Here is a 125,983-nt window from a genome sequence, read left to right as displayed (position 1 = left end):
CCAACCTGCGGAGTTGCCAAAGTAAGGGATCTCCATCTCTTGAGGCTTCATTTTGGAGTCAATACGCACAGACTGGGTCTCCTTAGAAGAAACGCACTTCAGATTCACACCTTGCATGTTTTTTTAAAGCATGGCTTGCAGAAAAAAGACAGAACTGGCTGGGTTTCCCCAGTGGGCCGAACCAAAATTTAAAACACAAACAGCCTCAAACTTCTTCCGTGCCTCTTGTTTTACAGTCCAGGACTGGAACAGCAGTCAAGACAGGGAGAGAGAAACGGTAACTCAAAAATGGCTCAACTTTGCACTTGCTTAAATACGCTCAGGGCTCAGAAATGCTCCCATCTAAGTAACCGAGGTCTTCGTTCTTCATTTATATATATTTTTTTCTAATCAGATGAACAGATATAACTTAACAGTGAAATAACCTGAAACCTTAAGGCCACACTTGGGCGCCCCCCTCAAACTCTCCAAATGTGGGGGCTGAATTCTGAGCATGACGGAAGGGGAAGTCTGGCCAATGTGTGGGAAGCAGCTCAGCCCACAGGATTTAAGTTTAATGATGTTTAAGTTGAACCAAACACAGGCTTGGCCCTGGCCCCACTCGCTTTGAGCCCATTGGAGAGGCAAATGTGGCCCCTGGTCCTACCCAAGTCAGATATTGTCCTACCCACGCCTGATATTGCACGCAACATACAATAGGAGCCTCTATTACAGTGTTTCTCGACCTTGACAATTTTTAAGAGGTATGGACTTCAACTCCCAGAATTCCCCAGCCAGCCTTGCTGGCTGGGGAATTCTGGGAGTTGAAGTCCACACCTCTTAAAGTTGCCAAGGTTGAGAAACACTGCTCTATTACCTCTGACTTGGAAAGATCCCAGATCCTACACGCAAGAGAGATGCTGTGTGTTCTTGTCCCACCAGCATCAGAACGGCCACTGGATTTGGGGACAGATGGATTGATGGACAGGTCTCCGCGGCCTGCGATAAACCACTGGGTGGAGAAAGCAGCCACAGGGGGAAAGCGCTTAAGTTATTCAGGGAGGAATGTGGTTAAACAAGAAGCTGAAAATCAAGGCCGCCTCTTGCACGGTTCAGCCGAGGAAGCTATCGCATTACACACCTGGGCAGAGTTTATTCCCCTTCCCCATCTCCATGGGGAGGCCAACCCAGCCCACCGCCGGTAATCTGATGAGTGTTAATTCCCAGCATTTAGATCATTAGCTTCCAGGATTTTCCTGGCTTCCCCCAGCCAAGCCATTAAGGGCCAGATAATGTACACTTTGGTACCAGCTGCCTGCAAGTGAGCACAGGGCTCCTTGGCCTTGGGGGAGTGCAGGAATTCACAAGCTGCCAGGCGCCGGGGTGATCTCTAGTCTTTGGTTTGGATTCAGCCTCCTCCGTGATCCAGTGCTCTCTGGCTTCCCAGAGATAGGATCTGGGGCCAGTCTTTTCCCGTGGTATGCACACTCTTTCCAAAGTGCAAACGTTTCTTTCTATCCATTTTCCCATAATCGATGAGATCGACCAGTGTTTTCAATCTCGGCAACTTGGAGACGTTTGGACTTCAACTCCCAGAATTCCCCCAGCCAGCATGCTGGCTGGGGGAATTCTGGGAGTTGAAGTCCAAACGTCTCCAAGGGGCTGAGGTTGAGAAACACTGAAATCAACAATAAGTAAATAGAACCAAATTCTTTGGGGACTGTTTCCAACCACACACATCGAGCCTTGTTTACAAGCCCTACAGTTCCCTATTTATCTTGGCTTATAACCAGTTCAATTAAGCCGTTGCTTAATCCTGGTTTATTGTAGAAGCCACAAGTGGCTGGATTTGCAGAGTACGCTAAGCTGCAACTATGAAGGGTTGAATTTGCACATTCTTTAAAAACCTATCCTGAGATTTGCTTTTATAGCAGCAGGTAGGCCTAAAGATGCAGGTAGGCCTTGGTGAAATGATACTGCTCCTGATTTTGGGGGGGGGGGGGGCTAATTTCCTTCTTTCCTTTCCTTCCTTCGTGGCTGGAAAGAAAAGAATATTCCTTTTTGCAGTCTCCAGATCACGGAATAGCAAGTCCCTTTCAACTCTGGTGGCAGAAATAGTGGAAAATCAATGCTCAGCAAGGAGGAAGAAGATTGCAAAGCAGGAAGGCACACTGACCTTGAGAAAGGATGGCTTTGTGAATTTCAAACTGGCTGTTATTTAAATTTTCCAACAGCCTTTTGCCAAACCAAGAAGGAAAAGATCCATTGTTTTCTAAAGCGTCTTAAAGACCCGCCACCATCAAAGGAAAGTATTTGCGGTGGGAGAGTGGTGGGTTTTTGTTTTTTTTATCCTTGAAGGTTTTCGGTATTTTTTTTTTTTTGCAGGCATGGGAAACATGGAAAAAATTCAATTCTTCACTGCAGCAATCCAGCCAGCAACATGCTTTGAAAACCAGAGCTTTAAAAAGCAAGCTGGCGGGTGGGTGTGAACAAGTGTGGGTGAGCTGCTAACAGCCTAGGATCCAACGATGCCCCCGTTTCTCTCCAGCATCAATAAGTGTTTTTTCCTCCCCTCCCCAAACTCACTGCCATAGGGAATGGCGAAAAGAGGCAGATAAGGGAAAGGACACACCAGAGCTGTGCGTGTTTGTTTGGTGTTGTGTTTTGTTTTTTTTAAGGCACACTGGGAGCAAAGAAATAGCTGCACCAACAACGTATGGATCAACAGCAGCATCTACTGGCAAAGGTGGGGACTGAGCCTTGGTTCAATAGGCTCTGCAAAGCAGCAACTACATATATGTACAATAAATATAAATGAGCCTTAAAACAATAAGAGGATTTTCTCCAGCCCTTAGGAAAGAAACATGAAGGGCATTGGCAGCCTGAAGCGTCACCGAGTTGATTTCAGCTGCCTCTGTTGCATGAAGCCACCCTGGTTGATGCAAGCAGGCATCACTTGGGCAAACTGGCTTGGTGGGCTTCGCAAACCAGCTGTTGAGTGATTCAGGGATGTATCTATCTAATGGGGAGGGAAGAGAAGCCTCTACAGATTTGATTAAGGGCGTGTTCTGTTACGTGGAATGACAAGAAAGGGGGGGATGTGATAGGACAGCCTATGGGGTATAGCATTCAAGGTTCTGGACTAGACTTGGGGAGGTTCTAGATCCAGGTCGTAGTCCACTGTCAATCAGGGAGGTTCTCACTGCATGACTTCCCTGGGCCGGCCTACCTTGAAAAATCCATTGGGGTCCCTTGGAGTTGGGTGGCTTATAAATTCAAAAAAATAAAATAAAGGAGAGGAGGCATGCTGTGTGTGCTGCCTTGACCAGGGGATGGTTGAAAAAGATGGCAGTCCCAACGAGGCAGTTGAAGCTCTACCTATGTGATGGAGGACCTGGATGAGGAGGTTCAAGGTCATGGGGAGAAGCATCTCCTCAGCCCACAGCCTGAGCATGTGAAAGCAAAGAGGATGAGACTGGCACCACCCTAAGGAATTCATAGTGTTTAGTGGCAGACTTGGGGAGTTAGAGTTAGTCTGGCGAGATTCTGCCTAGCAGGTGTAAGCTAATAAAGTAACTAAGCAATTCCAGAACCGTCTCGTGGAGTTTCTTGGGCTGACCCTGACAACCTAAGCTTTGGTTGCACTAGCCCACAGCCCCTTCACACGCCCTGCAGATACCCCTGCAGTCCACAGTCATGGGGACTCCCTTACCTAGAATAGTAAATACTTGGTCTTAAGCCCACGAAGATTAATTTGTTTGCCTCTTGCTCCACATCAACTTTGTCTAACGGTCCACAGATCCTTCCAGGGAAAAACTCACTTCTGCTTCATTTAGCAGAGAAGAAATCTGTGACTAACACAGACCTCGTCAGCTTCAGCCTGCATGGCTAAATAAGTGGTGAATAATGAGAAATATAATCTAACAATATTGGAAGGAGCATAGGTTCCCCACTCTTAATGTAGAGCACGGTTTGAAATGGGTGGGGAATTCTGGAAGTGAAGTCCACACATCTTAAAGTTGCCAAGATTGAGAAACACTGATGTAGAGAATCATTTTGTAACTTCTATTTTACACTATTCGGCAGTGTAAAAAACCCTTGCCAAGCATACCAGTGTAAAGCCAGATTTTTCTTCCCTCTTTCTAACGTAAGCTTAATAATATGTTTGGTCAGAGAGGGGTTGAGATTCAAACAAGTTTGAATACTGTTTTTACCCAGAGTGCTGGAAACAAACATTGCCCCAAAGAAGATGTAAAAGCTGTAGCATCCTTCAAGTTGAGTTCAACTCCTGATAATTTTGTGGTCTCACTCATTCATAGATTTGTAAACCTAGTTCCATACATCAGCCTTGACCCATCTCTTCTGAATTCAAAGGTAAACAGCTACCTAAACCTTGGTAACTCAAAAATGTCTTTGTTGTTTGATTTTATCACAATCCAGAGAAATGGGTGCACTTTAATCACGTTAGTAAGGCACACTTGGAAATATTTAATAAAGAGTTCCACACTGGCCTATAAACAATAGTTACAACATACTATAGATCAGAACATATTATAGATCAGATTGGAGCATTCAAATATTATTGAACAAATAAAAATGCAGTAGTAGTAACAATAATAATGCAGCCCAAATTATTTCATAATAGTACTACTAACATTTATGGCACTAGATGAAGAACAAGCCCTAAGATTTGGTACAATACAAATCCAGCCTAAGGGTAACAAATACAGGATAGATTTAAAAAGCTTATAACTTACAAATTTCTTCATGCATTTCTTTCCTTCTATTTTTTTTAATGCTCTAGAGCAGCCCAGTTGCTTGAATGATTTTAGACTGAACCCAAATATTGGACAATTAAGGCTGAATATCTACATATTCCAACCTTGAAATTTGCCCCTGAACTTGATTTCTAAATAGACGTGCACAGAGATACGTAGCTATATTCCAAGTTAGACTGTTTTGTCTAGAGGCCTTCCCATTTCAAACCGTGAGCACAATTGAAATTAATCTTTCCCTCCTGGGCTGATGCTAAAGGAACAGCACCTTAGCATCCTGCTGGGGGAAAACCTCCCTTAGGGGGAAGTGCAGACGTTCACTCACAGGCAGGTGGCAACGGGGTGTACAAACAGAAGCTCTTCGCTGCGAAGCGAAGCTCAGCAGCGGATGCTCCCTGCGTAGGAATGTGAGAGTGGAAGAGAAAATAGTCCGGTGTTTTTCAAACTTGGCAACTTTAAGATGAGTGGGCTTCAGCTCCCAGAATTCCCCAGCCAGCCCTTCATCCATTTTCTATCAATTTCACAACCCAGTCTTATTAAAGAACCCATTTTAATCAATATCCCAATACATACTTAGTTTCAAAAGGTGATTTAAAAAAGAACGCTGTTAATTCTCCCCACTTTTACAAATAGTAGGTAATTTCACTTAGTGAAATTCCTCAGGCCGAATTGATAAAACCATGTTTTTTCCCCTTTTTATTATGCTGCTATAAATCTTCGTACACGATGTTGTTTCCATACATTGATGTTTGTATAATATGTTTAAAAATTACTGTATTAACATTCTATTATTTAAATAGCTTAGAAAAGAAAAAAAAATCCATCAATGTTACCATTTAGGATGGCAATATTACGAGCATATTTTTTTTAGCTTTTTCATCCAAAGTTGTGTATAACATTGAAGAAGAACACTGCAACACACATCAAAGTAACTGTTACGTACCAGAGGTTTCAATCTTAAGCGGATTACTTACTAGAGTCTCCCTTGTATTGTTACTTTGTGTGTGTGTGTGTTGTATAGATAAATTACTATTAATAAAAGGAAAAATACATGGAGCAAATTGAGAAATAATTAATTATTATGTTTGGAAATTAGGTATGCCCAAAAAAATTCCCTGAAAATCACAATAGCAAAAAGTTCTGTTAGATTAATATTACAGAGGTAAGGAATTGACTCTTTTCCTGGTAAGTATATAAACAATTCCCTGCAGTTTTCCTGCAATACATGGAAACATTTGCCATTGTTTTCCTTCAGGGTGATTTTCTGCTTCTGAGTGTATCCAGCTGTCCTGGCAGTCTTGCATCCAGATACTAACCCTTCCAAGATCATCCAGGTTTGGTAGTCCTGCTTGCTGTGACAGAATTACAGAGAATTGTGTTCAAATCCCATATGAGCATAAAATTCACTGGCTGAATTTAGGCCAGGCGCACATTCAGCGTTGTGTCTCTCTCAAGGTTGTTATGAAAACCAAAGGCACTCCCTATATTCCTTCCTGAAAAGAAAGAAAGAAAAAAAAAGATATATAATATTGCTTAGCCATAAATCTGACCCCATAAAACACCAAGGGCTGTTACTGAAATGCAAATAAAACGCTTTCCAGCTTAACCAGTCTCAACGGGTTGTTCTGAGAACAAGTGGAGGTGGAACAAAGAAACCACGTTCAGGGTCTGAAGTTCATTTTAAGAAAGCCTCATCAACAAAATTAAAAGGAAGTGCTTTTTCCCCTGAAAATAAGGATTAAAGATTTAGAAGAAAACCCTACAAGAGCCTTCTTTGGGGTGAATGAAAAATTCCCTCTTGAATCCTGAACTGACCCCGCCCTGTTCAGGATTCAAGAAATCTCCGCCCCAGCCTTTTCACTTATTCCCTCCCTCGACGACATTAAAGAGTAAATCATGTTTTATTCTATTTTTCCTTTCTTTAGAGTGATTGCTGGGGCGGAACTCTAAGCCAAGGGCCCAAGTTTCCGGAGGGAACTTAAATGGCAGTAGACTACCCATCGCCTCGATTGCTTCGGGGCGTTCGACCTTGCGCCGTCGCTGATTGGCTGCTGGCCTGATAGCTCCGCCTGGCGTCCAGATTAGAACGAGGCTTCTTGATTGGACCCAGGGGAGAGAGGGGGCGGGGAGAATGGGTCATCCCACTTCCGGGTGTGTAATCACGGTGATGGTGGTTGCCAGGTAGTTTATACAAAACCGGGACGGGGAGCTTGGATGCGGGAGTGGGTTGCTATCGGGATCACATCTTGCGAGATACGGGGGAGCCTGGCTACATAAATCCAAAAAGAGGGGAGACGGGGGTTAGAGTTGCTTTCCCCAATCTTGGATGTTGGGTTGCAGTTCCCATCATCCACAGTAACTATAATGGCTGGGCATGATGGGGATTCCCGACCAAAACAGCTAGAGGGCACTGGCTGCAGATGCGGTGGATGGAAAGGATGGGGTGGAGAGCAACAGGTTGAGGCCATGGCTGGATCAGAGGGGATGGGAGCTGTAGTCCAATAGATATGGAAAGCAGTAGATGAGAGCGATGTTGGGGGAGGGTAATGGGATTCCCCCCAGAAATGGATGGGGAAGGAGGTTAGAGCAGTGTTTCTCAACCTTGGCAATTTTAAGAAATGTAGATTTCAACTCCCAGAATTCCCCACCCAGCATAGCGGCTGGGGGATTCTGGGAGTTGAAGTCCACACATCTTAAAGCTGCTGAGGCTGAGAAACACTGGGTTGGAGGGTGAGACTGGGAGTTCATCCTGAGACAGTTGCCATCTCTCAATCTAATGTGCCTCACAAGATCAGGGTTGGGGTACTAAAGGCGGGGGGGGGGGGTAAGGAAGACACCAGCCTTAGAATTGAAATGAGATTACTGAAGTGGTGGAGAGCTTCTGCCTTTCTGGATCAACCATTAACAATAAAGGAACCAGCAGTTAAGAACTATGGCACAGACTAGTACTTGGTGGAGCAGCCATGAAGGCCTTGGAAAAGATATTGAAATGGTGTGATGTGTCTGTATCTAACAAAGATAAGAATAGTGCAAGCCGTGGTCTTCCCTGTGACCCTTTATGGAAGCAAAAGTTGGACTTTGAGGAAGCAGGATAGGAAGAATATTGACACCTTTGAACTTTGGTGTTGGAGAAGACTCCTGAGAAGACCGTGGATGGCCAAGAAAACAAACCGATGGATCATTGAAGAAATCACCCCAGAGTTCTCACTCGAGGCATAAATGACAGGCTCAAATTATCCTACTTTGGACACTTTCTGCAAAGACCTAACTTTGGGAGAAGGCTCTAATGCTGAGAAAAGCGGAAGGAAAGAGAAGTGGATCACCAGCAGCAAGGTGGAGGGACTTGGTTACAGTGGCAATGGATGCACCATTGGAAGAGCAGAAGGACCAGGTTGGGGACAGATTGTCATGGAGAAAACCTATCTATGCGGTCACTAAGAGTCAACATCGACTTGATGGCATATAGTCAATCAAGGAGGACACATCATCTTTATGGTGAACTCTGGCTGGTGCAAGAAGAATGGGATAAACGTCAGTTCAACAACAACAATAATAATAACTAAGCTGGAACTGGAAGAGGCTGTCCTGGTCCTAAAATGGCAGTGTGGGGGTGTCCCCAAATAATGGACTCTGAACAGGACAAAAATCAGCCTCTGGATTGAAAAGGGAGATGGCTTTTGAGGAGAAGATAACGCTTTGGGGAATTAAAGGAACCGGTTGTGGCCAATACAGGAAAAGATTGAATGAACCTACTGGCTGTTTGGCTTAGCTACTTTTAACCGAATACCTGTGAATTCATGTATTTCAAGGAGGAGCTGCATGTGCGTGCCAAGCTATTTTGGGGTAGCTTTACTAGTGCGATCTGTGGGGAAGGTACATTTTTGGGATGAGGACAGTAAATTTCTAGAGGCTTCAGATGAATGGGAGCGCCTTCATAAAATTGAAACATAAAAGAATGTGCAACATTCTTGGAGTTGCTGTGAACTATTGAGGCATCTGTCTTGAAGGAGAAGGCATTTGGCACCTTCCACTGATTTGTTTCTCCTTCTCAGTAAGGGTTCTCATCTCTGGAGAAGGAAGGTCTTTTCAGCATGGAAGTATTCCCCCATAAGTAGGTATTACATGCAGCTTTAGTTGTAACATTCTGACCGTATTCACACTGGACACTGAATGAACTAGCTGTGTTTTGGCTTTGAATGTTTGTCCACAAAGGTCTTGGGAATACTTTAGGGAATCCAGAACACTTTGGCTTGTTGAGTAATCCTTAATTATGTTTGCCACAAAGCAAAACTGGAATCTTCACATCTCTGTAGCATTAATGTAGCAGGCTTGCAGCTGGATTCTGTTCTTTTCTTGGAATTAAGGTCCTTAGGATTCAACTTCTCAGAGAGTGTAATTGTAGTATTTTAATCAGAGATCATGTCGAAAAAGCAAACTGCCAAACAAGCAAATTGGGGGGTTCTGTCACGTTCTAATAGCTGCTGGGTTTGGGATGCTCAGCAAGTAGATTCTTGTTCTGTAATGATCTGCTGAATCATCTTGAGCAATTTAATTCAGTTACGTAACTTGAAGCAATTTAAAAAATATTTCAGTTATACAGGCATTTGAATGGACGTGTGGAAAATGGGCAAATGCATTTATGCCTGTATGCTTTATGCACTTGTGAAAAATGGAAGATAGAGCAATTCCACCTACCCCCATATAAAAACCTTGGTGTTAGCACTGCATCAGATGTTGAAAAATAGCTTGCTGTGACTTCTCCAGACTAAACACATCTAGTTACTATGCTCAAGAGAAGAGCTAGATTTCGTCTCAACATTGCACTAAACCCTAAAGTTTATAGTTTGGCTTTTAAAAAATGTGTTCTATGAACCAAGCGATTGTAGTTTGTAAACCATGATGTATGGCTTAGTGTGTTGTGTGGACCCAGCCAATTGTAGTTTATTTAACCTGATTAATAAAACTGTGCCTTAAGATGAGAGGGGAAGCTAGCTCAGGGATCAATAGCTTTCCTCCCAAACTTGAAGAGCTGTCACAGAGAAGAGCCTTTAAAGAAATATGTTCTCTGCTTCCCCAGAGAATGGTATTATATCTAGAAGACTGAAATCACAGGAGGGGAGGTGTTAGTCAAGCATTAGGATAAACATCTTCATGGCAAAAGTGCTTAAAGAAGAGGGTTGGCACTCTTGGTTAATCATCAGTTGGGAAATTTCCTTCATCCAGCAGAAGATGAAGTAGACGGACAGGAGTGTATCTTCCATCTCCATCATTCTGAATTTACAACCTCCATATGTTTTTTGTAAAAGCACTTGGACCCTGTTGGCGAGGAACAGGAGGAGGTACTTGAGAACAGAACCAGTGTTGCAGGACTGGGCAAGAGGAGAATTCAATTTAGCTTGTTGAAAGAAGGACCAGATATTTTTTCCAGAGGAATGTAGGTGAAGCAATCCTGAATCATTAAGCGCTGGGGAGTACAGTCTGGTGCCACTAAAATTAAGGATGGTTAGCAGACAGACGGCTTCCAGTGCTATGAATGAATGAAAAAAGAAAGCTAGTCTTGATGTAGATTTTTTTTGGGTGCCTTTGAGTCAGTGTTGACTTCTGGCAACAGCCTGGACAAGTCCCTGCAGTTTTCTTGGCAAGATTTCAGAAGTGGTTTGCCCTTGCCTCCTTCCCAGGGCTGAGAGAGAATGACTGACCCTAGATCACCCAGCTGGCGTTGGGCCTAAGGCGAGGCTAGAACACACAGTCTCCTGGTTTCTAGCCTGGTGCCTTAACCACTACCCCTGACTGGCTCTCTAATGTAGAAATACCCTACCATTTTTCTCTAATCTGATGTCTTCCAAATGGCTTGGAACATAACAGGGAATTCTAGGGTTAGAAGTTCAAATGCATCTTGAGGTTACCAGTTGGGGAAAAGTCTTGCATTTTGCTTTTATCCCATTTATTATGAATTTGTGGTGGGTCTGAGTTTGCAGCTTGAACAGTGATGTCTTGCTCAGCTGGGTGCCAGTTTTCCAGGAAGAACTGCCTCGTCAACCTGGCAGGAAAAGTTGGCAAAAGTGGTGGCTTCAAGTCACAAACGACCAAATGGACGGAAAGAGGAAAGTAAAAATGAGATCCATCACTCAGGAGTTGAGCATCCCACATTCAATTCCTGACAACCCTACTTAAAACTGTATTTCAGGCAGCTCACGCTAGAAAGGTGTGTGATGACCTGCTGTCAGTCGAAACAGAATGTGCTAGACAAACCAGTTTTCTGGCTTGGCCTACAGCAGTTTCATGTACAGCCTGGAGGTGTGCAAAGATATGTAGTTTGTTTGGATTTTCATAGCCTGTTGGGTGAACTGAGCCATTGCAGCTTATAAACCAGAGTTTACTTTACATTGTCTGCTTTGTACTAGTCCACAAATATAGTTTGCTTGGCCTTGTTTTAGCTCGTTGTATGAACTCAGCAAATGGTGGTGCGTTAAGCAAGCCTGGATTTTGCTCTGTGGTTGAGCCTGGCAGTTGACCCCACCTGATGATCATCTTGCTTTTTGGTCAACAGGGCCATGTCCTCATGGTTCTCCATTGAACCAGTCTAATATAACGTAGATATTCCTTCTGTCTAACTCAAAATAATAGACATGCCTATAACATTACGATGTGTTTCTTGGAGGCTGGCTTTGCTCTCATGTGCCATTTCTAGATTAAGCATCTCAGCTTGGCTGTCAGCCACTTATCTATTTAAATCTTTCGGCCCTCGGTCAAAGCTTCAGAGACTGCTACCAGCATGGGACACTGTTCTGCAATCGAAGCTCTTATTTTCCAAAAAGGTACGACCTTATATATTCTTCACGCCCTGGGGGTGATAACACGACAAGACCTTAAAGACTACTTTTACATGAAAAGGAGAGAGGTTCTTACATTTTCTTGTTCATCATCTTCAGAGCTCTCTTTCTCCCAATTACAGTTTATTTTACATTAGGTATTTTTTGATCCAGCAGGCCCTTTAGTCTGCTTTCCTGGCATTTATTGCAATATCGAATTGCTGGAAATGCTGAACAGAGAAGAAGCATTAAGGCTGATGGTCGTTCCCACTGGCTTATGCCTCACGGCGAGGGTTGTTTGAAGCTTCATCTGTGAGGCTGTTCTTGATGGCCAGTTTAAGTTCAGCTGAAGGCAGCTCAAGAGAACAAAATGTCGCTTTGTCTTTTTCTTTGCGGGGATGAAGGATTTCTACATTAACGTTAATATGGATCTTTCTTATGATATCTTGGGCTGAGAACTTTACATGTATTGGAGCAACTAATACATTTTAGCAATAAACATGTAACATGGGGCATCTAGCCGCTCTTGCTCTTCAATTATTTAGAAAGAAAAGATATTGAAATAAGCAAGTATTACAGGCTGATTAACTGGTAACGATCCATTATACTCACAGTCTAGATAATAGCAAGTTAAGCCAAATAAAGCATAGTTGATAAGGCAAGAACCACAGGGGTATTTAACGCACCCTTATGAACTCCTAGATAATACTTGATTGGAAATAAAATGAAGGATACTTAATGAACATCGTGTTTTTTTCCTCTCAGTTGAACAGAAATATGTTGTAGGTTAAGAAATTTTGAAATACAGCTGATGAATGCAGGGCTTTAGGTGAATAATTAAGGGGGAAAAAAACTGGAAAGTAGTAATGACTTGGTGGGACTTGTCTAATGGACTAGAATGAAATGGTCAGGACCTTCTTCTTGATTTGTAACAGAAGGCCTATCAAGGCTAATTTACTTGGAGGCTCTGAAGAGGGACTGGTGGGGTGAAGATCCTTTCCTCCCTCACTATGTTCACTTTCCAAAGCTTCTCTTCTTGATAGAAAATTGAGAACAGAGATCTCGAATCTGGCCATTAAACTACCTGATAGAGGTGTAACAATGTGCAGCAAAAGTGTGTGTCAATAACCTCAGAATGTGGGATTTGCAAAGTCATGCCTGTGGGGAATCTAACCTTCAGAAGTGTTGGGTTTCAGTTCCCAGAACTTAGAACTTAGCTGTTCTGCTGGCTAAGATGATGGGGCCTGTGGCCCCACATATCTGGAGGACACCCGGTTGGAAAAGCAAAGCAAAAGGTGGTGAGCACCATTCTGCTAAAGTCCATTCCCTCAGGAACACTTCGGAGCAAAGCTGAAGGTCTCCTTGAAAGCAATGGCCTTTAAAACTCGGGTAAAGATGGCCCCTACCATTGGTTTATAGAGTCTTGCACTGATAAATCCAGTTTGTTTTCCCAGTTGGTTCTCCACAGTGAGAACCAGCTTACTTTTTTCTACACCTAGGCCTGAAATACAGAAAATGGAATACCTGACAGTTCTGGGATTCCAAATGTGGAGCATGATGTGAAGTGGCATGGTTTTGTATTATGCGTTCTGTGAATGGTAGCATCAACCATCTGATGGCCCTCATGGCTCGTTCCTAGTAAGTTATCTCAAAGATGCTTTGAAGTTTCCACTGGTGTCCTCTGGTTTCTGACATCGATGTTGACTGAATGCTCTCCCTGTAGAAAGTGAACTCTCTCTAAAGTGAGAAGAATGGAAATGGTTTACTTGGCACCAAGTTTAGTTGAGGCAAATCTTCTTCCAGAACCCACCTGTCCAAAGTACAGTGAGGCATGTTCTCTGATCGTGGATCCAGAGGCTAGTCTCAGGTGGGCCCAGCGGATCACAAGGTAGTTTGGCATTTTCCCGGCTCTGACTTGTTTGACGTGTATGTTTTTGCCTCCTGTTTGGGTTGGGGTTTGCCTGAGAATGGAATACCTAGTTGCAGAATTGGCACCCAAGCTCTTAACCTTTCAGTGTGAGCCCAAGGCCAACTTGTTCACCCCGGGGTTCGGTTCAAAAACTGCTTCTGTACTGTTGTCGTCTGTTGTCTGATTTTTTAATGTTTTTTTGGCAATGTTGAGTTTTCCGGTATTATTATTTTTAAAACACTATTGTAGACTGCTTTGTTTAATGACTTGCATGCCACTTTGGGGGTGGTTTATAAAAAGAAGCTACGCGATGCTATAAATAAGCAAAATTAAAGTAATGCATGGATTGATATTAAGCTAAAATCAATTATGGTTAGGTTTGAACTCTAAGTTTTACATTAATCAGTTTATCATCCTTTTAAGAGCAGATGCAAGCAGTGAATGATGGCTGTGGAGCCAAACTCAGGGGAGTGAAAGGAGAATAAATGTTCACAAATATATCTTCAAAGGAGCTTCAGGAGGATGTTTTAATGAGAACTCAGTAAGCTGAGCCACAGAATGTTGGAATTGGTTGGAAAAGGAAAAATGGGAGCAGGCGTTGGAAAGCCAACTTTCTTTGTGTTGGCTGGGTTCATGCATTGTGGTAAGCCACAGTTTATTTTAGGTGTGGATCATTGAGCAAGCCACAATGGCTGGGCTCCCACATCATGGTAAGTGGTGGCTTACCCTAACGGATTGCTGTTGAACAAGCCATCGTGGCCTCATTCCTGTATCATAGTTAATGCTAAGTTTGAATCCATGGTTTACAAACTACAGTGGCTTCTTTCAACCCTAATAAACCATAGTGTTGCTTAGCCCATGTTTACTAAATAAACCATCACAGTTTGGGTTCATCCTAAGGCAAAACCAACCCAACCACTTTACTGCTTGGTGAAACGTGCGAACTCAATCAGTTTGGATCGGAACACTATTGGCTGGCTGGGGAATTCTGGGAGTTGAAGTCCACACATCTTCAAGTGGCCAAGGTTGAGGAACACTGGCTTAGGAAGGCGCTTTGCTCCTTCACTGTCTGTGATTTAAGGGGGCAGAGGGAAAGCCCACCCCAGTGCAAAATTGATTAGAAGAGTTGCCCAGCCAGCCCTCCCAAACTGCTTTCATTTCTCTGGTTGACCCATTTTGTCTGTGATGAAATGGCCCTGGGCTAGTTCAGCTGCACCCTGGATCACGTAAAGGGAAAGGGCTTTGTGATTCAATCCACATTATGTGCCTTTTTGTCTGTTCATTTCTGCCGCTCCAGGAGAAGAAGTCAAAAGCTGATGGATTTCATCTCTGGGATCTTTCTTCCGGTGCTTTTGGGCGGCCTGGGGGTCTTCGGTCTCTTCCGGTTGCTCAGGTGGATCGAGGCAAGGGCCTACCTCAAGGATGCAGTGGTAGTAATCACAGGCGCGACTTCTGGGCTGGGGAAAGGTAGGTTTTCTTTTGAAGTTCGATCTGGCAAGGAGGACCCCAGTGTCTGAAGACTCTCATGCTTCTCCTTGGCTAGATTTGCACTACAGACTAAACCAGCATGTGGTTTGCTTGTTTCTAGCTTAGCATGTTGAGTCAACCCAGCCATGAGAGAGCAAACTATGGCTTAGCACAGTATGGGAAGCTAGTCTCTGTGTTGCCTTGAGAGACAGGAATCCAAGATAATATGAAAAGTCCTGGCTTCAGATTGGCAGGAAAAAATGTTTTGCATTCTTCATTTGTGGATGGGAACTTAATTTTTTCCAGCAATCAGGTTAAACAAAAACCCCTTTGCAACCCTTATCTGTCATCCTTTTTTTTTTAAACATCATTCCAAGAGGACATGAGTTTGTTCTCGTTGAGACAGATGCTAAAATGATCTCATCATTTCCCAGGGATATTTACTCTCTGACACACCTATTTAAGAATGGCAACATACCCTTTTGCCTTCATAAAACAGCTTTTTGGTTGAGAAAGAAGTGCTGTTGCTCTAGTGAACATGACTGTACAACTGAACTAATTAAAGACAAAATGGTTTGGGGCAGATGTCAACCCAGCCAGATGTCAACCCAGCTCCCATCGGTTCCAGCCAGAACGGCCAACGGTGAAGGATTGTGAAAGTGGTGGTCCACCACATCTAGAGGGCCTCAGGTTGGATGGGCATTCTGGGACTTAGAGTCAAACGGATCTCTCTCACATCGTCTTCCTGCTTTCTTCCTGGCAAGAGTGCGCCAAAGCTTTCCATGCTGCGGGATCCAAACTGGTGCTGTGTGGTCGAAATGGAGAGAGGCTTCAGGATGTTCTTCAGGAGCTATCTACTGCTGCTGACCCCTCCAAAAATGTAAGTAGTGGGAGGGAAGGCAAGAGGAAGGCTGGGAAATGAATACCACTGCTTCCTCTGTCCTTCAGGAATCCAGGCTCCAGGTCCCTGCCATCTCTAGTTTTCAGAGTTTGAGGAAGCGGAGATGGGGCTTTGGACAGCATCCATGTGTCTAAGGTGGCTTCTTGGCATGCCATCCAAAACATGATGGCTGTTAAACCCCTTCCGATATAATCAGTGAATGTTAGCAGCCCCTTAGCTGAGAAGGGTGGATGGTGACAATGAGAAATATAATATGCCTAGGTCTACACGATGTTGTGATTCCCTCTAAAAATAAAGATCCAGATAAAGGAACAGGGTAGAGGCTACAGGAAGGGTGGCTCACACTTAGCCTTTTAACCTTAAAGCAGGCTCACAAAAATGGTCCAGGTTTGCCCAGCTCGCTTAACCCAGTCCACAGCTAACCCAGAAATAGTTTCCAAGTTGAGGAACACTGAACCCATCCACTTCCCCCAGGCATCCTCAGAGCCCTTGTGCCAAGGGAATATTAGCAGGATATCAGCATTCCTTTTCCCTTTGGCCAGGAAGCAACAATGGGTCTGGCTAGGCTGGTACAGTCTTTGGGAGGTGGTTTCTGGGGCTGCTAGGAATCTGGCCAGAATGGAGAAGGTTGGGTCCATTCTGTCTCCTTCTCCTCCTTTTTCACAGGCTGGAGCAGGAGGCACTTTAGAACTGCCCCTCTCTTGACTGAGTTATTGTATATGCACAACACAGTTGATTGGGTTAGGTTAGTTTATGCTGGAAAAGAGACTCAGGTCATCTTTGGGGTTAAAACTAACCTTGCTGCCCATCACAGTCTGGGTTATGGTGGGTCTACACCACACCCCTATCACGCCCCTGATCCATTTAAGCACACTACGCTAACCTGTCTTTTTTTGGTGGTAGTGTTTGTGCAAATAACAGCAGTGGTGCATACACACCTCTGCACACAGGGAGAAGTGATTCTTTTGAGCTTCTACCCTGGTTCCTGGGAATGCCTTTGGAGAGGCTTACAAAATAGAAGGACAATGCCAACAGATACATGATACAAAGCTACCCTGCAAAGTCCGGAAAGGGTTTGGATGCAAAGTTGTGAGTCTGGGTCCCCCCCCCCCCATTTTAACAGGCCCATAAACATCACGCTGTGGTTTTTGACCTCTCGGACATCAAAGCAGTCATGAACGCTGCTAAGGAGATTTTGAAGTGTGTGGATCATGTTGATATCTTAATTAACAACGCTGGGATCAGCTACCGAGGCACCATAGTGGACACCGGGATGGAGGTGGACAGAAAAGTGATGGAAACGAACTACTTTGGTCCAATTGCTTTGACAAAAGGTAAGGCTTAAGAGGTCGATTTCCGTCTCCTCTTCCCAGGTGAGAAAGAACAAAAAAGCAGGCCCAAAAAAGGATAACAATGGAGCCAAATCATGGATTCAATAAATAATGGGAACGGGAAGAGTCTTTTCATCCTTTTTCAGAACTTGCTTTCTCGCCCCCAGATTTCAGAGGCACCTACAGTAGGAGGCCAAGGAGCTGAAGGTGACAGAGAACCAAGAATTAAGTCATAAATTTTGGAGAAACCGTGGACATAATTTTTGATAACTGTGCAGGATAGGATCACCGATTCTTCTCCTGCTTCTGTCGTATCGTTTATTAACAGGAAAGAGATACGAGAAAAGCCCACGCGTTTCAGTGAAGTGGGTGGAACATTCACTCCAGATAAATACATTCTGGACCTCGACAGCTAAGTATCTGTCTTGGACCCGCAGTCTTTGGGGGGATAGAAAATGTGTATTCGTTTTGATGGGTCCTGAAGGGATTCATTGGCCTTTTCAGAGTGCAGTTCTACCCAGATGGCAACTAAGCAGTCTGACTGACGTCTTGCCCTCAAGAGCAAGACATTTCCCCAAAACTAATGTGATTAGAATAGAGTGAGAGAAGCGATTAGGGGTGGACAACCTGAATGGAAGAGTCATGGTATTGAAATGTCTAGATCAATATTCCTCAACCTTGGGAACTTTAAGTGGTGCAGACTTCAACTCCCAGAATTCCCCAGCCAGCATGGCTGGCTGGGGAATTCTGGGAGTTGAAGTCCGCACCGCTTAAAGTTCCTAAGGTTGAGGAACACTGGTCTAGATAGATGTTCATTAGAGAAGAAAGCAGGTTTGGGAGGAGTCAAGTACATGGTAGTTATGATGATAGCATTTGAAGGCAAGAGTCTTATTTTTCTCCCCTCTTCCACGCTAGCCCTTTTGCCTTCCATGATCGAGAGAAGGAAAGGCCACATCGTAACCATCAGCAGCGTTCAAGGCAAATTCGGCATGCCCTTCCGCTCGGCGTGTAAGCACTGCTTTCATTCGGGGCCCCGGTTGTGGTTTTGGGTGCTTTTAGGACCATTTTCATCTGGGCTGTCTGGGCGGCTTTATGTTTTTAATCGTTCTTCCTGGCTTTTTGGTTTCCAATGCCGCCCGGCGTCCATCAGAGTTGGGCAGCGATAATAAATTTGAAATGAGGCCACAGCGGCGGCTTTTGGCTGGACGCTGGTTAACTTTCCTCTCGCTAATATCATTGGAAAAAGCAACTTCATCAAATGCTGGCATCAACATGATACACTTTGCTTTTCTGTGGCCCCCTCACCACATGCCATGGCCCCCAGTTACGTGTTTTTCACCTGGGGCCTCCTTGAAATATCCTAAAGCCTCCAGGGAGTCATATGGCCCCCCAGTAGAGAACCGCTGCTCTAGACGCTGGCTGGAAAATTGCAGGTTGGTGATCAAGGCCCCCCACCCTTTGCCCTCTCCAGATGCAGCCTCGAAGCACGCAACCCAAGCCTTTTTTGACTGTTTACGCGCAGAAGTGGAGCAGTTCAACATCGAAGTGACGGTTGTGTGTCCCGGCTACATTCAGACGAACCTTTCACTTAACGCTGTCACGTCCGACGGATCCCAGTATGGAGGTGAGGATTGGTTTTGCTGTCAGGGTGCCGCCTGCTAATAAAGGGCGCGCATCGTGTTTCCTTTGTTCAGGCCCCCAAGCTCAGCAATGAAAACCACTGAACCAGTGGCGAGATGCCGAGTGGCGTGTGGGAGGCCAGGTTGTTCCCCACTGTGGGGGGCTAGGGGGCCCATCTGGAATTTTGCAGACACGTTATGGGCACTCCTCAGAATAGCTGCCAGAGCGGATGTGGCCAGTCATCGAAGCACACTAACCAGGCACCCAAATGGGGCACTGAGCTACCCACATCTTCATTCTAAGGACGCATCTGGGGTCTCCCTAGGCCTGAGGCATTGTTGGAAACGCAGATCATGTTTGAGGCTGGTGCCTTGTTTTTGCAGAACAGCTGCTTCCATTATAATTAAAGCAATATAAATTACGTTGAGCAGGGAACTTGGGGCGGGGGGGATTCCTAAAGACTCTTCCTTGCCTTATCCACGAGCCTAGCTTTCCAGCAGGAGCTGGCATTTGCAATCGCTTGTCTGCTGTAGCTCTCTGCTACTAAAGATGCTTGCTTCCCATCCTGTGCAGTGATAGACAAGACGACCAGCGAAGGCATGGCAGCTGCAGCTGTGGCTCAGGAGCTCCTCCACGCCGTGGGGGAGAAGAAAAAAGAGGTCTTGGTGGCTGGTTTCCTGCCTTCCCTGGCAGTGTACTTCCGATCGCTCTGCCCTGCACTCTTCTTCACCATCATGGCACGGAGAGCTCGCAAGGAAAAGAAGGTCAAGGGATCCTAGCCCCACGTGGACCTGGCTGTGTCAAATTGTGGACTCCAAACAGAAGCTCCTGGTTATTGTATCTTAGATCAGTGGAGAACTGCGAGAGCTCTTAATTTTACCCTTCTTTGCACTAAGAGCCAGATTTGACCTAGGGCAGCATTTCTCAACCTTGACAACTTGAAGATGCTGGCTGGGGAATTTTGGAGTTGAAGTCCACACATCTTCAAGCTGCCAAAGTTGAGAAACACTGGTCTAGGGGCAACAGTCATCACCAACTAAAAATCTTCAGGCACCGCAGAACACTTTATATGTACAGTGCAAGAAATCAATTCTAAGAAGTTCAACTCAGATTCAGGGAAAGGAAGCTGTATGCTGACACGTTTCCCAATTGGTCTTCAGAAGACAACATGCTATTAACGGCTCAATATTCTTGAGTTCTTTCTGATATCGCCTGTATTTCAAGCTATCTTTCACACTTATTTTGTAAACAAGAGAGGAAAAAAGCGAGTTGTCCGCAATAGGTATTAAAATATTCCAAGCTAAAAAGAATAGCGTGGATGCGATTCGTGGGAGACTTACAGGCATTTAGTATCCAAGATAGAAAAGCTACTTCATATATCACACTAAACCCTAATGGAGTTTGTTTTGACTAGTATGGTGTGCCAAACTCGCCCAGGGTTCAATAAACTGTGACTTAACGCAATGTGTAAAACTAGTCTTTATGTCTGTTTTTTCTCATTTAAAACATCTCAGAGCTTTACAGACATTGCCAACTTCAGACAGTGGCAAAACCTGCATGGTTCTGCTGACGACTGACTTCATTGCATCTGATGCTGGTCAGCATACTGGCTAGTAGAGCAGTAGACCTTTAGGAAAGCTGAAACTACTGGGGGGTGGGGGGGTTGAGCTTGCTGTTTATACCCTGAACGTACTTTGCCTCTTCTTGTCTAACCTTAGCAGTTTTCTAAAGCCAAACCTCAAGCCAGGTTTACCATTGTGAAATGCACATTATTTTAATGTGAAACCCGTTCATCGCTTCCCCTACTCCTCAGCCAGACAATCCAGACCCTTTTTAACATCTGCTGACACGTTCTGGGGGGAAAAAGCTGGTTACTATAAATAGCAACTATTTAATATGTTTACTTTGAGTTCAGTGAATATTAGCAATCGGGCCAAACAGAAGCCAGAATTATTTAATCGCTGTTTCTCTCACGTCTCGTTTTTAAGGGAATCGCTGCCCTAAATACTCGAGGAAAAGATATTCTATTACCTACCTGCTATTGTATGGAAAGAGGCTATAACAGTGGGAATCCACTGGGCTTCCTAATAGGTGCTGTGTCCAGAAAGCCACAGGAGCGCAACATTTGACCTAACTGCCCTACTGAAGAGTGCTTCTTCCTGCTTGGAGCTTGACTCGTCGTTCTAGATTCCCAAAGCTAAAAATAGCATCAACTTCTGGCTTTGCCCTTGTGGGAAGCCATTTCAAGGCCCCTCGTTACCATACAACAGTCAAATGGAAGGTACCTACCAAGCCAGTGAATATACCCGTATACAATTTAAATCACGCTTGCACTGAACAGGTGATCTTACCTTTCTGCGCAGCAGGTAAGAGTCTTTGATTTTTTTTAAAAAATGTATTTGTTTACCCTGTCCAGTTCTTTAATTTCTTGAAATTTTCAAACTGCTCTTGGCTCAGTTATTTACACACACACACGCACATATATGAAACAGATGTAACGGGCACCTAGGTCCTCTTTCCTCATATACAATACTGAAACGTACCAGGCATGAGGGATTTTTTACAAAATGATTAACGTTGTTTCATACCTGCAGAGTTATGAGAAGGGGCAAATTATTCTCAGCAAACTCAGCATCAAAGAACCTCCCCTAAGTAGCACCATCAGAGTTTTCAAGTTCACTTTAATTTAGTTAACAGATGCCTACCAGCTTCTCCTTAACCTGCTTTGTAAGGAAGATTCTAACTTGGGCATGGGAACCAGAAAAAACACTGAACTGCTATCCCTGTAGTTCAAATACCCATTAAAAATAGTGCTGGGAAAAACTAGTCAGATATTGCTAAAGCATGCTTTGCTTAAGCTATGGTTTGGTGAACAAGCAATAGTGGCGTGGTTCATATCCAACCTCAAGCCATAAACCAGTGTTGTCCAAACTTGGCCACTTTAAGATGAGTGGACTTCAACTCCCAGAATTCCCCAGCCAGCATGGCTGGCTGGGGAATTCTAGGAGTTGAAGTCCACTCATCTTAAAGTGGCCAAGTTTGGACAACACTGCCATAAACTATATTTTGTAAACTGCAATGGCTGGTTCCACACCACAGCCAAATACACATTACAGTTTGGTGCAATGTGTGAACCCAACCAAGGCTACTGATCAACCTTTTGTTGCAGATTCTCTTGATCTGCTTGAGAGTAAGCTTTCAGCCAGGTCCCTTGAAACTGGGCCAGCCATTAAGAAGAGTCTTCCACCAGATAGTTTGGCACCAAAACAAAGGACCACTTGAAATTCGCATCCTTTAATGAATGGTCAGTGATATCTTTGAGCTGGTTCTGTAGAATACAATTAAACAATATACTTCAGGTTCTTCCCAAGGGGGGGGGACCAAAATCTACCCACCCCCTCCTGTGTGTCATTTCCTTTCACTGAGATCCCATTACTGTCTTCGGCGCTCATACTGTTCCACTCCACTGCAGATCCAGGTCTGAGGCGTAAAAAATAACAAAATTCCCTTGATGCACCCGTGATGTGTGATTGTTTCTTTCAAAAATAACCAAAAAAATAATAATAATTGGGTAAACCCAACGGCTTTCCAGGCACCACTTCAAGAGGAAAAAGTCGAATGTTCCTGTAGGAGTCTTTAATACACCTTATTTGTCTTGGCGGGTTCCCCCTTCTTCGGCCGCAATCATACAGCGTAGAGTTCATACACCTTCTTTACACAGTACACCAGGGCAGCCAGAGCTATTGTGTTGTGCAGTCTCTTCCTGTGCAGGTCGTCCTTCCTCACTAGCACGACCGGGGTGGAAGTGGTCAGCGTGTGCAAGGGCAGGCGGGAGAGTTTATAGGCGTTGTACTCCACCTGATACTTGCAGCAGGGGTCAAATTGCCAAGAGATCCCATAGAGAGTGCAGCAGGCAACGCTCAGCACGCCGGCTGGCAGAGAGATGTAGTGGGAATAATCCATGGGAAGAGCCAGAGGGGTGAAGAGGCAGGCCGTGCCAGCCAGCACCGCCGTCTTGTGCAGGCAGTTCCCAACCGTGATCCAACGGGCAGTCTCGTCCCCAATGCGCGTTGGCTCAATCACTATGTACTTGTACTGAGCTTCCAACGCTTGTTCCAGCTCGTATTCAAACTGGTCCTGAGCGTTCTCCCCGTTGTAGATTTCATGAACGATGTAACAGTCCGTGGCAGACAAGGAGACCCTGTTGAAAGGAAGGCAGAGTTACTTAGAGGGGTGTGTGCACAGGCCTCCCCCTCTGCTCTTCTCTTTGGTGCGACTTGGGAGCCCTTGGCCTTCTCAGGCCAGCGTGTGAGCCAATCTTTCCCACCTCGGCACCATAAAAATGGGCCAACTTCAACCCCCAGACTGCTCTAGCCAGCTCTGGCTCGGGCTGAGAATTCTGGAAGCCACGATTGGAGAGATCGGTCTGGGTCCTTCTGGGCCCTCCACGACAACCCCCAGGGCTGTTCAGAGGAATCCAAAACTGTGCTCAGAACTGTCTGACAAAATGCCAAACGGCCATAATTCTGTCGACTGAGTAGCTTGTGACTCTCACATTTCGGCACTAAAGAGCAAACAATGACAAGCACAGTAGTCTCTGGAGCTTTGTTGTGGATATTCTAATGTTTAATTTATGAGCCGTCTGGTCAAATGTGAAGATCCTGGATGCCACTATTAATTGCTGGGAGGAATCAAAATGAATTAAATGGAAACATTAACGAGAGAGAGAGAGTTGAAAGATTGGCTAGCTTGTCTCGTGGAGGGTTGGGAAACCTCATTGCTTCAATGACTATCAGGCAACTGGAAAGTAACTTCAAAACTTTGAGGAGCAATGTTGCCTACTAGAACCTGTGAAATGGTGGACCGTGCATGTCTCAAGACTTTGATAATGCAAGACTAGCTCCCAGCTCTTCACTCTGGCCTTCCATTGAACATGTCAGCAAAAGACAAAGCCTTCGCTGGATGACCTCAAATCAGACTCTACTCCCAGAGAACAAGGGAGTCAAGTATTTTGCTAGCACTGTGCTGGGTATACAAAGCAGGCTGATCAACTTAGCACAGTTTAAAGTCACCATGTCGGGGAAAAGCTTTTCGCAAAACCTAAGCAATACCACACAGACAGAAAGGGCACTTTTGTTCACTCCAGGATGTGGCAGACCTTTGGAGCAGCACATTCATTCTCTGGAGCTTCATGTCAATAACAAAAGTGGGCTTTGGATTTCATGGTATTTGTTTAGCGTCTGTCTCGAATGTTTGCATCAGTAATACAGGGATGGACAGTGTGAACTTTAGGGATTTGACCAAATATCTTCCCTGTGACAATCCCCAGGGTAGCAGAGAAGGATCTATAGAGGCTATTTATACCTATGGGAAGAGAAACACGAGCAGGGACGAAGGTAATTTATGTACATTACGGGCTTTCAATGACATCTGGTGGGGAACAGAATGCTGTCCTACATGAATTTTGGCTTGATCCCACCCAGCTGTTACAACGGCCTTAGGAGCAACTTTAATAACGTTATATTCATTGGTTGGGGTGTCCCAAAGTTGTCAGAGAATTCTACCCCTCTCAGAAAGCTGAAGGATGGTTGAAATCCTGCATTTGAAATCATCAATTCCTCAATTAGCCCAAGTGAAAGTAGAGTTGGTGAACCAGGATGCTGTCTATAAACATTTCACCACCGTCTCACAGTTGATTTGATGTGGGAATGGGAATGATAAATCCCAGGATTCTAAATGTTAAGATCACACTGTTTGCTTAGAATGTATGGACACACAGAGAGAAGGATAATTCTTAAAAATCTAAAACAGTGTTTCTCAACCTTGGCAACTTTAAGATGTGTGGACTTCAACTCCCAGAATTTCCCAGCCAGAATTCTGAGAGTTAAGTCCACACATCTTAAAGTTGCCAAGGTTGAGAAACCCTGGTCTAGAAAATGGACTCAGTAGTTAGAAATTGGAATTCCCATCCTAAACTCAATTGCTGCATATTCATGTTCACATATCTATTATAGCTGCAGATGACATATCAAATAATGCTTAAATTAACTAGGAGGTTACCAACTTTAAGCCAGGAAAGCTGCACATTTAGGATTCCTATTTGTTGTGCACCACGGTAATAGGGAATTTGAAAATATTGTACTAAAGATTTTTTTCTAACTAAGAGGAGCAGTTTTTTATTATCCTTTTTGCAGTTCTTTCTTCAATGTCATAAAAATACGCCACATCGAGGAGCTGGTAACAAAGTACTGAGTACTGGAAAATCAGATGTCACTTACTTGATGATAAACTTCTCTTAATTTTACCTTTTTATTCCAGCTATCAATACCAAACAGACACATTTAAAAAGCTTGTCCCAAGATTAAACAGGCCTCAGAAACAGTACAGAAAATGTGAAAGCGCACATATGAATTATGTATACTACATTAACAGTATATGCAGGCATCTCTGGATATTTCCTGGATCAATCATTAATATGCTTATAAGGTTAGTTCACCGTTTATATAAAAATAAATGGTCTGTTTGAATAGCAAACCAAGACTGAAATTTCCAGTAGTAGCTCCTGGAAAGAGATGAACTCTTTCTTTGTGGACGGCAATGGTCTTTCACAGGACTCATATCACATGGTACAGGGCCTAAGAGAGACAGTACGTGAGCTCTGCCGCATCACAGAACCACTCAGCCTCATCCCACTGGAGGCTGAGAGTTTCTGACATCAGATCAGAGCAGCCCACCCAACACAGCCCCAAACTAAGAGGCCTGGCCATCCCACCTAAGGATCCAGGCTCAAAAGTTATTCCACTGAACAAAAAACTATTCTGTTCTAATTATGGTTGAAGGTTTGAATATCTCCCAGTCAGGGTTCTGTTTCATAAGATTGCCCAGAAAAGCTCAACATTGAAACGAGTGCAAGAAAAAAAGTTCCCAAGATGTCTATCTCCACCCTACCATGGTTAGTTCACTCATATCTAACCTCTGTAGAGATCCATAGTCAAAGGGAACAAGCAAAGAGTTAGCCCAACTTGAAATCTAACACAGACCAAATGCGGGATAGGGCTGCAAGCTTTCTGCTGTAATTCAGAGTTTGGCATCTGGAGCCAAAAGCAACATTACAATTAATTTTATCCACTGAAAATAATCCATTCTATCTTTAAAGAGAAGTTGCAGTCTAGTTCTTTGGGGTGTCATCAGAGAGAGAAATGGGAGATCAATGTTTGGTAGGGAGGAACACAGAAGTCTAAAATCACACCAATTACTATTTACTATTATTCCAAGTAGGGGCTACAACTCAGAATATGAGAAATAGGCCATTTAATGGGCTCCTAGCCAAGGCAAGCTACAAACCATGATCTTGCTAGGACCCACTTTTCAATGAGTTACTTCTAAGTAAACATGCATGCAACTGCTGAGTTAGGCACATTGCTATAATCTTTCACAAAGACCAGAAACTGCTTAAGAAATAATATCTGCAGTTTACTGAAGAATTGCTCTGCTTGCAGTGAAAGGCAAACCTGTTAAGATAGCCTCACAAATGTGCAGACCTGTTGGCCTAGATTCTAAGGTCTCCTTGTTGAAATGGTCGTCCTGTGCTTCTTATGTCAGCTAGAACATGCCTCCCTCCCAAAAAACATTCTGTTCCTTAAGCCCAGGATCACTATGCAGAAATGCATCAAGGAACGCACGGAGGCAAAGGAAATGCTTCACATTTTCTTCTCTGAAAAAACAATTCTATTCCTGTTCTATTCTATTCTAGACTATCGCATTAGACTGATAAAAGTTTTGAAAAGGCAGGCAAGAGACTGAATCTCTTTAAGTCACGTAAACTGTCATTTAAATCAGAAACATCACCTTCTTCATGCTATAAATGAATGTGCCCAGCAACACTTACAAGCTTTATACAGATCTGACAACTACTCTAGCAAAACAAATTTTACATAGTGATCTGACTAGACGGTAATGATCAATTAGCAATATCTATTGATTACTTGGCACTTTCCAAACATGCAAAAGGTACTCATTTAAAACAGCCAGAGATGGTGTCATGTTAATTACAGGCACCCAAGTTCACAACAAGAAAAAGTAAGCCAATCATTTATGGCTGAAAATGTAGGCAAAACTGAAACAGCAACACATATTTACACTAGGAAATGACTGACTCAGCACTCCAGTTATGAGTCTAGCAGATCCCAATTTTATACGAAGCAGGAGTGCAAAAGGATAACATACAATGTTACCTGCTCCTAAATCTGTAATGCATCTTCAGATACAACAGTTGAGCCATTAGACCAGTGTTTCTCAACCTTGGCAGCTTTAAGATGTGTGGACTTCAACTCCCAGAATTCCCCAGCCAGCCTGGCTGGGGAATTCTGGGAGTTGAAGTCCACGTATTTTAAAGTTGCCAGGATTGGGAAACAATGCAGTAGGGTGTTATTAATTCCCCTACTATTAGTCCTTTCATACCAATGCCTTCAAAACGAACTAGCAGTCCAAACACAGCTTCAGAAAAAGGGCCAGGAAAAAACAGCTCTGAATAGGAGGAATCAGATACAAATGACTGGATACCCAACCATTGTGAAAAAAAGGCATGCATTCTGCAGATATCGGGTGATTGACTCCATTTTGTATCTAAACTACATTCACAGCCACAGCTAGGGACTCAGATGTTTCTGGAAAAGCAGGGGGAAAAGAAAAAAAGATGTGGGAGAACTCTAAGGAAAGAATCCACTATGATGCAGCTAACTAAGATGTGCTTGGCCAGAAACATGAGATCCAAATTTGCGACGTGGTTCAGAAGAATTTTCTGGGACAGCTGCATGGAAACCCTGATGACGAGAATGTCTACCTATCCTCCTCCATTTTCCAAAATATGGGTAATAAAAAATATCAGCTGACAAATACTTTTCCCAGGGTAAACATAATGCTTCGCTACAGCTGATTTTACTTTGGAGGGGAAGGGGGTGTTTCCAACAATTGAGAAGGAAACTTTATAAAGTAAATAAAAATTAATAAATACAAGCCAGGGTGTGTCCCTGCCCCTCTGGATGAGATCCCAGAACAGAACGGAAACATATTTCAGGCCTAGGCCCTGTTCTGGAGAGCATGTAGAAGACTAATAATCAGACCTACTCTTTTATCTTGTATTAAAGCAGTGTTTCTCTACCTTGGCAACTTTAAGACTTGTGGACTTCATCACCCAGAATTCCACAGCCAGCATTGGAATTCTGGGAGATGAAGTCCACACGTCTTAAGTTGCCACGGTAGAGAAACACTGGATTAAAGAGACTAGAGAAATGAAGTATCTGCTTCAAGCATCATTTCCTCACTGGGAACAGCAACCTAAGAAATGCAAACTAGATCATGATTTCATCTTTTGCTTTGTAACCCATGGATTTCAAAATCCACGCGGGACTTCTGGTGAGGATTCATGCTGAAGGAGCAGGGACGGCATCACAGCGGAGATCAGTGGCCAGACGGCAAATTCTGGCCAGCAAAGTCTCTCTGGAAAAGGGAGAGATTGTGAGATCGTCCACTTGTATCTGGACAGCTGCCCCTCATGAGTAGTCTGCAGGAACCAGGGTTTTTGCAGTCAACTTGTGAAGCGAGCAGCTGGGAGTCGAGGGATTTCCATCAAGCTCACAGCTGTAACGTAGCCTATATAGACATAAGGTTTGCCGAGCTTCATTTATTAATCACTGTCAGAGTTGCTTTTCAGCTATTAAGAACCTTTGGATTAACAAGTTTTATAACACTGGATAAGTTTCCTTCAATCCTTAGCTAAAGAAGTTTTAAATACCAGTTTAAGGACTAAAAATGTTTTATAAGTTATTTTTATATTCTGGTTTAATAGATCTTATCTCTTCCATAAACCGCCCAGAGTAGCTTTCAACGAGATAGGCGGTGACAAATTTTATTTATTTATTCATATATCTATCTCTATAAAAATAAACAGCAAAAGGGTGATTAGAATGTTGATTTTGGAAAGTTACAAACGGACTAAGGGTCTAGATGGATTTGAAATAAGATTTTAAAATTAATTATAAGAATCTTTCCTGTGGGAAAATGCTGCTGTTTTGAATTCTAAAAAAAAAATGATAGGATGAGACTTTGAAGGTTGGACCCTGGAGGGAATTAAAGATTACAGTTAAAAAGAATACTTAAATTGGACTTACTAATACAGAATGGAGCAAAATACTTTAACATTGGACATATTGAAGGATATTTGTGAACAATGGACCCAGAAGTTAAGTTTAAAAGCGTCTGCCATTATAGACAGACTGTGTTTAAAAGATGTTATGGAAGAGGAACAAGTTTTAACGGACAAGACTGAGACTGATTTGAAAATGGATTTAAAAATGACAGACTACAAGAATGATATGAAAAACGATGCTACACTAGATATACGAATGAAGCCAGCTGATGTCTTAATAATTAAAAAGGACATAGAGATAACAAATCTAAAGAGTGACCTGGATAACTTTCCTATATTGGATTTACAAAAGAGACTTATTAAAGTTTTGAAGGACTTTGTGAGAAGGGACAAAGAAAAAATGAAAAGAAATTAAGTTCTAGGTCATTATTTGAAGGGATTAAATATCAAGATTGTTAAAAGTAAAAAGAAGGAATATAAAATTAATTTATTCAATCAAGGTTGAAATAGATCTGCTGTTATCTCTGGTAACTCTTAATGGACTTTTGCTGATCAGGACTGAATGACGACGCTTTAAGGACTTGTTTATAGATAAGAGATGGGATATGGGAAGAAGAGATCATTTTATGTATTTTAAGAGAAGGTGATAAGTTACTAAAATTGTTTATACTTGTGATGAAGGGGACGTCCTTTATATATTTCTTTTCTTTACTATATTCTTATTTTTCTTTCTATATTTTTCCTTTTCTACACTTTCTACCTTTTCTTTTTATTCTTTTATTTATTCAGTTTGTATTCGTTTTTATCTTTTCAATAGTGATGTTTAACAAAATTATTTAAAAAAATAACAAAAGTCACATGTAGTTTATTCAGTCTGTAGAGGGACAATGCCCATTCAGGAACACGCCCCAGCTTCCCAACATGAGTATTTGTAGCAAAGCCCTCTAGAGTAGGCCCAGGTTCTAGTATCTTCTGGTATTCTTACATAAACATACATAACAAATAACATGTTTTCTGGAAAATCAAGCTCTTTTAAAAATGTCTTTCATTCCTTTGCAGATCCAACTATTTTAACATCAAAATGTAAAAATAAAAGCATAGGAAATAATGCAACGAGCAACGCCATGAAGTTAGAAAAGCTTGTTGGAAACTTTGAACCTGGACAGTAGAATAAAAGTTAAGTTGCAATTTTCAGATTTTGTTACATAATAGCTGTGTTGTCACTCTCTTTTTCCCCAGAAGATAATCTGAGAGGAAAATAAAAATACTTACTGCCCACCTTTCATTCAGCTCAAGCACTCCCTCCTACCTTCCTCGAAACAATATTAAGACTCTTTACTTACCATTGCCAACAAAATATCCATCTGCCCACTTTTCTATCTTGCTCGGAGAGCCAATGGCGAAATGGTTAATTTCCAAAGCCAAGAGCTTTCCAAGCCTTTCCAAATTTCCAGAGCCCAGACCCCAATTAATCCCATGCCAGCCCCCAACCTAATTTTCCACATCCGGAACAAACACATCACCCACCTAAAAAAACATAAATCACTCAACCAGCACTAACAGCTGTGCAGCAAGAGGTCACTTTCAGAGGACTTCAGAGGAGTGTGCAGAAATGACAACATGAAATAAAAAATTGAGAGCATCCAGAAACCACCCTTAGCCGCAGCTCGGGCACCTCTGTCCCCCTGCCCCACACTTCCGACGTGTAGGAAGGGAGAGAGCTTCCTGAGCGGAGGGCGGATTTGGGCCTTCCCTTCTCACCGTCTCCTGCACGTCCACCCCAGCGCACAATTAGGAATGTTGACCGCCTTGAGTTATATATAAGAAAGAAGGCATAAAAATCTAACACTGTAATTATAATAATAATAATAGTAATTCCCTTTTCGCAGCAAAGCCCACCCTTTCCAGAAAGCCCAGGCCTTTGCAAAGCAGCTGGACTCTCTTCTCTCCCCCCCAGGACGAATGCAACTTCAGCCCCCTCCAGCACACAAGTATTTTGCCCATTCCTTTATTTCTCCCGGCTCCCCCCACCTTTCCTACAGCCACAGCCACCCTAGGCCATGGCCCGCCCCCCGTATCACCTGCTGCTGCTTTTCCCAGGATCTCCTTTCACCCGGGGGCTCCACTCACCCCCTTGCCCAGGTTGTGTCAGCCCTATCACGTAATCCAGACCAGGCAACCAAAGCCTGAGTCCTAACCCTACCTTTACGGGAAGGTGACAGCAACAGAATCTTGCCGGCCTGAAAGCCCCCTCCCCTCCCTCACTTTTCCTCCCGCGAAAACCAAAGAGGGTCCCTTCTGAGGCGCTTCCCCCGGCCCCACTCCTGCCCCGGACCCCGCTTCTCTTCTCTGCCGCTCTCGGGGCTGCGGCCTCCCAAGGTCATCCCCGCAGCCCGTGACGGGTTCACACGACCCGCCACAGCCCCCCTCTCTCTCCCTCCCTCCCCCGAGGCTGGGTTCTCCCACCGCCCCCCAGGCTCAAAACGCTGGCAGCTCAACTCGTGGCCCCACCAGGCCTTCCTCCCCATCCTCATCCTCAACCTCAGCCCCCCCCCCGGTTTAATCCGGACGTGCAACCCCCCAATCCCTGACTCTTGCGGGGGGGAATATCCCTCAGGACTGGAGGGGAGGAAGGAATAACGGGGCATCTCAGCCGCGCTGGGGACGATGGGCGTTGTAGCCCATCGAGGCCGGGAGAGGCGTCTGCCTGCCCTCCCCCGGCCTTTGGCCAAGCAGCGGCCCGCTGCTGGCCGCCCTCCAAAGGGGGGTGTCGTGCAGGCCCCGGCGCCGCTTCCCTGCCACAGGGCCGGGGCCCGGCTCGAAGAGGCGAGGCGAGGCGGCCCGGCTTCCCCGGCCGAGCGCCGAGACTCACCTGTCCCTCGCGGCGCCGCCGCTGGAGCTGCCGGGCCCCGCGCGCCTCCTTCCCCAGGCCGCCATCTTGGAAAAAGGCTTCGCAAATGTCTCCGCCGAAAGGGGGGGATGGCGGGGCTCAGCCGAGGGCGGGAGGGGGTCTGACGGCGGCGCCTCCCGAGGGCTGGCGGGAAACGGAGTCCAGGAGGAGGGCAGAGGGGAAGCACGGGGAAAGGCTACCTCCCCGCGCTCAAACCACAACTCCCAGCCTGCTTGGCGGCAGCCCCGCCAGAGGCGGCGGGAAAAGGGGTGGGGGAAGACCGCCAGCGGCGCCGCCTGGGAAATGGAGTTTCGCTGCGGGGGAAGGAGGGGAAGAAGGGAAGAAAAGAACTACCTTTCCCAGGAAAGGACGGGCGGGGCATGGTCCACGTGGGAGGCTCCCAGCGACCACGCGGGGCGGGGAGAAAAGGCTTACCCACACTTCGGAGAGGGATGGGCGCCTCGCTGGAGCCCAAGCCCCGCCCACTCTGCGCGGCTCAGCCAATCATAGCCCGGCGCCTCGTTTCTCGGGCTTCGGATTCAGAACGCCGCTTTGCGAGGAGTTTTTCGGCGGGGAGGCGGCGCGTCGGTGCAAATGAACGAGTTGCTTGCCGTTCAGTGGTCCGCATGCCTTCGCTCCACAGCAAACGGCACTTAGCAGTGCAACGCCCCTAGTTAAGGTTTTTTGCGGGGAGGGGCTCATATCGGGTGAGCATCACACCAACATCCCGCTAAACCATGGTTTGTTGAAAAAGGCCCAGCACCAAAGTTCACGCCAAGCACTAAGTTAGAAACAGCATCGTGCTTTACGTGCTAACTCAGGGTTTTTCAACCTTGGCGACTTTTAAGAGACGTGGACTTCAACTCCCAGAATTCCCCAGCCAGCACAGCTGGCTGGGGAATTCTGGGAGTCAAAGTCCACATCTCTTAAAAGTCACCAAGGTTGAAAAACCCTGCCTTAAACTGTTGAGTTCTCAGGAATGTGGAAAGACCTATCCATATTTAGACAAAACCTATTTTCCATCTAGAACCTCCTGCAGGCCATTTCATACAGCCCCTGTGTCTGCCGTGACATCCATACCCAAGACGGTGAAGTCCAACCAATCCGGGTCTTTTGGCCAGCAGCAACTGTAAAAGATGGCAGAATTCCAGTCTTCCAACCTCCCACGACCAGACCAGCACCACCATCGAGGCTGCAAATCCTTCTTCCCGCCCTACCAACCCCAGTACAAACGTCTGCCTCGGCTGCAAGATTGCGGAAAGGCGCTTGGAACAAAGTGGTTTGGGCGAAAGGTCTTGCAAATCCCACCTTGTGCTTCAGTTTTAATATTTTGAGGGCCTCCACCCTTTCGGCCAGCAGCGAAACACAGGAAGTAAGTTCCAGCAGAGAAGGTCCTTTTCATCATCAGACCAGAGCGGAAGGAGCAGAACACTTGTTTGGTCAGAAAACTAACTTATTCGCTTTCCCCAGGACTCTTGGCCATTACTCAGCAGTTCTTCCACTTTAAAATCTGGCAGCTAGGCTTACATGTTTCCCCTTCCTTCCTTCCTTCCTTCCTTCCTTCCTTCCTTCCTTCCTTCCTTCCTTCCCATATAGCTAGATCCCTCCCTCCCTCCCTCCCTCCTATACATATAGCTAGATCCTTCCTTCCTGCCTTCCTTCCTATATAGCTAGATCCCTCCCTCCTTCCTTCCTTCCTATACATATAGCTAGATCCTTCCTCCCTCCCTCCCTCCCTCCCTCCCTCTTTTGGAGGATCAACCTGCAGACAGGAACCCTTCCGCTTTCACTGATTAGATCCAAGCCAATCTGGGAACCTTTTCCAGCTGACGAATACAATTTAAAAGCTTAGAGAGAGAAATTGCGGGAACTCCTCATATACCATGTACAAGAGCCCACAAGTCCTTCAAGAAGTAGAGAACATATGTAGCTCAGGAGTTGAACTCTTCGGTTGTTTTTTGCAGATGTTTCATGACCAGACTAGATACCATCATCAGTGCGAGGGAAAGTAGGGTTTGCTGGCCATCTATATAGGGTAGTTTGCTCTGCCAGTCTCGGTGGAGTTGTGGCTTCCTATTTGACAGTTCCCACACCCTCAGGGCAAGCTACCCTATATAAACCACCAGCAAACTCACTCTCTCTCTCGCCCTGATGTTACCTAGCCTGGTCATGAAACATCTACAAGACGACAACCAAGCTCAGAGAGCACCACAAACTAAACAGCTCCTTTCATTCCTGCTTGACTGATTTATATCTCATCACTCAGAGGTTAACCCTTCAGTCTTTGGCATGAGGAAGTGAATCTGTGCACATTTCCATCATCTTACAAGTTCCAAATCCACCAAACCAGTGATTTTCAGTGACCAAACAGTTTAGCCACACCTTTTAAAATTGTCTTTCATGCAACAGGGCCAGGTTTTATTAATAACACAACTCGAGAAGGAAAATATTAAAAACACACTTGTACACAAAGCAAAAAGGTCATTGTAAGTAGTCCTGAGTCAGAAAGGCACATAGAATAAGGGTGAAAATAATTCCACTTTGGTGGAAAACATGGAATCAACCCCCCTCCAAATCTTCTAAGCTGATGGTTCTTGACGTGGTAGATGATTCTCGAAGTTGTGCCCATCAAATGCTTCTTGAAGCTCTCTGTGCCCATCTAATGGACTTTCCATCTTCAATGAAACAGTAAAGAGGTGCTTTATCCATGCTCTGTTCTTCCTGCAGCAGATCCCTGAAATGTTTTGGTTTTTTTGCCCTCAAAGATCTGCTAAAGTCACATTCCCCAACTTTGGCCTCTTCAGAGAAGATGGGACTTCCAGAATCCCTAGCCAGTTCAACCACAGTTGGAATTCCACCACCTCTGGAAAGACCAAAGTTGTAGAAAGCTACACTGAGATAACTTCAACAGAGAGAAACGTGGCTTCCAATCCACCACCCTGGCCTTTGTGGATTGTCCAAGGACAAGGACCACATTGCCACTGCCCCTGCCTCCCCCCCCCCCCGCCAGCTGTCCTTGGAGACACTGTCACTCTGCAATGCAAGAATTAGAAACTGCAGAAAGGTGAGGAGTTTTTTTTCCAAAAAAAAAAAGAAGAAGAAAACACCAGTGTTACTAAAAATATTTCAGTAGGATCAACAAAGTTTTGGTGGGGCACCACAGAAGGAAGCAGTGGTAGGATTTCTGAAATACTGCACTCCTTCTAAGGCTGGAAGGACTACTTGGATCTTTGCAAGCCACCTCTTCACATGTAAACCGAGGAGAGGGGTCCCATCACAATTAAGGATAACTCATCTTCCTCCTCCGGAGCCCCCAACAGCATTTCTAGGCAAGAAGGACATCTTCAGTGACACAGCTGAAGACAACTGGATGTCATGACAGATAGTGAACAGCAAGGCAAGTCGCTCAGGTTTTCCAAATTATACAATGACACTGATGCTTTGTTGTCTTAACTCTGTCCCTTGCTGGGAGGGCAGATGTCCATCAGGTAAGGTGTTTATATGCGTAAAAGTGCCAATCCCCCTCACAAAACATCAGAACAGACTCTCAGCTAGAATCTCTTTAGAACACTTTTTCTCAACCTTGGCCACTTTACGATGTGTGGACTTCAACTCCCAGAATTCCCTAGCCAGCATGGCTGGCTAGGGAATTCTGGGAGTTGAAGTCCACACATCGTAAAGTGGCCAAGGCTGAGAAACACTGCTTTAGAACAATCAATGCATCAAGCCACTGCCCCAAATATCACTCTTCAGGTAATGACCTACCTTCTTTTCTTCACTTATTTCTGCTGAAATTCCCAAGGAGGGATCCAAGGAACTGAACTGGACAGAAAAGGGGTACAGGGCCACTCGAGGCCCTAACAGAAGCCAAATTCCAGGTCTGTGGCAACAATCAAAACAGCCAAAACCTCCCAGGGGCCACTCTTATATTAAGCCAAACTTCCCCAGCGTGGGCACCCTCTGTGGTGGCCAAGGGTGATGGGAATTGTAGTGCTAGACATCTGAAGGGTGCTTAGCTAAGGAAACATGGACTAAACAACCCCCAATCAGGGCAGGGGCCGGGGTAGGGGAAGTGTGCAAGAAACAGAAGATGATTCCAGTTCCCTGCAAAACCTTATTGCATCATATTCAGAGTAATTGCAATCTAGCCCCCCCCCCAACAATCCTCCCCACCCTTGGATATGCTCTGTTTAAACCATCCAATCAGCGGCGCTCTGTATGTTTCTGACTACTCTCCCCAGCTGCCCCCAGCCATCATAGCCAGAAGCGAAGGATGTGAGATGCTGAGACTTTGACCGCAGCTAGAAAGCCAACCATAGTAGAACCACCCGCTTCAGACTCCTCTTTTTTTGAACCGGTTTGCCAACGAATCTCAAAGCACCCCACCAGATCCCTGGCCGTTCCGCTGGTAGGATTCCACCTGACTTGCACTGTCTGCGTTATGGATCCTTTTAAAAAAAAAAATGGCTTGAGTCAAGATTCTGCTCCGGTTGGAGATGCCCACCGTGTGTTGAGCAGAGGCACCACACTCACCGTTCACTAGGTCTGTTCCTCTCATCCCTTCACCTCAAATTTGCTTTTCTTATTCTGTATAACAGGAAACGTCCCCCACCAGAGGAGAAGAGATCAAGGGGGGAGGGAAGTTCCACCAAAGTGTTATAAAAAGCTATGCCAGCCCCTTTCTTCTGAGATGGTCAGTAGAATCCTTCTAACCCTCTCATTCACCCCCTGCAAAAAAACCCCAGATCATCACATTACCCTTTGCAGCTCGGCTGAGCAGACGCCCCACTCAGTGAAAGTCCTTTCTCCACTTCAGTCCATGTTTCGACAGGCACACCGGGCCTGTGAGATCTCATTGCCAGAGCGCAACATTTATTGCATTTAGCATCTTGCTTTCGCCTCTGAGTCTAGCCTGCACGTTCCCACGTGGCCGACGTAGCCAGGTGTCCAAAGATCCCCTTGGAGGCCCATAGCTTGGCTTCGGTCTTCTCAACGCTGCTGCAGGTTAACAAGCCAACAGCTGCCAAGCTCACCTCCTTTTGCTCAACACTCATTCCTTCGGGAAGGAAGACCTGACCCACCCCATCCCTTCTATTGCCAAAAGTTAATAAAACCCTCAGGAGGTCTACTTTGACACCTGACGGTTTCCCGTGGAAGAAAAGGCAAACGCAAACCGTAATATGCTAGGTCAGCCAAACCATGAGGAGAGCTGGTTGGAAGCATCGTTGAGAAATCATGCCATTTGGTCTGTTCGAAAGTAGGAACTCTGAGCATGTGCAGAGGCAGGTCAGGGGTCCCCACGACAGCTTGGAGGCAAAGGAGAGTCAACAGCAGGCCTGGCTGCCATCTTCAAACAAGGCTCTCCCGCTTGCCTGTGTTAAGACTGTAAACGTTCCAGATACTGTGGCAGGGGGTTCTCCTTGACGTATTTCTGAATATACCAACATGTCAGGTGGGCTTTCAAATCTTCCTCCACCACGAAATCCAAGGCAGCCTGAAAACAAAGAAGAGAAAGACCCCCCAGGAACAGAGTCAGCTTCTGAAATACTATCAAGAGTTGGGCCCACCATGTCTGAACCCACATCTTTGATACTGCTGGCTTAACTGGTGTTTATTTATTGATTTAACCAAATGGATAGGCCACTTCATCACAGGACTCTTAAGTGGCTTACAACCAAACAAATACACAGCATAAAAACAGAACTGCCACTCCATCACGAGTCAGGACAAATGATATGGGAGCATCCCTGATAATACACTCTTTACTTGGGTCCTCTTCCACCCTTCTCCAAAGATTTTTGAGAAAGTGCTGCTTCTCCTGCTCTACAAAATGATAGTCACCGAGGGCTCATTCTAGCCAAGGGGACTCTTCCAGAGTAAAGGGTCTCTGACTGAAAAAGTCTACTTCTGGATACCTTCTGCCAAGAGGAGAACAGGTATCAGCAGCAGCACCTCTCAGCCCGCACATATTGGACAAGTAGATTCTAGAGTCAGTATCAAGGAGCAGAACCATAATGGGCTTCGCAGGTAAGAACCAGCACCTTGGGTTAGACCCAGAAGCCCAGCAGTAGCCAATGTAGCTTGAGCAAGATATAACATCAGCCAGCTACTCTGGCTTCTGCTACTCAGCAAGTGGTGATGTGGACTCCTTCTCCCCCAGCTCTAGCCTCTGAATCATCATCAAGGGCAATCCCAGGTTGACCAAACTACAGTAATCCAATCATGTTGAGAAAGGCATGACTCATTGTTGCCAAAGCTTCTTGGTCACGACTGGAGCATTAGCAAAATCCAGGCAAAAATCATGCCAGGTCATGGTTTCCGCCTCCAGCTCTTACAGGAGCTACAAGTCCAGGAAGACCCCAGTTGCATATCTCCTCTTCCAGACATAGTGCCACCCCACCTAGAACCAACGATGGAGCTATCTTGGAACCAGAGGTCTTCTAACCAATAGTCCCTCCATCTTCCTGAGAGTCAACCATCCTGCCTCATCCAGGCTCTCACAGTCTCCAAGCACACTTCAAGCCCACATCTCCTCTTGGGTTGGAGATGGACAGCTGGGAATCATCCACATACGGATGATTCCTCATCCCAAACCAACCCTCCCACAGTGGTTTCATGTATATATTTAACAAAAGAATGTGGACGGTTGGAGACAACTACTCAGGACCTCCACATGCATGGAATTTAAACAATAAAACAAAACAAGAAATAAAGGGCCCTGATTCAGCCCTATAAAATCTAACTGCAGCATCGGCAGGAGTGAACCCCAAAGTGTTTTCCCTCGGCCCCAACAAAATCAGTTTCTCTTTAAGCTTGGGGAGAATTCCTTTCTGGCAGAACAAATCCCCTTTTCATGCAGACAAAAGGAAGCAATACTGTACCAATGTCCTCGCGCGTTCCCTCTCCCCAACAGGAAGGGGAGGAAATCACGAGCAGATTGTAGGAGATAAAGAAAACCCATGCGCAGAGAAGCAGCAGGATGCCCCCCCCCCCTTCCTCCCCAGGAAAAACATAATGTGCCTCTTAAGGATCAGAACTGCAAGCCAAAGCTGCTTATCCATAAATTGCAGGTTGGAAAGGAGATTCCAATTGTTCCTTTTTTGTCCTCAGCAATAATAAGCGATGCACATGTTTCTCCATGCTCATTAGCTAATTTGATGAACAAAGGCCGGAACAAAACAGAGGCAACTTTGATGTGACATTAAACCAAGATCTGGGGGATTTCACCACCATTCAGCCCTCTCTGACCCAGCTCCCTCCAGATAGATGTGTGGGATTTTCACTTCTAGCCTTTCTCACCAGCATGGAGAATCATAGTGCCTGGCCAAAAGCTGAATATCTCAATGGGATTTACTATTTTAAAAGAAATGCTTTAAAAAAAAAAAAAGAAGTTATAGCTAGGAAAGCTTTGGACATTTTTCTACACCCAGAGAACATTCCTTTCAGTCTACAGACTTCAGCCAGCCAAGATGCTTGGCTATCACCATGTCAATGTTAACCACTTTGTCATAAACATTCCTGGGTGAATTTTCCTTCCGCCGAAGACAGTAAAACAGATTTTTTTGAAAAAAGATCTTACATTTTGGAAATATCTTTGGAAGTGACATGTTTAACCGATGCCAAGTTTAATCTCTTTCTTGACTGCCTGTGTACTTTTCTAGCAATAAATACCCTGGATCTAAAAAGAAAAATGCCAAAAACATATACACTGAGAAGTATTTTCCCCAGAACATAGCAAGGTTAATCCACCAAAGTACAAAAGAGGGGGGAAAAAACTAAAAACTGGCAAAAATATTAGCTAGACTTGCATGAGCTGCAAAACTGTCCGTGTTCAGTGTCCTAGGTTCAAGGCTCGACTTTCATTTCACCTACCCAACAACAACCCTCTGAGGTAGGCTGAGCCAAAAGAATGTGTGCAACTGGTTCTAAGTCTCCAATGAGTTTCTGGAAAAAGGGGGACTTTAATCAGCCCTCCCGTCTTAGTCCAATACCTTTTCCACCATACCAAGTGGTCGCTGAGAATCAGGCAGCATACAAGTTTAATACATTATGAAACAATACATCTATTAATTATTCATTAATTGGGAGGCATGCTGGAGTTGTGATTAAATAGCTATTTCAAAATATTAAACAATAATTATTATTATACCACATTCGTTCTTGTTTAACTAACTGCTACTGTATTAAGCAACCCAAGGCTTAATGTAAACCTTTACATGTCTCTACACCAGTGTTTCTTAACTGTGGCCGCTTTAAGACGAGTGGACTTCAATTCCCAGAATTCCCCAGCCAGCATGCTGGCTGGGGAATTCTGGGAGTTGAAGTCCACTCTTCTTAAAGCGGCCACAGTTAAGAAGCACTGTGTAAATCTTTGTATGCGTATTCCAAACAGGACAACCTAGAAGTGAGAAAGCAGAAAAGCCCCCCCCACGCATCCCCTCCAGGAAGGGCAACCGGCTAATCCATACCTTAGCCAGATGTTTTGCAATTCCTCTCCCCCTGTAGGTATCCGGGACTTCTGTGTGCTGCAGATCCACCACCCTCTTCCCTACGTACTCATACAACAGGACGGCTTTATCATGGCAGCCTACAAGTAGAAAGAGAAACCAATTCACACGAGCCACCCAAACCTGGAAAATTTAAGATACAGTATGAATGTTAGTAGCACTCAACTTTCTGACTGCAATTCCATCATCCCACCGCTGTGTTCACACATTACGCTAAACCTGGGTTGGGTTAAGGACCACGGCAACCTTTGGGTTTCAAGGGCCAAAATCCCAAACTGGGTGAGGCCAAAGTGTTGGGGGGAGGGGGCACTTGGGAATTTTCCTGGGGCTTGAGCATCCCCTAGGGTGGAGGGGTTCATTCAGGGTCCCACCCCATCCCTCCAGCGCTTCAAGAGGATCCTCTACACTCAACCGTAGTGTGATGGTTTTGCTTCACGCTTGGTGGCATTCTGCAAAGGCACCCGCTGGTATTAATCCAATAAATGACAGTGAGCAGGGGTGTCCCCAGGGTATTGTCAAACTGAACAAGATGGTGACATTGCACCTAAAAACTAGGTAGAGCTTTGATTGCACCCCCATGGCCACCTTCTACAGCAGTGTTTCTCAACCTTGGCAACTTTAAGACGGGTGGACTTCAACTTCTAGAATTCCCCAGCCAGCCTTCCCCAGGTTGAAGTCCACCCGTCTTAAAGTTGCCAAGGTTGAGAAACACTGCTCTACACACATCCCTTTGGTGACATGAGCCATGGACCGGTAGGATGTCCAACTCCAACTCTCCCAATTAACCTGGTATCCCAGGTCCCTAACCATGTCCTTCTCTACAGTAGAAAATTCTTTGTCCATGACCTCAGACGTTCCTCCTCCATTTGGTTATAAAAATTTCCCCAACACGTCCCCTTCTGGAGAAATCAAGACTAAGCTGGCATCTATGCTCAGTTGCCCCCCCCCCACCCTCCCCAAAAGATTTCAGAAACTGGACCGGCTGAAATTCCTGAAGATAGAGCACCCCACCCCAAGCAAGGATGTTTGGAAACCCAGGTCAAGAAAGGTCTGCATTGACTCAAAAGCTGGTATGCGTGGGGTGGGAGGAAGGGGAGCAGAAACAGATGTTGTGGATGGAGGTGGGTAATATATGCATTTATCTACATGCACATTCAGTTCTTACTCATCTGGGTCCTAGGTCTTGGAGAGTGAACATAAAACCATGTTCACCCATGCTCTGAATAGTCCTATGTTGCGCCAACCCACCATTTATCTCACACTCCTTGGATGGTGAGACGCTCAAGAAGCTTTTCTTTTTATTATGTTTATGCCTCAGTCAAACAAGACTGAGAAGATGCTGCCAAGAGAAGAAAAGCAGGTCTATTGTTCCCACACCGTGCTTTCTTCAAACAAACATAAGCCATGATTCCTGGCTTGAAATAGCCTTTTGAGAACTGGCATCTTCTGGGCGCACCGCCTACAACTCCCAGAATTCCTAGCCAGCATGTCCAGTCCACGGATGGCTGTCCAGTCTTCGATGGCGCCGTTACATTTCTCTACCTGCGTGCAAGCTTCAGCCTACTCTACAGGGAGGTTTTCCAAGGGAACTCCTGCTCCAGAAAGCACAGGCAGCAGGCGGTAGAACAATGCAAAGCCGTAATCGCTAAACCAAAGAGTCAGAAGCCCCTGGGGTCCGTCGCAACTTCAACCATCTTGCCAAAGCAACTTGAAACCACGAGCAACAACTCCAGAAGACGGGGTAGAAAAAAAAAGCAACTTTCTTTTGCAAAGGGAGAAAACTTGCAGGGACCCCCAGGGCAAATTTTGCCACCCTGTTAGCGGTGGCAGAACACACCGCACCAAGATTCGCCTGTCCGTGCATGTCAGAGGATTTCAGCCCTGAAAGATTTCCATCCTTTTTAAAGAACTCCCGCTGCTAGATTTTGGCAAGAAGAACGAACCTTGAATTGCCTTGAAACCGATAGCCTAAAATCAGGAATCTGGCAGTGCTTTTTCAAACTAGCTAATTTTATATATATATTTTTAAATTCATTTCTATTAAAGAAGTTTTTTGCAAAGTAAAAACCATACCAATGTAAAGAGAAAAGAAAGTGAAGTGATAAGTCAACAGAAAAGACATGAAAGAAAAAAGGAGAGAAAAATAAAAATAAAAATAAGTCGCTTCCGATCTTCTTTACAATTATAAATACATTTATATTTTATCCTCTCTCTCTAAGGTTACATCGTGGCTCCCTTCTTTCCATATTCTACCTTTTCTAATCATCAACCCAAAATCACAAATTCATTTTTTCCCATTTTCAGCAAAAAGTCCATCCAGGGTTTCCAGTCACTAATAAATGTCGTTATTGTCTTTTCCCTAATCAAGTAAGTCAATTTGGCCCTCTCTGCAAATTCTGACATCTCCACCAACCGTTCCTCCATTGTAGGTATTTCAGACTCAAACTAACCAATTTTATTAAAAGGCTTCTGCAAATCACAAAGGAAGCAAAACCAGGCTTCTCTTGATTTTGGGTTACTCTAGAGCAGTGTTTCTCAACCTTGGCGACTTTAAGCCGTGTGGACTTCAACTCCCAGAATTCCCCAGCCAGCATGGCTGGCTGGGGAATTCTGGGAGTTGAAGTCCACACGGCTTAAAGTCACCAAGGTTGAGAAACACTGTTCTAAACATATTGGGAAAGCAACTCAGTTATGGGGAAACCATGCCAGCCAAATCACATTTGAAACCAACACAGCATAACATCTAGGATAAAAGCTTAACCATGATTTCCTAAAGAACTTGCAACCCGACAGCGCACTAAGCCACAGCTTAGGGAGGTGTGTGACATCCAGTTCTTTGCATCAGCAATTAAAACATGAGATCAACTGTCATATTGGCTCTAGCAGGACAACGCGGTGTTAAAAGGTTGGCGCAAAAGTGGCCCGGGTTCAAGCATCCATGCGCCGCCACGGAAATTTTGACTAGTTTTTCTTCTAGCTTAGCAATCAGGAAAGAGGGGGGAAGCAAGCGGGTGGTGGAGGATATATAAAAGGAATCCATTAATCCAAGTTAGTGAGAAAGTGCCAAGCTGTTATTTTTTTTCTTCAATTGAACAGGCACATTTTACACATTAGCACATGAACATGGAGCAAGACGTAGGCTAACTGGAAACTCTCCATCTTTCCATGAGTCCCAAGGAACATTTCTAGGCCCTTGGATCTCCCATAAATCGGTTTTGTTATTCCTGATGGGCTACGACCAGATCTTTACTAAAAATGGCACCTTCCACTTGCTCACATCAAGATCTGTTTAGCCCTGAATTTCCTATTCAGTTCTACACTGCATGGTCTTCCCTGTCAAACTTCACAGTTCGGTACAGATGCCAGAACTTCTACACAACTTTTGCAGAGCTGAACTCCATATGACAACACAGATCCCACATTGGGCGGAGAAACCTTCAGCTTCAAATAGCACATGGATTCCCACCTCTCCGAAAACCTAGGCTGGTCTGTTCATTTCTGGCTTCAGCACATTGTGTAAGGCTAAAATCAGAGAATTGTGGAGCTGCAAAGGATCCCAAAGATCATCTAGTCCAGCCCTCTGCAATGTAATGGGAAAATCAGTGAAACCATCCACAGGAAGGGTTTGTCCAGCATCTTCTTAAGAACCTCCCAGCGTGGAGAACCCACAATTCCATCAGTAGACGGTTCCATTACTGTACAGATTTTACAATCAGGATTTTTTCCCTTATATTTAAACAAAAATGATTGTGGTCTTTGAAACTACAGCTTAAAAGAAAACACTGTTAAAATAAATTACAGTCGAACATGTTGCGTGGCGAGATTCATGCACGGCACTAAGGCAGATTTTTATCTACGCTCTGTTGAATAAACTATAATCTGTTTGACACAACATGCCCGGTCAAAACCAAACAGATCTAATTACAGTTGGGGTGTTGAGTCAAACCAGACTTAACCCTGCATAATTGAAAGAAAGCCACCTTCATGAGCTAAAATCTGAAGCTCGTTTGCTTTAACCGTTGGGGAAATTCAACTTGTTTTTTTTCCCAGTTTTGGATGTCTTAATGCAGCTGTTGATCTAAACAGAAACAAAAGTGTTCAGATTCATCCTCACAGCCAAGCTGGAAGCAAGACTAGAATTCCTGTGGTTTATTGCCACATTTTACATGAATGCAAACAATCCCTGTTCGCAAAAACCTATGGAAATGTCCATGTTGCAAGACTGAGTAATATTTTGCTATGCCACCCTTAGCCAAAATGTTTATCTGGGGCAAACTGTTCTGGCAGCTTTACCTCCTCCCCAAAACTAAAGGTTCACACAAACGCGATGCCAAAACGTGGTTTGCTTAATTATGACTCTGGGTGTACTGTGAACCTAACTGTACATAGTTTATTCAGTAAACTACAGCTTGTGTGAAACAGCCTATACCAGTGTTTCTCAACCTCAGCGACTTGAAGACGTGTGGACTTCCACTCCCAGAATTCTGGCTGGGGAATTCTGGGAGTCGAAGTCCACACATCTTCAATTCACCAAGGTTGAGAAACACTGCTCTAGAGTAGCCCAAAATCAGGAGAAGCCTGGTTTTGGCTCCTCTGTGATTTGCTGGCTGGGGAATTCTGGGAGTTGAGGTCCACCCATCTTCAAGTTGCCAAGGTGGAGAAACTCCGGCCTATACAATGACTCTGATCTTGTTGGAGAAAGGACAGAGAAAAACTCCACCACTTTTTCAGAGAAATCCCAACTCCTTCAGCCAAGAACTTTGCACAGCCTTCTTCACAATCAGCAACGCTTCCTGTTACCACATGGCTCAGCGTTCCTTGGTTGGACCAGATTCCTCATGGAAAAACCAGAATCAAATCCAGGGGCGTTCACAGGATATGGTCAAAAAAGTCAAGATGGTGCAATCAAAGCTCAGAACGTGACACCCAGAAAAAACAGGCAGAGTTTCTATCACAGCAACATCTTGGCACGTCCAGGGTATGGTCAAAAAGTCAACTCCGCTAGCGTCTGCTCAGTTCCTTTGCCCCAAATGCTCTGTTCTCGTAGAATTATGGCTGAAGGACAGCGCTCTCACCTTCTCACCATCTCTCTTCACCACCGAAGAGCATTAAAGATGGCGTTACAAGATCTTTTAGCTGGAACAAACCTTTGGAAAAAGCCAACGAACTTGATTTATAGCTCAGGCCGATTTCCTTTGGGAATGCACGACTATTTTAACCTTGCACTATTTAAAGAAGCTTCGTTACTTTGACTGTTTTCTAACTGCAAGATTAATTCCCTATTTACTTTCACCCATTGTCAAAAAACAGTAGGGCATTCTCAGCAATTCAGGGCAGAGAAAGAAAGGCAATTCTTTGCATTTCCATTTTCGGCCATTTACAAACCATGTGTCCTACGGGGCCGTGCAATTTTTGAGTTGTTTATCCGTTTTAATGCAGCCTGCAATTTAAATAAAACAGCCCAAAAACCACCAACTTTTTTTTTGTAGCAAAGAGCTTAGAGGAAAATGAAGAGATGTTCCTATACTTAAAAGAGAATATCCTCACTCTTTCGCTCCTATGCATAAAGGGCATTAGCAAAAGCACATAAAATACCAGAAACTAGTTTGCAATTCCCACTAAACCATGGTTTAACTACCACATATTGAGTAAAGCACAGACAGCTGGGCTGCCCATAACCCTCAGCCACAAATCCCACTGGCCAGGTTGATGCAGCCTGCTGAACCAGTGTTTTCCAACTTGACAACTTTAAGATGAGTGGACTTCAACTCCCAGAATCCCCCAGCCAGCTCCTCTGCCTCAATATACCCTTAAAAGCTTTCAACTCACTTGGATGGGTTGGAAAGGTACAGCCCACCAGCCACATCCGGACTGCGGCCCCGTGTGAAACCCCGCCTCCTTCAACCAGGATCCCACCCACGTTTGGCCTGCTGGCTGGGGAATTCTGGGAGTTGAAGTCCGCCCGCCGGAAAGGGGCCAAGTTCGAACCACCCTGGGCTCACCCGTCACGGGACGTGCCGGGCTTAACTCAGCCGTGCAAATGGAGCCCCCGCGGGCTGTCCGTCCTCGCCGGGCTGACGGCAGCGCAGCCAGCCGCAGCAGGCCCCGGCAGGGCTCGGACTTCGCTCCGGCCTCCTCGCGAAGCCGGCCAACCCCAGGCGCCAGCTGTCAAGCCTCAGGCGCGGCTGGGGCGGAGTCCAGCCCGCGGGGCTCCTTCGCGGGAGCCACCGAGCCCGGAGACGCGGCTCCGCGGTTTCGCCCGGAGCAACAGAAGAAAAAAGGAAATTGAGGGGGACTCCGAGCGGCGCCTATGAGCGGCCGAGGCCGTCGGGGAAGGGAGAGATTCTCGCCCCGTCTCAGCCGGCGTTCGCCAGCAGCCTCGGCGGCGCCTTTCCCAACCCAGCGGGGCGAGCGGGGGGCGCCCGGTTGCAGGGCGAGGGGCAGCCAAAGGCTGCGGGAATCCCGCTTCCCCCTCCCCTCCATCTCCGCGCTCCCGGGGCTAGGCGGCCCCCTCGCCGGGCTCTCGCCGCCCCCGAGCAAAGCGACGCCGGCGCCGAAGAGCCCCCGCCGGGCTGAAGCCCCCGCCCCGCAGGCTCGCGGACTCCGCCGCGGCGCAGAAGCCGGAGCGAGGCGAGGACGGCTCGTCGCGTTCCGACGACCGCAGCCGCTTTTCTCCGCCGGGGGCGAACAAAGGAGGGCGCCCCCGGGCGAGCGAGCGAGCAGGGCCCCGCCTCCGCCCCCGGGCTCCTACCGTTCAAGCGGACGGTGAACTGCCTCCTCCGGCGGTCGTGCTCCACCTGAATGGGGCAGCCCGGCTCCAGGAGGCTGAGCGGAGGCGCCTGCGCCATGGAGGGCCCGAGCCTCCGCCGCCGGCCCCGGCGCCTTTGTGCGCGCGTGGTGGGCAAGGGGCCGAGGGGGCCGGGCTGGGATCGGCCCCCGCCGCCAAGGCCGGCCGAGGACGCCTCGCCTCGCCTCGCCCCGCCGCCGGCGCTCCCTCCCCGCACGGCGGCAAGAAACTTCGCAGGAGCCAAACTCCGCAGCGCGCAGCGAATCCCGCACCCCGCGGCAGGATCCGGAGCAAACAGCGCAGGGGAAAGCAATAAAAGCGCAGGAAATCAGCTGTGCGGTCACGTGGCGGCCGCGCGGGCCAATGGGCTGCCTGCGCTTTTGTTTTGATACATTCCGTTCGACTCTTAAAGGAGCCCGGTCCCTTTTCCTGCTCTCCTCTTGGCGTCCCCCCCCGCTCGCTTCTGGGGGGCTTTGGGGGGCGAGCCTGGGGCTGGAAAAAAGGGGGAATCCCTCCAGGGTGCGGAGCCGAGGGGCAGGGAGGGGCGTGCCCTTTTGGGGGGTAGTCCTCTACGTAGATGTCGATGTCTCTTTTATATACCTAGAAATGTAGGCATAGTTTTTTAATGGTTTCGAGGCATTGCGTGTCCCGCCAGAGCCACATACGTGGGAGGGGGCTGAATACTTTTTAGTTTCTGGTCGCGTGAGGTGGGCAACCGTATGCACGTAGACACTCACGTATGTGAAAGGGGCGGCTATATAGTTTTTAGTTTTGTAGTTATATAATCAAATTTGATTCGATTTGATTTAGTTATGTAGTTGAGATGGGCTTTTATATACTTCTTAGGGTTTTTTTAGTTTTTTAGCAATGTATTTGAGACGGGCGGCTCTATAAATTAAAAAGAAAATGCTCATTCGGTGCCCCAGGCTGCAGCTTGGCTGGGTTTAAGCCAGTGTTGTCCAAAGTTGGTCACTTTAAGATGAGTGGACTTCAACTCCCAGAATTCCCCAGCCAGCCATGCTGGCTGGGGAATTCTGGGAGTTGAAGTCCACTCATCTTAAAGTGGCCAAGTTTGGACAACACTGGTTTAAGCAATGCCCCGAGCTAGAGACGCTTCAGTCACTACTCACCAGCTGAGTTCCCGCGCCATCCTTCACCAGGTCACTCCTTGCACCCCGTTTTGACTTGGGTTCAGTATCTGGTCTCATCAGCAGAGCAGCTGGGTGCAAGTTGACGTGCGAAGTTAACCCAAAAAGTTAAGATTAACCTCAAGCAAGATCTTCTATGCTACCTGACGGGTGACATCTGGAGTGAGTCGGGCCATTAAGGCAAAAGTCTGGCTTGCCTGTTATTTCCATCCTGGCCTGCTGGGTGAGTTGCAGGGGGACGTAACCTGTAGTCTGGTTGGTTTGGTGTTTGATTGGCATATTGTGTGAACATGCCCCTTCTGTGGTTTATGATTTAGGATATGTGTGAACACAGCCTGGATTGATTGATTGATTGATTGATTGATTGATTGATTGATTGATTGAAATAATATAGCCACCCATCTCACCTAAAAGTGACTTTGGGTGGCGTACAACATTGAAAAACAATAAAGACATAAAAGCGATTACAGATAAAAGAAACTATAAAACCATACAAAACCGGAGGGGATAACATGAATAAGGGAGCCATCGCAAAATCTCCCCGGTCCCCTGGGAGCCCCAGGCCTGATCACATTGCTGGGTCTTGAGGGACCTGCGGGAGATTGCAAGAGTTGGGGCGAATCTCACTTCCGGGGGGAGAAGATTCCACAAGGCGGGCGCCACGGCAGAAAAGGCCCACCTCCTGGGACCCCCCACATGGGATTCCCTGGCAGATTTGACCTGCAGCATGCCTTCTCTGCCAGACCTATATAATCCAGAAACCACATTCTCAGGCTGTCCTAAGCCATGATATGGCTTGCATGTGGCCAGTTGGGAGGACCCAACAATGGCAATTTCCAATGACACCTTCGTTTCATCAAATGAAACCTTAGCAAATTGTGTCAAGAAACCAGTCGGTTTAGGATTTCCCAACCGGGTTGCTAGGTCTCACTTGCATGACCAAAAATCATTCTACTTCATTCCAAGTATTTTTCATCTTCTCCCTTCATCTCTTTTGGATGGAGGTCCCCGTTTCTGACAAAGCCAATTTGTTATTTTTCCTGTCGTTGGTTTGCAGAATAAAAAAAGAACCAGTTGGTGTCCCTCAATTAAACAGTGCTATCTGTTTTGACCCAAGACGCTCTGTCACAGTGCCTGCCCTCTGGAATGAGGTTGCCCCAGAGATCTGTGGAGCTCCCACCCTGATGATGTTCTGGAAGTCTTTAAAAATTTGGCTCTTCACTCAGGCCCTGGCTGGTTGTTTGCTATGATCTATACAGTGTTTCTCAACCTTGGCAACTTGAAGATGGGGTGGACTCCAACTCCTAGAACTCTCCAGCCAGCAATGCTGGCTGGAGAATTCTGGGAGTTGAAGTCCACCCATCTTCAAGTTGCTAAGGTTGAGAAACACTGCTCTACACACATCCCTTTGGTGACACGAGCCATGGACTGGTAGGATCTCCAACTCCAACTCTCCCAATTAACCCAGTAACCCAGGTCCCTAAGCATGTCCTTCTCTACAGTGGAAAATTCCTCGTCCATGACCTCAGACATTCCTCCTCCATTCAGTTATAAAAATTTCCACAACATGTCCCATTCTGGAGAAATCAAAAATAAGTTTGCATCTACACTCAGTTGCCCCCTCCCACCCTCCCCATGCTGGCTGGAGAATTTTGGGAGTTGAAGTCCACACATCTTAAAGTTACCAAGGTTGAGAAACTCTGGTCTATGGTGTGTGGTTTGTCCAAACACATAGGTTCCCCTTTTTAATGTTTTCTGTTTTTAAGGGTAAGCTGCCCAAATTGTTCTGAAATCAGATGGCTTCTAAAATAACAACAACAACATCTGCTTTGACTTCAGCTCCTGGTGATGAGAACATGGACACAACTGGGCAATGTCATTCTGGAGTCTGGTAGCCTCTAAATGAAATAAAAGTAGTAGTGGTACTAATATCTGCTTTAAAGTTGAGTTGACTTCAACTCCTGGTGCTGAGAACATGGACACAACTGTGTAATTTTTATGGCAAACATGGAATCAGTTTGCTACTGTTTGGGGGATTTTTTTTTTTTAACTCCCCATCTAGGCAACAGGCTTGGAATTTTCTGGTGGATTAACCAGCTCTTACCTTGCTCAGCTGGTTTCAAGATGAGCCAATGTTGGTTAAGTGCTGCCAGAAAGGACGGGGGGGGGGAGGAAGGGGGGAACAGCTATTCTAAAATTGACACTGATGGGAGGGAACAACAGAGGGAGGGAACGGAAAGGAAGGAAAGGCAAAGAGGAACATGTACGTTCATGGAGATTATTGTAGTACCCGCTCCTTAGAGAGATCAGATTTTAATGCTCTGGGCATTTGAAAGGAAACGTGGCCCGAACTGATGCCATTGTGTGAGTTCCTGCCAGAGATTAACTGAAAGAAATGCAAATCCTAGAAAACATGACTCATAATGGCAACCGATTCTAAGAAGGAAATCAGAATTAGGAAGGCAGAATCTTTACTGAGTTTTTCACCCCTTGAATCAGCTTTTCATTGAACCTATGATTTATATTACTAATAACTTCAGTGGACAGATTTGCCCAACCACCCACAAGCCAAACCCTGGTTTCTTGATGATCTGGACCAGTGTTGCTCAACCTTGGTGCCAATCTGACTCCCTCACCAACCCTTTGAGGCAGGTTGTGGAGAGACAATGGCTAGGCTCACACCTAATGCTAAATCATGGTTTATTTCAACTACAGATTGCTGGAGGGCTGGTCACACAATGCATTAAGCCAAGAAACAGGGTTTCGAATCCCAAAGGCTGAATTTGCACACCATGCGAAGCCAAAAACAAATAATCACATGGTGGCTTAGGGGTGGAAGAACTCAGATTCTGACCCAAACTTGTGAACTCAGCTAGTGAGCAGCCTCTTAGATGTCTCTTGCTTGGGGTGTTGCATAAACCTAGCCCAGTTACAGTTCATGCAGTAAACCAACCAACCCCAGCCTAGGGCACTGAGTGAACATTTTATTGATTTGTTAAAAGTATATTGCTGCCCATCTCATATATTTGAGATAGAAACTAAAAAAACTAAAACAGCAAAAAACTATATAGCCTCCCATCTCATATGGCTGGGGAATTCTGGGAGATGAAGTCCACACATCTCAAGTTTCCAAAGTTAAGAAACATTGGTTTAGTGTATTGTGCAATATCCCCAAACTGATTTAATCCAGTCAATGGGGTTGTAGGGACACAATCCTTCTGTCTAGACCAGGGTTTCTCAACCTTGGCCACTTTAAGACGTGTAGACTTCAACTCCCAGAATTCCCCAGCCAGAATTCTGGCTGGGGAATTCTGGGAGTTGAAGTCCACACGTCTTAAAGTGGCCAAGGTTGAGAAACCCTGGTCTAGATAGTTCCTAAAGTGTTTTGTTTAAATTCAAGTGTATTCTTTATTATGTTATCCTCTTTGTCTTCTAAAAATAATTTAAACCTTGGAACTGTCTTATGGGATGTGTGAATGCCTGCACTTTGATAGCTGCAATATTGATCATGCCCAATGCTTTTTTTTTTTTACGCCTTTTTAAATTACAAGCTGTTTTTATTTATTGCAGACCGACGAGTAGGATGCAAATTTTAAGCCAACTGAAGTACGCTACAGGGCGGGGTGAACTTCCTTTATATTTTTTGTGTGTTTAGGGAATGGCTGTGACGCTGGGTCCCAAGTGGAGTTATATCCAACCTACAGAACAAGCCTTTTCCATCACCCATCCCGCAAAGGGCTTGGCATTATTCTCTCCCACTGTGCGGACATTCTTTAGGAATTTCATTAGAAAGAATGTCAGGAATGGAAGTGGGTGGAGAGAGAAAGCCTCCAGCATCTGTCTGCTGTTTACTCATGCAATTAATTGATTCTCTCTTTTCCTACAAGGCCACCAGACCTGCAGACATGGAAGGGAGAGTGTCCATTTCTTTGAAGATCACTCGATTGCTTTCTCCTAAAATAAATCCACCATCTTGCATGCATCCTCACCAAGAATACTGAGAGACAGTGTAGGAATATCCAGCAGGTTAACATTGGAGGGTTCAGCCACTGAAACTCTGCCAAAAGTATCATGACAGATGGGTTCATGATGGGAAGCTACGTGGAATTTGATTTACCAGACTTGGCAGTCTGAGTGGCCTCAGTCACCTGGATTTAACTGTCCTTTTCAAGGAGATAAGTCTACTTTATGGAGGCGTACAGGACCAAAGGCTAGTACTCTTGATGGCTATATATTATCCTTGATATATGGTAAGAAATGTGAATATGACCATGAGCAGGAACGTTTGTGGGCTTCCCACTGGCATCTAGTTGACTATTATGGGAAATGAGTGGGATTGCACAGGGGTGGGTTTGTCCAGCTTGGTGCTGTCAAATTGTGCTGAGCCTCAGATCCTATTGTCCTTTGCGAAGAGGGTGAACATTGGCACCTAATACAGTTGGAGAACATCAAATTGGAGGAAGTTAAATCACTCTAATCCAGAACGACTTTCCTTATACATTAATTTCTTAGGAGGATCCAATCTGCCTTGCCTCAGAGCTGGTTCACAACGTTCTACCACCTGGGGTGGAAAACAAAGTGCCACCTCTTTCATCACTCTCAGCTTGGATTTGGGGCTGAAACCTCCTGCAGGAAGCAGGAAGCAGAAGAGGTCAAATCAGGTGGCTGACATGCCCAGTTCTGTCTTCTAACTTCTCAATGACAGCTTCCTTTGCATCAGTCACTGATGCCAATGGAGGCTACCTGAGAAGACCTCCTGAGGAGATTCTGCCAAATGCTGGTGCTGACCTTCAGATCCTGTGAGCACTTGTGGAGTCTTAGAAGGACAACCAGACTCCTGTTCCCAGTGTTGAGTCAACTCATCTGGGCTGAGGAAAAGATCCACAAGATATTTTGCCAAGCATTTTCAATGTGATCTTCAGAGAGATCGTTAAAACTGCCACTGCACATTGCCATCATAAGTAGAAAAGTGTAACCAAGAAATGTAGGTTAAGAGCCACATTGATTTGCATCCAATTCCTTCCTTACCTGGAGTGTCCCTGATAGCTGAAACACCTGTTGGTACTTCCTGGATATCTCTCCCAGGCTCCAAGACATTATTCCAAAATGAGAATCATCTGAACATTACAATTCCAAGGCCATCAATGAGAGACTTTGGGTTTTGATTTCTCCATCTCCCCCCCCCCCCCATTTCTTGATTTGATTTGTGCCTGCTGCAATCAATTGGACTTTGGGCAGTTAACAAAAATAGAAACATGAACAAGAATAGCATAGATCAGGTGTGTCTGCTCAGACTAAAAATGAATAAAAGTCATGAAAAGAAATACCCCTCCAAGTAACATGATGTAACATGATGAGTAACAAATTCAGTGGCTGGATTTTGTAACTTCTCGCTCACTGGCCACTAGGGGGCAGAATGAACACAACAGAAAAGAGCTTTAATTTTTATTTTTTTTTAAGCAATACAGTACTTGACTTTTCTGTCTTTGCAATAAAGATCCCAATTCCATCCTAAGTAGGCTGGGAAAGTTACAAGGTATAGGTGGAATTATGGTAGTCCCAATGGCTGAGGATGGACCTCCCCCCATAATCTGTACTGAACAAGGAACTTCTCAGTTTTCCATCCGCTTTACCTGTTGGAAAGTGGCTTGTGGAAAAGCAAAGAACACCGTGCACAGAAGGAGCAAGAGCAGAAATCCCTGGGTGCATCACAGGTATTTCTAGTGAGGTAGAAATCCACATGGTTTGAACGCTTGAGTCGCTAAGCCTGCCCATTGCTTAAAATCATGGCTTGTTGAGCAGGTTACAATTGGCTGGGTCCACATGTTGCTCTAAGTCAGGATTGGTTTAACTCTGCTTTCTTAACCAAGCCAGCACAATTGGTTGAAATCATCTTCCATAATCAGCCCAAGTTCAACCCATCCTGGTTGGATGTTGTCAGCCTTACCAGGGAGACCAGACAGAAAACGCAGCATCTCCTTGACAGCCCAAGAAACTAGGGAGGGCCCCTTCTGGGCTTCTTTCTCCACCCATTATGCAGCTGTGGGCCGTGCCATCTCTTATCTGGCCGTTCCCTTGGCAGCGTCTCTTTGCCCCGTCTCTCAAGGCCTTTCTCACATGCCATTCCAGATCTGCCCAACCTAACCAAGCCACGTTACCGCGCCTTGTGAACCTCCGTATTCAAGCAGTCGTCCCATCAGGGTGGGGACAACCCAACCGGAGTGACTGAGATTAAATCTACCTTGTTTTCCTGGGAGGAGTCCCAGGGGAATCGACCTGTCAGTGGGGATTCCCTCTGATGCAAACACCAAGGGGCTTTTCTAGGGACCACAGCAGATGGTGAAGTTTATCTTGCCGCCCCATCCCGCCTGCTGCAAAGCCCAGTCATGAGATCGCCTCCCCCCACCAAAAAAGCAAAAACAAAAATCCCTTCGTGAATTCTGGCTTCATTTCTTTGCCAACCGCCTCCTTCTCTGTTGGCCTTTTCCCATCTTGGCAGGCTTCCTGTGTGTGTAATTGGTGACACCAATTTGTAATCAAACAGTTTCTTTTGCTCTTCTGTTCCTTTTCTTCCTTGTTGTTGTGGTGAGCTAATCCACACCCACAGCCTCCATCCCAACATTTCCAGCTGTAGATTCACACTCGCTCCCTGATTTTTTTTCTTCTTCCTGGCACTTCCTCATTCCGTTCTACCCGTCCCGATAAGGAGGCCGGGTGTTTGTTCACAGGGGCTGAATGGCTGAGCTGCAGTCGGCCAGGGTGGCACGTGTCCAACCCTGTTTCGGGGTTGACAAATCACCGTGGTTGGGTTTACGCAACTCATCCAGGGCCGGAGAGGCAAATCAACCCATGGCTTAGCAGGCTGGGTGCACCATTTTTCTCCAGCCACGATCCATGCACGGCCTCTCGTGGGCAGAGCCAAGAGGCATAAGCTCCGTTTGGTTGGATCCTGTTCATTAAAATTTAAATAGTGTGGGAAGGAGGACTTCTCAGTCATGGATTTGATAGTGTCCCCCTTTTGTCAAATGGAAAAGGACAATTTGGCTACGCCTCAAAGGCCACACCCAAGCCTCTGGCAGTACAGCTTTGCACACCGGGTGACCTCAGCTGAAGCATGAAGACCCACTTGCCGGCTTGATCTGGAATCCTCATTTTGCACAACTGGCCTGGGTGTGCAAGAGAAGCCTGCATTCAGCTGCAGGTGGGCTCAGAGTTAGGAGGCAGCTGAGGAAGGCGAGATTCTGGCCTTTCCCTTAGACTTATCTTTGCTAGAAATCTGAGGTTTCCTCTGCGTGTGCAGAGTTTCGTATTTGCAAGATGTCTTCTGCTTGGTGCCCAGGTTTTGCCATGACTGTGCAAAGACTTCAGGTAAATTCAGCTTGCAGATTCCGTGAGCGAGAAGACTTCGCTTAAAATATCTGCCTGTTTCCTATTACGTAGTTTTTAAAAAAATTCCTTACTTGCATTTTGATAACCTGTGTTCAACGGGGAATTATTGTGGGGCAGATTGGTATCACCAATATAACCTTTTGCCCATGATGACTGAGTAGGTGGCAGCTTTTAAGGACCTTCCTGCTTCCTTTGTGGCATTTATTATATATTATTATTATAAAATATATTTTTTATAATAAATGTATATAATATTTATTTATTGCTGCTTTCTCTTCAAGAAACTCAACCCGGCCTGCCTCCTTGTCTCCATGTCATCTGGTTGGTGCATTGTGCTAAGTCATCTTTTGCTGAAGCCAGGACTGGTTGAATTCACACAACTTGCTAACCCCCCATCATGGTTTACAAAGCACCATGGCCTGGCTTCATAGTTAGCACAAACCCAAGAAATCGCTTAAGACAACATGTGAATCCAGTCTGACTGTGCTTGCGCTGAACTGCAAACTAGGCCAGATAATTCTAGCTCCAGGTATCATGTGAACTCAAGTCATGTGGTCACATTTTGACTATAACCATGGCTAAGTGCATTGTGTGAAACCTTGAAATGGGAGGAAGCTGCACCACTGATTTTCATTTATAGCAGTTGGGGGACTATGTGAGGTTCTGGAAGGCTGAGTTTTCTATTCTTCTTCTATACTTCTGTTCCAGTGTTTCTCAACCTCAGCAACTTTAAGCTGTGTGGACTTTAAGCTGTGTGGACTTCAACTCCCAGAATTCTACAGCCAGCATGCTGGCTGTGGAACTCTGGGAGTTGAAGTCCATACAGCTTAAAGTTGCTAAGGTTGAGAAACATCATTCTTTTGTTCTATTGTATTGAGCTGTAACCAGAAACTCTTGAAAGTGCCAAGTTCACCTGTTGGAATGATGCTTCCAAAACATCCAAGACTACTTTGGGATGAGTAACGAGGAAGACAGTGAATCCTGGGACAACTTGACATTTTGTTCAGTTATGCTTCACTTTAGGAAGTGGAAGTTCCAAGGTGAGGCAACATTGCCATCAGATGATGCGTTCTTGCCCCAGGTGGGTACAGCTTTAACAGGTGGGACGTCAAACATCTGGACCCAACTCAGACTCCTTCTGCAACACTCACAGTACGTTTCATCTCAACGCAACGCAAGTTTTGAATGAATTCCTTGCAGGTGGTAAGAGTGCACGGATGCCTTCAAAGGACGCTGCTGGAGCAAATGGCTGAGAATGCTGTGGGAATGTCAGAAGAAATCATTCAGCGCTAAATGAAATAAATCGGAATACTCTTAGGAAGCCCTAACGATGGAGCCAAAGCTTATATTTTGGATCCAAAACCTGAAGGCACGAGGTACTGGAGAAGACGCTGATGTGTGGAAATCAAACAGAGGTTGAAGGAAGACAAGATAGTCAGATGATGGCTCAAAGAAGCGAACTGATAGACATTCCTGGCCTAATGAAGTCCACTGAATCATGGAGACTTACTTAGAAGCTATTGAATGATATGGCTCTAAACCCTACAGAAACCATTGCTGCGTAAGCAAGAGTGTATCATCTACATCTCAATATATTCGCAGCATCTCTCTGTTCCAAGTTGTTTTTTAGCACATGACATGCTGGCGTATTGCACGCTAAGCCCCCCCCCCCCAACCTTTAAACCTGACCCGTCCTCGACAAGTCTGGGGTCAAACGACACAGCAACGGGCACGGAAGAGCCCTGTCCTGGTTCAGTCATGCTAATGGCACTTGCATCGAGACAGGGCCCTTCTCCCCCCCGCTCCCGGGAAATGGAGGACACGCTCCAGTCTGAAGAGAGGATGAGGGTAAGAAACAGGTCTGGAGGGAGAAGGGGGATTAGAAAACAGATCAGTGGGAAATTAAATTCAGGAGGCGCAAGTCGTTTAATCATCCACTGGAAGTAGCCATTCAGAGAACAGGAGCAGGGTGTGGCAAGCTGATTAATTCTCCAAATTCCTTGCCTGTTGTTGAGTTTGAATTTCACATAGCAACCTGAAACTAAATAGACACTTGTTATGGGATTGAAGGTGCCTGCCCTTTTTCTCCCCCCCACTCCACAAAATCAACCCTGTGTCGCAGCCCGGCTCTGGGGCCAAGGGGGTCCCCGCAGCTCCACGGGGTGCTTCCCAGTTCAAACCAGGAGTGGCGGCAGCCTGTTGCATGAACCTAAGCCAAGATGGTTTGATCAACAACCCACAGTGGATGAACAAACCCCAGATGCAGGGGGGCAGGACTGCAACCCCAAACCCCGCAGCAGCCGGGGACTGGAAAGGGGTGCCCGCGCCTCCTGCGCAGGGGAGCGGTGCCCAGCGCGAGGGCTTGGACCAACCCGGGTCCCCCTCGCGCTGCGCCACGCAAGGCAGCCGATGGGGGCTCGGCGCACCGACCGCGACTGGGCAAACGGAGGCAGGCGCTGGGGCGGGCGCGGTGCCCCAGCCGGGCTGGCAGCCGAGGGGAAGCCCGAGGCCGGCGCATCCTGCCAGGCGCGTCACGGGCTCGCCGCCCCGCAGAGAAGCGCCCGGGCGGCTGGAATTTCCTCCCCGGGTCACCTGGGCGAGAAGCCTCGGGACCCGGGCAGGAGGCGGAGGCGGAGGGGCGGAGGGGCGGGGCGGGGAGACCCCGCCCCTCGCGGGGGTGAGCCAATGGGGCGCGAAGCGGGGCGGGGCCGCGGCTTTTAGGGGTGGGGGTCGCCCGCCGTCGGCTCAGATCGCGCGGCGCTCGCGGGCGGCGGGGAGCTGCGGCCGGAGCGCCTGGAGATGCCCCGCGGCTGCGCTCCGCGGCGCCTGGACTCTTCCTGCTGCCTCACCTGCGCGCTCGGCCGGCTCTGAGCCGGGGCGGATCGCGGCGGCGCAGCCATGTCCCTGCCCAAAGGTAAGCGGGCGGCATCACTCCCCGCCGGGCGCCGCGCAGCCCCCGCGCCCGAGGCCCCGCCGCCCTCCGGGGCTCGCTCGAGGCCGGGAGCCGCGCGAACCCCCGGCGCGAGCGGAAAGCAGCCCCACATTCACACACACACACACACACACACACACACACACACACATATGCCGCGAAGCTGGGCTCACGCTCGCCTGGAGCGCTGTCTGACGGCAGCCGCGGAGCCTGCAAGGGCAGGCGTCCGGCGGCCGTGTGAACCGCGCAGCGCAGCCTTGCGGGGGTTGCGCGGCCGGGCGCTCGGGCGCGGGGTTGAAAGGAAGCCAAACATCTGGGCGCAGGGGGAAGCCGGGCCTCGGCTGGACTTCGTGCAGAGTTTCTCCCGGTTTGGGGAGGGGGGAGAGGGAAGAAAGAGGGTCTTTCTGCCGTCGTTTAGCATCCGGGCTCGCTCTTCATTGAGTCCTAAAATTAAGCGATTTTCGGGGGGTGCGTGGAACGGGAAAGCCGGGGCCCACCGCCCCCGGGGCTTGCTGCTCCCCGATGAATTAAGTTTAGCAGGTTGTCTGAACTCCGCTTCTAATCGCCCGGCTGAGCGTGTTCCGCTCTGAACTCCCGGCGATGGCGTGGCTGGTTTAAGAGGTTGACCTCGGATGGCCCAGAGGTTGGCCCTTGTTTATTACTATGCAGATTGTGCGGTGATTCTCCCCACGGCGTTGGGGCCCACGCTGAGAAAACAGAAAATCCTGGCGGGTGGGTTTGAATGTTGCTGCTGCTTCTGTAATGCAAAGTTCCGTTTTTCTAGTAGTGTCTTTTCATCGAGAGGATCCCAGGTTGTTTCCTATAACTCGGGTTTTTCCAGCTTGGGGGCTGTGGGAGTTCCAGGCACAACACACCTGGTTGGAAGAAAGCTACTCCCAGGGCAGCTCTGAGAAACAACTGGGTGCCAAAATCCCATTTGCGAGTCGCAAGATCCCAGAAAGGTCTGGTTTGGTTTGGAATCCGCTGCCAGGTTGTATGTATACATGGAGGGAGGACCGCTGAAATTTTAAGAGCTTCTGGAATGATGGTCCTGTGATTATGTGTAATCAAGTCCGTGTCAACTTTTAGTGACCACATAGATCTTCTCCTGATGTGTCCTGAAGGGCCAGACTGGGGACAGCTCATCCTTGAGAAGCTCTATCTATGCAGCGTAATTGAGTCCCTCTACCTTATTTTATTTATTTATTATTTCAAATTTAGTCACCGCCCATCTCACTCAGAGAGCGACTCTGGGCGGTTTATAACAACAAGAATAAAAACACCATTTAAAACACAGTAAGAACAGCCTTCATAAATAAATAATAGAATCCAAGGAATTGGTGGTGTATAATAAGTTACCGACCTACGGGAGCGTCTTCAGGGTGCCAACCGTCCCCAGGGTTGGTTACCCCTCCTCAAACCCCATGCAAGCTGGCAGAGCCAGGTCGTCACTCCTTTCCAGAAGGCCAGGAGAGTGGGATTGCTGCTGGTTGTCCTCTCCTTCCCTTTGGTTCCACCTTTCTCAGCGTTACAGACTTCTCAAGAGAGCTGGGCCTTCGTGTTGATTGATTATATGCCATCAAGTCAGTGTTGACTCTTAGTGACCACAGAGATAGATTTTCTCCACGACAATCTGTCCCCAACCTGGTCCTTCAGGTCTTCCAACGGTGCCCCCATCGCCACTATAACTGAGTCCCTCCACCTTGCTGCTGGTTATCCTCTACTCTTTCCTTCCACCTTTCTCAGTGTTGTAGACTTCTCAAGAAAGCTAGGTGAATGACTTTAATAAGGCATTTAACTTGAGACCTGGTGTTTGCTTTTGAGAGGTGAAAGCTGGATTGCGCTTTAGGCAGGCTCTAAGTAATTTTAGATAGTGCGTTTGATTTTGTGTATTTCTTATTTGCTGTGACATAAAAAGAGTTTGTAGCTGCTGCTTTTCTGGAAATAAGCGTGTTCACTCCAGCGAGATAAAATCCTAAATCGCAAAATGAATGCAAAAATGGTTAATACATTTCTAGTTTTTATTCCAAATTGATTTGTGCTAGGTGAACTTCCCCAAGAGGGTATATTGGACTTCAGCATCCATGATATGCAACAACAGGTGAAATCCGGTGGGTCCACAGAGCTATCAAGTTGGGAAGAGGTGTAAATGCAGGCCTCAGTTTCCCTTTCTGAAATATATATACACGCACACAATCATTGGTTTCTTTACTTTGAAAGAGTAAGTGAAAAACAGAGGTTAAAGCAATTTATAAAAAGCCTGGAAAATGAATTGTAACTGCTCTTTATGTCAGTGTTTCTCGAGCTCAGCCACTTTAGGATGAGTGGACTTCAACTCCCAGAATTCCCCAGCCAGCATGCTGGGGAATTCTGGGAGTTGAAGTCCACTCATCTTAAAGTGGCTGAGCTCAAGAAACACTGTTTTATTTCTCACTTCTTCTAAACTAAAGAGACCAAGGTTCTTGGTGCAATTGACAAAATAAACCTTAGTGTTTCACACAAATCACCAAGCATCTTTTTGACAGAGCAAACCTAAGAATAGAATGAAGTGGTATTGTGTAAGAGCCAGGAAGCCCGACTTTATCCGAGGCCTAAAACTCAGCTGAATTAAAAAAAAAAAGATTGTCGCTTTTGCATAACATTCAGGAGAATAAAAACCAGTTCGATCTCTAATGTATGGATTTGAAATAAGTGCCTATGTGTATTGATTCAAATGCATTAAGAACCCCTCTGATGTCGTAGTTAATGAACTGGATGTGAAGCTGCTTAATTTCGTTTTAATGAGGCATAATCCTTCAATCCAGTCTTCCTCGTTTCTGGAAGACGGTGGCTGAAGTTCCTGGAAGATGATTGAAGCTTAGGAGCTGATACCTGGCCAAGTAGCATCACTGAGCACACCCTGTCTGATCTGCTAAAACTAAGGCTTGTCCGAACCCAGTGAAAACTTGGATGAGAGATCCTGACGTTGAAATGGGGCACTGGAAAAAAAAAACCCTAGAAGAAAACAGTGACAACAGGGATGTTCTGTTCAGTTGCCAGGAGTGACATTTCATTGGAAGGAGACTTTATTTTTGTTTAAAGGCTGACAGATTGATTAGGGCCTAATTCGCTGCCTCTGCTCCTCCTTGGGAATTTGCACCGATGCAAAGAGGCAATGTTGGTAGACTCTGCTGCGTGGTCATATTTCATTTTGCTAGGTCTGTGGCAGTAGGGTGGGGAGGACACCAAGAGGCACATTTATGTTTCTGCTGTTATCGCGGGCTGCGGAAGTGTTGTCCTGAAGCGTCTTCGAGCCATGCGTCCACTTCGGTGGGATGGGTAGCGGGCGTCGCGCTTTGATAGCAACGCTTGCCCGTGGGACTGCTGTAAATGATGGTGGGTGCAGTAGAAGGTGCCCAAAGTTTGTAGTTAGCCCCTCTACCCTCTTCAAGTGAAAGTTGTTTTCCCCCCCGCCTCCTTGGGGGGTACAGGTGACAATCCAGTCATCTGGGAGCCCTTGAGAGACGCTGTGACTGCATTAAGAAGCACGTGTTGGACATCTGTGCAAAATTAGTCCAGAAGTAGACAAAGGATTGAGCTGAAGGCATCGATCAGTTTCGGGGCAATCTCAGGGATTTTCAACAGCTTGGATTAAATTGGAGGAGTGGTTTTTTTGTTTTTTTGTTTTTTTTAATAAACTGGGTGGTGTTGAAGATCCATCAGCACAGTTCCGGTGCAAGACTCAACAAGGATCTGACATTCATCCCCATTGTCTTTTGCATGATGAATATTACCTTGATGTTTTTTAAACAAAGTCTTGGAAAGGTAAAATTCTCTCCCCTCTGGAGTTTGTAGATCTCCCTCCTTGGCCAGCCTTATTGTTATGTTGTCCTTGTTATTAATATTCCAGCTACTGAGGTTTCTCAGCTGCTGTTTATAGTAAGGCAATTTATTAGCGAAGGAGGAAGCAATCAGCGAGTAAGAACATTGTAGGAGGAGAGTTTATAGTAGCCAAAATTGGAAGGAGGCTGGGAGTGCCTTTTTCGACCCACACATTGTATTAAAAGGCAGAAGCCTAAAGCGGATTGTAATCTGCAGAAAGGGTCGATGAACGAAAGCAAAGACCGTTTTTTGTTGAACAGATTTCACTTCTGGCTCTTGGATTGACATTCTGCTGGACTGTGAAGTAGAGATGGTGAATCTGTGATGTTTTCCAAAAGGTGTTGAGCCCAGATCACGTTTTGCCAGTGGCTAATGATCAAGGATGATGGGATTTTAATCCAGCAATGACAGGAAGGCCATGGGGGTTTAGGCTAAACTTTAGAAATAGAGGGGACGCTGAGGGAAGTGCCGATCATTTTGTAGGCCAAAATAAGCAAGGCCTGGGTGGCTACTTTGGAAGTCTTAAAGCTTGAAGAAACACAACTGGGGAACCCCACAAATGGGGGGGGGGCAGAATGTGTTAGGGGTCATGGATTTGGATCTCTGTGTACTGTAGTTGCATCCTGCAAGTTTGGTGACTGCAAACAGACCCACCGCCTCTCTTGAAATTGGACACCACGTTTTGTGGAGTGAAAATGCATTCGATGAGATGGTTGGTCACTGTTGGCTGGGCAGAAAGAAGATCTAGTTTTGTGTTTGTAGCCGATGCAAACAATGCCTGTCTATCTCACAGACACATACTTACCCATGCACACTTTAGGGGAATGTCCTTTGGGATTAAAGTTGGAAAAATATGTTATGATTCATTAATTCCTGCACATCAAAGGCTGGGGAATCCTTTCAAGTCCTTGGTTAATGACTGCAGAGCTCCGAACAGCACATTGTTTGCATAGTTGGGTATAATAGAGTAATTGCTATTTACGTAACTGACTTTGCAAATGTTTCGGTTTTCTCTGTCCAGCTTGCTTGATGGCTACCTATGAGGACTAGTGCTCGGTCACCTGGGGTTACGGTGACCGTATTTTCTTGGAAAACATAAAGGACCAACTAAAAAGGGGGCAAATCTGAAAGAGGTTCATCAGGATAAAAAATGTTGATTGTTTATGGGGATAAGTTTGCTTTGCAAAGGAAAATTCAAGAGCCAAACCGAGAAGTACTTTATGAAAAACCCACATTTTAATAAAAACATCGAAAATCATAGCTAAATTTATTTTAAAAAAACAATTCCATTTCCTTATTTTTTCACGTGAATGGGAGAGGCTGTTCCTGAAGGGGTCCCCTTTGTACGGTAAAAGTTAAATGACCCAAAGAAAGGACAAGAGTGAGTTTTTGAAAAAGGAATAAATCGAAAGGACAGCTTTTTGCAATGAAAGGACTGTCTTTATAGTAAAGAATGCGTGGTCACCCTACCTAGGGTGCATAAATATTTCCTGTCGGCAGCCACACTGGAGACGTTTTTGAAAAGGTGGACAGGTTTTTCGTTCCGTTTTGAGCTACCGAAGGGTGCTGCAAAGGGTGGGCCACGTTCTGGCACCCTAGTCCCATTGAGGTCAGTCGTGCTCTGCTGTCAATGGGTGTAAAATTGCAACCGTAGAAGTGTATGGGCAGGCCGATGACGTGGGAGCGTACCCGTCAATGTCATAGCTTAAGTTTCAGATCTTGTCATCGGTGGAATATGGTTGAAAAGAGATTGCGAGATACACATCCAACAATCTAAATAAAATAAGGGAGGTAGACCCTACCAAGTCACATGTTTTGATATGTTTTGACATATTTAGAAGTATGCTAATTTTAATGATATTGACGTCATATTTGGGTTTGTTGTGAACATCAATGACTAGTGTAAATGTGTTGTTGTCGCGGGGGGGGTGTAGCGGGTTTTGTATCTGGGATTTTTATTCCTGTAAGCCACCCAGAGTCATCGTGAGTTGGGCAGCCATATAAATTGCTTAAATAAATAAATAAAATTGAAATCAGTGAGGGTTGTAATTGTATGTGTGTTTGGTAGAAGTAAGTTTCATTCAGCTCACTGGGGCTTATTTCTGAGTAGTTTAGAATTGCACACTAAGTGTGCGTTTACTGAAACTTGCCCCATGCCGTTGAAGGTTATGGGTGCGTTGCTCCTGGCTTTTGGGTTTAAAACATTTAAAATATCTGCAGCATGAAAAATAGCGTGCGTGCTCTGATGAAATGTTTAGCTTTTTCAGTTCAAGTGAGCATGGAACAAAGTTTTCCTTTGTTGCACGCTTGAGTTGGTTGAGAGCACGAGTTATTTAACCTGCTTTTGATTCACTTTTGTGGTATAAAAAAGCAAACCTCCATGTGATATTTTGTATCCAATTTTCAGATGTTATATATACAACACACATTATATATATTATATATATATTACACACACACACACACACACTTCCTTATTGTACACTTTTGGAGAGGGGGAAGAACAGCACTGCAAAGCCTCAAAGTTCAAAATTTCAAAGGTCATTGCCTTCTAATTTCTGTATGTAATGTGTGGGGGTTTCATTAAAATGCAAGACAGTTTCATGTCACTCCCATCCTAAATAAATCAGAATAAATACGGTACTGGATAGCCTTCCATTTAGAGTGTATAAGTCAACCCCCTTATGCATATCTTAACTTGATGTCCTCTTCCAAAGTAGTGTGGCTGCTCTCTTGTGGCCTGGGTGTGATCCTAATGCGGATTAGTTCTTTATGTGCCCAATTAAATTCTTGGCTGTTTAGTCTCCCAACATCTTTCTCACATGAGGTTATGGAACATGCAGGTGAGCAAGCTACTGGTCATGCTCCTGTACAGGTGACAAATTAACATTTAAAAAAACAACAACAGTACAGACCCGTGGTAAAGGGACTTGGATTTTCATCTGATGCCTTGGGGGCGGTTTACTGGAGGCAAAAATGTCTTTTTTTTTTTTTTTGCTTCTTGTAAGTGGGATAGTTATTTTATTTGCCATCTTGCTTCAGTTGGTGTTTTTCTTAAATTCCCAAAGGAAGGAACTAAAGCTGATCCAGATTCTTGCACATGCAAAGATCTTACAGGAGTCAAGGTCCACCACAGCTGGAGAGTGAGTTATGGAGGTCTGAAATGGTACATCAAACCTAGCACCGCCAACTGTGGTTGGCAGGGATTTCTATAACTCCCAGCTTTGGTGGTCAGAGAGCTGAGCCTGGAAGCCTTCTCTGTGCAACACCGCTGGGCTGTAGTCTCCATGTCTGAGGTTAAACCTTTCCAATGAGACAGTGGATCTGGCCAGCCTTTGGGGAGGGCCTTCCCAGCCCCATCCGTGTGGCAAGTCCAGCCAAGTTGTGGGTTCGTGTTTTTTAACTGGAGAGAGTTCAGATTTGCATTTCCTGTCTAGGGGGTGTGTGTATGTATGTATAAATCTCTTATGAATGAGTCCTGTCACATTTCTGAGCACTGACAGCACGCACGCCAGCCTGACCTTCGGGGCAAGAATGCGTTGCGAGCTGAATGAGAAGCATAGCGAGTTGCCTTAGGTTGGTCATGCAGGAAGTCAGTGTGATTTTTGAAGGCCACCGAGTCAAAATGTAAATGAAAGCTTTGCAATGGCTTTGGGATGAAAAATGCAAGAGTGAAACAACTGAGTTTGGGGAACTCTACCATTGTTTTTCTGTCCTGTTTGAGGGATTAAATTCCTGGAGTTTATCATATTTTACCAGCCCTGGGTTCCTGGGGAACAGCTTATTTTTGGATGCAAGACCCTACAAAGAAAAGTGTTTCAAGCCTTCTCCTCAACCAGTTGTGTGGAACTATGCTTGTACTACAATTCCCGTTGACCATGCTGAAGTTCTTGAGAATTGTAGTTCCAGCTGTTTTAGCTTGGAGCAAAGGACGCTTAGGGGAGATATGAGAAGAGATGGAGAAGTTCTTACAGGGTGTAGAAAATGGGAGCACAGAGTAGTTCTTCTTCCTCTTTCACAATATTAAAATGCAAGTTCCTTGGAGCTACACGTGAGGAGACTTAAGACCTACAAAAGGAAGCACAGCTCTACTTAAGATTAAGTTAAACAGTGGAATTGGTTATCGTGGATGGTCACCAGTATAGGTGCTTTTAAAAAAGGATGAGATACTTACCACCTCTTGAATCATGGGCACCCAAGCTTGAATACCAGTTGCTGGGGAAGATCTGGGGACCACCATGACCACCCATTTGACCTGCTCGCGACTTTTGCAGATGCACAGCATCTTGATTAGCTCTCACCTAGTTCCAGAAAGGCTCTTATATTCTAGCACAACCACAGTTGCAAGGCCACGGGATTTCTCCATTCTGCAGTTATGTCCTAGATCCTTGTGTCCTAGATCCTGAAGTTCAAGGACCATGAGCAAAGATGTCCACATTTTTTTTATAGTGATGGGCTTTGCACGGTCACTTGCACACGCCACTGGGGTTTACGTGATTTCTTTCTTCAAACTCTGCCCATGAATGTGCTTTTTGCGTGCCTGATGGTAACAGGTGCTGAGAACCCAGTTAGAGCATAGAAAGGGCAGATGTTCTTGGAACTGACCCTTTCTTTGCAGAAGATCACCTCTTCCAGATCACACCAACCCTTTCCTTGACTTGTCTCCATTGGAGATGCTGAATGTTCCCCAGATACAAGAAGTGATGGAAGACCAGCAATGATGAATTAAATGGGACCCCTGCCTTGTAAAATGTCCTCCCCCGCCAGAATTCAGGTGGACTTTTCTAGTAAAGCTTCCAGGATGGAGCTTTTCCACCAAGCATCCTTAGTCATTGTCACCTAATTGGCCAGTTAACTCCTAGAATTCCCCATGGGTGGCTGGAGAATTCTAGGAGTTGAAGTCCACACATCTTAGAGTTCCTAAGGATTAGAAACACTGATTTAGTCTATTCATTTTATGGCTATGTGGTGGCTATCCTGGTTTATGGCTGTAATTATATTTTGTCCTTTTAATGGCTTATTGCAGACCACCGGGGACAGGGAAGCAAAATTAGTGAGTGAATTAAAGTATAGGAGCTGAAATTTCAGAAAGTTATACCTGGAATTGTTGGGTTTCAGCCCAACCTAAGACTTATACAGATAGTCCCCAGTTTCAGAACGAGTTCCGTTCCCAAGGTCTGTCCTTAAGTCGAATTTGTATGTAAGTCGGAACAGTATTATTGTACAACACTGTATAAGTAGTATTGTGTAATGAATTCGAACTATTGTGGATTTAACTTGAATTTTGCTACAATAGGCTCCATTCGTAACTATGGGTCATCCTTAAACCAGGCATTCTTAACCCGGGGACTATGTGTAGAGGCAAAGGAGGTCTTCTGTCTTGGAGTTAGGTGGCTAGTCACCACACCCAGCTTATTTGGAGAAGGAAGAGTTGTGTTGTGGGTGGGAAGGAGCAGAATTTTTCTGTTTTTGAGTTTTGAGGTGGAAATTAATAGGACTCCCCTATCTGGGCTGCATCCATCTGCCAAAGCAAAGAGGGCACAAAAGGGGTTGCTTTCTGTAGCTCATTGTGGCTCTCAAGTGGTGTGTTGTGTTCTTGCATCCTAGATGCGGATCAAAATACGATGCCACCTTGAGTATATCACTGATAAGCTCTAATTTTTCTGCATCCCAGAGAACCCCAAGGAATCCATCCGCCAATTTTCAGCATTTACAGATAAGGGAGGTAGTATTTGTGTTGGTTAGAAAGAGGTGTCAAGGATGGCCAGCCCCTCGGAGGCCCCAACCCTATGTGGTGGGAAAGGTGCTTAGTCGGAACAAGGGCCGTCCATTAGCCAAGCATCCGAATAAAACGATTAATGCTGTAGGAAGAGCCGGGGTTGAGTCTGGAGCTGGAGGTACTGAATGCAAAGAGCAATGAATGGGGCATTCTTTCTGGGAAGAAAGTCTCGCTTTGGATGCTGTAAGAGGCCGGAAACCGAAAGACCGACCAGAAAAGGCGGGGCTGTGCTGGAAATGGGCTCAAGAACTTTGCAGAAGATAAAGGCTGCTGGTAGCCAGACCATATTCTCGTGAGGGTTGAGATTTTCTAACCGTTCTAGTGCTCGGTGTGGATCTTGTTCAGGCTTGGAGTTTTTCAGTTCTGCATTTTCTGAAGCGCAGGCACCTTCAGGCTTTCGAGACTGTTTTTTCCTAGAATACTGAAATCCGTTTTTCTCTTAAACCCAAGCCAGCTTTTTCTTTGGGTGTGCTGGTTTGTTTTGCAATTTTGAGGGGTGGGGAGCGGCGTTAGTGGTTTTACACACTGTTACTTTATTCTGTGTTTCGTTAGTGGAATTGCACACTTTAGTGGTGTTGCACCCTTGCTTGAGTCTCTTTCGTTTTTAAACAACCTCCGTTTGTTTGCTTTCAAAAAAACTCCAAATAAATCTACATTACTTGTGGGCAGGGAGGGGGGAAATGGGTCTGGGGGCTGCATTCTACCTACATGGCCTGGGCAGCGAGTCCTCCTTGCTGAGCGATGTACAAATATTTAACGCAACCTTGTGGATAGGAATGCAACAGGAACAGAACAGGGCCTCCAAATTCCTGGAAGTTTGGGGGGCTCTTTTATTGCCCCCAGACTGTGTGTGGGTTCTGCTCCGTCCTCTTGCGCAATGGCGCAGCCCTCCTGTAGCTAGGCTCGCCTGTCCAAAAGTCCCTGGCGTGGCACCACGAGATGCAGGACCAGCCCCGTCAATCGCATTCCCTTCTTTTCTGCCGTTGCCCCCGCCCTTTGGAATATTCTCCCCCCAGAGGTGTGGGCTTTCCGGACAGGGATAAAGACCCGGCTCGGCCAGCTTGCGTGGGGCGATGGGAGATCTGGTCAATCCTGGGGGTGGCTGGCACCTTGATGACACTCCCTGAGCTACTCGCCAATTCCACCCATTCTTGGAATCGATGTATTACTTAAGACTTCTTTTACATTGTATTTAATTGATCTCATCCTTTCCGCAAGCCGCCCAGAGCCGCTTTTGAACGAGATGGGTGGCGACCAATTTGATCAATCGATCGATCGGTCGATGTTTGAAAGAGAGGAAGAAGGCTTGGAGGAAACAGCCAAGAGCCTGCCCTGATCTCAAAAACACGGAAGTTGCACGAAGCGTAAGATGGGCAGGTGTCCACTTGGGAACAGAGGACCGTTGCAAAAGAAATCCAGGTCAAGCTTTTGCAAAAGGATGCGACATGCTGGCTTGGGAGCAGCGCAACCGCCGGACGGCTTGGAGAAGAGCAGGCCGGCCAGAATGACCTTAACACTGCTGCTGGGCTGGTCCTCCTCTCTTCCAAGGGTCAGTCCCTTCCCTCTTCCCCTCGCCTTGCGTAAGCCGGCTCCTCCGTTTCCGCCCCATCCGTGCCCGTTTTATTTCAAACTCGGTCAGCTGTTGATGCTTCCGGTCGCCTCCCTTCCTTTCTCATTGGCTGGGGAGCCCGGGGGATGCGGTGTCGCCAAATAAAGCAACAGTATAAAAAGCGTGTGTGAGTGTGCGTGTGTCCGGCTGGGGCTGGCGAAAGAGCTGCAAGTGTGGGCGGGCGGGTTGTGAATGAAAGCCAGAGCAAAGGCTGCGGGCTTTATCGCTCCGAACTTCTGCAAAAGGTCTCCCCGCCCCAGGGAAAGGGGCTCGAGAGAATTTGCTGCTCCAAATTTGCCAGGCGACTTGCAAAGTACGTTCGCCCACATCTCTGCTGCTTTTTGCCTGAAACCAGTGTTTTTCAACCTTGGCAGCTTTTAGACGGGTGGACTGCAACTCCCAGAATTCCCCAGCCAGCAAGGCTGGCTGGGGAATTCTGGGAGTTGCAGTCCACCCGTCTGAAAGCTGCCAAGGTTGAAAAACGCCGAGCTAGATTTTCAGGTAATTCTTGGAAATCCCACAGCACTTGTTGGGATTCATCCTCAGTATGATCGTCATCTTGGCTTTTAGGGAAGTTGGAAAAACACGGGCTTTTTCAGGGAGCCCTGGAATGGGATCTGGGGTGACCGGGGGAGCTTCCCCCTCTGGCTTGCATCTGGATATTTATCGGTCCTCAGTGCACGAGGTCCTTTGGGGTTTTGCTGACTAGTGTTAGTCATCTTTTTGGGACCCTGCTGGTCCTTCTTGCCGAAAGAAGGAAACGTGACCGCCCTGGAGCGTCCCTTGGGGCTGGAGCCAGGTTCAAGCCCCCGTAAATAAATAAACCCCTATCTTGGCTTGGCTTGAAATGCGACGGGGCCCTTGCCGCCTTGTGGCACTTGCCGCCTTGTGGCACGTGGTCTCTTTTGCAAAGCCAGCCTCTCAGCCCCTTCCTTGTTTGCGGTGGGCTGCTGGCTCTCGTCCCTCCCCTCTGGGGCTGGGGCGCCAGGCTCCCCAGCCTCCTGAGAAGTAATTTCCTATCTCGCGGTCCCCTCCCTGCTTCTTTCCACGAAGTTGCAAGCTTTACGGCTGCACGGGAAGATCCCGGTCTGTGGCTGACTCACTGTTGCCTCTGTGCAGCCTTTCCCTTTGCTCCCAGTTCTGAGAAGCGCATGGCTTTCAGGAACTCTGAGTGTACCGTCTGGGTTTGCAAAGAGGTTAGCTCTGCTGTGGGCTCCCTGGAGCTCAGATTCCCAGATCTTTTCAACCTGGCTTGGAGAATAGAAAATTGAATAATTTGGCAAGCAGCGCTGAGAAAGGCAGATGTGCAAGCTGGGGAAGCCGGAGGGCTCCCACGCAAATGGTAACGGGCGTGTTTGGTTGCAAGGGGCTGAATGCCACATGTGAACCCAGCCTCTCTGGCTTGTTCCTGCCTCCTTCCAGGCTTAATATCTTCTGCAAGTAGAGAAACCCTCCTTCACCCAAACTTGGTTTAGCGTGATGCCAGGGCCCAGCAAATGGGTGGGCACGGGCTGGCGCCCTTCCAGATTGTCATTTTGGATGGCAGGTCTCTCTACACCCCCTCCCCACAATTAAAAGCCTTGCAACTTCTGATCTCTGTCTCTCTGAAATGCGCCCCCCCCTTTTTTTCATAACTGTCCCATTTAAGATACCACGAAAGGGTAACTTTGTTCACCCATCACACTAAACCCTGGATTGCTTAATCGCAGTGTGCGTGCAGCAGAAAGGGCTGGGTTTACAACTCCCCACCAACCCATAAGCTGTGGTTTATCCACCATCATTGGCTGAGTTCCCACATGGCTTTTAGTACAGCAGCCAAACCTGTTTCATTATGCTTTCGAGCAGTGGGTGAACCCAATCCATGTGCAGAAAGATGGGCTCACCATCTAACTTTGATTGTATTCCTTTATTTATTAACACCATTTTGGGATTGTTCCAGTTCCTGGGAGGAGGTGTGTGCAAATCTAAATTCCCCTGCTTTTGCTCACACGCGGGCACCTGCTTGCCCTGGTCTTTTCCACCTGGCGTCTCTCCCAGAGGTGACATCCACTCTGTTCAGCTCTGCACACTGATGCACATGACCCCTTGCCACAGACTGAAGCCATCTCCGCGAGGTCCGATCGAGCTCTTTGCTGTTACCGATCTGTGTTTGGAAGTAATGAGGTGGTTAGTGTGTCTTCCTTCCTGGCCAACCTTGGTATCTTGCAGAAGCTGGAAAGTTCTGTTGAGCTGAAAATGTGTGTGCAAGTGTGTGCTGGTGTTTCCTTCCCCAGGGGGTTTTTGAGATCACAGTCCCCATCTGCAGCAAAGTTGGATGGAAGGGCGATCACAGGGTTGGTAAGCCCCTTTTTCTTCTTTCTTTTTTTAACTTTTGCCTTGCAAACCTCAGCATATCTGTATATGGAAATCACCCGTTCTCCAACTCATCTGGATCCCATTATTATAGGACTTGCAGGCAAAGTCTCATAACGTAAGAATTTTGTGGTTACATCAACTCAGCTCCTTTTTTTCCCCTCTCTTCCCCCCCCCCATCCCATCCCAATATCAATGTACATGGTTAACATCAATGGAGCATTTTCTTGAGATGACATCTTTTCTTCTTCTCTCTCTGATGGACGAGGTAAAGGAGTCGGAGGCCCAATTGCTTCTTAGCCTGACTCATTTTTAAAGCTGAAAAGAGAAACTAGTTTCTCCAGCTGCACAGAAACTTTGGGGTTTTCACCTTCAGATACAGCCTTCCTCTGAACTCTGGCAGCGGCCAACCATTTAATTTGGCACTGTTCCTCAAGGACAAGTCAAGGACCAGATTTCAGTGCCCTTCAAGCATCCTTTTGATCCTTGAGAATTCTGGGATCTTGTTTTCTGCTAAAGTGGTGGGGGGCTGTTCTGTTTTTCGGGCTGGCAGGGGGGCTTGCTAAATTTATTCTCCAAGGGAGAAATTGACCAGCAACCTCCTTCTGGCTGATAGAGGTGTAGCTTGGTTTCCAACCAGATCTGATCACCACCTGCAGATCCAGGATTCTGCAATGGAGAATTAGGATCGGATGGTCCAGAGGTTGGTCTCTGCTTGGGGTTGGTTGTTCCAGATTCATGCAGTGATCACCCAAAGGAGTGTGGTAGCATCTTTTCCAACTAACCCATTTTATGAAAAGGCATCTGCTTTCATGAACTGGACTCTTTTCCTCCGACACGTGGAATGGTAACGTGTCTGATTTCGATGCATGGGGCGGTAACCCAACTGGAGTCGTCATTCTGTGCATCTGGAGAAGGGACCTCCAGCCTGCAGAAATGTCTACCTCTTCATAAAACGGGTTAGTTGGAAAGGAGGCTGCCAGATCTTTTTGATGTTTTGCTACCCTAAACTAACATGGCTCTCTTCCAACAATATACAATGAGCATGTAAGACAGGAATGTTTCTTCTTCTTCTTCTTCTTTTTTTTTACAGTAATGTTATTAAACATTACAATTAAAAAGATAAGAACGAATACAAACTGAGAAAAATAGAAGAATAAGAAGAAAAAATAGAAAGTGCGGAAAATTAAAAAAAGGAAGAAAAGTAGAAAGAAAAAAGACTATAGAAAAGAAACATATTAAGAAATGACTTCCCCCTTCATCACAAGAGGTATACACAATTTTAGCAACTTATCACCTTCTCTTAAAATACATCCAATGATCTCTTCTTCCCATATCCCATCTCTGATTTATAAACAAGTCCCTAAGGCCTCGTCATTCAGTCCTGATCAGCAAAAGGCCGTTAAGGGTTATCAGAGATGATAACATACCTATTTTAACCTTGATCAAATAAACCAACTTTATATTCCTTCCCTTTACTTTTAGCAATCTTGATCTTTAATCCCCTCAAATAATGTCCTAGAACTTGATTTCTTTAAGATGGGGATCTTTCAAGGCCTTTCTTGCTCCGGGGTGAAAGTTTTGCAGTCGGTCTCCTTTTCCCTCATTCTCCATGACGTCCCTGAGCACCTACTGGGATTCCCCCAACTTCCCCCCCCCCTTTTTTGCACTTTTTGCATTTTTTTGGAAGTGTCAAGGAACATCAGTATATTAAGCCTCGGATGACTTACGTGCATCTATTTTTGTTCAGTGTGTTCAAAATTCTGCCCCCCTATTCTTACAGTGCCATCACAGCCAGCTGGGGGTGGTAGCCCAAAACATCTGGAAACACTTGGTATTGGTAACCGCCTCCTATTTTCAAATCCCCCCCCCCATAAAAATTGCACTTGTGAATGGGCAGCTCGCTGGAGGATGGGAATTTTTCTGTAGATAGATTACAAGCTGATCTCGCGTAGGCCTCTTTCTATAACTTATTTATGCTTGCTTTTTCCCCCCACGTTCCCCTTGCTAACCCTTGACTCAGCTTTTTGCACTTTCTAATCCAGTGGGCAGAAGGGCATGGTTTTTAGGAGGAAAGGGAAATGGATGAGGACTAGAAGCTTGTTTCTTTTATTCTTTTTTTTTTTTTTAATGCAAGCCTGGTGTTTTCCATCCTTGGCTCCAAGTTGTGTGCGAAAAAAGTTTGACTTTCAGTTCGATTTATACCAGCTTGGCTTTTTTTAGCAATTGTCGCCCTCCCTCCTAGCCTTTCTACTGTTCTTAATGATTCTAAGCGTCCGGCTGAGCAGATCGTAGCAGAATCTAAGGTTCTGTTTCCAAGTAAGGTTCAAAAAAGAAGGGAAAAAATGGGGGTCACGACGATAGACTTCTTTGGAACCCTTCTTTGAGCATCCAGGAGTTGGTCTGTCGTCTTCTGCATGAGCCAGTGGGAATTGCAGTCCCAAGTAGCTGGAGGGCAGCGGGTCGGGGAAGACCACCGCTGGGTGCATTTCTGGGGGGACCAAAGTCCTGCTGTATCCGTGCTGCTTCGGGACCGTGGACTGTCTCTGAGGTGCAAGGCAGAGAGTCTGTGAGCCACCCATTTGGGGCTGCCGGAACTCAAAATCCCCCCCAACCCTTCTTGCAATTCTTTGCAGAACAATTCTCTGCAGAAATCTACCAACTGTGCAAGTAGATTTCAGTAGGATATTGGTGTTTCTCGCTTCCAGTGGACTCCTGGGAATTGCGATTGGGCCTGTGTCTTGCGGGCACCCCGCTGGCATTGCCTGGCCTGAAGTCTGCCGCCTGCAACCCTACCCCTGAGACGGACCGGCCTGGGTCCTTGCAGCTTTGCCTGGAGGCCTTTGAGAGAGGCCGGGGGGGGGGGGATTTCCCCCGCTGCTTGCTTGCGCCTGAACCGAGAGCCTGCCAACCGGGCCCCCTTGCATTTTCTCCTAAGGGCTGCCAAGGCAATTTCTCCTAAGGGCATGCCAGGCAGCGTGAACCTTCCCCCCCCCCCCCCGCTGGTCTTTGCGTCTATCCTGCAGAGAAGCCATGTGCGTGCGTGTGTGTGTGTGTGCGCGCGCATGTGTTTGCTTTCTATCTCTCTCCTCCACCCCTCTTTCAAAATATACCATGCTGGTATAAGGTTATCATTCCATTCCCTGCTGGCATCTGACTTGTCCGCGCGCCAGCCGGTCTCCTGTTTCACTCCTGACGCAGGTTGCCACCAGAGGAGGCTGCTCCGGGGACCGGGAAGCGCGATTGCCAGGGGCATGTCCAGCAAGGTTCCTTGGCGACCCGCGGACACAAACAAAACCAGTCCCCCGACGCCAGGGCTGCCCTTTATTTTTAAATGTGTGGGTTTTTCAGGCTTCTTGAGAGCCCTGCTTTTGGTGCCCGGGTTCCTGTGTCCCCAGCCCAGCCCTTTCGGACCCTGAGCCCCGTGGATGCCCGGCGCCCAGTTTCTTTTAAGGTCTCAACTGCAAGATCTTGGCCTTGAGAAGAACAGCCAAGTTCCTACGGGGTGGCGGCGCTGGAGTGGGCACGGTTGCGCCCGGCTGTGTGAGTTGTTGCCTCTAAAATCAGTGTTTCTCCACCTTGGCCACTTGAAGGTGGGTGGACTTCAACTCCCAGAATTCCCCATTGAAGTTGTGAAGGTTGAGAAACGTTGCTCCAGATTCTCTGCTTGGACTTTAGCTGCACTGGGGTCTCTATAAACCCTCTTGGACCCCCGTGATAAATGATCACCCCCTTTTGGCCTCTTGCACTGGTCTTGCAAACTCTCTGGGTGCTTGACTTCCGCCACCATCTTCATCTTCATCTTATCATCATTTATTTAGGAACCTGTCACCCTATCCCCATGTTGCCAGTTGCAGCCCAAACCAAACGGGGTCCCGAAGAGCGACTGGCCTTCACACTCAAGCTGGGCAGGGACCCCCGAGGGAGAAACTCTCCCCTCTTTCCAGACAGAGAAATTGAGGGGTGGGGGATGCCCCCCTCCCCTGTATTTCCCCACTGGGAGGAAGGTTCCTGCAGCGTTTTGGGAGGGGATGGGGGGAGGCTGCAGCATCCAGGGGTAGTCCTGGGTTCAAATGCCCCTCTGCTCCCCCTTAGCTGGGGTGGATTTTGCAAAAAAAAAAAAGGGGGGGAAAGAGAGGAGGGGTGGGAAAAGCAAGCAGTGGGTGGGGGGTGCTGCATGGCAAGATCTGCTGCCTCTGTCGAAGGAGCAGGGACCCTGCTGGGTGCCCCGGAGGTAGCCCCCTCCCCCGTAGCCTCTCCTCACCGCCCCGCCCCACCAAGGGCAGGGCAGTCCTGGAGCCCCGCCCCCTTTTGGCTTCCGTCCAGTTTCCTGTTTGACGTCAAGGGCCGCCTGTCTGCTCGCTGCCCGAGCAGCTCTTTTTACAACTTCGGTTGCGGCGCGTTTGTGTGTGCGCGCGCGCGCGCGTGTGTCCCCCCCACATGTAACCTGAGCAGCCCCCCCCGGGCAACCTCGGCCCCGGGGGTGGGAAGAGCCCCCGGAGCCCGACTCCGAGTTTTGCTGCGCTTGGCCGTGCATCCCTCTCCCTTCCGAGCCGGGTCTGGCGGGCGGGCGGGCGCGCGGGGGACGCCCCTTCCCGCTCCCCGGACGATGAGCAGGAGGAGGGGGTCGCTCCTCCGCGGCGGTGCAGGGCGGGCGCCCCGCGGGGCCAGCGCGGAGGAGGGCAGGGCGCGAGAGCGGCCGAGATGGGCCGCGGGCGAGCGGGGCCCCCAGGCCGTCGCCGCGCGCATCCGCCCTTGGAGTAGCTGGCACCGGTTTTTTGCAGCCAGCCCGGGTGCCTCCGGCGCACACGCACTCTCGCACACACACACTCACACACACACACACTCAGGCACACACAGTCACCCCTGCAAGGCGTGTGCGGTTCGCTGTTCCGTCACTTCTGGGAAACCAGCATGGACAGAAAACAAGGTAGCTGCGTGTTGCAACTCCAGGAGGAGGAAGGAAGGAAGGGGGGGAGGGGGAGGCGGGCGGCGCAGCTCGCCCCCCGCCCCGCGCCCAGGGGAAGCCCCTCCGCTTCTGCAGCGGTTTCGGGGAATCTCCTGCGGGGCTTGCAACGCCCCGGGGAGGGGAGGGGAGGGGAGGGAGGGGCGAGCCGAGGGCGCCGAAAGTTTTGCACGGGTTTTCTGGGCAGGGAGGCTGGTGCCGGGGGGGGGGCGGCAGGCGGCAGCCCAGCGCTTTGCACGGCCCGGGGGTGGGGGTCCCCTCCCCCCGCCCCCGGCATGGTCCTCCGAGCCTTCGGCTGGCGGGGCCGGGCCGGGGGCGCCGTGCAAAACTTGGGGGTTTCCGGCCGGCGCTGGGCAGGCGGCGTTCCTCGGGAGGCTTTGCAGCTGGGCCGGGCGGGCAGAGCCGGGCCTTTAAACAATTCTTCTTTCTCCTTTTCTGAACGAGGAGCGCGGCTTCCCCTTTTCCTCCTCCGCTGCAACTTCTGCAAACCCGAGGCCCGGCCGGCCTTCCCGCTGCAGCGCCCCGCCGGCTGCCCCCCTCCCCGCGAAGCCGCCCGCGGGCTGACGCTAGTGCCCGGGCACCGCTTCTCACGACCCCTGGTGACCCCCCCGCCGGGCGTGGCTTCCTGCTTCCCAGCGGGACGAGGGCTTGTGGCGGGGCGGTGCACTCTGCGCGTGCTTGGCGGTGCCCTCGTCCCTCGCCGGAGCTGCAGATGGCACGCCGTCGTGCGGGTCGTGCGTTGGTTACGGATGGGGAAACTTAAATATCATGATAACGGGGGGGGGGGATTTGAGGCTACCGGTTATGATCTCCCGCAGTCCCCCCGCCCCCACGATTTTCTCAAATTGTGATATTTAGTGTGACGGAGCACAACGTTCAGAGTCAGGGATATGAGATGGGCGGCCTACACGTTTGCTAAATAAATAGGAATGGATGTTATACTTGGATGGGAGACCACTAGGAGATGTAGGCTAGACCGGGGAATGGCAAAAAGCCTTGGAAGCAGGTGACGGCAAGCCACTTTTGTACTGTTGCCAAAAAAGCAATGAAGTCACCAAAAACTCAGCCTGACTGACAGGAGATTTTACCCTGTACGCAAATTAAACTCAACTCGGTTTTGGCCCTGCCCTGCCCGTTTGTTTGTTTGTTTGTTTGTTTGTTTATTTATTTTTCCTCCCCCGTGCCCGAATGCAGTGCTCGGTTTGAAAAAAGAGTTCATTCCTGTGCTATTATATAGAGAGATTAAGAAAAGTTAAGAATGTGGTGCGTGTTCTTGCCTGTTTCCTGGATTATCGCACGAGCGCAGAATCTCTGGTATCTGAGATGAAATTCCCAGGAATTCATTGTGTTTACATACATGTGTTAAGCAGGTTTCTGCTCTTACAATGAAAGAATGGCTAGCATTGTTAAGGGAGCATTGCAGAGGGCTCTACAATCTTGAACGAGAAGGGAGGAAGACAGAGTTTCCAAAAGCTGCAGGGGGAGAGACAGTCTTTTTTCTGCCCCCCCCCCCCCCGTTGCATAAGGGCCGTTCTTCCCCTTGGCGGTCGCTGCTCGTGTTGGGCTGCAATTCCTAGAGATGGGATGTGCTGTTTTTGCACCCTCGTGAGGTAGGCCAGTGTGCTGCTCCTGCAGAACAATACGGGTAGTCCTCGTTTAGTGGCCACTCACAGTGACAGCCGTGATGAAAAAGTCACTTTGTGACCAGTCCTCGCTTGGATGGCCGTTGCAGGCCTGTGAAGCAAAAGAAAGCCGAAGGAAACTCATAAGCACCGTTCCAGTTTCACTTAGCCACTTAGCTTCGCAGAACGACCGAGTTGCCGGTCCCAATGGTGGTCGCTCAACAAGGACGACCTGTCGATAAACTGGATTAGGAAGATGCATTATGCAAACCCGCACAGTGAGTTCGCGGAGAGGTAGGATTACAGATCAGGGCCTGTCCAGTTCAAAATTCCAGTCCCAAACCCCTGCAAGAATTTGGACAAAATGGTTTGATTTTATTTAGGTTTGGACTTTCTCTTCCCGAGCTGAAAGTCTTTTTGCTGGTTTGCAATACGCGACGCGCGTGGGTTGGGGCTTGAATTTGCCCCGGTAGTTGAAATCGCGGGACGTTTTGGAACCGGGGAGAAATGGACCCCTATGCTTGTGTTCTTGCACTGTTGGTGTATTGCTTAAAATCAGAGGCCAAGGATATAGGAAACGTCACGTCATGGAACATTTTGACCCCCAAACAGGGCATTCTGACTTCAGAATGGGCTGTTCTCAGCCTCCAGCCCCTTCTGGCCAACTGCTTTTGTAGAGGGAAAATTCCACGGTGGAAGATTTTGCATAGTCTGACACAGACCGGTGGGGTGGACTTCTTTGTGCCTGGCAAAACCGTTCAGCAGAGTTTTATTCGTAGGGTATCATATTCCGCCCCCCTTGCCCTCTTCCCGAGATGGCATCGGTAATATTCCTCTTAATTTGTGCAAATGCCGGAGAAGGAAGAGCACAGAACTGTTTTCCTTCTGGGGAGACTCAGTGGGGGCCCTCACTGAGAAGGACTTGTTGGGAATTTCTCCCACCTCGCTGGCAGCATTGAAGAGCCTGGTTTCTCACGTGAGCCAACTCAGACGTTGAGCGCCAAGCTGTCATGGGCTGTGGGAATGACCTCGGGAGACAGGAGGGAGAGCTGCAGCCTAGACGAGGGACTGAGAAGAGAAACGGGTTCCAAAGCAAGAATGGGGGTGGAGGAAGCGTCTCAGAAGGGACCCTGCCTTGTTTTGGGGGGAGTAAAAGTGAGACTAGCAAGATTCTGTTACTGTCACCTTACAATAAAGGTAGGGCTAGAACTCAGGGTTGGGGCTGCTTGTCCGGACTACCTCGCAGGGCTGGCCCAAGGGGAGCTGGAATTGCACGGGCCTGTTGAGGAGCCCAAAGGGAGCATCGGTGTGCTCAAGACCTCCCTGCATTTGCAGACGTACCTGCTTTAAAAGCAAAGGTTGCACGGCGGCACCTAGGCGTGCATGCTGTAGGCCAGCGTTTCTTAACCTCGGCCGCTTTAAGGGGCGGGGACTTCAACTCCCAGAATTCCCCAGCCAGCCATGCTGGCTGGGGAATTCTGGGAGTTGAAGTCCCCGCCCCTTAAAGCGGCCGGGGTTGAGAAACGCCGTTGTAATCTCTGTCGTGGTGGTTCCTGAGCTTGCTTGTGAATTTGCTGTTCACCTACTAAAAACCCTGCAAGGCAGGTTGGCGGCTGTGAAAGAATGTGAGAGCGGGCAGGGATTTTTCGCGGTGGCACGAAGTCGGAACCCGGATTTTCCAGCTGGATTCCTGAGGCTCACGTTGCAGCGGCGCGGAATGGGTGTCCTCTTGTCCTTCCTTGCGCACTGACCCAGTTTCCCTGCTTTTGAAATAGCATTTCCACGCTCTTTTCCCTGCGCTATATCCTTTCTCCTCGCCACGCTCTGGCTTCCCGAAGGCCCAGGGCCCGCACGATTTTTTTTTTCAGACGAACAGAAGCCGCCTGTCTCGCGGATCCATCCCGTCGTTGCAGGACGAAGGGGCGAATGCGTTTCTCTGATCCTTTGGTGATTCAAACCCCGATGACATCACCGTCTTCAGACGGGCCAGAAAACCTTTGGGAACAAAGGCGGTTTCACAGCCATCTTCTGGAACCGGCACGGGGAAGGCTAGGAGGAGAATTCCAGATGAATGCTTTTTTTAAAAAAAAAAAAAAATAGGGGAAAAATCTTGGCACGTGGAAAGACTGAATTGGGTGGTGAGAAGAGGTCAGCGGCGCGACGGCAGAAGGTTGGATTTTGAGTTTGTAGGATTGGGACTTCCTTTGTGTCCGTCTAAAGGGCAGCCTCTGTTCAACCGCTGTTGGACTGACCTCTCAGATGACTTGGGACGGTGGGAGAGGGCTACCAACCGGGCAGTGCAAGATGGGGGCCGGGGGAGCCTCAAAAAGGGTCTTAAAGACTATTTGAGGACAGGAGGAAGCTCAGCAAATAGAGGTGACCCATTTTTGCTAAGTGACTACCTGTTAATAGAGCAGGGTTTCGCAACCTCGGGACCTTTCAGATGGGCGGATTAATGCCCTTTTAGAAACGAGTGAATTTCATTTCTTGGCAAGGGTAGAAAAGCGATCCGCTATAGATCCGCGGTCTCGGCAGCAGTGCGCGTACAACCCATTAGCAAACGACAGGCTCCCTGTTGCACCTGTGCAAGCATCAGAAAGCCAGCGGTGAAGATCCTTGCGCACGGATCTGCTCGGAGCACCCTCTCTCCTTCCTGCCGGATCCGCAAAGCTCCCATTTTCACTCCGTCCGTTCTGTAAGGGACCAGGGAAAATCGGAGTCTGTCCCCCCCCCCAAGCTTTTTGCTGGGGAATTCCATCGCTTTACGGGGACCACACATTCAATGTTTGTAATTCAGCGTAACGATCTGTTCTTTCAGGGATTAGGGTGTGCGCGTGTGTTTCCCTCGCAGAACACACACACAGCTGTCACGGCCTAGCGACAGCTAGGAGCCTTGCTTGCTATATGTTACCTCCACGGCCATAAGCAACAGTTGCTGAGCAACACAGCCAGGGCGATAGCAGCCTGCGCGTGTCCGGCTTTGCAGCTTTCCAGAAGCATCGGTCTGCCCGCTAGCAAACACATCCGAGCTCTCCCTGCCTTCTAAAACAGGCCCAGTGGGTCTCAACCCCAAATCAGACTGGCTGCGATCAGCCCTTGTTTGATCCGTCAGAAACCGAATGGTAGCACAGCCGCATTTCCCGGGCTTTTAAAGCAGCGCTGTCCTACTCTTCTGGGGCGACTTGAGTCTTGCTTCCAGGCGAGCCAAGCATCGATCGTTTCACTTGCCTGGGTAATGGCTCGGTTTCCCACTTGGGGGGGCTATTAGGAGCGGCCCACCTGGATTCTCAGTTTGATCCCCATCCCCTCTTTCAGGGTCAGCATTTGGCAGAAAGTGCGGGGGCGGCTCTCTGATCAAAGCATCCGCTGAATCTCTCTTCTGGATCCAAAAAGGGATGTACCCAGGAGGAGTGGAGGATTTTTTTTTAATGTCTGCTCCTTTCCATGCTGGAACGGCTAGTTCAGCGTGGAATAGTTCAGCTTTTTTGCTTCCTGCTCTGGGCTGGGCAAAAGGTATTCCAGAAATATTTGCCTTGGCTACCAGAAACCGGGGGGAAGGTGCCGAAATGTCACCAAAGCCATACCGAACTTGATACCTTTTTGTAGAATATGTCTACGCGTACCCAAAAAGCAGAAATCTGCGCCACATTAAAAGGGTCATCGTTAGCATTAAAATGTGAGATACTGCGTTGCCTAAAAAATGAACCCGGCCAAGATATATCTCCAGTTTTTACTTAGATTCGCCGAGAAAGCCCTGTTAGAATTGCCTTTGCAGACAGAGTTGATGGCAAGACGGGCAGCCGTATAAATTTGCTCAATAAGTAAAGTAAAATAAACAAACAACTGTTGGATATGGATGCTTAAACCTTTGGCATTGCTCCAGACGGCAGATCGGTTTTAATATCCGTTCTGCCACCTTGCTGTTTTGAACCTGAATATTGTTGCTGAATCGTTTCGGAAGGTTCTGCGTGCTTGTCTGTGTCTGTTTTTCTGATGTCGGCTTTCCACGTGTCACTGATCACTGCTGGCGTAAAAATGAGGGTAAGAAGTAATACAGCAAGCTTTGCAGAAAAGCAGAATCCCGTGCGAGGCCTTTGCTAAACCCCAACTGGCAGCAGTTCTGGAAGGAAATCAGAAGGTGGTGCAACTAATATGCTATTCCTTTTGGAAGGGAATTTTCAACCTGCTGCATTCCTCCCCCCCCCCCCCCCGGTTTATTTTAGGTCATCCTCAGCTGGCCGATGCATTTGCAAACTGGAAGCTTCATGGGTGTGCAAATTGCATGGATGTGCAAGTTGCATTTTCTGCACCACCTGTGTGGGCATGCATGTGAGTCCCTAGGGAGCTTGCTGCGCAAGAAAGCATGGCACCCCGTCCTGTTGCCATGCTGACAAGCCTCCAAACAGAAAGGTGGAATTTCCTGCATAGCTTGTTGGGCCAGGATCCGAGTCACCCAAATATTCCTCTTTCCGCACACTCCCGGCTTCAGGTGTTCACACTGCATGCAGCCCAAGTGGGTGGGGAGGGAATCCAAAGCTGAGGTTACAGACCGTCCTTTTCCATCTCCGGGGCGTTGCAGGGCCCCACCAAGGAAATGACATGAAGCCAGTGGAGATGAAAAGTCTTGGGTTGGGGCCTGTTTGGTGGGCTTGAGGCTGCTAGTCCTCATTGCGTGAAGAAGAGTACATGCATCTCCCCACTAGTGCCTTTGTCTGTGAGCCAAGCAAGGGGCTGTTGGAAGGGAAAAGGCAGAGTGGGAATTGCCCCCACCTGGGTTCTTTTTGCAATGCATGGAAACAATTTAAGGGCTTGAAAAGATGAGGGTGGAGGCGAGGTTTTAAGATAAGCGTCAGTTGGCCCTGGAGCTGGAGAAGTTTTCAAAAAGCTGCATGCCTCCAGAGGATTGAACCTTCCTCCCAGCTCAGTTTGTGCCAGTGGCAAAGTCAGATCTCCCTCCGTCCAGGTAGTCTTCTTGGTTACAATACAGAAGTGGTTTCTGCTTACCTTTTCCTCGATGGATGATGGAAGAGGAGTTGTCGTTCCCAGTTTGTGGGAGAACTGAATTCAGCTTTCTGAAAAATCTCAGCTTTCTGTAAAGGCAAGCCCCCATTTTCTAGATGCCAGCATTTCAGGGACATGCTTAAAAGTTCCACTAGAAAAGACTCTCTGTAGCTCAGGGTTGAACTGTGGAGTCCTTGGTGCTCTCTGAACTCGGTGGCTGGCTTGCAGACGTTTCATGACCCAACTAGGCAACATCATTTGTGCGAGGGAGTGTGGGGTTTGCTCCCTGCTGAAATACAGTTGCTTGCCCTGCTGGTGTTGGTGGGGGTGTGATTTTCTCCTTGGTAGTTCCTTGCTTAGGGTATTATCCTAATAATAATAAGGTAATACCCTAAGGAGAACTACCAAGGAGAAAACCGCACCCTACCAACAGTGGTAGGACAAGCAACTGTATATCAACAGGGAGAAAACCGCACCCTCCCTCGCCCAGGTGATGTTACCTAGTCGGGTCATGAAACGTCTGCAAGCAAACCCCCAAGCTCAGAGAGCACCAAGGACTCTACGTGCTTAAAAGTTCCTGCCAGCAATACCCCGATAAATCTTGCAGAGTTAAGAAACGCCTTCTAGTTAAGGCACACAGATCTAACGTAGCTGGCCACGTTGGCTCTTTTCGAGGCAGAGTTTTGAATTGCGCTGAGATCCAACATCCTCATTTTACACTCGGAGGGGCATGCCACGCAGGCCCACGGGCCTTTTTTCCTGCCTGCAGCACAGATGGGGCCCCCTTCCTCTAGTCCTCCCCTGACTTCCACAGCTGTTCCCAAATCCAGAGCCGAGTTAGTATTCTCATTTTTTTGCACTTGAGCGACCCGTCCGAGGCAGGATAAGCCCGTATGTGTGTGTGCTTCCCGGCTTCCCCTCTGGATCGCAGACGCAGGAAATTATATATGCCCGTCCTGTAGCTATGAAAAGATTTACAGGGCCTAAAACTAGATTGACAAGACTCGCTGTTAGTCACATCGGGTGACTAAGGGGGTACTCACCGTCTGCGGCAAAGTCAAGCTTACTCTGTCTTCCAGCCTAGCCAGGCCCTTCTTTTCCTAAATCCTTGCGAACATCCACCTCTAACTCTCCTTCGCTGCTAAGTTTGGGGCAGAAGGCAGCAGGGTCGTTACGCAAGCAGCACGCTTCGCTAGTTTTTTTCTTTTCTTTTTTTTTAACGTGCCGTTTCATAAAATCAAGCCGTTGCATCAAGTTGTTGCGCTCCCCCTTGGATTGGGGGGGGGTTCCGACTTCCAGCTGGGAACCCCCCTAATCCAACTGAGTATCCTTTTTTCTTTTCCTCCGGTCCAGCTGGACTCAATCTGGGTGTGCAAAATAGCCATCTCGTTTTGCATTGAGAGACCCGGCCAAATTGGGTGATGGGTATTCTCAGGTCGGTGTTAAGAGGGTCTCTGGGGTCTTCCGAGAATTCCCCGCTTGCTCTGACAGCTGCAGATTGCAAAAGAAGACAAATTGGGCTGGAACGATCACCGTTTAAGGATCTTTCTTTTAAACGGAGGAATCCCCAGATAGGTTTTTCGGTTAGAGCTTAACCCCACCTGGGGTGCCCAAAAGTAGCTGTTGGTCTCTGGACGACGAAAGCTGAACCTGGTTTTGTTGGCCTTTGCACGCCGTTAAATACGGTTCCTAGGATTATTCCATGCTCCTGACTTTCATAGTTGTCTCCCTTTTGGTCTGCATTTGGAACTCACTTTGGGGATGAGGTCAGAGGAATACTCCTGTTCTAAACAGACATCTGGATTGGAGAAAACCGTCGTTTGCATCCTGTTTCTGCAAATCAAGGACAGCGATATTTTTTTTTTCCTCCAGGGCTGCATTTTCCCCCCTCTCAGGAGAACTGGCTGATGACAGGTCACTCATGAATTGCAATTGGGCTGGAAGAGGGGGGCTCCCTCCCCCCCTTCTCAGGGGTTTGGGGTTCTTTTAACACCAAGAATATCACAGTTTGCAGTTTAACCCACCCGTTTAACACACCACCCAGGCTGAAAAATCCATAATTTTTAGTACTATTTTGCATTGTGAGGTTGGCTCCAGGGACTAGAGCAGTGTTGTCCAAACTTGGCCACTTTAAGATGAGTGGACTTCAACTTCCAGAATTCCCCAGCCACCCATGCTGGCTGGGGAATTCTGGGAGTTGAAGTCCACTCATCTTAAAGTGGCCAAGTTTGGACAACACTGGACTAGAGAAACAGGCATGGGGGGGCACATGTGACCCAAAGCTGCCAATTTTGTCCTAAGCAGACACACACCCCCTTTAGATTCTTAACTTGGGAAATCCATGTGTTTTAAAGCACTTTTTTCATCTAAACTACTGCTTTCCCACTGGGCAACTTCCAGAAAAGTGGATTTCATATTCCCAGAATTCCCTAGTCGGCAGGCCATTGCTAAGAATTCTGGGAGTTGAAGTCCACACAGCTGGAAGACGCCAGAGCTGGGAAACACAAGTCTAAATCTATCCAAAGTAGGAATGGCTAATGGGGAAGTTACCTTTTCCCGTTGTTCCATTGTGCTAAATGAGAAATCTCTGTTACCGCCGCCTTCTCCAGAACTAAAAATCCTCGAATAAATTGCCATTGTGTGATTGCTGTTCAGTCGGATGCCAGTGGATTTCTATTCTCAGCAGATCAGGGTTTCATAAGCATTTTGCTCTCAGGACCCTTTCCCCCTTTTAAAAATTACAGAAGACCCCAAAAGAGCTTTCGTTTGTATCGGTTACGCTGATCAGTATTTACTGTATTCAAAATTAAAATGGTCGCATTCGTTGAATATTTATGTATTGAATCATGCAAAAATAACCATATTAAACCTGTGAGATATTAACATAAATAAAATAGTGTTCATGAAAAAAAAACCTTTTTTTTTAACAAATAAAAAATGCAATAGTCCCTGGGTTAAGAACGCTCTGCTTAAGGACGATCCGTAGTTAAGAATGGAGCCTACTATAGCAAAATTTGACTTAAATACACAATGGTTTGAGTTCATTACACAATACTACCTCTACGGTATTATACAACAATACTGTTCTGGCTTACGTGCAAATTCGACTAAGGACAGACCTTGGGAACAGAACTCGTTCTTAAACTGAGGACTACCTGTAATAATGAGAAGAGTGACATTGTTTTAAATGTTTGCAAATATCTTCAATATCTGGCAAATCATTTTGATTTTGCGGATCCCTAAGAGGGTCTCGGGGGGGCCCCTAATGGTACTTGGATCCCCCATTAAGAAACATTGGACTAGATGTTCACGGCCCCGTCCTCTGTGCATTCTTTGCTTCTCGCTGTTTCAATCACCCCTGGAGGCGAGCAAGGTTTGAGAACCAGGTTCTGCGGCTGACGTTAGCCAGAGATGTGCAAAGGGATCAGAAGTGAGCCAAACCCAAGGCGTTCTTGAGAAAGTCATGGTTTGCAAGCCAATGTTTGGTTTGCAGTCTCTGCCCGGCGTCACTTGACAAAGTGGGCTTTGTTGCTTCAGGATGGAGGTCATCGTTTGAAACCGGCATGGAAAGGACCTTGTAGGCTTGGGTTTAACCCGAACTCAAGCGATCATGATTTGAGATACTCCACTAAGGATCATGTATGCATTGTGCTAAGCAATAATGTCGTGGTTGAGCTCCATATGAGTAACACCAAGTAAATGTTTTATTCTGGAAGTGCAGTTTTATATGGATTTATATTTGCTCTTTGGAAGTACAGTTGCAAGTTCAGTATCCGGTGTTCTGTTCAGGTCAAGCCTCAATGCTGGGTTTGTTCTGGATGAATAAAATGGGAACTGACTACAGGTTGCGTTTTGCAATGTGTTTCTCTGTTTGAGTAACTTTATTCTGTATTTTGGGGCCGGGGTGGGAAGATTTCTGCCTTGTGTTTTGAGCGGTGAACTCTCAATGGGGCGGAGAAACCTGCAGAAATGTCGCGCTTCCTCTAGCGGGGCTCCCCGAGAGATTCACAATGATTTTCGGCTCCCTTAATTGTTTCTGCAAGAGAAGAAGACATGGGGACAAGTGAGCCTTGGCGCTGCCTAATGCTGTAACCCTGGAAACATTTATGGAAGTGAGAAATATGTAGCTTGAAGGATGGTGTGTACAATCTTAAAATAAATGTGGTTATAAAAGGATGAGCTGTGCTCCGTCAGCAAGCTTTTAGATGACCTCCTAACCTTTCTTTGTAGGGTTTAGAGCTTTGCATCAGGTTCAAACCAGGATACCATGGCTTGTTCAACTAACCACGGTTGAAACAAACCTTGGCTTACTGTAATATGTGAACCCAGTCACTTGGTCACAATTGCTGCTTTTTTCTCACCCCTTATATATAAAAAAGTCAAGGTAGCCATCCAATATAACATTCCTTTTGCATGGCTTTTTGCATCATGCCCCAAATTTTGTAGTTATACAAAACCCCCAGTTTTGCACATTGTCATCAATTGTCGTCAGCATTGGGGAAATGTTGGTGACTTGAGAAAACAGAAGGTTTGTGTCAAACGATACCACCTTCTGAAGTCCGTCCTTCCTTCCTTCCTCCCTCCCTCCCTCCCTTCCTCTTTTCTTGATTTTTTTTTTTTAATACAGATTCAAAAACGACTTGTGGGAACTGGCAAGAGAATGTGGCCTTAGGTCTCCTTCTGTTTGGTCGGCTTTGGAAATTCTAGAGATGGAGGGACCTCTAGTGGTTCTGATCATATCTGAATTGGAAGGTGGAAGCCTGGAGCTGACTTACATTTAAGTAGGACCAGGAAGCCTCTGAATCAGAATGGAGTTGTTTACCTGGATGTAGAGAGTTTCCCAGGCACAGACAAACCTAAGACTGGTTCACTGGGGGCAAAGAAAGAAAATCAAACCATATTGATATGGAAAATACCGGAATGGTCTGTGTCTAGGAGAAGGAGATCTCCAATCCGAAAGAGGTTAAGAAGGTGTCTTGAAAGTGTAATTAAATATGTGATTAGCCATCCCAAGCTGTTTGGACAGTAGTGGGCTTGGGTGTTTGGTTCAGCTATGCTTCCATGGACAGCAGAACAACCACGATACAATCTGATGCCCTACTTGCAAGGCGTCTGATGGGCCATCTGGGAGCATCCTAAATTCATCAAGCTAATTGCGTGGATTAGAGAGGATAGCCCTCAACTCTCAGGAGTTCATCATCAGGCAGTTGGATAGAAAACAAGTAGAGAAAGGAAGTGTAATGTTTCTCTGTCCTCAGTAAGGTGGAATGGGCCTGCATGAAGCCTCTGGTCCATTCTGCCCCCGTGTGTGTTATTTGGTTTTAGGTGACGTGCACTTTCACCCCATAGCTCGCAAAATTTTAGTCTCATACTTGCATAGTTGATGAAATAAGGTAGTCCTCGACTTACGACCACAATTGGGACTGGAATTTCCATTGTTAAGCGATGCGGTCGTAAAATGAGACACGTGACCACATCACTTAGTGACAGCAATCCCACCACTCCCCGTTGCAGTCATTAAGCAAAAACAAAAGTATTTCTTCCATGGGCTTTTTCCCGCCTATGGTCAATCCAGCTATTCTGGCTTTGTTAACAACTGCGCTTTCCTAACATGCCCCCTCTTCCCTTACAGATCCCAAAGGATCCTTGGAAAAGCGCAAAGTTGGTAAGTTAGGTCTACGTTTAAAAAAAAAATAAAAATCCTCCACCACTGGAAATCACTCGCAATCTCTGAGAGTACAGCCAAAGTTCTTCATTTTTGGAACCTGTTTATCCCAGCTTTCTTTCAGTTGACAGGTATTCATCCTGCCCCCCTGTTTTCATCTTCTCAACAGCCCTGCAAGGTAGGCTGGGCTGTGAGACAGTGATGCCAATACAGCAAGAGCTGGAGTGGAAAGAATTTTGAATTAGATGGATGCTTCATAGCCTATCCATCGCTCTCCATTCATTCTCATAACCCTGATTCACTCAAGTGATTCGTTTAGGTTGGATTTGGCACATGATGTGAACTCAGCCGCTGTGTGTGTGTTTTTAGTAAGCCACAATTGGACAAGCTATACTGTAGCACCTTAGATGAGCAGAAGCCTTGTACACTCAAGCAGGTTTTTTTTTTTTTTTTTAAAGTGTCCTCTTTCTTCTAGGAACCAAGAAGAAAAGGCCCCCCATTTTAAGAATGCCATCGGTGAACAAGCAGTCATCTGTCCCTCCAACGTAAGATCTGTTCCACCTCTTTGGCAGATTCCTGCCAAGTAAAAGCTAAAAGTAGTTTGGCTGAAGACCATTTTAAATTGAAGCATTGTCCCCAAGATGCTGAAAGATGTGTGAGAAGCAATTCCGTTAATACTTCCCGAAAGAGAGAAAACCAGAACTTTACCCAATGAGTAAAATTGGGTTCTCCGGACCCCCTCCGTTTCGCAGACTGCAGATGGAAGGGAGAAAATGTTATTTCAGGCTTCGACCCTCCCAAAGTCCGTTGTTTCTGAATCCGTCTGGACAATTGCGTAATTTATGTCGTTGGCATCCGATGATATAATGAGATAATTGATGTTTTCACGTCATTTGCCTCAATTTATGTCGCTTGCCTGGTTACGTAATTGATGTCAATGACCTGGTAGCCCAAATGATATAAACCTGGGCAACTGATGTGAGTATTTCAATTGCACGATCCCCCGAAGGGCACCGGTTACGCCCATTTGGATTTAACAGACACTCTGCCCCCCGAACAGTCTGTTAAATTGAGGTTTTGCTGTAAGGTAAGAACACGAGAAAGGATGAATTGCCGCTTCACCTTGGGCTGTTGCTGATCGATCAGCTAAAGCTGCAACTTGATTGAATCCCTTTTTAGCTTGTTACCTTTTTCCGTGCTAGAGCAGTGTTTCTCAACCTGGGCCGCTTTAAGATGAGTGGACTTCAACTCCCAGAATTCCCCAGCCAGCCATGCTGGCTGGGGAATTCTGGGAGTTGAAGTCCACTCATCTTAAAATGGCCCAGGTTGAGAAACACTGGGGTAGAGTGTAGGAGATGTGCACTGGGTTTTCTTACAGTGTCTCTTCCAGAACCATTTTGGGACTGGGTGAGCTGCTTTCCTTTGTTTCCTTTACAGACCTCCGAGGAACTTGGATTCCAGGACTTTTATTACCATTGGAGAAAAGGTAGGTCTTCTTCTCACCTGGCCTCCATCTGCGCTTTTGATCTTTTCTTCTGCACAGTTTTTTGATTTACTGTTTCTCCTGTGCCTTTCAGAAAATCAAAATGTAGCTGTCAGGAGAGGCTCGCAAAAGCCAAGCCGTGCAAAGACTCCCTACGTGCAAGTGTTTCTTCATGTAGACCAGGGTTTCTCAACCTCAGCGACTTTAAGGTGGCTGGCTGGGGAATTCTGGGAGCTGAAGTCCACACATCTTGAAGTTGAGAAGGTTGAGAAACCCTGATGTAGATAAAACTTGTGTGCAGGTAGTCAGCTGGGACAAAATCCAAGGTGTGGTGGTTTCTCCATCTTCCTGTTGAGGTTCTCCTCATGGTCTTATAACAGGACAAAGAAAAGGCTGGCTGGGTGCACGCATGACGCTGAGTAACTCTGTGGTTTGCTTAGTTTTTACTAAGCAAGATAGGTTTTCCTCACATTTGTGGCCTGTAGACCAGTGTTTTTCAAACCTGGCAACTTTAAGATGTGTGGACTTCAACTCCCAGCATACTGGCTGGGGAATTCTGGGAGATGAAGTCTGCACATCTTAAAGTTGCCAAGTTTGAAAAACACTGCTGTAGACCATGAGTGCTAGCTGTGTGGGGTGGATCAGCCTTACACCAGCCATAGTTACACCAAGCCATGGTTTGGTGGGTGAGAATCCATCTGTGTAGGAGAGGTGTCCTCCTGTGTTTGTGGAACGCGCTTCCCCACGAAGCTTGTTTGATAACACCTACAAAACATCTGGAAGTACAGGTAATCCTCGATTTAAGGCCGTAATTGGGACCAGAACTTCTGTCTCTAAGCGATGCGATCCTTAAGTGAGTTGTACCTGATTTTACGACCTTTTTTGCCCTGGTCGTTAAGCGAATCACATGGTCATTAATTTTGCTTGTCGGAAGCCCCCTGGGAAGGTTGCAAATGGCGATCACGTGGCCCCAAGACGCTGCAACTGTGTAAATACATGCTGGTTGCCAAGCACCCGAATTTTGATCACGTGACTGCAGGGCCGCTGTGATGGTTGTAAATGTGAGGACCAGTCATAAGTTGCTTTTTCAGTGCCATTGTAACTTCAAATGGTCATTAAACAAATGGTCGTAAGTCGAGGACTACCTGCACTTACGGCAACCCAGCCCTCCTTTTATAGTTCTGCTTTCTGTTGAACCTGACCTCAGTGCCCTTCTGAATCTCCTCCTACCTAGAGTGGGTTTTATATATGTATATATTCCTCTTTGTGGCAAACAATGCCCCACCCTCAATTACTGCTGGGTGGAAGGCCTGCCCTGACCGGGTAATTGATGGGTCACTTGCGGTCACCGTCTCCCTTCCTCCCCGAGAGCCTTTTCTATTCCTGCCTTTGAAACTTTTCCATTGGCTATGGGATGACCCAGCCTGGACTCTTGGGAGCGCGGGTGACCCTCACGCTCACCACACCAGCTAGAAATAGCCGGAGGTCTCTAGTTACAAGCTGTCCTGTAAACTGTATGTCGTTCGAGGAAGAATGACCTTAGTTTTAGGAACAGAGATAGCTTTGTTCTTCCAAGGGGGAATGGCATGCCATCAAAGATAGCGATAGCTGCATGAAGTGGCAGAAGGAATCTGGAGTGTAAAGCCCAGGTCCTTCCCTGGGTCTCTTGCTTCCCCACCCCCGCATAGTAGGCACCCTGCCATTTTGCTGTGACTTTCCTGTAAGATGGAATTACAGTTGGTTACTTAGGTTTAAGAGTGGGTTTTATATATGTATGTATGTATGTTTATTTAATTTCATGGCAAAGCTCTATTCCCGTTCTCCTCAGCAGCATTGTGAAACTTCTGCCTTCTCTCAACAATGACAAAGATGATGATTTATTTATGAGCGGGTTAGGGAATCAGTTGGTCCAGGGACACCTTGGGAATTTTCTGGGAGCACATTTGTGGAAGCTCTCTCCAAATGAGGTCCAGAGGTTGCCTCTTTGCCGAATAGCTGCGGTGGTGGGGAACGCCAAAATGGCTTTGCCTCCGGACCCCGAGTCTCCTCCAGCCTCAGAAGATGGTTGCTATACCTGTTGGGACCTTTTCTGGGCACACCATCAAGCAAAACTGTTAGGCATAGCAGTCCATCTTTTTATACCTCTAAGAAGATCCAGAACTATTCTCAGGAATAAAGATAGTGCCAAAGAGTTGGGAGTTGCGTATTTCTCAACCTTGGCAACTTTGAGATGTGTGGACTTCAGCTCTCAGAATTCCCCATGCTGGCTTAAAGTCGCTCAGGTTGATAAATGCTGCTTTACAGTATCTCTTTTTTTAACGCACATTCACACACATTTAGTAAAGAGTGTTCGTGGTGGTTTGTTGGGGGCTGGCGTGGAGGGCAAGAAACCTGTTTCCATGTTCTTAACCGATTGGTAATTTCTTTACCCTGTTTTTCCATCCGTCAATGTCTCGTCCGACCTGCAGAATTTTGAAGTTGAGGCTGATGACTTGGTGAGCATCTCAGAACTGGGGAGGGGTGCTTACGGCGTGGTGGAAAAAGTGCATCATGCGAAGAGCGACACAATCATGGCTGTGAAGGTGAGAACCTTAGCAAAGGGGCTCAACAGTTTGGACCTAGCGTGTGGCACTGTCAACCCTTCAAGGCAGATCAGACTAGGAAACCGGTGTCACGTGGGCCAGTACTAATTTTATTGTACAGTTACAGTGACAGAATCTTACAAGTCTGAATGTGCTGCCCCGTCAGCCCTTTGAGGTAGTCCGGCCAAGAAACAAAAACCATGGGTGCGAACCCTGCCTTTATTGTGAGGTTACAGTAACAGACTCTTGCAAGTCTGAAAGTACATCTCTCCCCCCCTCACCTTTACAGTCCAAGAAACTAGGGAGAGTCCCTTCTGAGATGTTTGCCATGCCCCCACTCCTTCTGCGGGCTCAGCTACCTCTTATCTGACCATTGCCCTGGTAGTGTTTCTTCCTCCTCCCATCTCTCAAGGATATTCTCACAGACCGTTACACCCCCTCTCTCCCTACATCTTTGTATGGACTAGGGAGAAGCTGAGAGGTTCATGCATGTCCTATTCAACTCCCATTTATCTGACTGTTGCCTTGGCAGTGGCTCTTCCTCCTGTCCCTCGAGGTTATTCCCTCTGCCCTCCACATGTATCAACCCAGCTGTTGTGTTTTGCAAACAATGCTTTATGGCTTAGCATCGTGCCCCAAAGCAGTCAATATTGATAATGTGTATCAGTGTTGCTCCATCTTGTAGAGTGTACAGCCAACTCCCAGAGTTCCCCATCCGGCAGAGCCCTTGCTGAGAATTCTGGGAGTTGTGGTCCGATATCTCAAGGTCGAAGAGGTTGGGAAGGTGGTTTTACCTCTGGGGCTCCACCACTGATTTTAATTCTTCTCCTTCCAACCCAGAGGATCCGAGCCACTGTGAATACTCAGGAGCAGAAGAGACTAGTGATGGATTTGGACGTCTCCATGAGGACAGTCGATTGCTTTTACACGGTCACTTTTTATGGAGCCCTTTTCAGAGAGGTAACGGAGGAAATTCGGGGCCTGCTGGTGCCAGTCCAGGTTCAGATGTTTTCTACCATTTAGGGAACAGTTGATGAGCAAAGAGGAAGACAGAGTGCTGTTTCCTCTTCTCCTCCACCATCCCTGAGTCACTTGGAGATTTGTAATCCAGTCTCCCTGCTCTTGCCCACTCTCCTTTTCAAATCTGTTGGGGTTTCTTCTTGCTCAGCACAAGCTAAAGCTGTGGCTTTTAACAGCGGGACTTGGCAACGTGGCTTCAGGGAGCTCCAGTGCTCCCCCACACTACACGGTTCCCTTCAGACGTTAGCTCTGTTTCGGCTGGCCAACAGCCTTGTTGGTTAGGAATCTGGGCACGTCTTATCTGAACCTTATCCTTTCCGTTGGTTGCTTGGCTTTGCTTGATTTTTTACTTTGACGGTTGTAAATGTCAGCCCTGCAAAGTAGACCAGGTCAGGAAACAGATTCCACAGGAAGACAAGAACTCTACTTTATTGAGACCGGCTACAGCAGTGTTTCTCAACCTTGGCAACTTTAAGATGCATGGACTTCAACTCTCAAAATTCCCCAGCCAGCATGGCTGGCTGGGGAATTCTGGGAGTTGAAGTCCACACATCTTAAAATGGCTAAGGCTGAGAAACACTGGGCTGGAGTAACAGAATCTTGTTTTTTCCCCCTTCCCTTCCTGTTATACTCCAAGGGAGCCAGTCTGAGTCCCTTTCTTATCCTTTGGGGTCAGCACATGCTTCAGCACCTTAATGGTTTCTGGATGGTTTCTCCAAGGTCATCACCATGGCTTCCTACAGTGAACAAGCCAAACATCATATCCAACCATGGTTTGCAGTACTGTCAGTTTAGAACCCTGGTTGTGGCTTGAACTGCCAGGCAATTAAGACGAGCTATGGAGGAGATCATAGTTTTCTCCTCCAGTTGCTTTGGACTACTAGTTCCAAAGACCATGAGCATTGAAGCTTCAGGCTAGGCTTGTAGTCCAGAAGACATGGGCAGAAACATGTTGTTCAGCCCTGTTTTTCTGTAAGAGCTGATACTTAGCTCTCTTGTTGTGATCTGGGAGCCCAAACAATGGGATTGTTGCCTTGTCACTCGAGTATCAACTCGCCTGCGGGTCACCCCAAAGTGTCATTTCCAATTTCAAAGCATAATTCCGCTTTCTAAATAGCAATGGGATGAGTCGTCTGAACTGAGGGGAGAAGTGACTTAAGATTTTTGAAACAAAATTAAGAGAGGAATAAAATCTCTTCTCTGCCTTTGCTGGATTCTCAGGGTGATGTGTGGATCTGCATGGAGTTGATGGACACATCTCTGGATAAATTTTATAAGAAGGTTCTGGAGAAGAAGAAGACCATCCCTGAAGATATCCTGGGAAAAATAGCCGTGTCTGTGAGTGTTATCTTGAATGACATAGTAGCCCACGTTCAGATGCAAAGCTGAATTATAATTCAGGATTATAAATCTAGCTGGCAAATAATATTCCCTCTTTCCTTCCTGGAATGGGAATAAAAACACTCTCTTCCATTACTAGATTCTCCACAGTCCGGTGTGTTAACCAAACCCTAGTTTCACTGCAGTCAGTAGAAACCTGAGCTTCAAAAACAGCACCTTGAAGCTTGCATGTTTCCATGCTCAACATCCCTACCATTGGGTCCTGGTTCAGACAACCGAAAAAAACTTGGCTTAATTAAAATGGAAATGAAAACTTCTGAATGTGTCCTTGAAACTAATTGGAGGAAAAAGATATACCAGATCCCAGTGGAAGGTTTGGTTAGATTAGTTTCCTCCAAACCTTGATATGGGGGAATTGATTGATTGATTGATTGATTGATTATGTGTCATCAAGTTGTTGTTGACTATAAGCAACCATGCAGATGGAAGACTTAAAGCCCCTTCATACAGCTCAGCTATTCCTCCATACTAGTGGTTCTTAAACTGGGGGTAATTACCCCCAAAGGAGTACTTTGGGCATATCCAGGGGTATTACAGCAATTCGTAATTGTTTGCTTGTGAATCAAAGATCTGGTGTGGGGCTGCTGATATGCTTGTGTAAAACAACAGAGTTTGGGGTTTTTGTAGTGGTATTTGAGACCAGGAAAAGGGATAATTGGGTCAGACGGTTTACGAGCTGCTGTTCCATACAGCAGCCAGAGAACATGTAGTTGTGCGAGCGTCCCACAACTAACTGGCGCTTCCTGTTTCTTCCCCTCCTGCCCAGATTGTGCGAGCACTGGAGCATCTCCACAGTAAACTCTCGGTGATTCACAGAGGTAAGTGTCTGGTCAAAATCCTTTCAGGGTGACAGGAAAAGCAGCTCAGGGTTAATAACACAGATGGGTTCTAGCTTCAAGCATTAGATATCTTCCTTAAGCCACAAGGTCGTCCTTGTTTAGCAACCGCAAGTGAGACTGGCAACTCTGCCACTAAGCGAAGCGGTCGCTCAGTGGGAAATCATGTGACAGCTACTGTGTTTTCTGGCTCAAAATTGACAAGACTAATCAGTTTCATACCTTCAGCTTTGGTTTGCCTCCTAACAGCTCTCATGCCCTTTGGAGTGCTCACTCCAGTCCTGGATAATTAATCAGAAGGGAATTAATGTTTGTATTTATGTTCATTGGAGAGGAAGGGATTACAAGAGAGTAAGCAGGCACCCCATGGGGAATACACATCAAAAGCAATGCGCTGGTGCCAGCAGCCGCAAGCACACTCGGCAAACAGCCAGTGTATTCCCCCTGCTTGCTTGCTCTCTTGTAATCCCTTCCTCTCCAATCTCTCCACTCTGCAAGGGGGAAAAAAGGAAAAACAACAGATCAGGCACAGGACAACATGTACTGATTCTAATGGTGATCATGTGACTGAGGAACACTGGAAGGTCATAATGGTTGTAAAAATTTTCAGCACCGTTGTAACTTTGGATGGTTGCTGAATGAGTGGTTGGTAAGTGAGGACTACCTGTATACCCTTGCATACAGTATACAGGTGCAAAATGTTTTATGGTTGACGTGGAGTTTTGGCCATCCTGTAAGTCTTCTGACCTCGAAACAAACCATGTTCATGAACGGAGGTTGGGATGGCCTCTTTCAAGGTTGAGACATTTCTATTAAGTTCCGACCAATCTCAGAAGTCTTTAGGTAAAAATCTAAATTCTGTTCAAATGGTGCCTTTCAGGGTCAGAATATTTCCACCACCAGGAATAAAAGAGGTTGATAGAAAAATTAAAAAGTAATATAAAAGTGAGTCTGCCCCGTTTCCCTTCTCCACCCGCAGATGTGAAGCCATCCAACGTCTTGATCAACAAACAGGGGCATGTGAAAATGTGCGATTTTGGAATCAGCGGTTACTTGGTGGATTCGGTGGCGAAAACTCTGGATGCCGGCTGCAAACCTTATATGGCTGTGAGTGTGGGGTCAATGAGAGGCGTGGGGAGGGTCTGTTGGTGGGAGAAGTCTCCCGTCCTTTTCTCCTAGTCTCCTCCTTTCCTCTGATTCTAATTTGCTTCCCTGCCAGAGAATTTATTTACTTATTTTTATCTCTTTTTCAAATTTATATATGCCGCCCAGCTCGCTACACAAGGGACTCTAGGCGGCATTACAAGTAAAAAACAAAACTATAAATTCTAGAAAAAATATGCAGGTTAAAGACAACCAAAAGTTAAAATTAAACTTAAAAAGTTAAAACTACAGTGCAGATGGAAAAGGCGCCTAGAACATCCTCGGGCCACCAGCCACCCCCAGTGCTGTGAACCCCCAAATTGGCTCTCCAAAACAGAAGGAAACGCAAAGGGCCATTATTTCTGAGCCACATTTAATTCCCATCAACTTGTTCAAGGAACTGTTTTGGATTTTCTGGGGTTTCGTTTAAACAAACAAGGAGCCTTGAATGGAAGAGGAAGGGAAGACGAGGGCCATTTCCCTCCGGTTTTTCAGAAAATTGTGGAAAACATGGTTATTTCACCAAGGCTTCAGGTCCAGGGGGAAATAGAGGACTCTCTGGACAATGAATTAGTTTTATTGTATGGAATGTTGATTCCCGGCTTTCAGATGGTTATTTGCAAGGTATGGTTTTAGTTTTAAAATTGATTATTTATCATTCGGTTTTTAATCCCTGATTAGCAATTTGGGAGCTGTACATTGCACAGAGATGGTTGATTGGAGCATCCTATAAGTCCATGTCTGTCCCTCTGTCTGTGTCTGTCTGTCTGTCCATCCATCAGGGGTTTGACTGAAAGTACAACGAACCTTGCAGACTAACATGACGGCAAAGGTGGTTGTGTGCTGGTTTATTATAGTTTATTATGGCTATATTCTGCTCTATCTACCCCAATCCCTGCAAGCTGTCCATTGGCTCAATTCTATCCTCCCAAAATTCACAACCACCCTCGAGGTAGGGTCAGACTAGAGCCTTCTGATTGCCCTAAGGTCTCTGGAGGAATTTTTTGGCCACGATGAGTGCAGGTATTCCTCCAGGACCCGCACGGCTCCCAACAACTTCGACTGAGTTGGTTTATTCAATTGATTAAATGTACAGAGCTGCCTGTTCCACTCTCTGACTCTGGGCGGCGCCCACCATTCGAATTCTCCCTTTTCTGTTTTGCAGCCAGAAAGAATAAACCCTGAGCTGAACCAGAAGGGGTACAATGTGAAATCAGACGTGTGGAGTCTTGGGATCACTTTGGTAAGAAATCAAGGAGATCTTGGTGGCCGGCAAGCCGCAGAGCGTGAAGACCGGATAGGTGCTCTGCTGTGGCTATATAGTACAGATTATAAGGATAATAATTATAATAATAACAGTAACAACAACTCTTATATGATCAGTGGAAGACACGGATAAGGAAGAACCTCCTTTGTAAATTTACCTCTTACTCTATGGCAGTCTTTCTCAACTTGACTTTAAGATGGGCGGAAGTCCACCCATCTTAAAGTCACTAAGGTTGAGAAACACCGCTCTATAGTTACAACATAACTCTTCTTTCTATAATCTATAAATCTATAATCTATAAATCTATAAATCTTCTTTCTATAATCTATCCTGTCTAATCATCAGAATCATATGTTCATTTTTTTTCCTGTTTCACGCAAAAAGTCTATAAAGCGTTGCCAGTCCGCCAAAAACATAGATAAACTTGTACTTACAACTGCTGTAAGGAAGATCAGAAGCTACTTCTTTGTATCTTTCTTCCTTCTTGTCTATTTCTCTTTTATTTCCCCCCCCACCCCTTCTTACCCCTGGATAAAGAAGAGCATCTCGTGCAAATGCAGATAAGTTTAGAAACGTGTTTCGCCCCGCGGGTGGAACTCCTTGTCCCCGGTTGCAATGGCAGCTGCAGGCTAGGCTTTCTGAAAAGCCGCGGTTTGGAGGGGGCCGAAATAAATAATAAAGTAAAGGTTGAGTCAAACTTGACAACCTCTTTGACACATCCGTGCAGATTTTTTTGGGGGGGGGGGGGACAGGATAGGGAAAGAGAGAGGCCTCTGAGAAGTAGACCAATGTCATTCCACGTTCTGGGTCGCCTTTCGTAGAGCTTATGGGTCTCCCAACAAAACGGATTTTAGAGGATCCAGAGGGATTCCTGAGCGCAGGAAATGGCAATGATTCCCCTACTGAAATGGCTTTAAGAAGGGAGTATAGCAGTTCAGAGGGATAAGAGTCACCCCGTTGCAAGGGGCAATGTAGCTGCCCTCCAGGTGTGACTGCAGAGGGGCAATCTGGGAGTTGATGTTCCAGCACATCTGGAGGCAACATCAGGTCAGGCAACGGCAGCCTGGGGAGTCTTCTCAGATCGGGTCCCACTTGCAGGTTCCTTCCACCATCTCCCCTGCCGTTGTAGGAAGCCAGATGCTGGACAAATCCAATCTCTGTCTCCCTCCAGATCGAGATGGCCATTCTCCGTTTCCCCTACGACTCCTGGGGGACCCCCTTCCAGCAGCTTAAGCAGGTAGTGGAAGAACCATCACCTCAGCTCCCAGCCGATCGCTTCTCCAGAGACTTTGTCGACTTCACCGCCCAGTGGTAAATTCCTCTGCGTGGCATTTATTTTATTTTTCTTTTAAATGGGGAAATAGAAAACTACAGCACGAACGGTGGGGGGGAAGGAGAAGAAGAGAAAGATTGGGTATGCAGTGAAGAAGAGGAGAAAATGACCCAGTTAACAACATTGAAATAAATTCAGCATGGCAGAAGAGAGGATAAAAGGGCAATTAATGGGAAGAAAAGAGAGAAAACGTCCGTGTAATATCCATTGGTATCCATGTGGAATTTATTCATTCCTGAAGCTTATAATTAAATCCCATAAAGAAATGTAAGGCTTCATCTTCTCATATTTAGGACCCAGAGACTTTTGAAAAATAGATAAGAGACTCGTAACTTGGATCCATTCCTCAAAATCAGGAGGGTGCATTTTTTTCCACGTATGTAAAATTCTGCTATCTCTGCGCCCCACACATGATGGAGCCTAAACTTTTTGTGAGATGGCAGATTCCACATTTAGTTCTGCATCACATCAAGGTCCTTAACTACAATTCTCTTCTCCAAAATTGTACTCACGTTGGTAAGGATGTGATAAGTTCCTTGGTGTTCGGCTACCTTGTGTAGTAACTGAACACAGTTTTTCCCAAGCAGGATCCCCTCCAAATGTGGCCTTCAACTCTGATCCTCCATCTCTGGTGGGCGTGAGTGTGCCTTTTTAGGAGTTTTGCTTTAAAACCATGGACAGGCTCAGAAACTAAGACAAGATGTGGAATCCCCATTCAGAATCCTTCCATTTGTGCCCCTCCAGAAACTAAATCACGAGGGCTAGAAACTTTTAACAATGGTTTTTATAATGCCGTAGCGTTGCATTTTCCTTGACTCGCAGACGGATCGCTTCTCGCCACCGTTGCTTGCTGTTTGGGTGCACAGCTGGAATTGTGGCATTCCCAACTCAGGCTTTACAACTCAGCTTTACAACTCACTGCTTGCAAACAGCTGTTCTGTGTGACTTTCCATCACCAAGATGCGCCTGGTCTCCCTGTTTGCATTTCATGTGGTGGAAAGGCACGCATCCCGTTGCAATCTAGAGCTGCACGAACCTGATTTAAAAAGAAACACGCATCTCCCTTGGGGTGGCCGCAGTCTGGATCAAAATTCTAATATTTCTCGTGTGCCTTGGGGAATTGGGGGAGCAAGAAAGAGCTCCCGTTGGCCCCCAAATAGAAATGGAGTCATTCCGCCCTCCGCCATATCTTGAAAAGAAGCTGCGGTTGCTCTACCGTTTCAGATTTACTTTCTGCAGTTCTGGTAGCAGCAAGCAGAAGCTTTCTGCACAGTGGACCAAGAAATGTAGGCTGAGAATGTCCTGCCAAAATCTCCCAAATGGTAAAACAGAAGTGTAGGATTTTTAAAAGCAAAGGAGAACAACGAGAGTGGCCCTGATAGTCTGGAATTCTCCAGGGGTGTTTACATTCGGACACGGCGGAAGATGAAATAGGCCGTAATAGCTGATCACGGTTAAGAGCAGAGCAATGGGGGTTGCTGTTGTTCCAATGAGAAATCTTTAAGCTTGGATTGGGGCTGATGTTCCGGCTGTCTTCTTTTTCAGTCTGAGGAAGAATCCCGCTGAACGAATGAGTTACTTAGAGCTGATGGTGAGTTGGATCTTCTTTCTTATGGCCCAGTTTCAATCCGTTTCAATCAGGCCTCAGCAGCTGAGCCCAGGGCGACCCTTCACCGTAGCGCCAGATCTGCAGCTGAACGTGGCGTTTCAGGAGGAAAGTCATCTGGCTCAGCAACCTCTGTAGAAAGCATTAGGCGTTGATGGGAGACGGTTTGGCCAGCACTGGATACGGAAGGAAGGGGAAGGGAAGGGAAATTGGGAAGGGAGACCAGCCGTTGCTCCCCGGCTTCCGTTGCCCTGTCTGCAGTAGGAGGCCAACCATCCTCAACTGGCATATAATAATTTTACGTGAATAGGCAGGATCCTAAAGATGAACCGCTCCGTTCCGCCAAGCGTTTGGAACACGTTTTGGAAAGAGCAGGATGGTTTGTTCGAATCTGGGTTTGCCACAATTCCTAGCCCTCGCAGTGAAATCCGGCTGACCTGTTTTGAACACGGGGGCGCCGTTTTAAAAGTCAAGGCTGCCAAAGCCAAGAACGACTTTTGGGAGGGCGTATTCTTTTTAGTTCGGGGCTTGCAAGAAACGCTGCAAGTGTCTTGTTTTCCAACCTTTGCTGATGGCCGGACATGTGAAGAGCGTCCCAATTTCTCTTCCCATGTGCTGAAGCCATCACCTTCTCCCTCTCCCCGTCGTCCCCCTTCTCCTCCTCCTCCTCCTCCTCCTCCTCCTCCTCTTTCTCTTCATCCCCTTCTCCTTGTCCTCCTCCTCCTCCTCCTCTTGCTCTTTCTTCTCCCTCTCCTCATCATCCCCCTCCTCCTCCTTGTCCTCCTCCCCCTCTTTCTCTTCATCCCCTTCTCCTTGTCCTCCTCCTCCTCCTCTTGCTCTTTCTTCTCCCTCTCATCATCATCCCCCTTCTCCTTCTTGTCCTCCTCCCCCTCTTTCTCTTCATCCCCTTCTCCTTCTCCTCCTCCTTGTCCTCCTCCTCCTCCTCTTGCTCTTTCTTCTCCCTCTCCTCATCATCCCCCTCCTCCTCCTTGTCCTCCTCCCCTCTTTCTCTTCATCCCCTTCTCCTTGTCCTCCTCCTCCTCTTGCTCTTTCTTCTCCCTCTCCTCATCATCCCCCTCCTCCTTCTTGTCCTCCTCCTCCTCCTCTTTCTCTTCATCCCCTTCTCCTTCTCCTCCTCCTCCTCCTCCTGCTCCTTCTTCCCCTCCTCCTCCTCCTCTCTTTTTCCAACAGGCTCACCCCTTCTTCACTCTACATGACACCAAAGTGACTGAGATGGCTTCCTTCGTCACAGAAATCCTCGGGGAAGACTCTTAAATCCCCCAGACCTCACCGTCACGCTGAATAAACTGGAGGAGCATCGTTCTGGTTTCTCCCGGTGGGAAGAACCGAGGCAGTCGGAAACTTCTTAGCATTAACGGCGGTTTGCACAAAACAGAACGAATGTCTTTGTCCGCAACCTCCCTCAGCCCAATTCCATCTCGCGCGATACTTCTCCGGGTCTTCGAGAGAGAGGCCGCGGCGGGTGGCGTGGCGTGGCCTGGTGGTGGCCTGCCTGAAGAAATCTAGCTCCAGAGCGCCGTCTTGGGTGGCCTGGCTGAGGGCTGTCCTCGCAATTCTCCACTGCCCTTCCAGCTGCTGAGGTGAATTTGAGCGCGTTCCCCGCATCGGATCCTCCCCCAAAATGCAGCTGTGGACATTCAGAAATTTTCCAGACTTAATGCAAAACTGCACCCCGCTCCCCCTTTTAAAGATCTACCCACAGATGCCGCTGCTAAGAAGAGACTTGTGTTGGTTTTTACGCTTTGCAATGTCAAAACTCTCTTTATGTAGAAAATCAAAGCTGGAGAGAGAGGGTTAGAATAGGATCTTTCTGTAAGTACGTGTTATGTTTTCTGCAATTCTCTCTCTTTTTTTTTTTTTTTCCTTTTTACCCTAGAGCAGTGTTTCTTAACCTCAGCAACTTTAAATGGTCTGGACTTCAACTCCCAGAATTCCCCAGCCAGCCATGCTGGCTGGGGAATTCTGAAAGTTGAAGTCCACACCTCTTAAAGTTGCCGAGGTTGAGAAACACTGCCTTAGAGGAACAATTTCCACTCTCCTCCCCACCCCGAAAAACCCCTCCAGGAAAGATTTTACATCCCAATTTTGTTACCCATGTTGCTGGATTGTGAAGCATCCACCCACTCCAGTTTTGTCACCTCTTTCAGTGTTTACTTCAAAGAATTCACATAGAAAGACGTTGCTCGCTAGTGTTGGTATAAGCCGCCAGAGGACCATAGGTCTTCTCAATCTACAGAAGGTCTTCTTTTTGCCAGCTCCCGGATCACGTGGCTGAAATACAGAAGCCGAGCTGTGCTTTTCAACATACAAAGGTTTCGAGGTACATTTCACCTTGAAAATGGGCGTACCGAGCCACCACAACTAAACCCAAAGGTACAGCTATCGTGGGGCCTCTCTCTCGAGAGATATCACTGCCTCTGGAGGCTGAAAATGTTAACCAAAAGGAGGTGGTCCCCCATTTGGTTTCAAGAGATGGAATTAGGTGGATCACTTCACCCACATCCAAATTGGGAAGCGGTGTGGATCCTATGGGCTAATTCCCATTTTCTCTCGATGCTCGTCGTCTTTCCTAGATTGTTGGAAGCAGGAAGTCCACACACAGCCAGGAAAAGTTAGAAGCTGAAGGATCTGCCTTCCCTTGAGAACTTCAGTCTCCCCATCACTCCTTAGCTCCAAAATGGGTCCACCAAGGTGCTCACTTCCCTTCAAACAGAGGACACTGTTCCTCCACCAAACTTACCTACACCCACCCAGATCTTTGCACCCATTTTTCCTTTCGTGCCAATCCTGTAGTTTAGCCTACTGGGCAAACCCAACGGCTAATAAATCAGCCACGATTACAGTTGCCAAAGCGAGCACCCCCCATCGTGTTGAGGCCGATGAGATCTGCACCGAGGCATCCGTCATGGTTTAGGAACTACAGGGGCTGGGTTCACACACGCACACCACAATTTGGCTTGTCATGATGTGTGGAATTCGCCACAGCTAGAACCCTGGTGGCTGGGTTATGGCCTTTTCTGCCTGCCCAAGAACATCTGGATTGAAGTTGAGACTATTTGCCTGTGAAGGATGTGCTTTTCTTGCATCGAGCCCATTTCTGTATCCTCCTTTCGCAGAAAAAAATTCATAGGAACGTGGGTGTGAATGATTTCTAAACGGGGAACAAATGAAATGTTTTTCTGCATCTCACCTCCAAAGAACCGAATAATGTGCAGAATTCTTCCCTTTTTATAGACTTGCTTCTGTGAGACCTTTCTGCCCTTCACCCCCCCAAAAAGGAAACATTACCAATGGCTTGTATTCACATTTCTTGTTTTTCTGTGGATTTTCTCCCTTCGCCCTGCTATCCTGAAGAAGAAAATTATCTTTCAGTATGTATGCGTGTGTGTGTGTGTGTGTGTGTGTGTGTGTGTGTGTATTTCATATAAATGATGAATAGATGCAGAATAGGCTTGGAGAAAGCACCAGCACATGAAATTTCTAGGAGAATGTTAAACACAGTTACCAAAAAAAAAAAAAAACCCAAAAAAGGGAAAGCACATTTTAAGGACACTGGAAGTGATTGTATGTCAGGATTGTATGAGTTAGGTGCTAAGAAATCAATCCACCTATTTATTTAATCTATCCAGTCTGAAGAAATAGCCTTAGCAACCTCAAATTACGGCTTGGTCTCCACCAACAGCCGCCTCCCCTGGAGGCTGATAGAGTCGCTAGTCCCTGTTGATCAAACGTCTCAGCCTTGGCGACATTACAGACGGGCTCGACGCCGCCTCCCGCAAGATGCTTTTTAAAGGAAATCTCCCCTTCTTGCCGGTAGCTTTGAAAGACCCTGGGGGATCTCCTCTCCAAGTACTAACCAGGCCCAAGCAAACTTTGTTTTTGCCAGGATCGGCTGGGGGTTGCCTTTGCCACCCGTAAGCGGTTTCCAAAAGCGGTGATAAATAGGTGGCTCCCTAGAAACTTAAATCTGGTGCGAGGCCTCTTCCAAAGACACACTCGTAATAGGTCTTAGCTGCTGGTCAAGCCTCTGTTCCTAATTTGGCCTGAACCTCGTTTAAAAGTGGGTTGAAGACCAGTAGGGTCTGTATCACCCCCTCCCAGATGTTCGTCCCCCCCAGTGATGCTACCAAATTGCAACCTCATTAAAGATACGGGGAGACGATTCTGTTAACTCTCTCTATGTAACTTAACGTTTCGCTTTGGGGTTTGCCTTGATCCTGCCTGATTTGGGGGGGTTCTCAGGCTCGGTCAAAGACCTGACATGACCCCGAGGCGACAGGAAATTGGCCACCGCTGCATCGCCATCCTTTGAACCGACTTGCCTTCCAAAAACAAAATACCCGCACGAAGGAGTTTTTGCCACCCGTTCTCTCTCTCTCTCTCAATTGCATCCTCTGTTTTGCTTTTTTTTTTTAACCTCTGCACTTTGGGGAGGCAGCTCTCTAGCGCTTTCCCTGCAATGTTCTTTGAGTATAACGGGATGGGTTTCAGGTTGCTGCTGCTGCTGCTGCTGGGCTCTGTAATGCTATTTTTCTCTTACGGTTTTTGGATGAGCGAGAGGGTGCCTGGCCATCGCTCCCTGAGTCGCTCCGGTTTCTTTCCGTGCTTCGACGTTTGTTTTTTTCAAATGCATGCGTTTGGATTTTACAGGGTTTATTTCCTCTCCCCCACCCCCTTCTCTTCTCCACCCTGCAAAGAAAAACCTGGTTTGGTCTAGGCACCCAGCAAATGAAATGACCGCAGGGCGCTTGTGGAACACGAGCTGGGTCCTCCGCGGTGCAAAAGCGACCGCCGGCTTTCCAGGCTGATCTTCGCTGGAGGAGAGCTTGATAGCACATGATTCCCACCCTCCCCCTCCATTTATTTTTTCTTTCCACCTCTCTCCACCAAAAGGAGTTTCCAGCAGAAATGGAAAACTATTTATATTTAGACAAGGACTCTGGGTGCTTTTATGATTTGGAAGACTCTCTCTAATAACGAACTTGGTTGTTGGTTTTCAATAAAAGAAGCCCCCGATCTAGTTTCTGTTTTTGTGGCGTTCTTGAAAAAGCGTGGCGCTCTTTTTCTTTTTCCTGCAGAAAATTTCAACAGAAATGGAGGGGTTGGATTTCTGTAGCGCGCTAAGTAAGGCTGCGCAAAAGCTTTGATTTTCTGAGATTTATGGAGTGTTCAGTCGGATCTTGAAACCCAGGCAGCTTCCTGAATTGGATTAAACAGTCTGGATCAGATCAAACAGGATGCCTTCAAATGGATTTGACAGTTATGTGCACATCTAAGGCTTCTCTAACCAATTGGCCAAACTCAATGATCTCCATTTGATGCTGGAAAAAGATTTTCTGCATCGATTTGAATCTCAGCCCATTTACGTTCCCGTTATATTAAGCAAAAGCCAGAGAAAATGCATGATGTTTCTGCTCTTTGTAGTCCTGTTTTAGGTACTGGGGGTGGGGGGGTTGCTTTTATTGTTTGAGTAGAAGAAACAAAAATAGTGTACAAAAAACACTAAAAGATAGAAGGCATAAATTCATGGATGTGTGTATCAAGGTTCTCTGTGCTTCAATGAATGGTAGCCATATTATCATCCATAGCCAATCTCCATTGATAAGTCATTTGCAGATTACTGAGAACATCAATTCTGCAGATCATTGAGTAATTCAGCCCACATCTTTATCTTTGGAGTGCTGAAGAATAAATCATCTATAAGTAGGGCATCGAGAATCCAGTTTCTTTATCCAGAGGTCAACTTCCATGCAACAGGAATGTAGTTCAAAAGAATATGACCGTCTGAAAATATTAAATCTTGTGTCAAATTGAGTTAATATGTACTTCCCAAATGGAACAAGTATGGGCTACTGTACAATGTGTCTAAATGAAGCAATTTGCTACCAAGATTCTCAACATTTGCCTATATTCTTGGGGCAGTGGAGGGGCCAGCAATCTGTTGACCCAACAGTCTTTGGTTAGATTTTTGCAAACTCTTCTCTTTCTCCCTCTATTGTCCTTCGGCTGCTTGAGAAATTCTAATATCCTTTTTGATGTCATTGCCTGAAGGAAGGGGGGAAAATGGATGCCTTTTAAACATGGTGTTGGGGGAAAAATTGAGAACCACTTAGATTGCAAGGTGAATGAATAATTCAGTATCAGATGAAGGGAAACCAGACTGCTCAATGAAATAATTAATTGCGAGGCGAAAGCTTAAGTATTTTGGATGGGTAAGGTAAAGGCAAGATCCTTTGGAGTGTTTTGGGAGTTTGGAAAAATTGAAGGCAATCAGAAAGGAAGCTGAAAGGAAATGAAGTGGCTAGATGTTTTCGCTGATGACACCAGCAGGAGCTTACAAGAATTTGAAGCTGTTTCTGATGGACAATCCAGGCTAATGATGTTTGTTGGGTCATGAAGAGTCGGAAGCAACTGAACAACAAATTTCATCTAAGCTTTCTGCATTTGGCATTGTCCTCTCCCTTAATCCTTTTATTCCTAAGGAAGACATATAGCCTGTTGCTTTTTAAAAATAAAACTGCTAGCAATTCAGATCCAATGCTTGCAGGATACTTATGGGTAAATGTCATAAATGCCACTAGAGGAAAGCTAGGAAAATATAATGCTTTGCAGAACAATATCTGCTGAATTCCCGTGAGCTGAAGTTTTGCTTCAGCAGTCTTCCAAACAAGGATTGATCTATGCATATTGCAAAAATATGTCTGTACCAACACTGATCAGAAAAGGAAGTTTTCTTTGGCTCACTGGAGGAAAGAGAACATGACATTGGAAAGACTAAATTGGAGAATCAGTACCTTAGACAATACTGGTTCCTGAGAAGACCATGGACGGCCAAAAAAACAAACAGATCATTGAACAAATCAACCCAGAATTCTCACTCAAGGCACAAATGACCAGGTTAAAATTCCCCTACTTTGGACACATTATGCAAAGACCCAACTCTCTGGAGAAGGTTCTGATGGTGGGAAAGGTGGAAGGAAAGAGAAGAAGAAGGACAACCAGCAGATGAACTCAGTTATAGCAGCGATGGATGTACTGTTGGAAGACCTAAAGGACCAGGTTGGGGACAGATCATCATGGAGAAATTCTGTCTATGTGGTCCCTAAGAGTTGACACCGACCTGATGGCACATAATCAGAGAGCACATTCTTAGATTGATCAAGAACAGAGAAAGTTTGTACATATCATTGGGCTATAACATCCTGTTTTTATATTTCACTTAAAAAGTAGGCCGTCTGGCATCCAGATGTTCATTTTAAGACATTGAGCTGTTCATCTAAATCTCTTGGCCTGGTATCCCCCTGTTGCTGCTGGCTTTTGTCTGCCTGATTTTGGGGTGGGGTGGGGAACCTATTGCAAAAGAGGTCACAGAAGATGAGCAACTGCTGTTCCTGGCCTTCATCAACTCTTTATGCCTCTGAATCAGCCATTGTAGCAAACCTTCCTTTAACGAAGGACTGATATCCAAAACAAGCGTTGAAAGCCACCATCTAGCTGTAAAAAATAAATAAAAATTGAAGGGACTCTGGAGGTCACCATCCTTCTACTGATTTGCCCCAAGGTGGTGCTGTTGGGTTATCTTTGCATTCTGCTTGGGCCACCGGTATTTCTAAAATTTAATCCAATTGTACATCTCTCTAATTTTTCAAAGCCAGCATCTCATTTCTGTCTTCACAGCAGTTAGAGGGGTAAGTGAGACCAAAGGAGAGAGAGACTGACACAAGGTAATTTGGGTTTTAGAGGCAGAAGAATTTGGTGTGGCTGTGCATCCAAAGAAACACTGTGTGTGTTTGTGCACTTATGCACAGGTTCACAGTTTCTTTCCTTCTGATGCAATTAAGCAGGATTTCCCTTCTTGTCCTTCCCTTAAATCTGCTCAGGTCTCCATTAACGAGATACTTTTCAAACTTGGAAGAACCTACTTCTAAGAACATGCCAATGTGTGCAATTCACTTTGTCCTGCTCTGGGTTTTTAATTTGTGTTTTGCTCTTACTCGTCTATGAGCCAATTTTCAAACAGCTTCCCAATTCTCTTTACAAAAAGAATCAAACTTCATGCCCCCATCTGCACCAGCCAAACTGGTTAAACAAGTAAACATCCATAACACCCAATGACCAGATTCCAGCTCTAATTTCAAGACAGTAATCTCTTGCTGCTGTAGAGGATTATAGGAAGGGACAATAGTCATTGTTTGCTCTACCACAAACTCCCTGTTGTCATGGAATGGGGAGGAAAAAATGGATGTGAATGAAAAGCGATTGTGCGGCTAATATAATGGGTCCTTGGTTGCTGGAGGAGGCAAACTTACGGCAGGAGCAGTTCCTCCACCATCACAAGGCAGGAGTGAAATCATTAGACCTTGTAATTGATGTATTAGCTTCTCATTGTCCATTTGATTAAAGTTGAAGAACTAATTTTTTGGCCTCTATATTCAGCTTGCTCAGAGCTGGGCAATGATTAAAATACCAAAAAGCCCTAAAAAGAATGTTTGTCTTGAATGAACATTTGCAGGGAGAGGCACAGAGGACTGACTAACCAATCCCTTGGGGGGTACAGTACAGCAAAGCCTGGTTTGTGACCAAGGATGCAACAGACAGATGATTGCAACTAATCCCAACCTGGACAGAGTAATGGGTTGAGTCCAATCTCCTGGGCAGGAATCCTCAGACCATTCCAGACAAAAGACTATCTAACCTTTGAATGTCTCAGCGAGGGAACCTCCATGATTCCAAGAAACAGGCTGTTCCACTGTTTAATAGCTCTCATGATCAGGAAACTCCTTATTTCAAATTTGATACAGCAGGCCTTGGAAAAGATATTCAAATGCCATGATGTGTCTGTATAATGATAAGAATAGTGCAAGCCGTGGTATTCCTTGTGAGCCTCGATGGAAGCAAAAGTTGGATTTTGAAGAAGCAGGGTAGGATGAGTATTGAGGCTTTGAACTTTGGTGTTGGAGAAGACTCCTGAGAATACTGTGAACAGCCAAGAAAACAAAGCAATGGATCATCGAAGAAACCAACCCAGAGTTCTCATTCGAGGCACCAATCACAGGCTCAAATTGTCCTACAGTACTTCGGACACTTAATACAAATCCATGTTATAGTTGGAGCTTGCGCTTACACAACATGCAGAATTTAAAGGAGGTGGGCAAGATTAGGGCATAGAGTGTGGTATGAACATAGAGGTCCTTTGCTCTAGAAAGACCTGGCTACGAATGGTCTTTTAAAATGGCTCAGGGTAGAAAAATGGGGCAGAAGAGTTCTCAGCCTTTTTCCACAAGGAGAAATTCTCCAGCTGTTCTTCAAGGACAGTCACCCCCCCTACAGACTCTGCAGGCAAATGGCTTCAAATATCTTCTCTTGAGATGGAGTAGAAGCAGAGAGGCTGTAGATGGGCATCTGCAAGGGAGGTCAAAAAGTCACTAGGTCATGGTTGCCATCTTGACCTTTTTGACTCTCCTTGTAGTTGCTCCTGCTGCAGACCACTGGAAAGAGGATTGTAAAAAAGACTATTTTCTTACCAATTCTACCGTTTCAATTGTACAATGCAAGGCTGGACATCCACAGACGCCCACCCTTGGCCGCCTTGTCGCTGGGGCGGGGTTATTTGTTGATCACCTTGTATGCTGCCCCAATATGAAGTGACTAAGGAAGCGCCAAAATGCATGGATCAGCCCCAAGGCTGTCACTGGAGAAATTGGGAAGAAACGTGGAACACAAATTCTCTTTCATCAAACTGAATGCAAACTCACGGAGGCAAAAGGCGGAGGAAGAATTGTACCAAAGATAATCTCCATGAACACCTAAATTGGATTGAAACCAACTCGAAAAAGAAATCGAAGAAGGCTGATGTCGTGGTGCTGGTTACTTAACTATTTCCCTGGCCTTCATTTCCCTCCCCTTCAATCCCGCATCGAATAGCTATGTGCAGGTGTGTTACAAATGCATCAGGCACTGAAGACACAGAAGAAAGAGAAAGGGTGAGAGATCCACCATACTGAAATTACATTAGAAGCTCAAAGCTGCCTTTTCTTATTCTAGATATTTAGAAAGAAGAAAAGAACCAGTTTTGCAAAATTGCCCCCCTCCCCAATGTGTTTGCTGTTCTCAGTTAACTGTATTACTATAGCGCTCCTGTCTCAACTGCAGAATTTAATCTAACTGATGTTCTACTTGCTCAAGAGAGCTGAATTCTAAGGATGCTCCGACACCCAGGAGAATGCAAAGGACTACACAGCGCCCAGAGGCAAACACTTAGAGCAAAAGTATGGGTGTGGGTAAAGTGGTATAAAAGACGAATCTGTCAAGAAGGAGAAGGAATTAATGGCAGTGCTAGGAAGAAAAAGGCTGTTCACAAGTGTCAGAACATGCTTTTCTGTTTAAGATTACAGGATAAATGATTTACCTGGTTTCTTGAACTGGCTGCTTGAAGTTTTTTTTTTTTTTTTAATATAGATTGGCAATTAATGGGAAAGATGTGGTTAAGAGATAAACATCTGAAGACTTCTTCTTGCTGTCCTTCAATGATCTGCAGGTAGCTTCTAGGTTTTCCTGACTGTTGTCTTCTAGTAGATTGGTGTGAGACTTGTGGCTGAGCAAAGACTTGAAAGTAGGTCTTCCTAGCCCTGAGCCCACATTTTCCTTGATGTGTTGAGCGGTAGATGTAGAGATAGGTTTGAGAGGATGTCAAGGATTGGTGCCATGGCTGTTGATGTCACTGAAGCATGAGCCATGTTCCTCTCAGCAATTCCAGGAGAAGTTCAGGGAAGAAGAATATTCTCCGTGTGAAATCCCACAGCTTTCCTAAGTACTGCGAATGTTGTTAATTCCCCTTATCCCATTTCTATTCCTTGTATCCTCCAAGGAGGTCACGGCTGCATACATAATGCTCCCCTCCCCATTTCATCTTTACAATCATTTTATGCAATTGGCTTCTTGAGAAGAAGTGGCCTGTTCTTACGCAGTGAACTCACGATTGATGAGGAGGTTGAAACCCAGACTGTTCAGACCTTGGTGGTAAAGTGATTGGTGTCTTGTTGTTAGAAATGTACATCAGCATGGGAAGAGGCAGAGAGATCCAGAATTATGGAAGTCTAAGTATTTTCCTGAGTCAGTGGATTGCTAGACATGCAGATGGGTAGAAGAGGTTGGCAGAGAGACCCTCCCCCATTGCCTTTACAGCCCTTCTGAGATATTTGCCATGCCCACATTCCTGCTGCAGGCTAAGCTCCCTCTTGTCCGACTGTACCCCTGGCTGTGGCTTTTCCTCCTGTCTCCCAAGGTCATTCCCCCATACCATTACGGTCACTGAGGTTGAGAAACGCTGCTCTTGGCTAAACACACCAGTTTCCTCCATCATTCCTTGTTTTCCACCAAACAAACAAGAACCTCGTTTCTCTTTGTAAAGGTGCTGACCCTTTCCTGCATGAAGAAAAACCAGAGGTGGGTTTTGTGATCACAGAATGGGCCTCCTATCACCATGCTGTGCCCAGAGCTGCTGCTTCACTCACTTTGTGGAAAGCTTCAATTCTTACATGTACTACACTGCAGCTATTACCATGAAACCTGAAGAGGTTTCCTCTTACTCCACGACAAATCAATAGTTCTCTGGCAGTTTTCCAAAGCTGCAGAAGGAACGGGAAGTGAGGAAGCAGACTGGAGATGTTGGACTTGAACAGGCTATTGATCTACCCTAGTGAGATAGCTTTCTAGAAATCCAGCCAAGAGGAAATAGCCAAGGAGTAGCAAAATATTGCAAAGCCATTTCCATCAATGTGATGTTTTCCAAATATGTTGGGTTACAACTTCCTACCCCATGGCCCTATTTACTGAGGATAGCCCTAACTTTCATGATGCTCTCCAAGGGCTTCTGGCCAGGTGGGGATACTCCCCCCTCCACTAGAGAACTCAGGCTGTGTTCAGAAGTCTTGCTAAAAGAGGAAGTGCTTTAAATTCTCCTTCCTGTCTAGGCAGGACCTGTTTGGATCTTGAATTTTAAAAACATGGCTCGGTGCTTCTTAGACACAGGAAACAACCCAGGACATGTTTGCTTGGAGCTGTTACCTTGAGAAAATTGGTCTCACATTTTGCAACCTCCAGGAGAGAAAATGCATCTCTCTGCTGACAGCTGAGCCTTCAACATGATCATGCCAAATGAAGGATCAATAACAATTCAGTTATGTTGTATTTTTAACGAGGCTTTCATAGGGCGGGTGCTTTGTGTTAAGTCAATTTAGTTGAAGCTCAGAGGCAGCAGGATGAAGATGGAGAGGTTGTCTTGAAGGCACAGAAGGCGCTTTTGCTGACCCCAAGCAGCCCTGATGCTGGAAGAAGCTCTAAGCGCATCTGAAATGACATCTGAGAAGGGCGCACATTCCAACAGTGTGAAGCCACTTATTAGAAGAACATACATCAAAGAGAGAGAGAGAGATGGAAGAGTCTTGTGGTGTCTTAAATATGAACTTACTTGTTATCGGGCACAAGCATTTGTTCCTCAATAAGTGTCAGCATGTAATCAGTTGTGGCTGATTTTGAAACTGAAGCAGGCTCAACTGGATAGTACTTGGATAGGAGCCCAGCAGGGAACTTCATGGCTATAAGGTACACTAGAAAGTTGAAAAAGAAGGGACTGGCAAAGCAATTTCTACTTACAATGACCAAGAAAAGTCTGTGGAGTCCTTGGGGTTCTCTGAGCTTGGTTCTTTTCTTGCAAACGTTTCATTACCCGGCTAGGTAACATCTTCAGTGCAAGAAAAGTCATAGATATCGTCACTAGCACAGCTTGACCTGAGAGTATTTTTACCTATTATAAACTTTGTAGTTTGATTCCCACTGAAGGTGGATTCTGTAGTCCATGAAAATTCTGCCATAATACAGAAGACATATAAATCTTTTCAGGATCCCAAAAATTCTCCTCAGGAGTGACAAAGGCTACCATCAGCTACCCTTGCCTCTTGTGGTTTGGAGAACTGTCCAGGACCATGGCGTATTAGATCTGGATTGGCCACTGCAATTTAACCTACTCAAACCGGTCTACTCAGAGAAGGAAGGAACTAGGCTTCCTATTCAGAGTGCGACTTCACTTGGGCAACAAACCTTTTGGATTCTGTTGTGGTTTTAGCTCGTGCCATTCACATCTTTGTAAAAGAACAACACGCCTGAGGTCACCCAGAAAACTTCCATTGCTGGTGGTGGACTTGAACCTGGGTTTCCTGATCCTAGTCCAAGACCTTCACCACCACCCCTGCCTTTTCTGATCCTGAACATCTTGTATAAAGGTGCCTTTGGGTTCCTGTTACAGTTTCCTTCTTACCTTTACGTTTTCCCAATTTTTTAAATTACACATCTGTGGAAAATGTCGTCCCTCATTCCACAAACCCACCTAGCTTAATTGAAATGTCAGTCTGGGCCTGTGAAAAGCAAAAAGACTTGCACCCAGAAATACAGGTGGCAGCTTCTTTTCTGGGTCACTACCTGCCAAAAGGAGACAAGTTGATTGAAGACCATACCCAGGAGGACAGAAGATGATAAGATTTGAGAGCCATCTGCATTTCACTGAAGCCTATTACCAACCAATGCGCATCATCGTTGCCAATTAAGAACGGCTTGATTTTGTTTTGCTGTTCTCTCTGACAGCATAGTAGAGTTGACAGCCAATTTGGGGCAGGGGAAATGAGTTGGAAGAGGATTTTCATTTTTGAGCCACTTAAGAGAAGAAGTAAAATGCTAATTTCCCCCTGTTCCTCCCCCAAACCTGTGAATATTTGCCCATCCTAGCAAGAAGTTTAATATTTGGCTATCTCCAGTTTGTTCTTAAAGGATCAAATTGTGCTTTAATCCACAAAGTCTAAGCCGATGATGATGCGTGGTGCGATGAAATAGTTTGCCATTCAAATTCAGAAGTGCTTTGGAGTTAAGTCTTGTTCTTAGTAACTCTGCCATTGTGCAAGAGACTTAAAATCAGTACATTCTAAACTTCTATCTGGGACGTGGAATGAGAATTCCTTGACACATACCTTTCAAGTCCCACTTTCGAGTTTCACTCATCAGAAATAGGGCTATCTTAGCAATGTCTTAGCAACGTTGGAATTATTTCCCCCTCTAAAAATGATCCAACAGATGAGTCTCTTGACTTCCTAGCCAGCTCAGCCGAGCTTCGAGTTTCTGGGTCGATCCATCAGGGCCATGCTGTGGGAATGACAGGCACAATTAAGTGGGACCTGGGGTGTTGACTTTATCAGCATCAATTTGTCTTCTTTAATGATCAGTCTCTAAGAAGAAATTGCTGATGGCTTTCATATTTCTGCCATTGGAGGCTCCGGTTTTTGGTTCAAAGAGGAAGCAGCATTTATCTGTATCCATATCCATAACTGGGGAATGAGGGGGGAAACATCTGCACCCAGATTTTCTTGGATGTTCATCAGAGAGCCACTTTAAAAGGGGCTGATGGTGTGGCAAACATCCCCACATTTGCTGGCATTTGCCTTTCTTGTCCTTTCAAAAAAAAAGCATAAGAAAGTCAAGATGGCAGCTGAGATGGTGTAGTCAAAGCTCTGCCTATGTTTTTAGGTGTGTGGCCTGCCCACTTGATATTTTTGACCATACCATGTGGACACCCCTGCTTACCACCGCTAGCTTAACACTGTCCTTTTTCTGAGCACAAGGGGATTCTGTGGAGCAGAGCTGTAGACCATAAGGATCCACTGTTTTTATTGTCTAAGTCAGGGTTCCCCCAGGTAGTCAATATTGATCCCCAAGGTTCAGTGGGACTATCCAAGAGGTCAATAAATGGCTGGAGGTCAAAAGGGAATCAGTAAATGGCTGGGGGTCAATAGCTGGTTGATAAATGATGGGAGGTCGATTGGGGTCAACTAATCTTTTGGGGTCTCTGTAAAGCTCCATGCCAGTCTCTAGTCCTGAAGGTGAGGTGGATATCAACAGTGTCAGTAAAAAAGATATATTAAATCTTATATTTTTCATATACTAAATATCTATTTTTATGAAGTCATCATCTGTTATAATTATTCATACTAGTATTAGTTAAAGTATTTATTAAATTGTTTTCATATAATAAATGCTTGTGGGTCAATGAACAATCTGAAACTTCATGAAGGGGTCAATGAGCTAAAGAGTTTGGGGACCCCTGGTCTAAAGACTATCTCTAGAGCTTGCTTGGAGTCTAGAGGCCTTCTCCACCAAGAGCTGGTGTTTTCCTTTGATGTACGCCTGTTTCCAATTTATTTCCTCTTTTATTAAAATCAATTTTAACCAAATAGCGCAAGGAGCTTGATGGGCCACCACGCAGCTATCTGGAGCATCTGTTTCTTGTAGGAACCCCGTTGCCAACCCTAGACCTACCAGGTCACAATACCTACCAAGCATGTATGGAACCACCACACCCAGCCATTGCCTTCAATATAACAACTGATCCGGAAACACAAGACCCTGGCTCTCAGCCCAGACCCACCAGGTGGAAAAAAAATACCTGAAAACACTTCATCCAGAGGATGGTGATTGGGACAGGGTATGGATACAGTAATTAATAGAAAAAGAAATCAGTCAAAGGCCTAAGCAGGAACTCTCTCTGTGCTGGTCTTTGCTTCGTTATATTTAGCCAGTTCCAAGAGGAGAAGCCGTGAGCAGCAAGCAAGATCCAGGCTGTGCGTGTGGATGGATTTCAAAGGGGAAAGCAAGCCTTTCATTAGGAATAGAGACGCGGCCTCTGTTGCTTTGTACTTGACAAATAAGGCGTAAATAATTTAGCATCCTGTTTCTTGCCTGACAAATAAGAAAAGCATTGCTTTCTCTCCCCCCAACTTTTTAAAATGTTTTTTTTTCCCTTCTTACGGTTAGATTTCAACAATAAAAGCAACGTTTGCCTTTAGAGTCATAAAAATATCTCTCGTAAAGGTATCTTGGCTTTCAGCACCAATATTGATTAATAAATGGGTCCTTTGTAGCTTCTGGCATATCTAACCTGGTTTAATCTGGATGCCAATCATTTTGGATTTATGCATCAACCTCTTCATGCAAAGTTAAGCAGGAAAGTGCCATGTTCCAGAGGTGCTATTTTTAAATAAATCTGGCACCTATTGAATCACTATGCAAAATTATTGAAATTACAGTTCCCCGTAGAGTGGGGGGGAGGGAAGACCCCTAAAGTGATGGATGTGCTAAAATATTTAACAAAACTCTCTCTTTATCCCTCAAAATCCATGTTTTATTTAATGAAGCCTAGGGAAATGTAATTCATATTCTGCTTCTTCTCTATCTCTCAGTCCTTGGCCTATCAAAGAAATGGGAAGGGAGTCAGCTTGTCTCTTTTATATGAGTAAAGCTCAAAATGTTTGGATTACGGGAATGGGAGTTTAGAAATGATGGTGGTGAAGATGATGATTTAAAACTAATTGCTAAATAAAGGGCAAGATGAAAAAAATCAGTTCCTGGAATTTCCTCTCATCTTGGCATACGTTTTTATCAGTTGCTGAGCTGGTAAAGATGTATTTTAAAAATTGTTGTTGTTTGTTTGATGTAAAAGTTCTCTCTTGAGTTAGGAGGGTTGGCAATGTGGTCGAGAAGGTTTTAAGTAGTCAAGCAGAATAGAGTTTGGAGTGTTTTGATTCAGAAGAAAGTCTACTGAACCTTGTGGATTTTTACTACTAGTTTGCAAGAAAGATATTGTCGCGTCCAAAATTCCAGAGCAGCCAAATTCCTCCAGTGTCACCTTCCACTCCCACCTTAATGTCGGATCAGGAGTCAGCTGTTCCATAAGACAACATTGAGATTAATTTTCCCCAACTTAGATGCCGAACATCCATTCTGAGCCACAGGGCTGCTTCAGCCTTGCCTCAGATGACTTTTTTTGTGAAAGAGGCTAATTATGACTTAATTGCTCATGTAATTTTGAGAGGATCACATGACAGAGAGAAGCAGAGAGGATTCTGCCAAGAGCCCCCGTGGATCTCAGGGCAGAAGAAAATGTGTTTTTGTTTCCTGCTGAAATGGAACAGAGAAAAAAGGGCAGGTGAGTTGTATTGGAGGCTGGCTGGTGCTTTTTGGTGGGGCTTTTTTTGTTTTTTTCTTAAATAAAGGAAAGAAAAATGAGTTCCTAGATGCTCTTTTGGCATAAGGCTCTTTTGGCATAAGTCAATCAGCCATGAGCTCAGGGCCTTCCTAATCTTGGAGTCACGATGGAATCATGATGTTCCACCACCTTCTAACTTATCTTTTGAGTTCATCCCAGAAAGTTTATTGACGTGTCTGGCTGGCTTTGGATTCATTTCCCCTGGTCTTTCCTATGCCGATGGTCAAAGAGAGATGCGCTGAACAAATAGGATCCTTTTAGCTATCTAGACCCATGTATGGCTTGGACCTTTGTTGATTCCTACGAGAGGTCTCCAAATCTTCTTCTCCAGCTCCACAGCCTCTTTCTGTCAGCCCCACTAGGTAGACCAGACCAAGAAACCAACTCAATAGAAAGACTGAAACAACTTCTATTGAAGCTGGCTAGAATAACAGAATCTCACAAGTCTGATGGTGCTGAACCTTCTTCTCCTTCTTACACTCCAGTGAATCAGGGAGGTGTCTAACTGAGAGACTTCCAAATCTTATCTCAATGTTCTGGGCTTAAAAAATGTTTCAGCCTTTTTGTCTGGGTAATGGTTCCTGCATATTTCTGTCAAGGTCATCTTCCTTACGCTCCACATTTGCCCGCACTGTCCTGCATCTCTGTTGCCTCCGAAAAAAGGAGAAAAGGTGCCACCCAAAACCATTGAGTCCCCTTTCCAAAAAAAAAAAAACATTTTTCAGTGTGTATCTGAAAGAAAAGATTCTTCCACAGGGCTTTCTGAGTTGCAAAGAAATACATCTGAGATCTGTATGACCAAAATAAAATTAAAGCTGTGTTTTAAGAGATTTAATTAGCCTAGCTGCTCTCTTGGAGTGCGGATGAAATGAAATTTCTTAGTGGCCGGCAGTTGGCATCAGAAAGAGAGAGAATGCTAAAAATAATGAAGTTGAAATCTAAACATAACAAAGCTCTCACCCTTTGCTCTCCAACAAGTGAAATCATGTCTGTTTCATTGTCCAGGTGGCATGGCTGCCGAATGGGAAAGATGGGGACAAAGTGGCCTAGCTTGGACTCAGTGTTAGCGGGGGGGGGGGGGGGAGCCACAATGAAAATGTCTGGAAAAAAGCACAATGCCTAAGGCGTGAGAAAACAACTCCCTTATCCCTGATGACATGGCACCGATTTGGTCTACAAAAACTAAGCCTACAAAACTAAGAGGGTTTGATTTTACACAGCCAGATGTGCTGCTTTTCTAAAGCTGTTAGATTTATTTTCACCAAAGGGAACAGCACTGTCTTTAGGATAACAAAGGGATGAGAAGGGGAGATCTTGTGCAAAAGAAATGACACGCGTCTTTCAAAGAATACCCTAAGTGACCAGAGAATGAAGCCCATAGTCATCAAATGAGTTTGTCACCATCTGGTTGGATGTGACAAGAGCCCTCTTCTGGAGTGCGCTGGGGAACAGAGAGTTTCTAAGTCTTAAAAAATTAAATTTCCCCTGAAAAATAAAACCTGAAGTTAATTAGTTTCTTCATTAGGAAAGAAGTGTGCTCCTGCCCCTTCTGCGCCAAGAGGATGATGAGGAAATGAGATTTTATTGTAGGGGAGATGGGGGAAAGGATTGCATGAGGTCTTAAAAATTCCTTTCTGAGAAGACCTCGCCCAGTTTGGCTTCCTCCATATGAGCCGGGCTGCATACCCATCACCTACACCAGGATGCTGGGTTCTGTAGTCCAACACAATGGGAAGCCAACTGTCTTGCTTAACACTGGGATACAGTGTGTAAGGAGGCCTGGAAGCGAAACACAAACTGATGATCTTGTTCTATTTTTATGAGGAAAGTTATCAGAAGCAGGTATAGGAAGACCCTAAGACTTTGCTTGCTTTCCATTGGCTTTTAAGGGGTGAAAAGGTATCTATCTGGCCCTTTAACATCCCTCCAGGCCCCCCTCCAAACCACACATAGAGGGGCACATTTTGGCTTCCCCCACTCTTGAGGCTTTAGGGATCTGACAGTCACTTCACACCTTTCTTTGAATTGATTGGTAGTCCAAGGCTGGAAGTTACTTTGGAGGCAGATTCAGCTGTGCATGGAATGGCATGGTGCCATTTTATCTCTTGCCTCAAGCAGCAGAATGTCTGGGGCAGCCTAAGAAAGACTCAAGTCAGGCCTTACTTCCTGCCATTTTCCCCAGTTTAATTTGGCAACTGGAGAATGATTTGCTATGGAAATCCAACGTGGCAGAATTACAGTTTGTTGCAGTTCTGTTTCTATAGCAATAGGAGTATTTGTCAAGGATCATTCGGTGATTTCCAGGGAATAAGCTGCTAGTTCTGGGTTATCAGGGAAGCCTGAGTGCATGGATGACCCATGGCATGACACATGAAGGTGTGGGTCTCCTGTAACACCTACTACATAGACTGACTTTGAAGACCACTTGGAAACTGCAAGATGGAAATGCAACCATCTGCAGGTGGGCAAAGGAGAGTCTTTGCAGGGATAGAGCACTTGGTTTGTAGGCACTGCACTGGTTAGCAGAAGGTTTCAGGGACAGTCCAAAGTTCTGGTTTTCTCTAAAGCTCTATGTGTCTCTCATCATGTGGCTGCAGAAATGCCTTCTCCAGGCAGAAACAGCCCATCCCATGCATATTCTTCACAAAATCTATTAGGGGCATCTCAGTACCAAGAGGGACGGGATCAGCGACCCACAGCACAATGATTTTTCACTGGGGCCCTTGGGTTATGGAAGAGCCTCCTTCTCAAGGCCAGATAGTGCTCCAATGGCCATCCAGAGTTAATAAAAGTGGAATCAGTCCAGTTTTGGGGACTGATGAGCAGATGGCATCTGTATCTTTGCTTTATGGTATTATAGTTTTAGATATTGTTTTGGTTTTAATTTTGTTTTTATGGGTATAAACTACCAGAAGCCTTGGTAGATCCTATAGAAATAGAATCACTCCATAATTTCCTCTATTCCTCCTTCAGATTTCTTGACCAGTGATAAGCACATCACTTCTCATAGACATAAAGTTGGCTTATAGCTTTGTATAATCATAGTAATTCTAAGCAGTTGAGGTATTTATGTTCGCATATGAGTCATTGCTAATCAAACTGGAACATCTAGACACCCTCATTGAAATAACATTGGGTGCCGATGCCTAAAATCCATGGTAAAATGCAGATGAAGTATCAGATTAAGACATGTTGTTATTTCAGTAATCTAAATGGACAATCATTAGCAACTTCAGCTCCAGTCATTGTATTACAAACTTCTACTGATTCATCTGAATATGATTTTAGGATCTACATTTTTAATAAAATAAATGTGATCCTGTCCTTTAATGTTGTAGTTCACGTTACATGTTTTCAGTGGCCTCACCCACTTTGTCATCTAATTCTGCTGACTTTAAAGAGTCCTCTTGTCAGGCCCAGCCCAAGAACGACAGGGAAACAGTCCAGATAAGCTCAGTTCTTTTATTGCTTACACTATATAGACAGAATCTTGCCAGACTAAATCTGTATTACTCTAACCTAGTGGATATACCCTGGGAGATTCTAGGGAGAGCTATCCTAAATCTCTTCCGCTTCCCACGCTGCTGCTCTGGACTGTGTTGTCTCTTGTCTCACCCCTGCTTTCTGGAATGTGCTCCCTCCTTCCTGAGAACCTGCTGCGTTACTGTAGTCCATCACATCACTTCTCCCTTCATAGACACATTCCATCACACCTCTATATCTATCTATCTATCTATCTATCTATCTATCTATCTATCTATCTATCTATCTATCTATCTATCTATCTATCCATCCATCCATCCATATCTATCTATCTATCTATCTATCTATCTATCTATCTATCCATCCATCCATCCATCCATCCATCCATCCATCCATCCATCCCTATCTATCTATCTATCTATCTATCTATCTATCTATCTATCTATCTTCCAAAGGTGCACCCAGGCCTCTTTCAACTCAAAAAAGAAAAAAAGGGCTCAGAAGATGAGACACTTACTTTCCAATGAAGCATGAAAAGGAGATAATAAATGTGTGTCGTCACTTCAAAAATATAATTAACCCAAATAAGAGATTTAAAAAAAAAAATGTTGGGTCCCGCCAAGGGAGTGTTTTATTCTTAGCCGAACTGGGAGGTGTGTGGCAGTGCCATTAATTACAGGAGAACTCATGCTGTGACAGTCTCCCATTTCAGAGCCCACAATGGTTTTATCATCCTGACATCCTGAATTTATTTTGGGCAGGCAGCAAACTCTTCTGCAATATGGTGGCAAGCTGTATTTCCAGCTGCATTCGGCTGTGAAAATGGGCTTGCGGGATTGTCATGGTAGAAACTTACAAAACAAGCACATCCCCCAGATCAAATTTGCCTTAAACAAATTATCTTTGGCATACATGGAAAGGCTCATCCCAAACACCCTCTTTCCAAAAACACAGAAGGACTTCTGGACTCCCTGTTGCCATTTTTCTTTAAAATGGTATTTTTTCTGAAAGATGCCTTTTCTGGAAATCAAGCAAGGAATGAATAACAGGGTGTAGGAACTGCATAATGAAACCACAAGAAGTCAGACCATATTCCCCAAACATTCTTAAACCTGGGAACTAATTGGATGTCCCGAAAGGAACTAAGACTGTATCTATCTCTCCTGACTCCACCAAGGATAGGTTTGCCCATGCTCTGGTTTCTTCTGTACATTAAAAAAACAACAACCCTAAAATTGGTACGATTACCCTTGGAATATGGTACCCACTTGTGATCACTACACTTCGAAAAGGATATTGTGGACCTGGAAAGATTGCAGAAGGGGGATTAAAATGATTGGTGGGATGAAGGGGGCAGAGGCAGCTTCCTTAAGGGGAAAGATGACAATTTGGGATTGTTTAGCTTGGGGAAAAGGTATATAAAATTATGTCTGGTGTGGAAATCTGAAGTTTTTCTCTTCTTCTCTTCGTGTCAGAGCTTGGCATTATCCACCAATAGCAGGGAAATCTGGAAGTGGTTTTGGGGAAAGGCAGGATTTCTTTATGCGATCTAAAGTGAAGTGTGGAATCGGCTGATAGTCACCAATTTAGGTTGGTTCAAAAGTGGGCTAGACGTGGGGGATGGAGGCTACAGAAGGTTGTCCTGAAGTGATAGTTCCCCTCCACTGGATAGTTCCCCTCCAGAGCCCACCTGGAATACAGCAGCCAGTTTTGGTCACCACAATACAAGAAGGATACTGAGGAACTGGAAAGAGTGCAGAGAAGAGCAAGAAGGATGGTGAAGGGTTTATAAGCTAAATCCTAAGAAGAATGGTTAAAAGAACTGAGTGATGTTTAGCCTAAAGAAGAGAAGGCTAAGCAGAGACATGATAGCAGTCTTTTAATACTTGAAGGGCTTTTGCAGGGAGAGGATGTGGATTTAATCTCTGTGGTGCCCAAGGTAGGACAAGAACCAACAGGTGGAAGAATTACCAAGAGAGGTCCAAATCTGATTATTGATTATGTGCCATCAAGTCATTTACGACTCCTAGCAACTACATAGATATTTTTCATGACAATCTGTCCCCAACCTAGTCCTTCAGCTCTTCCAGTGGTGCCCCCATCACCACTGTAACTGAGCCCCTCCACCTTGCTGCTGGTCGTCCTCTTCTTCTCTTTCCTTCCATCTTTCCCACGATCAGAACCTTCTCCAAAGAGCTGGGTCTTGCATAATGGGTCTGAAGTAGGATCATTTGAGCCTGGTCATTTGTGCCTCGAGGGAGAACTCTGGGTTGATTTCTTTGATAATCCATCGGTTTGCTTTCTTGGCTGTCCATGGTCTTCTCAGAGTCTTCTCCAACACCAAAGTTCAAAAGCATCAATGCTTTTCCTATCCTACTTCTTAAATCCAACTTTTGCTTCCATAGAAGGTCACAAGGAATACCACAGCTTGCACAATTTTTACCTTTGTTAGATATCATGGCATCTAAATATCTTTTCCAAGGCTTTCATGGCTGCTCTATCAAATTTGAAATAAGGAGGAATTTCATGAGCATGAGAGCTATTAGTGGAACAGCCTGCTTCCTGGAATCATGGAGGCTCCATCAGTGAGATATTCAAAGGTTAGATAGTCTTTTGTCTGGCATGGTCTAGGGATTCCTGCCCAGGGGATTGGACTAGAAGACCTCCCAAGATCCCTTCCACCCTATGGTTCTAAAAAGTCTTTTTAATCAATTCCCTGAATTATAGGTAGGGTATCTGAGATGCCAACTTCAATCCAGTGACTTTGGAAGCTGTTGGCCACACTGTGACACAGAATTCTGAATTGTGGCCCAATCTGGCAAGCTTCAGCTTATGTTCTTCAAGGCAGGTTTTCCAGTTTAAATCTGATTCTCCCCCATTTCTGGTGTACTCAGGAACCTTGGCGAGATGGCCATTGCATTTCTTTCTAACAAACGTCTCGTCTTACTTCCCATAGCCCATGAAATAGATGCTGGTATTTTTTGGATTCCAGTAAGCCAAGCTTGGGACCCTCTTTAGAGCTGTGGGCTACATGGCAGGAAGGAGTGTCAATTGCCAATAAATGAGGAAAAAATGGTGCCCCAAAGTGGGGCGAACAGCTGGTGAGAAAAGCAAGGGTTAACCACAGAAAGAACAAGAAAAGATTTTGGGGATGAGAGAAGGAGACACTTCTATTCTTAAACTGTACAGCAGAAAAATTGAGCCAGAAAGTGGGGCGTGCAGCTGGCCAACGGGGACAGTGGATTTTTTAAAAAATGAGTTCAAAATAAAAAA

General features: G+C 46.2%; 4 protein-coding genes across 7 annotated transcripts; 2 read left to right on the top strand and 2 right to left on the bottom strand.

Moving 5' to 3' along the window:
• The first annotated feature begins 6,882 nt into the window (after positions 1-6,882).
• On the top strand, positions 6,883-19,722 carry DHRS7B (dehydrogenase/reductase 7B). 3 transcript variants are annotated; one of them, XM_088148030.1, is made up of 8 exons: positions 11,533-11,572; positions 13,370-13,454; positions 14,773-14,942; positions 15,707-15,822; positions 16,967-17,177; positions 18,090-18,182; positions 18,646-18,798; positions 19,368-19,722. In XM_088148030.1, exons 3-8 carry the CDS (start codon positions 14,792-14,794, stop codon positions 19,571-19,573), a joined length of 930 nt encoding a protein of 309 aa, XP_088004156.1. In that variant the 5' UTR covers positions 11,533-11,572; positions 13,370-13,454; positions 14,773-14,791; the 3' UTR covers positions 19,574-19,722. The 3 variants fall into 3 exon arrangements, with proteins under 3 accessions (XP_007428300.1, XP_007428303.1, XP_088004156.1); XM_007428238.3 differs by lacking the exons at positions 11,533-11,572; positions 13,370-13,454 and adding an exon at positions 6,883-6,935; XM_007428241.3 differs by lacking the exon at positions 13,370-13,454 and having other exon boundaries at positions 11,453-11,572.
• A 2,350-nt stretch (positions 19,723-22,072) lies between these two features.
• TMEM11 (transmembrane protein 11) lies at positions 22,073-31,967 on the bottom strand. The gene is made up of 2 exons (XM_088148031.1): positions 31,814-31,967; positions 22,073-22,995 (listed from the first exon to the last, which is right to left on the bottom strand). The coding sequence occupies exons 1-2, from the start codon at positions 31,876-31,878 to the stop codon at positions 22,479-22,481; spliced, it is 582 nt and encodes a 193-aa protein (XP_088004157.1). The 5' UTR covers positions 31,879-31,967; the 3' UTR covers positions 22,073-22,478.
• A 2,255-nt stretch (positions 31,968-34,222) lies between these two features.
• NATD1 (N-acetyltransferase domain containing 1) lies at positions 34,223-47,441 on the bottom strand. Its single transcript, XM_088148029.1, has 3 exons — positions 47,090-47,441; positions 40,300-40,418; positions 34,223-37,325 (listed from the first exon to the last, which is right to left on the bottom strand). Exons 1-3 carry the CDS (start codon positions 47,184-47,186, stop codon positions 37,209-37,211), a joined length of 333 nt encoding a protein of 110 aa, XP_088004155.1. The 5' UTR covers positions 47,187-47,441; the 3' UTR covers positions 34,223-37,208.
• Positions 47,442-58,396: 10,955 nt separating this feature from the next.
• Positions 58,397-107,161, top strand: MAP2K3 (mitogen-activated protein kinase kinase 3). Of its 2 annotated transcripts, none has more exons than XM_088148027.1 (13): positions 58,397-58,576; positions 89,417-89,449; positions 89,925-89,994; positions 90,887-90,935; positions 93,401-93,514; positions 94,355-94,474; positions 95,756-95,872; positions 96,702-96,753; positions 97,751-97,878; positions 99,080-99,157; positions 100,353-100,492; positions 102,060-102,105; positions 103,312-107,161. In XM_088148027.1, exons 1-13 carry the CDS (start codon positions 58,561-58,563, stop codon positions 103,393-103,395), a joined length of 1,047 nt encoding a protein of 348 aa, XP_088004153.1. In that variant the 5' UTR covers positions 58,397-58,560; the 3' UTR covers positions 103,396-107,161. The 2 variants fall into 2 exon arrangements, with proteins under 2 accessions (XP_088004153.1, XP_088004154.1); XM_088148028.1 differs by lacking the exon at positions 58,397-58,576 and adding an exon at positions 76,640-77,125.
• The last annotated feature ends 18,822 nt before the right edge of the window (positions 107,162-125,983 follow it).

The sequence above is a fragment of the Python bivittatus genome, unplaced genomic scaffold, assembly GCF_059951505.1.
Source record: "Python bivittatus isolate LINGU-HERP-01145 unplaced genomic scaffold, Pbiv_v1 ctg000560_np1212, whole genome shotgun sequence".
NCBI classification, from domain to species: domain Eukaryota; kingdom Metazoa; phylum Chordata; class Lepidosauria; order Squamata; family Pythonidae; genus Python; species Python bivittatus.
The sequence above is the reverse complement of the archived record's forward strand: the minus strand, read 5'-3'. Positions and strand labels throughout refer to the sequence as shown.

Bases quoted from the DNA above. Each gene is read 5' to 3' on its own strand.
- DHRS7B (XM_007428238.3), top strand. From the start codon at position 6,886: ATGGGTCATCCCACTTCCGGGTGTGTAATCACGGTGATGGTGGTTGCC. The intron at 15,823-16,966 runs GTAAGTAGTGGG...CCATTTTAACAG, and splicing joins CTGCTGACCCCTCCAAAAAT to GCCCATAAACATCACGCTGT. The intron at 18,799-19,367 runs GTGAGGATTGGT...CATCCTGTGCAG, and splicing joins CGACGGATCCCAGTATGGAG to TGATAGACAAGACGACCAGC.
- TMEM11 (XM_088148031.1), bottom strand. From the start codon at position 31,878: ATGGCGGCCTGGGGAAGGAGGCGCGCGGGGCCCGGCAGCTCCAGCGGC. The intron at 22,996-31,813 runs GTGAGTCTCGGC...TCCTTTCAACAG, and splicing joins GGCGGCGCCGCGAGGGACAG to GGTCTCCTTGTCTGCCACGG.
- NATD1 (XM_088148029.1), bottom strand. From the start codon at position 47,186: ATGGCGCAGGCGCCTCCGCTCAGCCTCCTGGAGCCGGGCTGCCCCATT. The intron at 40,419-47,089 runs GTAGGAGCCCGG...TTCTACTTGTAG, and splicing joins GTTCACCGTCCGCTTGAACG to GCTGCCATGATAAAGCCGTC. The intron at 37,326-40,299 runs GTATGGATTAGC...CTTTGTTTTCAG, and splicing joins TTGCAAAACATCTGGCTAAG to GCTGCCTTGGATTTCGTGGT.
- MAP2K3 (XM_088148027.1), top strand. The intron at 89,450-89,924 runs GTAAGTTAGGTC...TCTTTCTTCTAG, and splicing joins CTTGGAAAAGCGCAAAGTTG to GAACCAAGAAGAAAAGGCCC. The intron at 93,515-94,354 runs GTGAGAACCTTA...CTTCCAACCCAG, and splicing joins ACACAATCATGGCTGTGAAG to AGGATCCGAGCCACTGTGAA.